The sequence below is a fragment of the Barbus barbus genome (genome assembly GCF_936440315.1).
Source record: "Barbus barbus genome assembly, chromosome: 4".
NCBI classification, from domain to species: Eukaryota; Metazoa; Chordata; class Actinopteri; order Cypriniformes; family Cyprinidae; genus Barbus; species Barbus barbus.
The window spans coordinates 41,496,137-41,640,315 of NC_136732.1; the positions used below are offsets into that span (position 1 = coordinate 41,496,137).

General features: G+C 40.9%; 3 protein-coding genes across 3 annotated transcripts; 1 reads left to right on the forward strand and 2 right to left on the reverse strand.

Moving 5' to 3' along the window:
* Positions 1–25,879: 25,879 nt before the first annotated feature.
* LOC306863946 (uncharacterized protein) lies at positions 25,880–31,960 on the reverse strand. The gene is made up of 7 exons (XM_079407570.1): positions 31,868–31,960; positions 31,624–31,707; positions 29,535–29,630; positions 29,179–29,277; positions 28,242–28,270; positions 27,648–27,704; positions 25,880–26,152 (listed from the first exon to the last, which is right to left on the reverse strand). Exons 1-7 carry the CDS (start codon positions 31,926–31,928, stop codon positions 25,976–25,978), a joined length of 603 nt encoding a protein of 200 aa, XP_079263696.1. The 5' UTR covers positions 31,929–31,960; the 3' UTR covers positions 25,880–25,975.
* A 26,396-nt stretch (positions 31,961–58,356) lies between these two features.
* Positions 58,357–74,376, forward strand: LOC306861410 (uncharacterized protein; the record flags this gene model as incomplete). Its single annotated transcript, XM_079403644.1, has 5 exons — positions 58,357–58,714; positions 58,826–59,161; positions 63,992–64,048; positions 64,310–64,406; positions 74,007–74,376. 5 exons carry the CDS (start codon positions 58,357–58,359, stop codon positions 74,374–74,376), a joined length of 1,218 nt encoding a protein of 405 aa, XP_079259770.1.
* A 19,510-nt stretch (positions 74,377–93,886) lies between these two features.
* LOC306861416 (junctional adhesion molecule-like) lies at positions 93,887–96,381 on the reverse strand (the record flags this gene model as incomplete). Its single annotated transcript, XM_079403655.1, has 3 exons — positions 93,887–94,026; positions 95,556–95,912; positions 96,012–96,381. The coding sequence occupies 3 exons, from the start codon at positions 96,379–96,381 to the stop codon at positions 93,887–93,889; spliced, it is 867 nt and encodes a 288-aa protein (XP_079259781.1).
* Between the last annotated feature and the right edge of the window lie 47,798 nt (positions 96,382–144,179).

The following is a 144,179-nucleotide window of genomic DNA, read 5'->3' on the forward strand; positions in this document are numbered from 1 at the left end:
TCCTTTTCTTTCTTTGTTGCTTAGTTTGGAATGTGGTAGAAATGTAGGAGAGACCTGCCTTTTTGATTTAATCCTCATTTTTCATGATGTTTATGGTTAGAGTAGTTTAGGTAAGGTTGGTTGTATTTATTTATTTTTTCTTTGGGGTAGGTTATTTATATTGCCGTTTTATTTGATTAGATTGGGTTTTGTTTGTTATTTTGGCTTTGGGTCTCTCTGACGAAAAATGCCACTTCATTAATTAATTTTATATTTAATTGTATTGCTTTAATTGTATTGCTTTAATGATTTTCTGGTTGGGTTGTGGGTCTCTTTGGGAGATCCACTAATTATTGGTGTTTCTTATCTTTCTTTGTAATCCATAATACATTTACTTTATAATTTATTGTGATTTGTTCGGGTTCTTTTTGATCTGACGGCCTGCTGGAAGTCTTTTTGTTTTTTTTGTTTTTTATTTATTGCGTCTCACCCCTAGCGGACGTAATAAAATGGGGGCTCGTCCGTTTGACTGTTTCATCTAATTTATTCTTTATAGAATTTACCTTGCTGGTGAGTAAACTTTTGTCTTTTTCTGATTGGCGGTTTTTATTTGTAAAAGGGGGAGTGTAGGGTAACTATGGAGTTTAGTATTGAGGATTTTAAACAGTTTCCTACTGTAGAGGCGTTAAATATATGTCGTAAATCTGACTTAATCCTTATTGCAGATTATTATGATATAGCCATCTCTAAAGCGGACACTAAACAGGCAATAAGAGAGAGAGTGCAGGAGAATTTAGTGGCTGTGGGGGTTTTGATAATTGAACCGGAGTCGAGGGATGTCGACACTGGGTTGATGACTGACGGAGATGAGGCAGGGGCTTCAGCTCAATTTTCAATGGTAGATCCGAATTCATTGATTGGTCTAAATACAGTAGATCTTAAATTGGCGATACGACTTAAAGAGCTTGATTTGCGAGTCAAGCAGCAAGAACATGATACACAGCTGCTGCGTGTCAGGCAGTGTGAACTTGAGGCTCGTCGCGTTTCGTCTAGACCGGTGAGTGGATTACAAGCCCCAATAGCATCTGTACCTAGCGGTCCTCCTGTGGTTTCTCCTGTTCTACGTTCTCCAAGTACAGGTGAGTTTGACATCAGTAGACAGATTCGTTTAGTCCCTGCTTTTAGGGAAACTGAGATTGATTCTTATTTCAGTGCGTTTGAGCGGATAGCTGTCGCTCTGCATTGGCCAAGGGAGATATGGTCGCTCTTGTTGCAGTGCAGACTGACAGGTAAAGCTCAGGAAATTTCTGCAGCTTTGTCCATCGAGGAGAGTTTAGATTACGATATTTTGAAGGCCTCGGTTCTTAGAGCTTATGAGCTTGTTCCCGAAGCTTACCGTCAAAAATTCCGTGGTCATTTAAAGGCCGCCAATCAGACTTTTGTTGAGTTTGCCCGTGAGAAGGGAGCTCTTTTTGATAAATGGTGTCAGTCCAGCAAGATAAATGATTTTGAGCAACTTCGTGAACTTGTGCTATTGGAAGATTTTAAAAACACTTTGCCGGATAAAATTGTAGTACATTTAAATGAGCAAAAAGTAAACGTGCTGGCGCAAGCTGCTGTTTTAGCTGACGAATTCGTATTGACTCATAAACATGTTTTTGTTTCGTCGGCGCGTCATGAATCTTCTCAATTTGGAGCTGAGAAAAATGTGAAAACCGTAAAGACTATTATACCAAATCAAGCTGAGTCACGTGAGTGTTTTTATTGTCACGGGGTTGGTCACCTCATTGCTGGGTGTCCAGTTTTGAAAAAGAAGAACCAGTCTCCGAAACGTCAGGCTCCGAAGAGTGTTGGATTTGTTCGTGTTACCGGTCCGCCAGTTAGTGCTGATGAGCCAGGAATTGATCCTGGATATGATCCATTTGTTTTTAGTGGGGTGGTCTTTCTTACTGGACAGGAGAGAGATGAAGTTCCCATTCGTATTCTTCGAGATACTGGGTCGGCCCAATCTTTCGTACTTGGAAGTATCTTACCGTTTACTAGGGAGTCGTATTGTGGTTCCGATGTACTGGTTCAAGGGATTGAACTAGGAATAGTCAGAGTTCCTTTACATTATATAAATATTCGATCTGATCTCGTTTCCGGATTTGTTAAAATCGCTGTTCGTTCGCAACTGCCTATTAAAGGGGTTGATTTGATTCTCGGTAATGATTTGGCAGGCGAGAAGGTATTGCCCCTTCCTGAGGTAGTGGATAATCCGCTTTCTGAACCACAAAATGTTGTAGAGATAATTTCAAGTTTAACATCTGTATTTCCTGCATGTGCGATCACGCGAGCGCAGTCTCGTAAATATAGTGACGTGGTTGAACTCTCAGACAGCTTCCTAGCTTCCCCTGACAGCGCTGATGTTTGCCAAGAGTTTTATGGAGAGGTAGAATGCGGGCGCTTTGAGTCACTGTCCACCGTGCCTAGTGCTGAAATTGATCTGTCTTTGACTATTGATAGAGTCACTTTAGCGAGCGCACAAAAAGATGACGATTCATTAGCTCGTTGCAGAGCTGCTGTTGTGAAAAAGGAAGATGTGTTTGAAAAACCCGTTGCTTATTTTTGGGATGACGGGTTGCTAATGCGGAAAAGAACACCAGTGACTTCTGAATGTGAAGCTGATGCAGTTTATCAAATAGTCGTGCCCATTCAGTTTCGTTCTCACGTGTTGACGTTAGCTCACGATCACAGTTTTTCAGGCCATTTGGGCATTACAAAAACATACTATCGCATCTTACGTCATTTCTTTTGGCCTGGGTTAAGATCTGATGTTGTGAGATATTGCCGGTCGTGTCATACATGCCAGATTGTGGGCAAGCCAAATCAGTTAATTTCTCCAGCGCCTCTTTGCCCCATTCCTGTTGTTGGTGAGCCGTTCGAACGGGTGATATTAGACTGTGTTGGTCCTTTGCCACGGACTAAGTCCGGACATAAATTCATACTAACTATGATGTGCTCTAACACGCGCTTCCCGGAAGCTGTGCCGTTACGCACCATAAAAACTAAGGGAGTTCTGCAAGCGTTAACGAAATTTTTTTCTACCTTCGGGTTACCGAAGGTTGTGCAGACCGACCAGGGCACAAATTTTATGTCTCGGTTATTTAAACAAGTGTTATCACAGCTCCATATAAAACACGAAGTCTCTAGCGCGTACCATCCAGAATCGCAGGGCGCGCTAGAACGGTTTCACCAGACATTAAAGTCAATGTTGCGTACTTTTTGTGTACAGTCCGACAAAGAATGGGATGAGGGTTTACCCCTATTGTTGTTTGCTGTGCGTGAAACTCAGCAAGAGTCGCTTGGATTTAGTCCTGCTGAATTGGTTTTCGGTCACACTGTAAGGGGGCCGTTGAAGCTGTTGAAAGAGAAAATGATGGGTTGTGAACCCAGTGGTGTCACCAATATTTTGGACTATGTTAGTTCATTTCGTGAGCGTTTGCATCATGTGTGTGAACTAGCTCGTGCCTCTATGGCATCCGTTCAAGCAAAGATGAAAACCCGATTTGATAAGAAGGCTGTTGCACGTTCTTTTAATCAGGGTGATATGGTACTGGTTTTGCTTCCCGTCCCCGGATCAGCCTTGCAGGCGAAATTTTCTGGCCCATATGTAGTTGATGCTAAACTTAGTGAAACAGACTATGTAATTCGCACACCTGATCGTCAGAGGAAAACTTGCGTTTGTCACATTAATATGCTGAAGTTATATGTTCCGCGTGACCGCGAAATGAAATGTTCTGCTGCCTTAATTGTTCCTGTATCTGTTATGTCTGCACCTGTTTCTGATGGCACTGATACAGATGGGTTAACTATGCGAAGTGGTTCTGTTGCTGGTGCTCGTTTGCAAAACTCTGAGATTCTTAAAGACTTGAAGTCGCATTTGTCATATCTGTCTGAAACCCCTCGAGCAGATATTTGTCAGTTAATCCAAACCTATTTGACGTTGTTCTCTGATGTGCCAACCAGAACGACTGCAGTGTGTCATGACATTGATGTGGGAGACCATCTATCAATTAAGCAGCATGCTTACAGAGTGAACCCGACGAAATGTCAAATAATGCGGGATGAGGTGAAGTACCTGCTTGAAAACGGGATGGCTGTTCCGAGCTCTAGTGCTTGGAGCTCCCCCTGTCTTATCGTTCCGAAAAGTGATGGTACTGCCCGTTTCTGCACTGATTATAGAAGAGTCAATGCGATCACGAAGCCAGATTCCTTTCCTCTGCCCCGTATGGAGGATTGTGTTGACCGGGTGGGGTCAGCTACGTTTGTTTCGAAGCTAGATTTACTCAAGGGATACTGGCAGGTGCCCTTGACTCCTCGTGCAGCTGAAATCTCTGCTTTTGTTACACCTGACAACCTGCTACAGTACACCGTTATGGCATTTGGGTTACGAAACGCTCCAGCCACGTTTCAGCGTCTGATGAATAGGGTGCTGGCAGGCATTCCTGATTGTGACGCGTATTTAGACGATATTGTGGTATATTCTTCTGATTGGAACGAACACTTAAAAACCCTTGGTATGGTGTTTGACCGTCTGAAAGCCTTTTCGTTGACACTTAATCTCGCGAAATGCGAGTTTGGAAGAGCTACAGTGACGTATTTGGGCAAGCAGGTCGGCCAGGGTGAAGTTCGTCCTATTGTTGCTAAAGTGCAGGCTATTGCACAGTTCCCTGTTCCAACGACTAAACAACAGCTGAGACGTTTCCTTGGTATCGCAGGATACTACCGAGGATTCTGTAAAAATTTCTCTGATGTGGTGTTATCATTGACCAATTTGCTTTGTCAACATCGAGACTATGTGTGGTCTGATGAATGTCAGAGAGCTTTTGAGTCAGTTAAATCATTACTGTGCAGTACGCCAGTGCTCTCTGCTCCTAATTTTTCGACGCAGTTCAAGATGGAGGTGGATGCTAGCGCTACTGGCGCTGGTGCCGTTCTTCTACAGGAGGATGTGCATGGAATTGATCACCCTGTGTGCTACTTCTCCCGAAAATTTTTGAAGCATCAGTTAAATTATAGCACAATTGAGAAGGAAGCTTTGGCGTTACTGCTTGCCCTACAATATTTTGAAGTGTATGTAGGGTCAAGTCCATTACCCCTTGTAGTATTTACAGATCATAATCCGTTGGTTTTTCTGTCTCGTATGCGTAATTCTAATCAACGCATTATGCGTTGGGCATTAATCATCCAGGAGTTCAATCTAGAAATCCGTTATAAGAAAGGAAAAGACAACGTTTTGGCTGATACTTTATCTCGTGCGGTGTAAATTGATTAATCAACTGTGCGTTGATTTTTAGTGGTGGGGGTGTTACGTTATGTGTAATTATGTTTTATAATGTTTATATGTTGTTGGATGTTTTCTTTTTCTTGAGTTTCAGATCGCCGCTGATTTGCTAAGTGTTGCCGCCTAGCAACGGTAATTGGATGATCAGCTGGCGGTTTCCTTTAAAACGCCTCTTCCGTTTCTCAGAAGCGAGTTGGTGTGACATCGGGCCGGTCGCACTGCTCCGGGCTTCCTGCTAGCCGCCAGACCAAATGTGTTTCTAGTGTTTATTTTGTCCTTTTCTTTCTTTGTTGCTTAGTTTGGAATGTGGTAGAAATATAGGAGAGACCTGCCTTTTTGATTTAATCCTCATTTTTCATGATGTTTATGGTTAGAGTAGTTTAGGTAAGGTTGGTTGTATTTTTTTTTTTTTTCTTTGGGGTAGGTTATTTATATTGCCGTTTTATTTGATTAGATTGGGTTTTGTTTGTTATTTTGGCTTTGGGTCTCTCTGACGAAAAATGCCACTTCATTAATTAATTTTATATTTAATTGTATTGCTTTAATTGTATTGCTTTAATGATTTTCTGGTTGGGTTGTGGGTCTCTTTGGGAAATCCACTAATTATTGGTGTTTCTTATCTTTCTTTGTAATCCATAATAAATTTACTTTATAATTTATTGTGATTTGTTCGGGTTCTTTTTGATCTGACGGCCTGCTGGAAGTCTTTTTTTTTTTTTTTTTTTTTTTATTTATTGCGTCTCACCCCTAGCGGACGTAATACTTGTAATGCTTTCATATTGTGATGAGGACATTGTATAATGTACCTTAAGTTGTTCATATGCATCTTTATATTCTAGTACCCAGTAATTATTCGTCAACTAACTACAAGTTGCTAATATTGCTTACTGCGGGAAAGTGTGCTGTTTCCTGAAACAGTGTTTATGTTTGACATTTATATTTGTTCAACATTTAGTTATTTATTTCTGATTTATTGTTTATTGCAGAAACTACCTTCAATGCATCAGAGTGTATATGGTGTAACCCTGCATCTAAATAAATGGTGGAAAGAAATTTGATGACTCAGACTCCCTGATCAGAGTACTGAAGTGGTTAACACTCTTAAAAACCGGCATCAGTGGGGCAGTCCCCAACAAATGGTCCTTCGAGCCGGATGCTTAACTGCTTCAGAATGTCATCAGGTGACAAACCAACATCTCCTCTTCAAGCTAGACCATCACGGAAATGCCAAGCCCCTAGGCACCTTGAGGATTACATCCTTGACTTCCCTCACCGACCTGCCTTTTCCTCCAGTCCTGTTCAGAGGGAGTCAGAGGAGCAGAGAGGAGCAGCAGCCGCAGTGTATACAAGTCAAGCAGATGCAGACTCCAGCCAAGGCAGGCGTCGGGCCACGCCCAGTCCAAGTCAAGCAGACTTATTGAGTATGGACTCATTAACAAAATTAATGGAATCCATGAACGAGAAGGAGAAAGAGGAGACAGCTGAAATGGACAATCTTCTCAGTAAATTAGATCATCTTAAGAGACGAAAGCACCGCCGAGACAAGATGATGGAACACATCAAATCATTCTTGAGGGAGGAACAGGAAAACGAGGATAATGAACAGGTACAGGCTGTTGCATCATCGCTACAATCTTCGCCTGCACCTTCTAGCTATGTAAGCCCCCCGGCCCTACTCTCACGAGGCACAGTGCTACATGTTGAGAAACAGGCTGCAGTAGGAGCATTGGTGCAACATGAGGACAGGTCACATATAATAGATACTGTTCTTGAACCAGAGGTGAAAAGTCTCAACCGTGGATTTGCTCCAGTCCAACCAAGTTATCCACAAACTACAGGTTTACAGTATTCCCCTATTTCCTCTGGCATGGCATCTCCTGTCTTGCATCACCCACAATTACCTCAACTGTATGAGCCTGTTCCTTCTCATTTGTCCAGAGTTCCACCCAGTCAAGAACGAGCTGTAACTTACGAAGTTGAACGAACATTCCAGCCCCTTCAGACACAGCAGCTAATTTCGCCGGCACCTGTTTATCCGCATTCCATGGCACCTGGTTTAGTCCCTTCAGTGAGTACTGCAGCAGCCGCACCACAGCTCATGCCAGCCCAGATTCCAGTTCCACCAGGTGGTAGTATACCTCCACGGACATTTCATAGTCCCCCAAAACCTAAAATTCCTGACTTCACGAGTGACAGCGAAAGGGAATTTGCTAATATGAAGCTGGCGTTGGACAATTTGCTTGAGCCTTACCCAGAGTTAACTGAGAAGTACAAATACCATGTACTGTTGGAGCATCTTAAACTGCCTGAAGCTCAAATGATAGGGCAGTCTTGCCGGCATCACCCCTATCCGTATTCAGCAGCTATGCAAGCCCTTCAGCTACAGTACGGTCAGCCACATCAACTGGCTCAAAGTGAAATAGCAGCCATCCTTACATCACCAGATGTAAAGCCCAATGATAGCCACAGCTTTCAAAGCTTTGCCTTACGAGTTCATCTCCTGGTCAGTATGCTGCTGTCATTAGAGGGACCCAGAGGGATGGAGCTGAACTGCTGTTCACACGTGGACCGACTACTTAGCAAGCTGCCAAAGTATCTTCGAGATGGCTTCATTGAATTCCTTCATCAGCAGGGGAAGCTTAATTCTATAAGTCTTAACCCCTATAATCTGCAGGACTTTGCCGGATGGCTACAAGTTAAAGCACAGCAGCAGAGACTGTCAATTCGATTAGTACAGCGCTACCAGCATGAGAAACTTCCAGGGGTTGGGAAAGAGAAACCTTCAACTAAAACAAAGGGGTCAAGTGTAGTTCTTTATCATGGTGCCTCCTCCGCTGAGACTGTGCCCTCTACCCATCCCAAAGAGCTCAAACAAAAGAAACCACTCAAGGTACACTGTCTCTTTTGTAATAGTAAAGAGCACTACATCACACGTTGTGACAACATCAAAGAGCAGACGGTTGCAGACCTACAAAAGTGGATTTCTGATGGAAAGCGATGCTGGCGATGTGCGCGACTACATGAACCAGAGATGTGTAACCTCAAAAAGCCATGCAGTGACTGTGGGGGAATCCATTTACAAGTGCTTCATCGCATAGCTCGTGATGATCCAACAAACACAGCAGGTACGTCAGAGAGTCGTATTTACCTCACACCTGCTAGTGCGACCTGCAGAGTGCTGCTCAAAGTGGTTCCAGTGGTGCTACACAGCAAGTCCAAGTCAGTGGAGACTTACGCTGTATTAGACGACGGAGCACAGCGAACAATGATCCTACCAGTAGTCGTACAAATGCTTCAGTTGAAGGGTGAACCTGAAACACTGGCTATACGCACAGTACGATCTGACATCACTCACCTTTCTGGGTCCAAGATCAACTTGGAAATCTCTCCAAAAGGTGAACCAAAAAGCCGCTTTCCGATACTTGGGGCCTTCACAGCTTCAGGTCTGGACTTAATAGAGCAATCGTATCCAGTGCAGAGACTTCAGAGACGGTATGCCCACCTCAGAGGGCTACCATTACAGTCCTTCCACAATGTACGTCCACTGGTACTGATAGGATCAGACAATGTCCATCTTATCACAGCAGATAAGCCAGTCCGTCAAGGAATCAAAGGTGGCCCAGCTGCAGTGCACACAGCCCTTGGGTGGGCCCTACAAGGGGCTGAGGAGACCTCGACAAGCCATAGCTCAGTGCATCAGTGTCTTTTTGTGACAACCACCTGTCCTAATGACTTGCTCTACCGTAATGTTGAGAAGTTATGGCAACTTGACATCCTGCCTTATCGAAATGAGAAACTGGTGGTTCGATCCAGGGAAGATCAAGAAGCAGTTAAACTTCTCGAATGCAGAACACAGAGAATTCAGGTAGACAATGTTCAGCGTTATGCCACCCCCCTTCTGCGCAAACCTGGTGTTACAAAACTAACAAGCACAACCCAGTCTGTCATGCCTAGTCTGAGGAGTACCGAGAGGAAACTTCAGAAAAACCCAGACAAAGCTGCTGTCTACTCTGGTGAGATTACTAAGCTTGTTAAGGCAGGCTATGTTACTAAGCTTCAACCCGAAGAAGTCACCAAGTCAGAGGAGGCCTGGTATATTCCCCACCACCTGGTGTGTCACAACGATAAACCAAGATTGGTCTTTAATTGTTCATTCAAGTATCAAGGCCTATCTCTGAATGATCAGCTGCTGCCAGGGCCCGCACTTGGCCCCTCATTGTTGGGCGTTCTTTTGAGATTCCGTCAACACCATGTGGCTGTAAGTGCAGATATCCAAGCAATGTTCCATCAGGTCCGCTTGCTGCCTGAGGACAGACCGCTTCTTCGCTTTATCTGGCGAGATCTGCAGTCTGAGAACTGTCCAGATGTCTATGAATGGCAAGTCTTGGTACAACCAGCAGCCCATGTTGTGCCATTTTTGCTGTGCAACAGCATGCTCGCAATAACCAAGAGAGTTACCCAGGAGCTCTACAGGTAGTGCAGCAGAGTTTTTACGTGGACAACTATCTAGCTAGCTTTCCAACCACATCTGAGGCCAAGCTAACGGTCGATCAACTGCGCAGTCTGCTAGCAACGGGTGGTTTTGACCTCAGACAATGGGCTAGCAACCAGCCATCAGTGATCTCACATCTGCCCACAGAAGCAAGGTCTTCAGTTGCAGAACAATGGCTTGAACAAAACAGGACTGATCCAATGGAACCGACTTTGGGTCTCAGGTGGAACTGTGCTGCTGATACACTGGGATACCAATATCGTCCCATTGAACATGCTGCATTAACAATGAGAACAGCTTATCAAGTGTTAGCAACGCAGTATGACCCATTGGGGTTCATTGTGCCTTTCACCACACGAGCAAAAGTGCTTATTCAACAACTGTGGACCAAAAGAAGAGATTGGGATGACCTGAATCTGCCACAAGATCTTCACACTGCCTGGGACACATGGGAACGTGAGTTAAAGTATCTCAGCACCATAACAATTCCCCGCTGCTACTCTTCAGTGCCCAATGATGTACAACGGAAGTACGACCTCCATGTGTTTTGTGACGCATCAGAAAGGGCATATGGGGCTGTGGCTTATTTGGTAGAGTACACAAAAGATGTTGTTCATACCACTTTTGTCATGGCCAGATCCCGAGTGGCTCCCAAGAGGCAACAGTCCATTCCTCGCTTGGAGCTCTGTGCAGCATTAGCAGGAGCACAGCTACCGAAGCTTCTGAAAGATGAGATGACTCTCACAATTCAGCAGACAATTCTGTGGACAGATTCTACGACAGTGTTGGAGTGGCTTCAGTCCGACTCCTGTAGATTCAAAGTCTTTGTTGGAACACGAATCTCAGAAATTCAGGAGTTGACAGAGTACACTGCTTGGCGTTATGTGGACACACAGAAAAACCCAGCGGATGACATCACTAGAGGAAAACCACTCTCAAGTTTTACTGTTCCTGGGCGCTGGAGTCATGGACCCTCATTTCTAAAACTGAGTTCTGAGCACTGGCCAAAGAGACCTGAACCGGCAAGGTCAGAAGAGTTACCTGAACTGAAATGTGTCACTATCTGCTGCCTAACCTCTGTGGAATCAGATCATACCCTTCCTGAGGTGACTCAGTTCAGCACCTGGAAAGAGTTAGTAGAAGCAACTCGGCAGGTATGTCAACAAGTGACAGATGATTCAGCAAACACCCAGCTCATTGATCCTCGTGAAGCCGAGTTGATCCTACTGAGGAAGTGTCAGGCTCAGAGCTTCCCTGAGGAGACAATAGCCCTCAAAACACACAAACCCATACCAAACCACAGTCGACTAATATGTCTTGCTCCAGAGTGGGATCCAGTAACTAATATAATCAGAGTGGGAGGACGATTACGGAGGCTGGAAAGCCCAAATGTTGAACAGATTCACCCCATAGTGCTAGATTCGCGGCATCCAGCAACAAAGCTTCTCATTAAAGACTTTGATGAACGCTTATTGCACCCAGGCACAGAAAGAGTGTATGCGGAATTACGGAGACAATACTGGATCTTGAGGGGGCGGCAAGCCGTTAAAAAACATCAGCTTATCTGTTCATCATGTCAGCGGTGGAGAGCTAAGCCTAAGATACCACAGATGGCAGACTTGCCTCCAGAGAGGCTCAGACTTCTCTGCCCACCATTTTATTCCACAGGAGTGGACTGCTTCGGCCCTTATCATGTTAAAAGAGGCAGGAGGGTTGAGAAACATTGGGGTGTCATTTTCAAGTGCCTCACCACAAGAGCTGTTCACATAGAGCTTCTCAACTCCTTGGATGTGGATGCCTTCCTGCTTGCTCTTCGTAGATTCATAGCCAGACGTGGCAGACCAAAAGAGATCAGGTCAGACTGTGGCACTAACTTTCGTGGGGCTGATCGAGAACTGCGTGAAGCCTTTGCCGCTATGGAATTCCAATTAAAAGAGCAGCTAGCTGATTACCAGATCATCTTCAAGTTCAACCCACCTAATGCTCCTCATTTTGGTGGCGTTTGGGAGCGAGAGGTCCGCTCCATCAAGGCTGCTCTACAGGTGGCAGTTGGAAGTCAGTCTGTCTCAGAAGATGTCCTGTCTACAGTATTAGTAGAGGTAGAGGGCATTTTGAATTCAAAACCCCCTGGATACGTCTCCGCAGATGTTGCAGATCTAGACCCCATTACACCAAACCTTCTCCTTATGGGGCGGCGGGATGCATCACTTCCGCAGGTGGTGTATGCTTCAGGAGAAATGGGGCGGCGCAGATGGCGCCATTGCCAAAATCTTGTGGACCAGTTCTGGACTCAATTTACAAGGAATTACTTGCCCACACTACAGACACGTCAGAAATGGCACAAGCCATCAGAATCGCTGACAGTAGGATCAGTGGTTCTGATAATTGATCCACAACTCCCCAGGGCTCAGTGGCCCATTGGCAAAGTTACCAAGACTGTGGTCAGCAGTGATGGATGTGTGAGAACAGCGGATGTCAGTGTTCAAGGCAAAGTGTACACTAGACCAGTAGCCCACCTCATTCCATTGCCAGCCTTTGAGAATGAAACCAAAGACTCTTAAAGAATTCTCTTAACTTGCACATTTGCTGCTCAAATGTGGGGGCGGCTGTTGTGAATTCTTTACCTTCATTTGTCTCTTATACTTTTATATTAGGTAAGAGCCTGTATTATGTAAATATGCAAGATGCAACTTTTATTATGATACGTGTTCGGAGTAAGTGTTGCGCTATTGGTTACACGTACAGAGCTAACAGAATGTGACGCAGTTTTCCACCTGTGCAGCACCGTCAAGTGCAGGGCAAAGTTATTGACAAAGTAAGTTTATTCCATGACTTTATGTGCATAATACTGGATGTTTATACTGCTGAATCTGTTCGCGTTGTCAAGTCTTTGTGATATTGTTGGTCTTCGCGATCTTTATGTTAATTAGTTCACCATGTGAAATACACGTGAAAATGCGCTAGCATCGCGGCTTATCTTGCTAATGTTATTAGTATCTTGTTTACACATGTTGCTGATTTCGTGTGATATATTCTATACTTGTAATGCTTTCATATTGTGATGAGGACATTGTATAATGTACCTTAAGTTGTTCATATGCATCTTTATATTCTAGTACCCAGTAATTATTCGTCAACTAACTACAAGTTGCTAATATTGCTTACTGCGGGAAAGTGTGCTGTTTCCTGAAACAGTGTTTATGTTTGACATTTATATTTGTTCAACATTTAGTTATTTATTTCTGATTTATTGTTTATTGCAGAAACTACCTTCAATGCATCAGAGTGTATATGGTGTAACCCTGCATCTAAATAAATGGTGGAAAGAAATTTGATGACTCAGACTCCCTGATCAGAGTACTGAAGTGGTTAACACTCTTAAAAACCGGCATCAGTGGGGCAGTCCCCAACATGCCCTTTTCGGTGTGAATATCAGTCCAGCTGTGCTAAACAGTCTCTCACACGCAGCTGAGGCAGGTAGTGAAGTGTTAAGCCTTACTGACAGGTTGAATACTGTCGGGAAAGACTTGAGTACCCCCATTGCATCACCTGGGCATCCCAAGTAAGTCTCCAGCTGTTTGGCGTTTTCTTGGGATCCGGGGGTCTGTTTGATTGCAGAAAATAAGTCATCCTCTTCTGAAGAATGGGAGGTCTCACCTTGATTCTCCACAGCTTGTTCTTTCAAATGACTTTTGATATAGTCAAGGCCTATAAAATAAAAGCATAACTAGTACCAACTTGGAATAATGAAATTTGATTACAATATGATTAATAAAATTGTAACATTTGTGATGTGTACATAAAACTAAAGATTGCAGTTTTCAAGGATAAAGACAACAGCGTGTTACTTACCAAGTTTTAGAATGCATTCATTGCTAGTCCAGCAGGTCTTGAATTTGGGGACAAGAATGGCAGCTGCAATCAGTTCTGGATCTGTAAGCATCTGTCCAAATCGCTTTTCAAGGCCTGAGAGCAGTGCATCAACCAAAGGCCCACAAAACTTGACAGAAATGTGAAGATGCTGGAGCTTTGCTTTGAGCAGTGTAATTGTAGGTACCAACCAACCCATCTGCACACTGCTCTCTCCCTGAAGAAGATCAAGTGCCTTGGCAACTGGGCTCATGGTTTTTACATACTCTGCTAGAAAAGCCAGCTCAACAGGACTGAACCTGTTAAAATAAGAAATGAAAAACAGTGAAACAGTCCCACTATTATGCACTCCTAATCAACATTTAAAGACAATTAGTGGAAATTCATACATAATAGTGGATGCATGCTAATAACATTTCACATCCTGATCCATCCTTATAAATATTAGGCTACCACATTTTACAATCATTAAACTTTAAAAAGCAATTAGGCAGGTACATACATGGGTATCTTCAGTGTACTGCAGACAGCAGCAATGGCTCCTTCTCCTTGTTCTCTGGAGATTCTAATGATCCTCTCAACAGCAAGAAAGAGTGAGTTCCACCTTGTGTCATTTGGCCTCAGGAGTTGGAGTTTGCACTTATCTTCAATGACCTCAGCAGCTATGGTGGATCTTGCACTTTTGTTCCACAGACTTGTGCACTTTGCAAATGATGAACGAGAGAGTCGCTTGTAGACTGTGCTGCTGATATTTGCTTCAGATACATCAACAGTTGACACCAAGTTGAGGAGGTGGCAGGCACAGCGGTGGTGTTTTGGAAGCTGAAATTCCAAGCAGTCGTCCTCATCTAAAATGGCTCCAGCTTCAACAAACTCAACGTCAGCATTCTCCGTCTCTTCATCTTCTTCTTCTTCTTCCTCATCATTGTCTACTTTACCACTCTCTGCTGCAGGTGCTAGATTGTTGTTTTCATCAACATGACCATAAACTCTGAATGCCTTCACAAAATTAGAGCCGTTGTCAGTTGTGGTGCGGGTAATCTTTTCACGGATGTTAAACTCGGTGTGAATTTCATTCAGGGCACTGGCAAGGACAGAAAACGTATGGGGTCCTTTAAGCTGTTTGCAGGCTAAGGCAGCACACTGTCTCTGCAGAGTTTGAGGCTCAAGCCAGTGTGCTGTGACTCCTATAAAACTACGTCGGTGTGAGGTCCAGCAATCAGTCGTCGTTGCAATAAACTCAATTTTGCCAAGAGCTGCTTTCAGATTATTTTTCATGACCAGTGCAGCCTTCTCTACTCTGTTCTTAACAGTGCCGCGTGACATCACTGAAACATCAGGTTGAAGGTGAAGAACAAGAGCTTGGAAACCCTGCTGCTCAACAACACTCAGAGGGTGCAGGCCTTGAATGACAAAATTCATAATGACTTTATCAACACTGGCCTGTGACACTCTTTTGGTCTCCCATAGTTTTGGTTGTTTGGAGGCTAGGCCTTCATCTGGTGCTGCAAGTCTTTTGGAAGTGAGGTTTGTGTACCTCTCCAACTGATTTCTGTGTTTTCTCTGTAGGTGAAAAGCAGGCACAGACACACACGCACACACAGAGAGAGAGAACATTAGACTACAAGAAATAAGCACATTTTCCTTTGAATAATATCAGGCTATACATGCAAAAAAGTATGCTAAACAAACTTAGGTTAGGGCAGTGAAGTGAATATGAGCTGATTTTCAGACTGCACCGATAGCTAGCTAACCTAATGAACCTAACCACGTTATGCTAGCAAACCAAAACACAGGATATCGCTGCTAGCCGAGTACAGCATTGCAAACGTAAATTAGCGAGTCATTATTACTGAAAACAAACTAACTCTCCATGACAAGAACCATTTCTTACCTCCACGTGTTTTTTCAAATTGGAAGGCGAATTCTTGAATGCTAGAAGTTCGTGGCGTTTTGGTAGACACAATTTACAATACATTCTCCAGGAGTCTTTTTTGCTGCCAGCGATTTCAAACATTTCTCTGAGGTAAGGCCAGGGATGTGGGATGTGTTGCTGGTCTTCACTCGACTCTCCATCGCCCAGGAAATCTCCACTATCACCCTCACCAGTTTTATCAGTCATTTCGCCAGTTTTATCAGTCCGTTATGCTTCTTGGTGCTATGATTTACAAACGAGTTGTCGCCTGCTTTTAGTTTTTTTTTTTTTCGTTTTACGTTCAACGTCTTGTGCGTGTCAGAGCGTATAAAAACAAATGCACCAATAGGATTGTCTTTTCTGTGTGTGTTTACATACGTTTCTAAGCGTGAACCAATCAGTCTGTTGTATGCATGGCGAATATTATTGACATGGATGGGTCAAATGCGTTGCGAAATGGCATAATATTTAAACGCAAAAACAACGACACTGATTTGAAAATGTAGGGAGTAGAAAGTACAGATACTCATGCTAAAATGTACGAAGTAAAAGTAGAAAGTTGGCACAAAAATAAGTAGTGAAGTAAAGTATAGATACCCGAAAATTCTACTTAAGTACAGTAACGAAGTATTTGTACTTCGTTACTTCCCATCTCTGCCCGGCGCTGATCCTCCATCTCAGGTGTTCGGTCATCTCAGATCATGTAATGGTTGGATCCGGACTGAAGTTCTGTAATTCCTAGCAGAAACGGAGAGACAAGCAGAGACATGATTAGCGTAGCTGCTGTTCCATCTAAGCAAAAATAAACGTTGTTCAATGTTTGTTAATTGTTAATTGTTCAACCCAAGCTAAAGAATAATAATAATGTACATTTGATCAGATATAACTGCAGTACAAGATTATAAAATGCATTATGTGTATGCTTGGCTAAAGAGATGTGTATTTAATCTAGATTTAAACAGAGAGAGTGTGTCTGAACCCCGAATGTTATCAGGAAGGCTATTCCAGAGTTTGGGAGCCAAATGTGAAAAAGCTCTACCTCCTTTAGTGGACTTTGCTATCCTAGGTACTACCAAAAGTGCAGAGTTTTGCGACCTTAGGGAGCGGGTTGGATTGTAGCGTGGTAGAAGACAAGTTAGGTACGCAGGAGCTAAACCATTTAGGGCCTTATAGGCAAGTAATAATAATTTGTAAATGATACGGAACTTAATAGGTAGCCAGTGCAGAGACTGTATAATTGGGGTAATATGATCATATTTTCTTGATCTGGTAAGAACTCTAGCCGCTGCATTTTGGACTATCTGTAGCTTGTTTATTGAAGATGCAGGACAACCAGCTAACAGTTCATTACAATAGTCCAGTCTATCCACTGCGCCATCACCACCCAGTTATTTGAGAATTGGCTTACTAGTCAGATGGAGCATAGCGTCCTGGAGATGTTGTCCGACAGGAGTTCCGCTCCGACTCTGCTGGTAAAAAAATAATAAAAAATAATAATCTCTAAAAATCAGATGATTTTGTCTTTAAAAATGTTTTATTATGTAGCGTCCTTTAATTTGTAGTAAGAGAAACCGGAGGAGTGGCTTTATTGCGTCAGAGATGTGTCACTTTGCTTGAAGCGGATTGGTCAAATTTCAGTTTGAGATCTCTAAACCAGAACATAACCTGCCCCGGAGCAGGTTAGCTGTGGAGCGTAAATTACTATGTAGATGAACACTGCTAAAAGCCAAACCACTTTCATGGTACCTAAAACCCAAACTGAAACTTACCTGAAAATTTCTCAGATTTCATTAAAAAGATCTACATTTATGTTTCAAAGATGAACAAAAGTCTTAAAGGTTTGGAACGACATGAAGGTGAGTGATGAAAATTTTTGGTTTAACTAAGACATTACACTTCACCAACCAAGCACTAGGGAGAGCCCTATTGACTATTAGACCTAAGCAAAAGTATACTTAAATTAACTCCCGTGTTAATTAAGTAACTAAAGGATTGAGAATAAGGTAGACCGAACAAACTTAATTGCAATTTGAATTTAGAATTTCAAATTATAAATAGAGATTCCTAATTAAATTTTTCATGATGTCATCATTAAAATTGATAGGATCGAATCAGATTAACTTTTCAGAGGGATATATATATTTTGTTATAATATTATAATATTATAATGGTCTTCCTAGTTGCAGGGTATTATTGGCAGTTAAGTATCAAGATCTTAATGATGTTTGTCATTAAAACTACAAGCGCAATTACAACTGGAACCAGTTTGAAACAGAAAATGTAATTAATTATTAAATTGAATTAGAATTTTCGAATTCGTAATCAATTATGAAATTAAATGACAAATTCCCCATCCCTAAATCTAACAGATTACTAATTCCTTGTGTCATTAGAACCTTCAGAACAAATTAATCTTTACCATCTCAATTTATAAAGAAAATGTAAAATTTTTCCAGGCCTGAAAATCAAACACATTGATAGTTAATAATTAAGATCTTCATATTATTGTTAAATTATCAGAGCACACATAATTATCTCAATCAGTCTATGTGGAATCTGGAGCAGAAATTATTTTAATGAAATTAGTTTAATTTCACAACTGGGGTGAGTTATGAAATTAAATTATCAGTTTCAAATATTTCTTAGTGATTCACCCGCTGATATCCTTAAAAATCACGAGCGCAATTATAATTAAATTAATTATCTTCCTATCAAAGCAATGAGGCTACGGTCCAACCTTAACGGTCTAAGGGGAAAAGACTAATCCTGACTAACGTTAAATGCCTTTATTCCTATAAAAAATTAGCTGCATTGCTTAACAATGGTTCATCTAAGTCTGCATTTGTTATAGTCCTTTCGAATGGGAGGAGAGTTATAGCATGAATAAATGCAAAGGAGAGAGAGAGAAATTATGTGAACACTCTTAGTGAGTTAAAGTTTAGTGGTGAAAGAGTTAACCGTTTAACACACACACACATACTGCACAGCACACTGCCTTCAAAACCCACAGGCTACAAAATGCTAGGTGCTAATCGCTAGCCTTCAATGCTACCAGCTTTGGCTAAGCTTCGATGCTACCTACTAGCTTCAGTTAGCTATGTGCTATGCTATTTGTTCACAAACAGCTTCAAAATGGCGCTCGCAGGCTGCGCGTGCGCACTAGGCCATTACCATGGTGACACACCTAGTTTCAGGGTATCTCAGGTTTCACAGCCATTTATTATTTATGAATATGCTATGAATTTTCAAATCAAACTAATGCCAGCTTAAATTCCTCCACCATTAAATATGTAGTGTTCTAACCACATCTTATCTTTATTTTAGCTTTTAGGGAATCACTCTTAAGATGATTATATGATTTATATGATTAATTGCTATCAATACGAATGTCCAACCTATACCTGGTTAACGATACCTTATTCACGACTTGTCCAGCAAGCATTAAAATCAGCACGTTATTTCTTAACAATTTGTTTATCTTATTCGCTGGCCAACGATAAAACAACCCAAATAGTTAACTTTAGTTATCAAGCTCATGAGCGTAGGTAACGCGATCTTTTTGGCAAATAATTACGATTTGCAAAATCACATAGCACAGACAAAAGATTTCTTAATGGAATCAAAGTTTATTTCACTACTATAACACAATACTAACTAGACAACACGAAACAGACGACTTAAACATACATACATAGAGTTGTTTTGATCTGAAGAGAGTCTTAGGCAAGGCAAGGCAAGGCAAGTTTATTTATATAGCACATTTCATACACAGTGGTAATTCAAAGTGCTTTACATAAAAGAAAGTGAAATAGACATTAAAATCAATAAAAACATGGAAATAAGAATAATAAAAACAAGGAATTTTAAAATGATATAGAAAATGATTTAAGATAAATTTAAAGAAAATGATTATACATAAAATATATTGCAGTCAGTTCGGACATATAGCACAGTGCTCATTCAACAACTGCACAGTTAAACAGATGAGTTTTGAGTCTTGATTTAAATGTGGCTAATATTTTAGCACATCTGATCTCTTCTGGAAGCTGGTTCCAGCTGCGGGCCGCATAATAGCTGAACGCAGACTCCCCTTGTTTTGTGTGAACCCTTGGTATTTCTAACTGACTCGATCCTAATGATCTGAGTGGTCTGTTTGGTTTATATTCAGTGAGCATATCAGCAATATATTTAGGTCCTAGGCCATTGAGTGACTTATAAACGAGTAAAAGTACTTTAAAATCAATCCTAAATGTAACTGGAAGCCAGTGTAAGGACCTGAGGACTGGTGTGATATGCTCAGATTTTCTGGTTCTAGTCAGAATCCTGGCAGCAGCTGTTACGGGGCTGACGAGACGTGAGATGTGCGGATCCATATGCAAAGCTTTATTAAACAACATGGTCAAGACAGGCAGGGTCAATCAACAGCAGACAGGTATGGCAAGGGCAAGACAAAGCAATCCGTGGAGCAAGCGTGGGTCAGCGACCAGCAAACAGTATCCAAAGGGGCAAGGCAGAGAGATAATCCAGAAGAGAGAGCAATAATCCAAACGGGGAGCGAACACAGTCCAAACGGCAAGGCAAACGGGTAAATCCAGGAAACAAAGGCAGGGTCAGACACGGCAGGAAAACAAGGCAAGACTAAGAATGGCTCTGTAAAGTTGCTATCTCTAGATGAGTGATATACGCTAACAATACTCGGCCCTGAGCAAGAGCAAGTCCCAGGATTATATGGTGTGTGGTGGTGATTGGGAAATGAGCATCAGGTGTGTGATGTGTGAATGGTGACAGCTGTGATCTGTGCAATGCATTGTGGGAAATGGAGTCCAGTGTGTTGTGAGTGAAAGTCAATGTGGTGAGCGGGTGACCTCTGGTGGTGGTTAACCGGGAGAGCATGGACCAGATTCGTGACAGCAGCGTTCTGGATGAGCTGCAGTTGTCTAATGGTCTTCTTGGGAAGGCCGGTGAGGAGACCATTACAGTAATCCACCCTGCTGGTGATAAAGGCATGAACAAGTTTCTCCAAGTCTTGACTGGAAACAAAACATCTAATTCTTGCAATATTTTTGAGATGATAGTATGCTGATTTAGTTATTGCTTTGACATGACTACTGAAACTAAGGTCTGTCTCCAGAATCACCCCAAGATTTCTGACTTGATTTTTCGTTGTTTGACCCCTAGAGTCAAGGTATGCATTCACCTTGAGAACTTCATCTTTGTTTCCAAATGCAATGACTTCAGTTTTCTCCTTGTTTAACTGAAGAAAGTTCTGGCACATCCAACTGTTAATTTCATCAATGCATTGGCAGAGGGAGTCAATGGGGCTGTAGTCATTTGGAGATAAGGCTAGGTAAATCTGGGTATCATCAGCATAGCTGTGATAGGCAATTTGGTTCTTCCTCATTATCTGACTTAGTGGGAGCATATACAGGTTAAACAAGAGCGGTGCAAGAATTTGCACCGCAAGAATTAGGTTCTAATGCTCGTTTCAACCTGAGGGAAATCACACGCAGAGGGAACGCTATCTTTACTCTTAAAAGATAAATGCAACCAATTCAGCCAATTCAGGAGATTTTGTCTTACTGTCTATTGCTTTCAGTTTTTTTCAGTCTTTTTGAGTTCAGGCTTTTTCTTCGGTTCAAGGAGTCTCTACTTCAACTTCTCTGCTTTCAGTTGAATTCAGTTCCTTCCCAGTTCGAGACGGACGTGCGCGGATTGGCGGCTTGGGAGGTCGTCGTCACGAGGGTACTCTTCAGTGGTTGGTTGGCTTCGTGCTGACTTGATGACGCTCTCAGGAAGTCGTTTTAGTTCTTAGCTTCAGATGTTAGTTTCTCTCAAAGTTTAACTGAGTCTTGGTCTCAGTTGCAATGCTCGGCCGTGATGTTAGTGGCAAGAAGCGCTTTGCAGCACGTGAGCAAACGAGAAACGAGCGAGTTGAGCTCAAGCTTTTCTTTTCAGTTTTCCAACACCAACTGAACTGTTACAGTTGTGCATCTGTTTTAACGGGCCGATTTGGGATCTGCCCACGGGCGCCTGACCCAATCAGATTCTTCCTGTGGGGCGTTTGATCCAATCGCAAGTGTTTCTGTGGGGCGCAGCTCCGCCCCACACAGCTGCGTTTTGTGCATACATTATCTGTTCAGTTGTTTTGTCACATTAAGAACTATTCAACAGCAGATTTCTATCCGTATTGCAATCATGCATTGATGAAAACAGATCATTTTCATTCACACCACAATATTATTCATGAAATTAGTTTTCGTCTGACACCAAACACCACATAATTTTGCATAACCAAAACACATATATCGATTCTATCCATTACGCAGTTAATGCATCGATTAAATTATCCTAAATAAACACATCGAGCATGTGGACTGAACATCTAGTGATCAGTTAAAGTTATACATTCTGGAAAAATATTACCATAAGTTCAAAATAACGCAACAAGCTTATAAATGTCACAAACAAAAACATTCTTCATATAGGTTGAAACTATATTGTCTATAGTGTTTTTGTTTTCGAGTATAATTTGTTTCAGTAGCTAGTAAACTAGTATAACTTTGTTAAAATACTTGAGCAAGGCTTTTTCCTCTGTGTCTGTTAGTGAGCAAAAACGGCGCGATCCTGGAATGTGCTAATAACGCAAGGTCATGGGAAGGTCACTTTCGTGGAGATCTGGGATTTGTCAGTTGTCAGAGTAAATCGTAAAAAGTCTTCTTCAGTGATTATTTTTCTTGAATTACTGCGCTTAATGGAGAGAGATTTAGGGAGGGTTTTGGGTGAAGTTTAATAAATCCACTTAAAGTTGCTCTTCTCTTAAAAGCATCCGGATGTGACTGTTCCATATATCCTGGTTTTATGGTCCCAGGAGAACAGGGGGTTCAGAGCAATGGACGCTGGAATGCAAGCTTTGATCCTTGCTTCAGGAATGTGTTGAAAATAGGTGTGTGTGCGTATCCTGATTAAGACCAGGCCTTACAAAGGTAACAATGTACAGTCATTGTCTGTCTGTCTGTCTGTCTGTCTGTCTATCTATCTATCTGTCGATCTAATCTATCCACTTATATTCTTTAGGTCTAGAAGACACCAGTGCTGCTGTACGAGCCTGTGCTTCAGCAACCTATACACTTCATCTGCCTGTCTCAAAATCAAACAAATTTCACTACAAGATTAAAGGTATTTCCCTTAATGTCAGTTTTGCTTGCTTATATAACACATTCATGTTTTTCTCAGTCGCTTTGGTGCATTTCTCAAATCAGAAATGAAATTTTCTAACTACTTGTTCAACCTCCACATTATCTAGTCACTTGTGCACATCATAAAAAGTTGATCATTCTTTTGAAAAAGTTGCGATTGCTTTGGTACATTCATGCAATTGATTATGTACATTTGTCTGCAGTTTCCTACTTTATTAGTTGGCAATAATACATGAGGCCACACACACACACACACACACACACACACACATTCTCTCACACACAAATAGACACACATCCACACATGCATTTAATACACTTAATAAAGTACATCACTCTTCATGCTTCAAAGGCCAAATTTAACATTTAAATGTATTTAATATAGTGACTTACCAGAACATTTGCAGAATTTTCAAGTTTACAGAAATTATTTGCACCTTTCATATTTCTGACCCATCGTTTATTTATTTTTGTTCGGCAACTTTTACAGCTTTTTTCATTTCTTGCTTTTGTCCGCACTGTTTACAAGTTTTGCAAGCCACAGAAATGTAGTCATTGCATGAACTGCATTTTTTGAATGTGGACCCAGTCATCCTGTGATAAACAAAAAACAGACATTTTAACATTAGCATCCATGTAGCAAGTTATCCATTGAATTGTTATATTGTTAATAGCTTCTAAAAACAGCATAGAACAACAATTTCCATGCTTGTTAACGCTGCTGGTATGGTGCTGTGTTTTGGAACATGTCATAAATTGGTTATAAACAAGTTGAAGTTGGTCCAAGCTGTTTCAAGCTTGTCATAAACTGATCAAAGCTGGTCCAAACAGGAAATGAGTTGATCTAAACTAATGCAAGCCTGGACCAGCTGGTCAGTGGAGTCCCCCGGTGGATTAAATATCACCTATTTGTACGGTATAACAATATCCACTCTGGCCTAATCTGAGCTCATAAAACATCATCTTAATTACTGATGGCGTTAGAGATTGTTTATGCTACATCACGCTGATTTGGATAACATTAACACATCTTTGCAGAAACATTTTAATACATCATTAAATCTGAAAGTTTTGAACAGTTCGTTATATGAGAAATAACATATCAAGTGAAAACCATTACATAATAACTAATATAGAAATATTAATGTATACTCTAGTTAACTTTTAATGTCAGGTAACAAGTAATAAAAAAGAAGGACGCTTACCTGTACAACTAATTCCCTTTGCACGATCATCAAATGCGCGGGAGATTATGCAAAACGAGAAACACCGGAAGTGGTCCGAGCAAAGCGAAAAGATTATTTTCGTACCTGAACACAGCACGTTTAAAAGTACAACATAAAAATATATGCAGATTTGTGTACTACTCTGCAATAACGATATATATATATATAAATGAAAAAAAAAAAATAATACAATTACCCAGCATGGTATTTTTTCTGTAATTAAAGCCAAGGCTAATGTGTGTGTGCGTGTGTGTACATTTCATGCTTTATTTCAAACACTTTTCACATTTTGTTTCTTTTTTTCTTTTCTTTTCTCTTCTTTTTTATTAAGCGCTGTCTAACATTCTCCATTCTGATTGGTCAGTCGCAACATTGGTTATGTTTTGGAAAACTAACCCTTATGATGATTTTACTGATTTTACTAAATATTTTTTAAATACAAATGATCATCAATACGTCAAAAACCATGTAATCTACATTAATTATTCCTTAAGTAAAATCACGCCTATTCTGTACAATCGACTAACAATATAACAATAAATAGCCAAACAAATGCAATAATACTGTTGTGAACCAGACAGATGCGTACGGATCCATTTGCAGGTTTTATTAAACAGGTGCAAACAACAACAGAGTCAATACTGAGGGTAAGGCAGAGGCAGAAACGATATCCAGGCAGTGGTCGGGGCAGGCAGAAAACGGTCATAAACGAGATAAACACTCCAAGGTCAGGGTAGCCAAACAGGAACTAGACAGGAGACTGGAAACAGGGAAAACGCTTGGAAATGACAGCCGGTGCAAATCAAGACTTCGCAATGAGGTGATAGGGAGAACAGCTTAAATAGACAGAAGTAATGAGAAACATCTGTGTGGGTAATCAATCATGGTATGGGGCATTATGGGAAATGGAGTCCCGTGTGTGTGTGTGTGGTGTGAGAGTCCATATGATGAGTGAGTGACATCTGGTGGCGAGTTAACGGAAGAGCATGGCCAGGATTCGTGACAAATACCTTTTAATACCAATAATAGGCTATTATAGGAATAACATTAATATATGATTTTTATGCAGTAATGACACACACTTGTTTGTTCAGTTTAATTTCCCACCGTTTATTTTCACAAACATAGAACAAGTTATTGGACATAACTGTATCTGGTTGAGGGGTGGGGGGTCTGGGGGCACTTAGATCGGACCTAAAGGGCTCTTCAGCATCGGCGATTAAAAGATGCCTTCTGTAGCCTACACATTAAAGGAACGTGATTTGAACGCCAATTAATGTATTTATTAGTAGTAGTAGTAGTATTAGTATGAGTCCTCGCTATATTGATTATTAATATCCTTGATTATTACTATGAGATTAGAATCAAACTGCTGTCTGGCCAGAGGAGAACGGAATACCGCTTCTTTATTTCCCTGTTTAATACTGTAAAGCTGCTTTGACACAATCGGCATTGTAAAAAGCGATATATAAATAACAGTGACTTAACTTAACTATTATTATTATTATTATTAAAAGAGATGTTACAAGGCGCAATCGCATATTTATCATATCTTTTGTTTGTCACAATCTTGCCACGCTCTGCCTATCACCTATAAAGTATGCAGTAGGTTATACGTAAGCATTTATACATTAATTATATGAAGATACGTAAGCATTCAAAATACGTAAGACCCTTTAGGTTTTTGAAGCCCAAAGACATATAGTATGTATAGGCGTCTGTTTAAACGTCACATGCATACGTTTTCCGTGGACAAATTTTACGTATAAATAGATACGTATTTTCATGAGATCACGTTGTTATATTACATGAACACAAATAACAAGTGCAATGACAGCTAAACATCCTGCATATATTTACAAAACCAAGCAAACATACTTTAAATAACGTCCTCAATAACAATGTCTTCATATTCTTCATATTCTTCTCCTAAATCACAAGCTCCTCAAGAGTGTTTTCTCTGACTGCAGGTTATTTCTGTGTAACCACTGAATCCGGCTGGGTTTCCTCCGTCGCGTCGCTCCTGCCGTTCTCCTGGTTTTGTTTGTTCAGTAGAGGATTCATCTCATGTGATTCTGCTGGGGTCTGGTTCTGGTTTGATCCACCGGCTGGAGCTTCATCAGAACCTGCTGCTGCTGCTTCTGTGTTCTGGGTTCAGAAAAAGACATATTTTAACATGATTTCATCAACAGTGTTTCTCAGACCTGCTCATGGAGTCTCGCAGGGTTCCTACACCTTGGTTAACTTCACATTCAAGGACCTTTCAAGGGCTTTCCAGGTCCAATACCCTCAAATTAATGTGAGGACACATCAGAGCAAGGTTAGATCGTGTTATCTTGTAAGATACATTGTTACAGTTTTCATGTGTCAAACACAACTATGCAATCTGTCTGTGCTGCAGTTGGATTGAACAGTTGGTTCGTCTGACCCCCGACTGGTTTCTCCCAAGGTTTTTATCTCCATTCTGTCTCTGATGGAGTTTGGGTTCCTTGCCGCTGTCGCCTCTGGCTTGCTTAGTTGGGGACATTTAATTTCCAGCGATATCGTCAACCTGATTGTACAGATACTATTTAAACTGAACTGAGCTGGACGATAAATCTCTGAATTCAATAATGAAATGCCTTTAACTGAAAATTGAGTGTTTAATCTTGTCATTTTACATTATTGACACTATTTTACTATTTAATACTGTAAAGTGCTTTGACAGAATCTGTATTGTTAAAAGTGCTATATAAATAAAGGTGACTTGACAATGCAAAAAAAAAAAAAATTTCTTGCTTTTATTTTTGGCCATATGACAGAGATCTGAAATTGAATTGTATTTCTGTTTTGCATAAAGCTGAAGAATATTCAGTACATCCTATACTGTATTCTAACATGACCTGATATTAACTTTTTCATGGATTTTATTGAAAAGAGCTTAGACTCATGTAAGCAGAAGTTTTACGATATATGAATATGCTTTTAGATTTTTCTTGCTTCATGGGTTTACATTATCTTAACAAGCAAAGCAATTCAACATGACATAAAAAAAATATTTGGGCAACAGATTATCACAAATGTTTTATGTTTATTGAACAAGGTGTCTGGGAGACGCTGAGGTACAGTCGTAGTAGTTTTGTGCGAGTGTGATCGTCATGGCAACTTACAACACAAAGCACCTCACGCGGGAAACATTTAACGTAACGCGTAAATGCACATAACTAACGTAAATCAAGCACACTAGTACGCACAGGCCACAAAGTGTCAGTGAAATAACACATTAACAGACCGGAGGGAATAATATGGAACTTTTTCCAGAACACTTCTTGCACAAAATAAATTCGCGCACTTTCACGGACCTGTATCTATGTATGTTTATTATCAAAACCTTTCCAGGGCCTTGAAATGATTGTTTCCAGATTCACAAACTTTCAAGGATTTCAAGGACTCGTGGGAACCAGTATACAGTAGAGTACTGCTGGGAGTGTTTGTGCCAGAGCAGATGATCAGGACGTGCTGTTACAGATATTACACAGGTATTATAGATTCACTTCATCTGAACTGGTTTGTGTCAGATAAAGGCAGAATCTGCTGGTCTGAGGAGCACTGATCTACAAACATCTCTGTGCTTCTGGAGAGCATCAGTGATTCTGAGACTAACCTGAGATTCCTGAGTCTGTGATCCAGCGGCTGTGGTTCGACGAGACTTCATTGCCTCCTGTGTTCACGACAAGACAAGAAAAGTTCATTTACACACATCTTCATTAATCATATTTCTGCTTTTCTGACAGTGATTTAAAGGTGCAGTCGGTAATTTTGTCCACTTTTTTAAAGAAAAGAATAGCACATTTCTACTCACTTTATCTCAGAAACCCTTCAACAGAGCTGAACAAAGCATGTTTTATTATATAAACGATTTAATTTTACTCAGTTAAATGTCCAAGTGTCTAACTGTTACTTTGCACATGTAATGGAGTAAAATTTTTTTTTTTTTATAAAAGTGAAGTACAAATACCCCAAAAAATCTGAAGTAATGAAGTGTAATTAATGTACACATCTGTCCCTTTATTATTACAGACTTTGGTCTGTGGAATCAGTTCATCAGGTGACAAATAGTAATGTGAACAGAACAGGTCTATTTCCACAATGACATGTATAAAGACTTCAGTCATACGCGTCAGAGAAAGATAAAATGCCCAAGAGCACCTCTAACCCACCGCAGGTGAATGAATCAAATCTAGTTTATGATACTAACCTGACATGACTGCAGACATGGTGTGATCCCTGAGGAGGAAAGGACATTTACATGATTAGCCTTTAGTGGGAAATAAATAAACTCAAATCTATTTGAAATACATTTATTTTGTGCAAAGTTTACTACAAATACATTTACAAATTTATGTATAAAACATGCTGCAATTGTACTTTTGTTATATTAAACTGGTATAATTAAAATCTGCTAAATTGGAAAAGCTAATTGTGTGCTTAATGCACTTTAATTTTGCAGAAGTCCAACTAAAGATATACTGAAGTGTGATTGAGCTCAAGAGACGCTATTGCAAAAATACTTCAGAAACACTTTAAATCTCTTGCATTTAAAGACTGATATTATTCAAAGATCATACAATCCTCATCAATAGTGACATTAAAACACATTTTAGGATTAATAAAGAAATGTGCATTGTATGCAAGTAGTACTCCAAACTAAGTTTAATTATTATTTGATATAAGTCTCAAGAGATATATCAGTAAATATATATTAATATATGACCTGAACTATACTTGTGTAAAATAAATGTATTTTAAATCTATTATTTACTATTTTAGATGCAGATCAGATTCAAACACATCAGACTCTTTAATAGATGAGTCCTGGTTTTAACAAAAATAAATAAATAAATAAAGCTTCAAATGTGCAGTCTAGTCTGTGAATGAATTAACTGGTGTGTTCAGAGCTGAAGATGAAGCGCTTCAGTTTAGTTTAGAAATGACTGAACAAACAGCATCATGGGTAATGAGTTACAATCATTATACAAACAGCAGAAATATCTCTCAGAAATGATGCAGTAAATACTAAACAGCGGTAAATCTGATCATTTATTTCCTGAAAGTGATGCATCCTAAAGATCATATTTTTACATGAAAATGAAAACACTTGGAGTGAATGTAATACATGTTCAGGTCATACTCACAGGGTTCAAATACCATTAACACCATCAGAAATAAAGTGAAGAGAGTTTCAGACGAGAAGACAACGATCCTCATGTCTCCCATCGCTCCTTCACCATTAACTGAGGATGAAGATCAACAAGAGAGTTTTATTACAACAGACACTCATATCCACCACAAACAGCATGAAGCACTGATTATAAACTCATATTACTGCTCCAAATTAATATCTCTGAATGGAAATGAGAAGAATCTGAACACTCTGCCTCACACTCAGATATTAGCACTCTCTCAAATGCTGTATTAGTTTATAATAAGCATTGATCTGCAGATATATGACTGTAACTGTATGGTGTGTGATGCTGAAGTGTTCAGTCACCTGTTTTCAGGATCAGTTCAATCATCAGAGCAACAGAGTTCAGTAACACAACACCAACTGATCCAAACACATACACCGCAGTAACACGGGGAAGAACTGAAAGATCAAATACAGTTTAATATCATCAGCTTTAGATCAAATAAAGCCACATTAACGTCCACTACAGAGAAAAAACACATCTTTCTGAACCTGAGTCTGTTTGGAGTTTGATTTCAGGCCTTGAATGTCATCAGGATAGAACAAGACATAATAAAAATAATATTTTGTAGAACAATAAGGTTTTTCATTCATTTATTGATCCTACTTCTATTCTTTTATAATCTGTTTTTGTCCTGTCGCTGTCATTCTGTTGCACTGGAGCTTCTGTCATCAAGTCAAAGTCCTCGAATGTGTTAACATACCCTGCAATAAAGCTCTTTCTGATTCTGATCCTGAACTTTTACAAGTAAAAGTAAAAATGTGGCCAAACTGTCCCCAATATTTGAAATTCTTGCACTGATGTCTGTCCTCCATTACGCAGCGCTCTTGCTAGGATGGCAAAAACCTTTAGAAGTGATATTTTCAGCCTGCTCTGACTCTGAGGTCTAACAGTGCTTGTCAGTCTCTAAATAACTGAGCTGGCCAATCAGATCAAAGTAGGCGGGGTTTAGCATTCACAGAAGCAGAGCATGATTTCCAGAGCAAAGCGTGAAACTAGACAGCGAGGTAAGATATGGAAGATGCAACTCATTTAATAATAGTTTAATAACTGTTAATAACATAACTGTTTTATTTATTTATTTATTTTTTACGTTAGAAATATTCTAATTCTATTTTATCTACTAGTTTACTTTTTATGTTGAAAAAAAACTTGCACTCGATTTTTTTTATTTATTATTTTCATGTATTATATTTATTTATTTAAAAACACTTGATCCTCTAACACATGCACTCTCTATTTTATTTTTGCATTATTTTCATGTATTATATTTATTTATTTAAAAACACTTGATCCTCTAACACATGCACTCTCTATTTTATTTTTGCATTATTTTCATGTATTATATTTATTTATTTAAAAACACTTGATCCTCTAACACACACACTCTCTATTTTATTTTTGCATTATTTTCATGTTTTATATTTATTCATTTTAAAACACTTGATCCTCTAACACATGCACTCTCTATTTTATTTTTGCATTATTTTCATGTTTTATATTTATTTATTTATTTATTTATTTATTTATTTATTCATTTAAAAACACTTGATCATGTAACACAAGCACTCTCTATTTTATTTTGGTATTATTTTCATGTTTTATATTTATTCATTTTTTAATTATTTAAAAACTCTCGATCCTCTAAAACACACTCTCTATTTTATTTTTGCATTATTTTCAGGTTTTATATTTATTTATTTAAAATTACTTGAGCGTCTAACACTTGCTTCTGTATTTTATTTATATTCTACATATTTTTGTATTATTATTAAAAAACACCTACATATACTTGTGTTAAGCTAACTGAGACTTGTTATAGCACTTATATATCATTTTGCGTTTGTTGGTTATTTTTGATTGCTTTTATTCATTTGTATGTCACTCTGGATAAAAGCATCTGCTAAATAACAAAATGTAAATGTGAATGAAGTACTAAAACCTGTTTTGTATCTTTATAACACACTGAGAAGTGATGAGAAAGTTATTAATGAATCAAAGCTCATCACAAGCAGCTTTTGCACAAACTGATGAGAAAAATATTAATATATAGACGGTTCACAGTCATTCACACAAACACTAAACACCATCCTGATAACACACATGACACTAAAATAATGCAATCAGCATTAAAAATGTAAGTAACAAAGGCCCGATGCTTAAGAAAAAAACAACAAAATCAAACAGTTTTTCAGTGTATATAGTAGGGGAAATTACGATTAATCAGTTAACAGGTTTTACTGGAGCATTATTACAGTCTTTTATTGTCTGGACTATGATAGTTTTTCACGGTGTAGAGACTGAATCTGTTCAGAGAGAAGAGAATAATCTAGAGCTGAGAGAGAAAGTCATCAGTGAGAAGATGATCAGAGCAGATGATTAATACTGTACCGAATGACTGAAATGAGCGTGTGACGTTGATCACTGCCCAGAGTAACTGAAGAAACACAATCATACAGGCCCATCCAACACGATCTGAACACCAACAAACACATCGGCTTCATCATCATCATCATCTTCATCACAGCAACAGTTTCTTACAGGTCTTTATTAAATCAAACAGTTCACTTTAGCATTAATATACTAGAAAGATGTTTCAGTTTCTGAGTTATATGCAATGATGATATTATCGTACCCTTTTCATTTTCCAGAGCTATGATGTAGAAATAGACCAGTACAGCATTGATCAGTAGCATCAGAGTGAAATACACTGATCTCCTGACCGCAGGTGAACCTGGAAAATACATTTATTATTATTAAAACACTGCATATCTGTGTCTGACACTGACTGAATAAACTAAACAACTCTTCATGACCGTACATTAAACACAATATATAAACATTTCATAAATGCTCAAAACAACTGAACACAGATCATTATTTCTGAAATCACTGTAAGTATTTTACTCTCATTTAACCCTGAGAAGATGATAAATTCATAAAGACTAACAGAGAGCAGTTATGAGTTATATACTGATCAGATTATGATGTTATTAGTGTTTGTATCAGGGATCAGATCATAATTCATCAAACACTTACAGCCCATGTCTTGACCACATGTAACATCCCAATTGTATCTGGTGACTGTGAGAAACACTGGTAAAACTGCAACAATGAAGAATCCTGGAGACAGAAGAGTGATTATATTACAGTTTTTTACAATTGCTATTACAGATTTTTTAATACTTTTAACAATTTTCTAAAACTCTTAACACAGTTAGCACTACATCCACCTGTGTAAGCTATACTATTAACACATTTCTTGTTGCTTTAACACAAAATGCATACAATTAACACAAATTTAAAATGCTTGAACTTCTTTTACACACAAGCTCAAACAAGACCAAAACAATGGATTTTTACTGCCAAATTTACCAATGCTTTAACACATATGTCAGAACAGATAACACCATGTTCTAAACCTAACCTTACAGGCTAAAGTCAAAGTGAACAGCTGTTCATATTGTAAATTGAAACACAAATATATTCCCTGTCTTTTATTCCAATGATATGAGAAACAGCTTATTGAAGTTCACATTATCTCAGCTGATTCCCATCTAGGAAGCACACTCAGGTGTTGAGGTTCTTTCAATCACATGATCATATGTTCTAAAAGAGGACTCTTTGGGCTGATCTTGTGTGGAAAAGGAACAATATAGAGCAACACAAAGAAAGAAAGAAAGAAAGAAAGAAAGAAAGAAAGAAAGAAAGAAAGAAAGAAAGAAAGAAATGCCTGCACGAGGGAGAGGAAGATGAGTACCAGGACAAGGGAGAGGAGTAGGGCAAGGACAAGGACAAGGGAGAGGAGTGGGGCAAGGACAAGGACAAGGGAGAGGAGTGGGGCAAGGACAAGGACAAGGGAGGGGAGTGAGGCAAGGACAAGGACAAGGGAGAGGAGTGGGGCAAGGACAAGGACAAGGGAGAGGAGTGGGGCAAGGACAAGGGAGGGGAGTGGGGCAATGACAAGGGAGGGGAGTGGGACAAGGACAAGGGAGGGGAGTGGGACAAGGACAAGGGAGGGGAGTGGGGCAAGGACAAGGGAGGGGAGTGGGGCAAGGACAAGGACAAGGGAGAGGAGTGGGGCAAGGACAAGGGAGGGGAGTGGGGCAAGGACAAGGGAGGGGAGTGGGACAAGGACAAGGGAGGGGAGTGGGACAAGGACAAGGACAAGGGAGGGGAGTGGGGCAAGGACAAGGGAGAGGAGTGGGGCAAGGACAAGGGAGAGGAGTGGGGCAAGGACAAGGACAAGGACAAGGGAGAGGAGTGGGGCAAGGACAAGGGAGGGGAGTGGGGCAAGGACAAGGGAGGGGAGTGGGACAAGGACAAGGGAGGGGAGTGGGACAAGGACAAGGGAGGGGAGTGGGGCAAGGACAAGGGAGGGGAGTGGGGCAAGGACAAGGACAAGGGAGAGGAGTGGGGCAAGGACAAGGACAAGGGAGAGGAGAGGGACAAGAACAAGGACAAGGGAGAGGAGTGGGGCTAGGACAAGGACAAGGACAAGGACAAGGTAGAGGAGTGTGGCAAGGACAAGGGAGAGGAGTGGGGCAAGGTAGAGGGAGAGGAGTTAGAATGCGTGGTGGCGCTCAAAGAAGGACCAGAGCTAGGGTAACTGATCAAACCGGCTTTGCTACTGTTCGGACGCTCTTGCTTATTGCTCTGCGCTTTGCTCCCTATTTTTGCATTTTTCTCTCCAAGATTTTAACTTCAGCAGATCAGCACAGTACTCAGACAACACATTTTTTGGGGGGAAAATTAAGACTTTCTCCCAGCAGTTTATATTCCAGAGACGGAAAAACACAGCTGTCTACATTCAAACAGACGAGAGAAAATGCCTCTCGTGGAATCTACTTGCTGCATGAACTGCCACAAACTTCTACAAAGGATTGCGGTTCTTGAAACAAAGTTACTTGCTGGACTTCCAAAACAGGCGGAACACACATCAGACGGTCATCGCGGACCCCCTCAGCATACAGCTGGTGAGTCCTCTGAATCTCAAAAGTTTATACAAAGTGTAGAGGAAAAAGCCGAAACAGATCGACAGACAAATCGATGGCACAAACAGGGAGCGAGACCCAAAGGCAATCGAGACATCAGATTATCACGAGTATCTCGTATTGCTGCCGTAGCATCCTCTACCCCAGATACGGCTATGACAAGACTTGTAAACACTGGTATCTTACCACCCCCTATACATCTTGAGAACAGATTTGAAGCATTAACGAATGTGGATGAGGAATCCGCAAATGTGACTAAACACGGATCGAATCAGCCAGCAGCTAACATCGCTATTAACAGGCGCTCAAGGTCGAGCAGACAGCGGCTTTCAGCTCAGAGCGCAGCCGAGCCCAGGACTCTGATAGTGGGTGACGCTATTATCAGAAACATCAGTTACAGGACTACAACTACATACTGCTTTCCTCAAGCAACCGTCTCTGATGTGAACAAAGAACTTCGGAACATTCTGATGAAGCACAAGACTGCAAATCGAGTCATCATCCATGTGGGGAAGAATGATATTCGGAAGGAGCAGTCGGAACTCCTTAAGAAGGACTTCAGTGAACTCTTTGAAACGCTTCAAAGTCTTGAAGTTCAGTCGTTCATCAGTGGACCACTCCCAGCAAGGGGAACTAACATGTTCTCACGGTTGCTTGGGCTGAATACATGGCTACAAAGAACCTGCAGTATAAAAGGAGTCAACTTCATCGACAACTTCTATCTTTTCTGGGGCCACAGACAACTGTTTAAACTGGATGGCCTCCACCCAAACAAACTCGGTGCAAGAGTGCTTAAGGACAATATCTATTTCTCCCTCCGTCATCCTTCAGCGGTGTGTGCCAATCTACTAGGCCTGAATGGCACACACACACCTGGACAGAATATGAGTGACCACAGGACTTCATGTCAGCTTCTGAGTCAACATGATAACACTACGCAGCCACAACAAGCACTGCTCATGGACATCCCAGCTGAGCCCTGCCCACAGAGCTCATCACATGCAGACTGTGACGTACTACAACAGCTCCAAGACTCAGCACCCAAGGACGACTTTCTGGAAAACAGCATCTCACAGCCACCGGAAACACCAGAGCCAGAGCCCTGCTCACCAGACACACTTTCCCTCTCTCCAGAATCTCCACTTCTAATCTTCTCACAGAAAATGGAGGAACTGGTGTATGCTGGGAACAAACTCTCCCACTCTTTCGCTGCAAGCCCCCAGATATCAACTAAAAAACGGCGGGCCCCACAACCACCAAAGACTGCAGGCCCAGCTCACCCTCCTTCACTATAGCATCTATAAAGACAGCCTTCATGCTTTCAATGTGGAACTAGCCACAGCTAGACAGACTTTCTTTTCAAACCTTATAAACAGTAACTTAAACAACACTCGCACTCTTTTTGCGACTGTTGAGAGACTGACAAACCCCCCAAGTCAGATTCCCAGTGAAATGATCTCCGACATCAAATGCAATGAGTTTGCTTCCTTCTTTTATGAGAAGATCAATAATATCAGAAAGGAGATTGGCACATCCTCAAGTTATGCAGAGGTCACACAGATTCGACCGCAATTTAAAAAAGAAGTGACTATGTGTGTTTTTAACCTGTTAGCCTGCACCAGAGCGACCTCGCACTGAACGATCTTTGTTTGCATGTGTCATTGTTTTCTAATAGAATAAATGAAACGGGACAAAGTTAATCTTGACAAACTTTATATCATTCTGAGGGTCTAAGCCTCAAGCATCGACGACAGATCGCTGTTTTTCGATGGAAAGCTTATAAGGAATGAGTGGCACAAATTTGCTACATTTGTGTAAGCAGTACACATCCAAACACGCAGAGTAAAAAAGCCGTACGTACCTTTATCATTGTAATAACGAGCCACAAACGCGTCCACTGCTGAAATCCCAGTTTAGTTAGAGAGGTAAGGGTCCACAGAAAAACATCCCAGCGAGCACTTTTAGTCCAGCGAAACAATAACGTTGTAATAAGGATGAATATTCCTTTGTTTACGTTTCATTTCTTCAGAGAGTTATTGTTCGCGTCCGTTATGGAATAAATTACGCTCAAAAACAGCGTCTTGGTGGTAAAAAAACAAAACGATGTTGTAGAATACGGTCTTACAAATATAATGAGACCGTCTACGGAAAAAAAAGTCTCAGAAAAGCGGAATATAGATTATTTGAATTTGGCGCTCCCTCCTGCCGGCAGTGACGCTTCTGTGACGCACGCTGTCATCTGAGCGGGGCATAACTTAGCGATCTGCTTTATCCATAAAAAACTGTTTTTTTTTTTTTCTTCTACATTTTTTATGTGTGTGTGTGTATTGTGTGGGGAATGTGGCCGTGTCTGCATGATTATAATCTGTATGGACGCACATCAGCGTGTTTATTAGCGACTCTATGACGGCTATCATTGTGATTCATTGATCAGCTATTATTGATTATATGGCCCATCTGTTTGATTATAATCTGAATGGAAGCACATCAGCGTGTGTTTACTGACTCTATGACCATGTCTGGCAATATCACTTCACGTCTGGCAGTGATATTTATCATTGTAATAACGAATAACGAAGAATACTTCAGTATACATACTATATACAAAGCATTTTTTTTTTCTTTTTTTTTTCCTTTTTTATTACTCAAATAATTATTTTTGTATTTTTTAGTGCTCAAATAAATCTGTCTATTGTTTTATAGTTGAAAAACTATGCAGGAACATGTATAATGACTAAAATAGTTTGTATAATTCTGCAATCCATTTGGTGGTTATTTTTCCTCAAACAGGGGGGTGGGGGGACCATAAATAGTTTCAGAAAAAATATTGCAGGAATCTCATTTTTCATGGTATCTTCTTCAAATTTGAAATATGAACTGATGAGACACATGGCTTTCGATCCATTACTTTTCTGGATTGCTCCAGGACTTATTTCATGTATTTGTATATGAAATAAAAAAAAACATTCAGTGTGGAAAAATATTTTTCAAGGCACGTCAGTGCCTATAACTTTTTATCTTTTTGAGCATTATCAACTCTGGATGATAGATAGTAAAGCCCTGAGTCTCTTCTTTCTAAAGATACCTAATTTGTTTGTGTAAGCACACTTTGTCACAAACTGTTACCATTTTAATTTAGGTAGGTTATTTTCACCTGCGAGGCCACAAATGGCAGTGAAGGTTAACAGGTTAAAGAAATTGATAACAAAATTTTGGAAGAAATAGTACAGCACCTTAAATCTTCAACCTGCTATCTTGACACACTTCCCACATCCTTTTTCAAAAATGTGCTTAACTGTTTAGAAGCTGATCTCCTAGAAGTGGTGAACGCCTCACTTCTTTCTGGGACTTTTCCAAACTCCCTTAAAACTGCAGTTGTTAAGCCCCTTCTTGATAACACCATGTTGAGCAACTATAGACCCATATCAAATCTTCCTTTCATGGGTAAGATTATTGAAAAGGTAGTTTCTAATCAGCTGAACAACTACTTAAAGTCAAATGGATACCTGGACAATTTTAGTACTTAGTCAGTCGTGACGTATTGTCAAGTATGGTGACCCATACTCGAAATTGGTGCTCTGCCTTTAACCCATCCAAGTGCACACACACAGCAGTGAGTAGTGAACAAATCCACACACACACACACACACACCGTGAACACACACCCGGAGCAGTGGGCAGCCATGCTGCAGCGCCCGGGGAGCAGTTGGGGGTTCGGTGCCTTGCTCAAGGGCACCTCAGTCGTGGTATTGAGGGTGGAGAGAGCGCTGGACGTTCCCTCCCCCCACCTACAATTCCTGCCGGCCGGGGGCTCGAACTCGCAACCTTTCGATTACGAGTCCGACTCTCTAACCATTAGGCCACGACTAATGTCAATCTGGTTTCCGAGCACATCACAGCACAGAGACAGCACTCATTAAGATAATAAATGATATTCGTGTCAATTCTGATTCTGGCAAAATATCAGTGCTGGTACTACTAGATCTTAGTGCTGCGTTTGACACTGTCGATCATAACATACTCTTAGAGAGACTGGAAAACTGGGTCGGGCTTTCTGGGATGGCACTCAAATGGTTCAGGTCATACTTAGAAGGGAGAGGTTATTTTGTGAGTATAGGAGAGCATAAGTCTAAGTGGACGGCCATGACATGTGGAGTCCCACAAGGCTCAATTCTTGCACCGCTCTTGTTTAACCTGTATATGCTCCCACTAAGTCAGATAATGAGGAAGAACCAAATTGCCTATCACAGCTATGCTGATGATACCCAGATTTACCTAGCCTTATCTCCAAATGACTACAGCCCCATTGACTCCCTCTGCCAATGCATTGATGAAATTAACAATTGGATGTGCCAGAACTTCCTTCAGTTAAACAAGGAGAAAACTGAAATCATTGCATTTGGAAACAAAGATGAAGTTCTCAAGGTGAATGCATACCTTGACTCTAGGGGTCAAACAACTAAAAATCAAGTCAGAAATCTTGGGGTGATTCTGGAGACAGACCTTAGTTTCAGTAGTCATGTCAAAGCAGTAACTAAATCAGCATACTATCATCTCAAAAACATTGCAAGAATTAGATGTTTTGTTTCCAATCAAGACTTGGAGAAACTTGTTCATGCCTTTATCACCAGCAGGGTGGATTACTGTAATGGTCTCCTCACCGGCCTTCCCAAGAAGACCATTAGACAACTGCAGCTCATCCAGAACGCTGCTGCCAGGATTCTGACTAGAACCAGAAAATCTGAGCATATCACACCAGTCCTCAGGTCCTTACACTGGCTTTCAGTTACATTTAGGATTGATTTTAAAGTACTTTTACTCGTTCATAAGTCACTCAATGGCCTAGGACCTAAATATATTGCTGATATGCTCACTGAATATAAACCGAACAGACCACTCAGATCATTAGGATCGAGTCAGTTAGAAATACCAAGGGTTCACACAAAACAAGGGGAGTCTGCTTTTAGCTATTATGCAACCCGCAGTTTTAAATCAAGACTCAAAACTCATCTGTTTAACTGTGCATTTGTTGAATGAGCACTGTGCTATATGTCCGAACTGACTGCAATAAATTTTAGGTCTAATAATTTTCTTTAAATTTATTTTAAATCATTTTCTATATCATTTTAAAATTCCTTGTTTTTATTATTTTTATTTCGATGTTTTTATTGATTTTAATGTCTATTTCACTTTCTTTTATGTAAAAGCACTTTGAATTACCACTGTGTATGAAATGTGCTATATAAATAAACTTGCCTTGCCTTGCCAAATAAGAGCTACTATCATTGACCATGTCATAAACCACGGGCTATCATACAGAGAGGCTGGTGAACGAGTACAGCCAAATCTCAGCCGGGACACAGTGGCATCCATTGTCCGTATTTTCAGAGAAACCAACAGGTAGGATATTGCTTCTCCTACAGCAAAGTGTAAATACTGTAATATTACCATTTACAGTATTAGAGTGACTGTATGCCTCCAGTCTCTAATATGTAACTGTATTTTTTCCCTATAAGGATTCAACGTCTACCTCCCTCAGGGGGCAGAGGGAAGCTCTTGAATGAAGAACAGGAACTTGCTATTGTCAACATGGTGATTGCTGACAATGAAATAAAACTGAAGGACATTCAGTCCAGAGTTGTAGAGGACAACCTTGTCTTTGGGAACATTGCAGCAATCAGCATAACATCCATTTCTCGGACTCTAGCTAAACACAGAGTCCGAATGAAACAACTATACAAAGTTCCTTTTGAAAGGAACAGTGAGCGTATCAAAGAACTCCGTCACCAATACGTCCAGGTAAGGTTACGCAATACAGTCATTACTGTACTATACACAGTGTGTTTTGCAGTAAACTGCTCTATAAACCTGGAGTACATTAGGACATACAGTAGAGGCTAATCAAGTTAGGACATACAGTTGGAGGCTAATCAAGTCCCACATGAAATTATCTATGTTGACGAAGGTGGCTTCAACTTGGCGAAAAGGCGTCGCCGTGGGAGAAACATAATTGGCAAAAGGGCCACAGTTACCGTGCCGGGCCAGAGAGGAGCCAACATCACCATGTGCGCCGCAATCTCCAACAATGGTGCACTCCTGCATAAATGTGAGATTGGCCCCTACAACACCGACCGCCTTCTCCTGTTTTTAGAAGACCTGCACGAAAGACTGGTGCCAGAGGTAGAAAGGGGACAGGTGGGGGACCACTTGCCAATATATGTGATCACATGGGACAATGTGGCATTCCACCATTCCGGTGCAGTCACAGCCTGGTTTGACGCCCATCCAAGGATGATGTCCCATTTCCTTGCCCCTTACTCCCGTTTCCTCAACCCCATTGAGGAGTTTTTCTCAGCCTGGAGATGGAAGGTTTTTGACCATCGTCCACATGACCAAATGTCCCTCCTGGATGCAATGGATGCTGCATGCCAAGACATCACAGCTGAACACTGCCAGGGGTGGATAAGGCATGCAAAAAGATTCCTCCCACGATGCCTTGCCAGAGAAGATATCAGGTGTGATGTGGATGAGAACATGTGGCCAAATGCAGAAGACCGGGCAAATTAGAAGATTTTGTTTTTTTTATTATTATTCCGGTGCTTTTTCTGTTTGTATATCTGCAGCAATGTTATTTTGCAAATAAAGTCTTTACTGCAGCAATTCTGTCTCTGTCTTTTTTTTCATAAACTGTACATTCTATAAAGCTACTCTGAGATGATCATTCATTTTTTGTATTGAATTTCTGCAGCGAACGAAACAAAATGCATGCATTTACTAAACCCAACAAAACAAAAATGTAGACAGGCTTCAAAAGAAACTACACTGCAAAACACAATCTATGATCAATACAATATACTGTCTATTGTATAAGGGCAGACCTGACACATAAAATAATGCAGTTTCTGTAATTTCAGCTGATGATAGTGTCATCAGTGTCTCAGTGTTTTTTGTCATTGTGTTATGATTGACTAAATGTTCCTGTTGGAGGAGAACATGTGTTAGTGTTTTGAATAATTATTTGATTTTGAAACATGTTTGCAGTGTTTTGTTAGACATAGTGTATTGTGTTAGTGTATTATTGTATTTTGAAAATAAGTTTTGGGGTTTAGTTTACAATGTGTGATTTTGAGCATGAAATTAACTGTTTTGCCAATTGTGTGTTTTAGGTGAGTTGGTGCGTTAAGAGTTTAGGAAACTTGTTAAATGTATTGAAAAAACTGCCATAGCGATTGTAAAAAACTGTAATACAGAGATTCACTGACAGACACAGAAACACATTCACATTAGATTAGACGAATAAATCACTCTATAAGTCATTAATTTATTATATCCATCACTCATCATATTTACAGATTCACTTCTGTCTGTGAGATTAAACTGGTTTATTTTCAGCATTTTAGAGCACGAGGGAAATTATGTTGTAGACCACTGAATTTAAGGAGGATTAGGAACGCAACAAAATAATACATCTGAGCAATATCATTATTAATATCACACCTGCAGCAGATATTAGCTCACAGATATCCAGTCACATCACACTCCTGATCACGTCACATTTAAACAACAGATCCACTGATCAAGTGTGTAAATAATTCAGGAAAAACCAAGAAACCGCTTCTGTCCCAAAACAACACAATCCTGTGAGACATAAACCAAATCCCTTTAAGACCAGTCAGTCACTCGGCGACCATCTTTGAAACACCTCTATCTCTTTAAATGGGGAACATCAAATTCTCCAAAACTGTCCACTGAGCTCACGATTAATTTTCATATTTGAAATCACCAATGAAATCTGACAACAACTGCCTCATAAATGTTTCTTTTGCTGAAATAGTGATCAGCCGTGAGCTGAGTCTGTTTCTATAGCAACCAGAGCTTCTAACAGTGATGCGATGATGTTAGTGATTACTGATTGGCTGTTTTGCTCAGAAGGCGGGGCTTCGATCAATAGAGCGGCCATGTTGAGCATTGTATTTATTTTCATCTATACTTGACCCTCTAACACTAGCACACTCTATTCTATTTCTATTCGGTCTACTCGTTTTCTTTTTTATCTATTTATAAAAAAACACTTGGTCCTTTAACACTTGCACTCTTTACAAAACTTGCTTTCTTTTCATTAAAAAAAGAAATTAGAGCCTCTAAAACTAGTATCCTCTATTCTTATTCTATTCTATGTACTTTTTATTTTAAAAATGTCCTCGAACAGTAACGTTCTGTTCTTTTTCTACTCTTTTGACTTGTTTTATTTTTATAAAAAAACTTCTAACACAAGCTTTCCTTATTCTTTCCTTATTCTTTTTCTATTCTATATAGTAGTTTTCTTTTTATTTATTATGAAAAAAGCCTTTCTTTCTAAGTCTCCTGTGTTAGGCTAACTGAGACTTATCACAGCACTTTCATATCATTGCTCTTTTGTTGGTTGTGATTGCTTCTATTGTCCTCATTTATAACTCGCTTTGGATAAAAGCATCTGCTAAATGACTAAATGTAAACTGCAGGAGTGACAGGTCTTGGGCATTCTGTAATCTTGTCATATACATCCCATAATCAGAGTCCAGCACAGTGAAGACATGTGTTACACATCAGAGAACATAGAGTGCAAGAAACAAGTGTCCATCTTATAGTCCAAATCACTGAAATCACAGTTCATTACTCTAGTGTAAGAATGACAACATATCCACGTGTTCTATTCTATTAATAATACAATTATAAATCAACAAACACTTTTTAAAGGAGTATTTACTAGAAACATTATTTACCAAATTTTATTTAGGTGAACAAATTTAAATGTGCAGTAAAACAAAACAAAAAAACAAATGCATATAAATCAATTAATTGGAGATGCTTTTGATTATAAAAATTTAATGGAACCATTAAATGTTAAAATAATGGAAAATAATGGAAAACAGAATTTGGTACAGATAAAACTGTAAAACGTAATTAATTAGACAGGCTTTTTGATTAATACAATTTAATTTAACCATTAAAAAATGTATAGTATTAGAGTATAGAAAAATGAAAATGGAAAAAAAATAATTTGGAAATAAAACGGATTTCATAGGGCCCTATAATTATAATATACATTTACATTTACATTTACATTTAGTCATTTGGCAGACGCTTTTATCCAAAGCGACTTACAATTGGGGAATACAAAAAGCTATTCATCTTGAAGAGGCAATCAGACAGAGGAAGTGCTTGTAACACCAAGTCTCAGTCATTGTTCAAATAAGTACAAACTAGTAGGTGGAGAGAAAGATAGAGGGAAAGTTTTTTTTTTTTTTTTTTTTTTTAAGTTTAGGATGAAGTCAAGTACTGCCGAAAGAGATGAGTTTTCAGTTGTTGCTTGAAGGTTGCCAGAGATCCGGCGTTCCGGATAGGGGTGGGAAGATTATTCCACCAGCCAGGAATGGTGAACGAGAATGTTCTGGAGAGTGATTTTGAGCCTCTCTGTGATGGTACCACAAGGCGTCGCTCACTAGCAGATCTCAAACTTCTGGAGGGGATGTAGGTTCGTAATAGTGAGTGGAAGTAGGAGGGTGCAGAGCCTGTGGTAGATCTGTACGCAAGCATCAGTGACTTGAACTGGATGCGAGCTGCCACTGGTAGCCAGTGCAAGGAGATGAAGAGTGGTGTAACATGCGCTCTTTTGGGCTCGTTGAAGATCAGTCGTGCCGCTGCATTCTGAATCATTTGTAGAGGTTTAATTGCGTTTGATGGCAGACCAGCCAGAAGAGCATTGCAGTAGTCCAGTCTAGAAACAACCAGGGCCTGGACAAGAAGTTGCGCAGCATGCTCTGTCAGAAAGGGCCTGATCTTTCTGATGTTGTGTAGTGCAAACCTGCAGGAACGAGCAGTCTTTGCAATGTGCTCTTTGAAGGTCAGCTGGTCATCAAAGATTACACCAAGATTTCTGACCGAAGTTGATGGGGTAATCATTGATGAGCCGAACTGAATCGTGAAGTCATGCCGTAGAGTCGGAGTGGCAGGGAAGACCAGAAGTTCCGTCTTTGCCAGGTTGAGCTGTAGGTGATGTTCTTTCATCCATGCCGAGATGTCCGCCAGGCAGCCTGAGATCCGTGCAGCTACCGTTGGGTCATCTGGTTGAAAAGAGAGATAGAGCTGCGTGTCATCGGCATAGCAGTGATAGGAGAAGCCATGTGCATGTATGATGGGACCCAGCGATGTAGTGTACGTGGAGAAGAGGAGGGGTCCAAGAACCGATCCCTGAGGAACTCCAGTGATCAGATGATGTGGTTTGGATACCTCCCCTCCCCAGGTCACCCTGAAGGATCTACCGGTGAGATAGGATTCAAACCAGCGAAGTGGAATTCCAGTGATGCCCAGTGAAGAGAGTGTAGACAGGAGAATCTGATGATTGACAGTGTCAAAAGCAGCAGAGAGATCCAGCAGAATGAGGACTGACGATTTGGAATCAGCCTTTGCAGTTCGCAGGGCTTCAGTGACTGAGAGTAGCGCAGTCTCTGTTGAATGGCCACTCCTGAAACCTGACTGTTTAGCATCCAGCTTGTTGTACTGTGAAAGAAACCGCGAGAGCTGGTTGAAGACAGCTCGTTCGAGTGTTTTCCCTATGAATGGAAGGAGAGAGACAGGTCTGTAATTATCTAAAAGAGAAGCATTTAATGTAGGTTTTTTGATCAGTGGGGTTACCCGAGCCTGCTTGAATGCTGTGGGGAAGATGCCTGTGAGGAGAGATGTGTTGATAATGTGTGTGAGTGCCGGTAAGAGTGTGGGAGAGATTGTTTGGAGAAGATGTGAGGGGATCGGGTCGAGAGGACATGTTGTAGGATGGCTGGAGAGGAGAAGTTTGGATACTTCTGCCTCGGTGAGGGGACAGAAGGAGAAGATGGGAGCTGGAGCGGTGGATGTGGTTGATCGGAGGTCCTGCGGAGTTGAGAACTGGTTGCTGATTGTTCTAGTTTTGTCTGTGAAAAAAGAGGCAAAGTCATCAGCGGTTATCAAAGTGGTGGGAGGTGAGGAGGGGGACAGAGGAGAGAATTAAATGTTCTGAAGAGATTACGCATGTCTGGAGCACTGGTGATCTTGTTGTGGAAATGTGAGGATTTGGCAGTGTGGACTTCAGTAGAGAAAGATGAAAGCAAAGACTGATACCTACTCAGGTCCGACGGATTGTTTGATTTGCGCCATTTTCTCTCTGCCGCTCTGAGTTTGGTCCGATTCTCACGAAGAACATCGGATAACCAGGGGTTAGAAGGAGCAGCCCGTGCTGGCCTAGAGGAGAGAGGACAGATGTCGTCTAGACAAGAGGTTAAGGTAGAGCATAAAGTGTCAGTGGCTGCATTTACACCCAGAGAAGAGAAATGGGTAGGCGAGGGAAGAGAGGAGGATACTACAGAGGAAAGAAGGGAGGGGGAAAGGGAGCGTAGGTTGCGTCTGAAAGTAACCGGTAAGGGAGATGGTGGCACCTGAGTTGCAAAATGTAACGTAAATGTAATGAAGAAATGGTCAGATATATGGAGTGGTTGTACCAGAATGTTATCTGTAGAACAATTGCGTGTATAAATTAAGTCGAGTTGGTTACCAGATTTGTGCGTGCTAGTAGTGGTGAGGCGTTTGAGATCAAATGAAGCTAGGAGTGACTGGAAGTCTGTAGCATAAGGCCTGTCTAGGTGAATGTTGAAATCGCCGAAGACTAAGAGTGGAGTGCCATCCTCCATGAAAGACGACAGCAGTCCGTCCAGCTCGTCTAGGAAGGTTGGTGGTATTTGGCCCGGCGGACGATAGATTACCACAATCTGGAGTCTTATAGGAGCTGTCACAGTAACAGCATGCGATTCAAATGAGTTGAGATTGCCTAGGGGAGAGTGGGTAGAGTATTTCCAATTGTTAGAAATGAGCAAGCCAGTGCCCCCACCCCGGCCAACTTGCCTAGGGGTGTGAGAGAAAGAGAAATTGTGAGAGAGAGCAGCTGGGGTTGCCGTGTCTTCTGGATGGATCCAGGTCTCAGTCAAGCCCAGGATGCTGAGTGTGGAATGCAAGGAAAATGCAGAAATGAAGTCGGCTTTGTTGACAGCTGACTGGCAATTCCAAAGACCTACAGAGAAAGAAAGAGGTACAGTGGAAGATGTAGAGATAGTGCGCAGGTTAGCAGGGTTACGTGACCTTCTGCATGTATTTTTAGAGCGAGGTAGAGAGAGAACCGGAATGGTTTGGAAACACATGATAGAGGATAGGAAAGCGTGAGGGAAGATATAAAGGATACTTTTATTATTTATTTATTATAAAAGGTATTATTATTATTATTATTATTATTATTATTACAATCATTGTGTGTGTGTGTGTGTGTGTGTGTTATGTATTATACTGGTATTCCCTAAGTCATGGGGTCCAAATGTCAACACCGGTATTACAACTTTGACTTGGTTGGGAATTGTTTTTTTCCCTATGAGTAAACAAGCATATGACTGACACTTCGAGTGTCAGTCTCCCTGAATATATTAGATATGCAATTCCCTTTTCTACCAGTAGAGTAAAATGGAAGGCTGTGAAAGATGTCCACTGTCCCCCTCTATTGATGGAAACTGGTCTCATGTCTCTATCTTCCCTCTGACGAAAGTTATTACAAAAAGAATGTTAATTTTGGACATGCAATTCCATGTTCTACCAGTAAATTAGAATGTAGTGAAACAGTTAATTTTTTCTTGTAAGTTATTTCAAAAAGTGAAACTTTCATATATTTAAGATTCATTGCATGTAAAGTAAAACATTTCAAAAGTTTTTTTGTTTTTTGTTTTAATTTTGATGATTAGAGCTTACAGCTCATGAAAATTAAAAATCAGTATATCAAAATATTAGAATATTTACATTTAAGTTTCTATTAATGACCATCCCTACAGTATAAATTCAAAGTATCTCTTGTTCTTTGAAACCACAATAATGGAGAAGACTGCTGACTTGGCAATGATCCAGTAGACGAACATTCACGACCTCCACAAAGAGGGTAAGTCACAGAGGGCCATTACTGAAAGCTGTGGCTGTTTACAGAGTGCTGTATCAAAGCATATTAAATGCAAAGTTGACTGGAAGGAAGAATTTGGGTAGGAAAAGGTGCACAAGCAACAGGGATGACCGCAAGCTTGAGAATACTGTCAAGCAAAGCTGATTCAAACACTTGTGAGAGCTTCACAAGGAGTGGACTGAAGCTGGAGTCAGTGCATCAAGAGTCAACACGCTCAGACGTCTTCAGGAAAAGGGCTACCAAGCCACTTCTGAACCAGAGACAACGTCAGAAGCGTCTTACCTGGGCTGTGGAGAAAAATAACTGGCCTGTTGCTCAGTGGTCCAAAGTCCTCTTTTCAGATTTTTTTGAATTTTGCATTTCATTTGGAAATCAAGGTCCCAGAGTCTGGAGGAAAACTGGAGAGGCACAGAATCCATGGTGCTTGAAGTCCAGTGTGAAGTTTCCACAGTCAGTGATGATTTGGGCTGCCATGTCATCTGCTGGTGTTGGTCCACTGTGTTTTCTGAAGTCCACAGTCAACGCAGCCATCTACCAGGAAATTTTAGAGCACTTCATGCTTCCTTCTGCTGACAAGTTAATGGAGATGCTGATTACATTTTCCAGCAGGACTTGGCACCTGCCCACACTGCCAAAGGTACCAAAAGCTGGTTGCATGACCATGGTATTACTGTGCTTGACTGGCCAGCAAACTTGCCTGACCTGAACCCCATAGAGAATCTATGAGGAAGATGAGAGACACCAGACCCTACAATGCAGATGGGCTAAAGGCTGCTATCAAAGCAACCTGGGCTTCCATACCACCTCAGCAGTGCCACAAACTGAACACCTCCATGCCACGCCGAATTGAGGCAGTAATTCAAGCAAAAGGAGCTCCTACCAAGTATTAAGTACATATTGTTACGAATCCTGGCCATGCACTTCAGTTTACTCACCACCAGAGGTCACCCGCTCACCACATGGACTTTTACACTACACAGCACACTGGACTCAATTTCCCACAATCCATTGCACTGACGACTTGCACAGCTGTTCACTATTTCGCCCACACCTGATCACCATTTCACAATCACCATCACACTATTTAAGTCTGGGACTTACTATTGCTCACTGCCGAGTATTGTTAGCCTAGTCTGCATACCAAGCGTTTCCCTGTTTTCTAGCCAGTTTTCCTGTGTTTTGATTCCTGCCTGAGTTCTTGGATTATTCTCTCTGCCTTGCTCTGTCTGGATTTTGTACGCCGATCGTCGACCCACGCTTGCTCTAGGATTGCTCTTGTGTCTTGCCTCTGCCATACCTGTCTGCTGTTTATTGACCCTGCCTGTCTTGACCATGTTTATTAATAAAGCTTTGCATATGGATCCGCACGTCTCACGTCTCGTCAACCCCGTAACACATATACAGTAAATGAACATACTTTCCAGAAGGCCAACAATTCACTAAATTTTATTTTTATTGGTCTTATGAAGTATTCTAATTTGTTGAGATTGTTGTGAATTGGTGGGTTTCTGTTAAACGTGAGCCTAAATCATCACAATTAAAAGAACCAAAGACTTAAAACTACTTCAGTCTGTATGCATTGAATTTACTTAATGCACGAGTTTCACAATTTTAGTTGAATTACTGAAATAAATGAACTTTTCCCATGACATTCTAATTTATCGAGATGCACCTGTACTGTTCTCATGTCTCTATCTTTCTGCTGACAAAAGTTATTACAAAAAGGTCAATTTTGGACATGCAATTCCCTTTTATACAAGTAGGGGTAAAATGTAAGGTTGTGAAAGATGCCCACTGTCCCCCTCTATTGATTGACACTGGTCTCGTGTCTCTGTCTCCCTGATGTAAAAAGTTATTACAAAAAGTTTATTTTGGAGATGCAATTCCCTTTTCTATGGCACTGGTCTCAAGTCTATAGGCCCTTTAAGTGAGAAGCTATTACAAAAACACCGCCTACTGAGCTATAGCAAAAAAACGAAGAAAACTAGCACTTTCCCCACGGGGCAGTGCTCATTATATAGAGCGAAAATACTGAAAACGAAGGCTGTGAAACATGATCAGTTTTGTCCTTTTGGCGGTCATACCATTTAGATTTTTTTAGAGCAAGTCGTCTTGAAGTTATTGGAGTTTATCGCCGAATGTGTCACGAATATCGAAAACAAAACCAACTTAACCCCGCTCTTAACCCCGCTTAATTCACTTCACACATATTCACGTGAGGAACTAGCCTTGTGGCAGACGTTAGCTAAGGTGAGCTAGTGAGTTAGTTGTAACATCAATGAAACAATTATCAATATGATAACTTACTCCAAGCAATTATTTTGTTTTATATGTTTTCTTTGAATTTCAGCCTAGGACTTGGAAGAGAAAGACAAACTGAGAGGTGTGTCAATGTTCAAGTGTTCAAGTTCAGTTTTACTATGGCCAATTGCTATGTCTGGCATTAACAAACATGCTTAAACACACACATGCACATTATCCAGTTTTATTATCATGATGCTAATACAAACCACACACACACACACACACACCAATTATGTTGAAAAGTCAGTGTTGAATAAAAAGCTTACAAAATCCGTTTCTTTTTGTCATAATGTTACATCTCACCCCAGGTTATGTTACAACTAACCCGGACTATGGAGTGAATTGTAACATTTAACTTCTCATGTTTGAAGCTAAACAATGCATTTTCTGTTCGTGCTGCAAAGATAACAGCTATGCTATTTAATAGCAGACACTAGTTTGAATCACATTTTGAACACTGGCTTAAACTCAGTTAGACTGGCTTGAACTCCAATACAGACAGAAATGTCAAAAATGTTACAATTGTCCCCCGTCTCCCCTACAAGGACACACTGATGGTAATTTTACAATCATCACAAAATATGTCTCCAACAGTTCCTTTTATAAACATACAGGTAATTGTAGATCTAAACGCAACCTTGCGATTGTCAAACTGCATCAATTTCAAGTTTGAGCACCTCTTCCTATTGTTTGCTGTGCACACATATTTGTTTGAGAGCTCAGTTTATTTCGGCTAGTTTTCCACCCCTAAGGTAAGCTTTAGCCTTGTTGTTTTCCTCTTTTTTTTGTAAGAATCTTTTTGGTTGTGTGTATTTGTTGGTGGGGAAGGTACAAAGTTTATTTACAGCTGTGAGATTGGTTTCTTGTGTCAGCCTTCGTATTATGGGTGTATGGTAAAATGATTCCTTTTTATTCCTGAGAGTTTTTATCAGTATTTTTGTAACAAACTTTGTTAGCATATGATACATGTGTTTTTGGTTTTATTGCCTTTTTTTTTTTTTTTTTTAGTTTGGAGCAATATATCTGTCTTTTCATTAAACCATTGAACCTGTGGTTCTTGCGTATTTCCTTGGGTGTAGTTCCCAGGGTGGCGTAGTCATTATTCTAGCTTAACTACTGAAAGTACTGCTCTGGTCACATAATGCCAAACCAAAAGGACAGTTGGGTGGTCTTATAAATATTCACAGTGCATTGGCAAAGTATGATGAAATGAAACATCTTGTTACACATTCAAATTTGGATTTTTTTTTTATCCAAACATGGTTGAGCAACACATGATTATAATGTCTTGATTTACTGAGAATACTGTGATTTTATTAAACAACACATTGATGTAATCAGTGATTTGATATTTGTGTTGTAAAATTGAATCCAGCAGAAGGTCCAGATGAGATTTGATGTGATTCCTGAGAGGAAAGACCAGATCAGGCTGGTTCTACTATACAGACTGAAGATACAGCAGATGATTCAGACGGGAGCTTTTACCTTCATCAATGTCAACACAACAGCACCAGCCAGAAAACTCCATGCAGCAGAAATTAAGACAAGAGAAAAAATAACAAACATCTGAGACTGAAACAAACACCTCCATTCTATTCTATTCTATACGTGCAGTTTAAAGCAGATTGATTGATATCAGATCTCCTCTTAATTGTTGTTACCTTCTTTGCTCTTGCTGTGAAATTTCTGTATCCTTGTCTTTTTGAAGGTTACAGCCCAGTATGAGCACAAACATAGAGACTACAAGCACATGTAGATCAGTGAATCTCTTCCACAATAATGACTTTGGAAAGGATGATGAATTGATACACTCATTTATTAACACTGACATTTGAACTGTTTCCACTAGTCTGAAGCAATGTGTCTCATTTTTTATGGCCACACCTTCATCAGAACAAGTTCATCTGAGTTTTAGTTAGAGCTCTTATTTTCTTACACGGAAATAAAAGAATACAAGTAAAACACTTCTCAACACTTTGTCTTCCTCCTATTGTACGATGATATACAAAACCAGACTTTACTGGTTATTATCAAATAGAAGATCATATTTTCATTTGAAAATGGACATATTTATGATCATTTTTATGGCTGAAATGCTGAAGAGATCTGACGGTATGTTTGTTGTTTGTCTCTCTAGTGTGAAGAACAGTCAAATCTAGATATTTTGTTGTTTGTTTGTTTTTGTTTCCTATTCTGTTTAGTAAGTCCGTTATAATTTGCATATACATTTAATAATTTAGCAGATGCTTTTATCACTTAAAATTAGGGCAATAGAAGCAATCAGACCAACAATAGACAACTATTTGCATCTGCAATTCATTGTGTCCTTGTTGAGTAGACTAAGTTTTGTTTGTTTCTCAGTCTTGCTCATGTCACCCTCTCAAGAAAAGCCTAGTTGATTAATTCTTTGTCTCTGTGCTCTCAATATCTGCAGTTGAGTCCACATACTAAAGCTTTGGGAGGCTTTCATACAAAACAACCCATGCTACAAACTTTATGCAAATGGGAAACTCACAAACCTAAGTGTAATTACAAAGCTATAAATGTACTATAAATGCAGAGTGTCTTTTACACAAAGCAATGTGTCCAACAATGTAACCCGTCAAAGCAGAAGTTATTTCTTTCATTACCCACCCTATCACGTTCTACGTAAAGCAGAACGGTGCATCATGGGAATTGTAGTCGTTTCTCCATGCTCATTCATGACGACATTATTTTCTCTCTGTTTGATGAGCTTCGGTTTCATAGATATTTCTAGCCTGAAGTCTGATGTAGTGAAGTTAAGGCACTGTAGGTGTCACGAATCTGGTCTGTGGACTTCTGTTAGACCAAGATGGCGACGCGAACACATTGCGAGGCTCAGCGTCTCACCAGTTTTTGCAATTTTGCAGTATTTTTCCTGCTCATCTCGGGTCTGTTCTCACTGAACAGCTTTGCCTTAACATTATACACCCGACAGGAGCTTTTGGATATCGGTCTGCACTTTTCCAACAATCTTATAACCAATCATCAACTCATCCCGGAGATCTCCAGAACACCCGAGACAACGCACTCTGCTCGGCCGGGCGGAAGCGCTCACAGGCGGCGCCGAGATCGTAAACAAAGGTGGGGGAAGCGTGGAGGACTAAGAGCTAAGCTAAAGCTAACACCGCACCGGCTCTCTTTACCCAGCATTTTCCTCGCTAATGTGCGGTCATTGGTGAACAAAATGGATGAGATACGACTTCGCATCACCCATAGTAAGAAACTTTTGGACTGCAAAGTCATGGTTTTCACTGAAACATGGCTACATAGCGACATACCCAATAATGCTATTGATCTAACCGGACGCTACACGCTCCGAGCAGATAGAACGGCAGATGACTCCGGCAAGACCAGAGGTGGAGGATTGTGCATTTATGTGAACAAAGCTTGGTGTACGAACTCTGACATTGTTGGAAAACACTGCTCACCTAACCTAGAGTTTCTCATGGTTAAGTGTAGACCTTTCTATCTGCCGCGGGAGTTCACTTCCACCATCATAACTGCAGCCTATATTCCCCCGGATGCTAATGCCAAGCTTGCTATGAACGAACTGCATGCGGCCATTAGTAAACAACAGACTGTACACCCGGAAGCTACATTTATTGTTGCGGGTGATTTTAATCACTCCAACTTAAAGACAGTGCTCCCCAAATTCCATCAGCATGTCTCCTGCCACACTAGAGGAGAAAAAACTTTGGATCATGTTTACACAAACATCGCTGGATCTTACATCGCGACTCCCCTCCCCCACCTCGGACAGTCTGATCACCTTTCTTTGTTTCTCACCCCCAAGTATTCACCCCTCATCAACCGTGTGAAGCCATCAGTGAAGACCATCAAAGTGTGGCCAATGGGAGCAGAGTCTGTACTTCAGGACAAGTTTCAACACACGGACTGGAGTATGTTTGCTTCTCAGGCTGCCAGTGGCTCTCACACGGACATTGACATCTATACCACCTCTGTACTGGACTACATCAATACCTCCATTGACAGTGTCACAACAGAGAAACAGATCACAACGTACCCTAATCAGAAGCCATGGATGAACAAGGAAGTGCGGCTCTTGCTGAAAGCCCGCAACACTGCTTTCAGATCAGATGACGCTCAGGTCTACAGCATATCCAGGGCTAACCTGAAGAGGGGCATCAAGAAGGCCAAGCACTGCTACAAGCTAAAGGTAGAGGAGCATTTTTCCTACTCTGACCCCCGGTGCATGTGGCAGGGCATCCAGGTCATCAGTGACTACAAGCCATGCAACTCCACTCCAACGGTCACAGACGTCTCCTTCCTTGATGAGCTAAATTACTTTTATGCTCGCTTTGACAAGAACAACAAGGAGACAGCCACCAAGATCACACTCTCAGGAGACCATCAGACCCTCAAACTCACCTCCACAGATGTCTGCACAGCATTGAGCCGGATCAACTCATACAAGGCTGCTGGCCCCGACGGCATTCCTGGACGTGTGCAGAGCAGCTCGCAGGGGTCTTCACAGACATTTTCAACCTGTCACTCACCCAAGCAACGGTGCCAACATGCTTTAAGTCCACATCCATTGTGCCAGTGCCGAAACACTCCTCCCCAACGTGCCTGAATGACTACCGCCCCGTAGCACTCACACCCATTGTTATGAAGTGCTTTGAGCGACTGGTCCTGGCACACCTCAAGAACTGCCTCCCACCCACACTGGACCCACACCAATTTGCCTATAGAAGCAATAGAATCACTGAGGATGCAGTAGGCACAGTACTGCACTCGGTACTCACACACCTGGAAAACAACAACACATATGCACGGATATTGTTTGTTGATTTCAGCTCAGCATTCAACACCGTCATTCCCTCCAAGCTGACCACTAAACTTGGAGACTTGGGTGTTAACACCTCCCTTTGCAGCTGGATTATGGACTTTCTGACCAACAGACCTCAGCATGTTAGGTCAGGCCTCACCTGCTCCACCACCATCACACTCAACACCGGCGTACCACAGGGCTGTGTGCTGAGCCCATTTCTCTACTACAGAACTTTCTTCAGTTAAACAAGGAGAAAACTGAAATCATTGCATTTGGAAAGAAAGATGAAGTTCTCAAGGTGAATGCATACCTTGACTCTAGGGGTCAAACAACTAAAAATCAAGTCAGAAATCTTTGGGTGATTCTAGAGACAGACCTTAGTTTCAGTAGTCATGTCAAAGTAATAACTAAATCAGCATACTATCATCTCAAAAATATTGCAAGAATTAGATGTTTTGTTTCCAATCAAGACTTGGAGAAACTTGTTCATGCCTTTATCACCAGCAGGGTGGATTACTGTAATGGTCTCCTCACCGGCCTTCCCAAGAAGACCATTAGACAACTGCAGCTCATCCAGAATGCTGCTGCCAGGATTCTGACTAGAACCAGAAAATCTGAGCATATCACACCAGTCCTCAGGTCCTTACACTGGCTTCCAGTTACATTTAGAATTGATTTTAAAGTATTTTTACTCGTTTATAAGTCACTCAATGGCCTAGGACCTAAATATATTGCTGATATGCTCACTGAATATAAACCGAACAGACCACTCAGATCATTAGGATCGAGTCAGTTAGAAATACCAAGGGTTCACACAAAACAAGGGGAGTCTGCTTTTAGCTATTATGCCGCCCACAGTTGGAACCAGCTTCCAGAAGAGATCAGATGTGCTAAAACATTAGCCACATTTAAATCAAGACTCAAAACTCATCTGTTTAACTGTGCATTTGTTGAATGAGCACTGTGCTATATGTCCGAACTGACTGCAATAAATTTTATGTATAATCATTTTCTTTAAATTTATTTTAAATCATTTTCTATATCATTTTAAAATTCCTTGTTTTTATTATTTTTATTTCCATGTTTGTATTGATTTTAATGTCTATTTCACTTTCTTTTATGTAAAAGCACTTTGAATTACCACTGTGTATGAAATGTGCTATATAAATAAACTTGCCTTGCCTTGCCTTGCCTTACTCCCTCTACACCCATGACTGCAGGCCTGTGCATGGATCCAACTCCATCATCAAGTTTGCTGACGACACCACAGTGATTGGCCTCATCAGAGACAACGATGAGACTGCCTACAGGGAGGAGGTACAGCACCTGGCTGCATGGTGTGCTGACAATAGCCTGCTCCTCAACACCAGCAAGACAAAGGAACTTATTGTGGACTTCAGGAAGAAGAAAAGTGGAACGCATGACCCCATCCACATTAACGGGATGGTTGTTGAACGTGTCTCCAGCTTCAAGTTCCTGGGAACCCACATCTCGGAGGACCTGACCTGGACCACCAACACATCCAGCCTAGTCAAGAAGGCTCACCAACGCCTCTTCTTCCTTAGGACACTGAAGAAGAACCACCTGTCTCCAATCATCCAGCGGAACTTCTACCGGTGTGCAATTGAAAGCATCCTGACCAACTGCATCACAGTCTGGTATGGGAACTGCTCAGCTGCTGACCGCAAGGCACTACAGAGGGTGGTGAAAACCGCCCAACGCATCACAGGGACACCACTCCCTGCCATTGAGGACGTCCAGAGAAAACGCTGTTTACGTCGAGCTCGCGGCATTCTTAAGGACTCCTCTCACCCTGACCATAGACTATTTAACTTACTGCCCTCTGGGAGGCGCTTCAGGAGCCTCCGAACAAGGACAAGCAGACTCAGGAACAGCTTTTTCCCTAAAGCTGTTTCCCTACTAAACTCTGCCCAATGATACCCCCCTCACACACCACTACAAACTATTCACCCCTCCCCATCATTAAATCGATTAAAAAAAACAAAACAAAAAAACAACAACCAATCTACACACTGAGTACTATGTACTGTAAATTTTTATTTCTATGCACTTTCAATGTTCATTGCACTAGTGTTTATATATCTTAATTTATAGCTTATTCATATCCATTTGTAATTATGTTCATAGTTTTTGCTCATAGTGTACATACATTACTGCACAACCCATCTGTATAGTATGTTCATATCACCCATCTGTATATCATACTGATAGTATTTAAAAACTTGTAAATTATGTCCATAGTACTACTGCCTTATCTGTATATTTCTGTACATATGTAACATATTGTAGGCACTGTATATCCTGTACCTCTGCTTATTGCACTTCTGGTTAGATGCTAACTGCATTTCGTTGCCCTGTACCTTACATGTGCAATGACAATAAAGTTGAATCTAATCTAATCTAATCTTCTGTTTACTCACCACCAGAGGTCACTCCTCCATCACATTGACTCTTGCACCACACCACTGTTGCACTAATCACGCTCACACCTGAGAACTATCACACAATCACACACCCTACTTAAACCATGGACTTCCTCTTCCTCTCTGCCGAGCATTGTAGCATTGTCCTGCATATGCTGTTCACCCTTCTGTGTTTTGATCTCTCTTGTGTCTTGCCCGTGCCATTTCTGTTTACCTGTGTTTGATCCTGCCTGTGTACTGACTGTGTTTCTAATTAAAACGTTTGCACATGGATCCGCACGTCTCACGTCTTGTTCACCACGTTACTGTAGGCTACTCAGTATGCTTATTGTAGCCTAAACTAAAAGATATTTCTCTCGCTTAATATTTCTGATCACATTACTCGAGCCTCCTGGAAGTAAAGCTGAGAAATGAAAGTAAAAGTTGCTCTGTTGACACAACTGATGACACACAAGCAAGCGTCGCCGAAAATGTTATTTTTACCATCATTTATCGCAGACATGATTATTTGTTTTGTCTATTTTTGTAATCTTTTTCATCTGAAGATGTATCTATCGAACTGTTTTAATCTCAGTACTGCTGATGATCGCTGATGCTATATATTATCTATTTAAACAAGAGATGGACTATAATGTGACTTTACCTCTTTAGTCCTTTTTTATTTCCTTTCTTTTTTATTAACAGTTTATGAAGACATTTCTAAATTGTTTTTATTTTAATCATTGCGGAAAGCTGGTATCTAGTGAAATGTTCTCTTGAGGCGGTGTCAGTCATATAATCTCTTATCATTAATAAATATGAACATTAGGCCTATGTGTTATAACAATATATGGCATGTATTTATAGTAATACATGCCATGTTATAATAATGTATACATGTTATATATACATGTTATAATAATAAATGGCATGCATTTCTCACATTAATACGTCTACAGAGCAATTAATACAAATTAAAAAAAGGTTTGTTTTATAGCTTCATAATGCAATAGGATATTTAAAACTCTATTTATCAGAGAGCACGGATTTAGGAGTTGGCCAACTGAAGACATGTCTCTTTCTCATTTACCCCAAATCATCCATGATTTTGCTCTTTACAGTTAAAGGACCAGAAAATCTGTTTTCGGATCAAACTTTGAAACCATTTTTACTGAGTGCATTTGATTAAATTTCCTTTCTGTCATATGTTTTGTTGTTGTTGTTGTTGTTGTTGCGGTTTTGTTCTGTTTTTGCTCCATAATACTAGATTTACATTTATGCATTTAGCAGACACTTTTATCCAAAGCGACTTACATTGCATTCAAGTTACAGTTTTTACATTTTTATCAGCTCTTGTAAATACTGTAGATATTTCACAGATCAAACAATTTCTGTGTCTTATGTAACCTAGTGTTTGTTATTGAATGAAATTGTTTTATAAAACACCCCCAAAAGGATAATTCTGTCATATTTTACTCACCCACATGTTGTTCTAAATCCGTATGACTTTATTTTATCATACGGTCATACAGATTTAGAACATATGTGTGTGTAAAATATGACAGAATTATCCTTTTTGGGTCAATGATTGTTTTAGGTTTCACATTGCATGGTCCCTCTGGTCCTCTGGTTGCTCCTCTGGGATCTTCAGTGGTGTTGCCCTGTTCTGTTGATGAACTTTTATCAGTGGAACATCTGGAGGTGGAGTGGACGAGAACAGACCCAGAGACTTTAGTTCATCTGTATCAAGATGGTGAGAGTCGACCAGAAGCCCAGCAGCAGGATTATCAGGATAGAGCTCATTTCTTTACTGAAGAGATTCAACGTGGAAACTTCTCCCTCCGTCTGGACAATCTGAGAGCTGAAGATGAGGGACGATATACATGTAGAGTTCACATTCAGCAGGATTCTGGAGAAACTGTGGTTGAAATAAAAGATGTTGGTGAGCATAAAAAATAGTTCTGCATGTTAGCAAGTTATTGTAGTATTTCATGAAAATACTTGTATGTTAATAGTTCCATATTTTTTCTCTCAAAGCATTTGAGAGTCTTAGGATCAGATGAGTCCATATCTGCGTCTGTGGGTGAAGACGTCACTCTGAGCTGCTCTGTAGACTCTCACATCACACCTGAACACACTGAAGAGGTTTCATGGAAGAAAACAGATAAAAACCAAAATATCCTGGTTCTGGTCTTCCAAAACAATGAGACTCTGTCAGAGTCATCAGATGAGCGATACACAGACAGAGTTGAGTTCTTCAGTGATGAAATCCCCAAAGGAAACTTCTCTCTCAGACTGAGTGTCAGAACTGAGGATAAAGAAGTTTATATGTGTCAAGTGTTTGCTGGAGATTTATCAGCCAACACAACTGTAACCGTGCAACAAATGAGTGAGTAACGGATAAATCCACTGGATCCTAAACTCATACACAAATTCCATTTAGTATTCAGTGTTTCTTTCTGCAGGTCAAGAAACACTTTTCATAAATTATAAAAAATATTCTGAGTGGGGAGATCAATGTGTGCTCAGTATATTGGTACAAATAAAGAATAATTGTCTGTAAATGTGAATGAACATTTCATACGATAATTCAACAGTCCACGTTATTTTTATACATAGATATTTGGTACCTAAAAATGGCAATGGCAAAGTCAGTAAGCTGAAGTTCAGATATTTTATGTGTTCATATTTATTTCACCTCGTGTCTGGGTGAAAGAGAAACTCTATAGAGATGGGTTGTGGTAATGGATTACCAGGCAGAATCATTCCAGTCGATAACCAAACAGGCACACACAAATTAAGCAGGAAAATTAAAATAAAAAAATCAATGAAATACAGAGCATGGCTAATCAACTTTGTCTGAACTAATCTGAGTAAGATTGCAGCATTACAACACAAATTGGTTTATTAATGATGCTACAGTGCAGAGCAGATCTGCTGTGTTTCACATTCATGAGTTCAGTGTGAATACTGATGGCAGTTGTACTGGCACTAATACTCTTCTGTTTTTCCCAGGTTTCTCTGTTTCTCACATAATGGTGTTGATTCTCTGTATTGCTGCATCTGGATCTGCTCTTCTTCTCTGCTGTCTGATCTACTGCAGATCTCAAAATGATGGTGTGTTTATCAAGCTTAGTTTGCCATCATAGTCTTCTTATGCAATTTTATTATGTATTAATATATTTTTATTAATTATATAAATGGCTTGAAAGGAGTTGAAATTGTAACTAAATTGTGAAATGTTTGATGGCTTAACTCCATTTGCATGTCCTCCTCGATTAACTCCTTGTATAGAGACCCCTCGGCTCTTTTGTCTGTTAATATCACCATAAATTCATGTTTTTAATGTCTGTGTTTTGTTTTAGGATCTCTGAATGAGACAGTCTCTTTTTGCATTGTTTCTTTTCTGAGACCTCTCATGTTGTATTCAACTGCTCCATATGAAAAAGGTATGATTTACTTCTGATATTTGTCTGGTTACTGGAAGAAGAAAAGGTATTATCAGTCAATTAATCATAATATCAAGATAGTAATGTTTCACACAATCTAAATCACTGATATGCCAAAAGAAAGCAGCTGAATAAAATGCTCATTGTAAAGTGTTTATTGACATTTCTTTTTAATTGTATTTTAATGACATTGTAAAAAAAGCACTTCTTTTTTTTTTTTTTTTTATACAGGCGACACTGCTCTATTGATGATAGAATATTTTCTTTTCTCAACTGTTGTTTATTCAGGTACGCAAATCTAAATACCAATCAACAATCAGTATCATGAACAGTGATGTCAAAGGTTTCAGTAACTGTACCTCATTACTACACTTACAATTTAAGTATCTTGGGTATTTTGTGAATATTTGACTCTTTACAATTACATGTTAGACCTTAAAAATGAGAAATTACAATGGTAGATCAAGTTATTTTATCACAAGATCTCTCATATCAGATCTGGCTCAAATTTCATTGCAAAATGACTCCCTCCACCCCCTAAAAAAATAATTACCTCTCAGTTGTTTCACACACACACACGCTTGTGTTGTTACAAATCATGTGACAGCATATAGGTATTAACTAGTAAGTATTTTATAAAAGTGGTCTTGGCTGTGTTGTTTTAAAGGTCTAATAGTGTTAGGTCCATCAGACCCATAAACAACCTGAAAGTAACATAAACACGAACACCATAATTGTCACAGCTGCTGTAAGCATAGTTACAGTATCTATCTTGCTACCTCCCTAACTCCTCCCCATCCATTTAAACTCATGCTAACACTAACACAGGGCAGCTTAAAAAGACGCTCAGGACAGTTGATGGGTCACTGCTACGCATCATTGTGAAAGCTTATCATTTGCACGTGTTTTTAAGCCTTGCCAATTTAAACATTATAAAGAATTGAAAGCATTCAAACACGACACGGAAAAGCTCAACTGAGTACTCATGCAGAGAGCCGAGTCTCACAGACAGCAACACCGAACCGGATGTGCATCATTATATACATTGGATGCATTGTCTCTTAAAGTGACCGGTCCTAATTTACTAGCTGCTGTCAGTGTCCGTAATGTTAATACAAGAAACTGAAAGAGAGAAAAATCACTCACAGCTTTTAACTGAATTACTTTGTATTCTTAACAAGAATTAATCTATTTAATTTATACAGTGAACACTATGCAATACTATTTTACAACTGATTATTGGGTTTCTGTACCTGGACACCTACAAACTTGACAAAAACTTAAACATTGTGTAAATAGCACAAATAAATAAATAAAACAAACATACAAATTAAACAATGTCAAACGGGGCTCTGCAAACTACGGCCCTGCACTAGAAAAACACAATCAAGCTGCTTGACTGACAGGCAGAGAGGAGCATTCTGTTTCCTGATGGGCTAACATGTCACAGAGACAGGTGTGATCTCTCAGAGCACCTGCTTCAGTGGTCTTTGTTTCAGATAATAGGGACATTTTATAAAGGTGGTATTCAAAAAATAAATAAATAAAAACTAGAACTACTGCTAAGTTGCGTCTCGGTATGTTGGTCATGTCCAGCAGTAATATAAGCAGCAGACCACAGGATCAGAGTCAGGCAGGAACAATCTGAACTTGCTGCAGAGAAACTGTCTGTGAAATTAAGAGTACTGCAACTCACTTCAGATAAAAGGCATTTGTGACATGAAAATTATGTTTTATAATTTCTTTTGGAAATTATTGATGATTTTTATCTCTTCCTTTTTTCCAGTTCTTTTTAAAAAATGCCTGGGAAAAAAGTCTGAATTTTTCAGAATTTGACAGAATCATGATAATAGTCCTGTTTGTAATAGTGCTTCTGCCATTGCTCTTCATTATCATTGTTGGTAAGTATTTCTCTGTGACACCATCACACATCAGTGACATGTTTGTGCTATGAAATTGTGTTTTATCAGATGAGCAGTGTTAGTTTCAGGCACTCGATCTTAAAACACTAACATCAGTATATTGTATGTCAAGTGAAGTCACAGCTCTATACATCCTTTATTTAAATATATTTGATTCCCTTTTTCATTTTTATAAAAAAAATATTTTAAAAAATCAGTAATTTAAAAAACCTAGTCACTACAAATCAGACAACAAATCAGAAATCAGTCACACAGGGAATAATCACATTAAAGACTTGTGGAGACACATTAAATGTTGTGTAAAACATTAAAACCTCATTAGTCTCTAATTGTAATTGTTGCTCATATTGGATCAAAGGCTGTAACTGATAGATAGGGAAATGCCGTCATTCTCATATTTTATGAATGTGTGTGTGTGTGTGTGTGTGTGTTTATTTTTCTTCATGTTATAGTATTGGCTCCAATCTTTGGAAAGCTCGGTGAACTGATAAGTGCAATATTCAGTGTTCTGTTTGATATAAGCTTTGATATTCTGCCTTCATTGCAATTCATCCTCTTGTTTTACGCTTTTGGATCTTGTGAGTTCAGCTTTATAAACTACATGGATTAATGTAGGATGAATAATAGAAGAGCACAGTATTCAAATAAAACACTTCAGGTTTTGAACTGAGTGCATGATATTTTAATCAACAACAACAAGCACTCCATTCAACTCTTTATTAATGTAATTTTAATTATGCAATAACTTTAAATCAGGTACCCTTTAAATCATAAGATATAATGGAAGCAAGATAAAAGCCCCTGCAATTTGATGGCAGAGCAATTCACATCTTCCCAGACCTGGCAGAAGCTGACACTTTACAACAAGGGCAGAAATGTGATGATATGGGAAAAATATAGGGGGCACGAACTGAGATGTGTATTTTGCATTCCCTCCAAGTCATTGTGTTGTCCCCAGATTCAGTCGAGCTTGTTTATTAATCACTTATATTTTTCAGGTTCTCCTCTGGTCAGGAGATCAGTGTGGTTAATGTTGATGTTATTGATGAATGCTGTTATGGTCTATTTCTGCATCATGGCTCTGGAAAGTGAGAAAGGTGTGATCATGTTTTTAATATACGACGAATTTTAGAAAAAGATGTTAGTATAACTCATTATTGTCCAGGAATGGTGGAGGCTGAATACAGCCGTCTTCATTAACTAAACAAAACAAGAACACCACATGAGCATGAACCACAAACCAAAACATTACATAGACAAGAATACATAAAGAACTAAGCAAAAAAGGGCTATAAATACACAGGATAATATTTAAAAAATGAACAACTAAACAGGACACAGGTGATGTTCTTATTCAGTAACTGAAAAAACACATTTATCTTCAAGATGGTCATTTTTGTTTAAATTGTTTTTGTTTGAACTGGAAGACACTTTTTTAGCCTTATGAAGTCCCATCTTACTCCTATCTAGTTAAAAGGTATTTAGTCTAGTCATTAACAGTTAAAAACTCTCACACTGTTAAGCAGTAAAAGAAAATAAATCTTAAAATAAATACTATCAGAAGACACTTTCAGTCTCAGATGAGCAGTAGAAGAGTGAAGAGCTGAAGTCTATCAGTCTCTGAACAGATTACAGAAATAAATCAGAATGATATCTACTGTATGTGGAGACTGATTGAATGAAGAATCAGTAGTTTGATCTGTTGTTTAATACTGATGTTTTGCTAATTTTAACATTTTATTTTACTGTTTAATGTTTTCTCTGTTTTTACTAAATGATGATAATATATTTTATTAATCAAACTTACAGATTTTCCTACATTTGTTCCTGTGTACCTGTTTGGATCAGTTGTTCTTGTGTTACTGAACGCTGGTGCACTGATGACTGAACTGATCCTGAAAACAGGTGAGAGAACGAACACTTAACATCATACTGTATTTCATCTAATTAAACATTAATCGTGTTCACCTCAAAGTTCTTCTGATTAAATTGTTCTGATATTTATGTACTAGTTATGCACTAGTATATTTATGTGGAGCTATTAATAAACACTAAATCATGACTATGGTCAATAATTGATTGTTTATGTTGTTAGGATTAAATTTATTCCTCAAACACCATTGTTTAAATATGAATGTATCCTCTGTAATATTTATATGTTCTCAGTTAATGGTGAAGGAGCTCTGGGAGATCTGAGGATCGTCGTCTTTTCCTCTGAATGCCTGTCTTTCACCACTGATGATTTCACTAGTATCCACACCCTGTAAGTATAAATCCTCAATTATTTTAATTTCAGACAATCAGTTAAACAGATAAATTAAAACCCATCATCAAATGCTTACCCTTATGTCAGTGTAAAGTCATACATATCTTGCTCTTTCAGTGAGAGTGAATAGCACTGTATCTGAGCTTGTCAACTGACATTTAAGTTGTTATTCACAATCAGTCTTGGTCTGTTCTTCACACAAAGCTCATAGCCTCAGAAGACTCGAAATATGCTGCATGAGACATGGACTACTTTAATAAAGATTGTTTCCTTTTTTGGAGTTTGAAACTGGTCTGTCCCTGTCCTTTTTCATCGTTCACAGATCAATGTTTCACCCTCCATATACCATTAGTTTATCTTTGGCTTGTAAGCAACCAGGAGAAATCCAGCTGGCAGGCACAGATCTCAAACTAGAGAAAACAGTATTCAGAGAATGCTTGAAGTGATGTGCAATGATAAGCAAGATTTAACAAGAAGCTAAATGCAAACAGCTCATTCTTCTTTTGCGGTGGTGATTTGTGTCCCCTAACAGCTGAAATAAATGTTAAATGCCAATAAATTAGTAAATGCTTGCTTATTTGTATTCTCTTGGGTGAAAATAATGTGTGCACAGTTAAAAAGTGGGTATTTTGTTTTAAAATACATATTTGAGTTATATTTGAGAGATTTCATGTGAAACTGCACGTTCCCACAAAAAAAGGTATTTTAAAAAGACTCAATTTGTGCAAATTTGTCTGTGATTTCTGTCTCCATTGGGGGGGGGGGGGGGTGCTTGCTCATAAAAAAAAAAAATAAAAAAAATAAAAAAATATATATATATATATATATATATATATATTATTATTTATTTATTTTTTTATTTTTTTACAAATTCTGCAATTGAAGAATGATGCAAAGACTTGTATAAATAAATGCCACAGGAGAGAATGAGACACAGGTGCGATACTTTACAGGTGATGTCAGTATTCGGTGAAAGTGTGACCTCAGTCATTGTACAAATTGATGTATGCATTATCTGTGGTTGAACAGTTTAAAAATAATCCACTGAATATCTTCTCACTTTGCTCTGAACACACAGCGATTCCCAAAATTACAACATGTTTGCAGACTTGTCAGGTTAGTATCATGTTTGAAGCTCCATTGGTCTGAAATTGAACTGTCTTCTGAATTCACATTTAGTAACAATTATCAGAAAGCATAAAGATTCTGTGCAAATATTGTTTAAAATCCATGTCTCATCCTGAGAACAGAATGCAGCGAGAAATAATTAAACTCCAGACAGCAGATCACAGGATCAGAATCCTCAGGTGAGTATCCTTATATGTGACCCTGGAGCACAAAACCAGTCTGAAGTCGCTGGGGTATACCTGTAGCAATAGCCAAAAATACAATGTATGGGTCAAAATTGATTTTTCTTTTATGCCAAAAATCATTAGGACATCATGTTCCATGAAGATATTTAGTAAATTTCCTACTGTAAATATATCAAAACTTTTTTTCTTTTTTTTTATTGGTAACATGCATTGCTAAGAACTTCATTTGGACAACTTTAAAGGTGATTTTCTCAATATTTAGATTTTTATTTTTTTTGCAGCCTTCAGATTCCAGATTTTCAAATAGTTGTATCTAAGGAGACGGTTTACTTCATATTAAACTGATGTCCCACAGCAGAGAGACTGTTTAAATACATGTCCTGTTCTGAACACAGACTGCAGCAGGATCTGATGAACCTCCAGCCACTGGATCTAGAACACAGAATCACCCCTCATGAAGAATGAAGATCAGGAGGCTGGAACTCAGCTTGATTCAGTGGAGTCACAAACATAACCAGTACTGATGGTTTGAACAAACTCTCATGAATAGTGTTCAGTGTCACGCTTCATTTCTAATGATTTAGTGATTTACTGTTTTATTTAATTTTTTGCGTTTGCTTGTTTTTTACTATTGTGTAAATAGCTGTAAATAAACGTGTTTAATGAACTTTTTAGTAACGCCTTTGACCTTTGATGTGCGTTTATGTAAATGGGGAGCTTGGGTCTCAAAGAATCTGCCACTAAAGCACAGTTTACAGCAGCTGCTGGCCAAATGCGTGCCCGAAGCAGAATTGTATTGTTGTGCCCCCTCCCCCAAATATTATCGATGTAAAAAAAAAAACACCTACTGTAGGGGTCAAAATAGAACTTTAATAAAATATAAAAGTAAATAAATAAATTGTATAATTTACAAATTACAATTTCAGACAGTTACCTATGGCTATTATTTTATTAATACGGTTGTCTGTTTGATTTTATGGTCTCAAGCATTCAGAAATCACACAAAAGAAAATTGAGCAGTTTTACTGCGATAAAACCATGGTTCATTTTTGTAAGGGTTGTGATGTCCACATGTTTTGAAGATAAAGGCTGTAGCATTTCTATCTCAAAAAGGGGGCCAAAAATTAAAGATTAAGTGTATATTTTAATTAGCCTAAATATTTGGTCAATATTAAAGGACTTGATCGTTCTGTAAGTGTATTACAAAGTCTTTGGCTCCTTTTACAGGCATTTGTAACAATATGTAATGTAAATATATAAATAGTTTATTTTGTGTTTTTCAATGAAACCATATAATTATTAATTAACCAATCATTATTGCCTCATTGTTTTTATATAATGTATTTTAAGTCATGTTAAAGGCTGTTGTTGGCTTAGGTCTCTTTTTTTATAACCACAAAAATTTGGGTACAAGAACCATGATTTTTGGTTTTATTCGTAGTAAAACCATGGCTAGTTTTCATAAGACAACATGGAAAGTCAGAGAGAATATTATATGCGGTGTTGGTGGTTTATTATTACCGACATTAAAATGCGTTATTAACATCAACAGCCAAAAAAGTTTCACTAAAAGTGATGCACGGGCTTTATATGACTGACAGACTACAATGGTGTATAGTCAAGTGAAATCTACAACTGGAAGATTTCACTTGACTATTGTCTATAAGTCTGTAGCAATTATTATTAATGACAGCCCTGTCTTGGTAATATTTTTTCCCATGTATTTGAGAATGTTTTGAATCTTGACTGTTTCACAGTGAAGTTTGTCTTTGTGACCACTATTTGGTGCAGCACCAATATTGTACAAGTACCTGCTCGTGTTTTCTTTGTTCTGCCTTTTGCTGTTTAAAACTAAACGTGTTCCACAGTACAAGCATTTTCAATGGTGCTTTACACATTGTTCAATTAATTGATGTCATAATATTTTTGTCTTCACCTGTTAAAGGCAAATAAATGCCACTGAATGCACTTTTAAGAATGTTTACAATCTACAGAATTTTCCATTTTAATGTTGAAGTAAATTAAAGAAAATTTAAAGGTTTAGTTTTAAATCACAAATCAGCATCGCATATATACAAAGTAAAAGTGTTTTGACACTAAAACACGCCCTGCATCTATTTACAGCTATTTACAATAATAAAAAAATAATAATAAAATAATAATAATAATAATAATTAAGAGTGAATAACGTCATCAGACTGAAGTCAGCGGATCAGTGCAGAAACACATGAGATTCTGATCAAACACCAGTGTGTTATTATTGTTTGTTTGATGCAGAAGATTGTGTTCAGGATCTCTCAGTAATAATCTCTCTCTCATGTTTGAGACAGCACTGAATCCGGCTGATTGTGCTCCTGATCTCCGGTCCTCAGAGGATTCATCTCTTGTGTTTCTCCTGTGCTCTGCTGCTTCTGGGATCTTCTGACTCGTACAGATCTCACTTTGTTCTGCGTTTAGGGGAAGACACGTCATTTAAACAATATTCATTAACATCCTCATACTTTTGGATAACTATGTAGTAAAGTCTGGTGATGTTGCAGGTCAGTTTATCATTTGTGTTTTGATGGACACACCATCCTGGAAGCACATTCCTGAACACACACTTGCAAAATGTTATATGTATGCCAATCAAATATAGAGTTATATGGTTTCTATAAACAAGAGACAAGGAACTCGCGGAGGATCTCTCTCTGTTTCAGTTTTTGATGCATACAATCAAAACAGAATTCTGCTTTTAGGGTTTCAGCTGGATGATTGTCCCGTTTGGTCAGTTTTTGATTTGATGTAGTTAACTTGATTTGTCCAGAGATATCGTCATCCCTCAAGGGCTGTGTAATAGAAACAAAAACTTGTTTCTGATGCCCAAAGTAAAGACTCGTTGTAATAAATATTTCGGGGTATTGATTCAGCACTAGGCTACCTCTTCAGTACTATTAGAAGTGAGAAGCAGCAGTTTGGCAGAACAACTCAATATAACGTAGATATTGTCAAACATTAATGTAGTTATTGTGTTTTGTTCAAACATGTCTCGAAAAATACAATTATTTGTAAAGCATGGCTCTCATAAATGATTAACTAAACCATTATGTTCTTATTTTTAATCTTATTATTATTACTATTAACAATAATATTATTTTGTCTTGCATAATCTTATAAACAAACTGTTTATAAAATCAACTAAACAATTGGACAATATGGAAAAGTACTAAAAAGCCATTGTTTGTGTCAGTTTGAAAATAGACCTTCAGTCATTCTCTGATTAAATGTTTTAGTTCTCCAGCAGAAAGTGGCCATTTGACAAACCTTATCAAGAGCTGCTAAATAAACAATTAATTCGAAAAAGACTATCCATGAAGTATTGGACTTTTGAATATAGGCTATTAAATAGAACAAATGTAATATACATTCATATTTGATTCATTAGTCTTTTGTAAACGTTTATGTCGGAAAACAGTAAAAATGTGTTAAGGAATACATAAAGTAGTTTATTTTCTCGTGCAACGACAGTCCTTCCATATAAATTAATATGTTCAACTGGATATTACAACATCTGGATCTTCTGAAGGCAATGAAATGACCTAAAGCACGTGGTCTCATATTCTTTTCTTTATATTTGATGATTGTGTAATGATGACTGGGGGCAGGAATATTAACATACTGTCCTGTTACCTAAATCATTTTTTAGATATTGCTTATTTTAAAAATACAAATCTTTGGTGAATCACTATAATTTGAGGAGCATTCTCATAATATTAGCATGTACTCAAAGTGGCTATATTATATGTATTTGCTAATTTGATCCTAAAATCTCAGTCCTGTTACTCATGTGCACATATATCCTACTCATATAACTGAGTAACAGTGACAGGACTGAGTAGTGTCATCTGATTAATTGATGTAAATATTAGGCTATCTATATTAATCTAGAAATTTGAAAAAGCATCTTTCTCTACGTTTTGACCTTCTATCCAGACTGAGACAATGCTTTTGCCCAGAGAAAACCTATGGTTGTTCCTGCATTTAACATTTATTATTTTTTAGTTATTTACATCTTATCTTATAACCTGTCCTCTACCACTAAACAGAAACCTCTGCAGACCACTAGATTTAAATAGAAACATGATTTGGCCTTTTTTAGCAGTGAGGTCACTATCACTTTCACTATCAGTGCGGTTATTAATACCTCACATGTGTAAACCTGTATACTAATATAATGGAGACTCCTTCCTGTTACCAGTTTCATTCCTGTTACTAAATAGTTTTTTCTTTAAAAAATATAGTTAAACCACTATTTTTTTAAATGACGTTTGGTCCATAATTTGACCAATTGTTTAATAAATTGCATCATAGAAAATTGATAAGCTTGAGGTTTGAGTCGCCATTAAAAACAAAAAAAAAGGGTTTGCGTACTTAATAAAAATACACCTTGTGTAGATAAATAGTGATTTTTTTTTTATGATAAAAATAATATTTTTTTATCATGAAACCAATAATTTCTTTAAAATAAACACCTGCCTGAGGGGGAAATGGAGGAATTTGTTGACACATTTTGAAACAATTATTAATAGACATTAGTATTTTGGTAACAGGACTGAGAAAAATGCAATCCGTCTTCCACTTACACATGGTAAAAAATTAAATAAGTTTACATGAGACTGACCGATACAGATTTTGAATAGTTTAATGTGTATTACTAGAATCAGTCTTAAAAAAAAGTTTTACACGCATATATACAAAGTAAGTGTTATAACACTAAAACACAGTCTGCATATTTACAGCTATTTACAAAAACACAAACCCTATAATTAACAGTGAATAACGTCATCAGACTGAACTCAGCAGATCAATGCAGAAACACGTGAGATTCTGATCAAACACCAGTGTGTTATTATTGTTTGTTTGATGCAGAAGATTGTGTTCAGGATCTCTCAGTAATAATCTCTCTCTCATGTTTGAGACAGCACTGAATCCGGCTGATTGTGCTCCTGATCTCCGGTCCTCAGAGGATTCATCTCTTGTGTTTCTCCTGTGCTCTGCTGCTTCTGGGATCTTCTGACTCGTACAGATCTCACTTTGTTCTGCGTTTAGGAGAAGACACGTCATTTAAACAATATTCATTAACATCCTCATACTTTTGGATAACTATGTAGTAAAGTCTTGTGATGTTGCAGGTCAGTTTAAATCTCAAATCAGTTCAGGTGTATGAATGACTAACCTGACAAGACTTCAGACAGTTTGCGATCTCTGTGAGGTCAGAACAGAAAGACATTAGTGAATTAGTTTGAATCTCATCGCTTCAGTTCAGGTCAATTAAAGACCTGGTCATTCACTCTTAGACCATTCCTGGGATATGTGATGTGTTGTGTGGCGTTCAGCAGCTGCTGCTTGATTTGTTTGATGATTTTCTTGAGTTGAATGTTTAAATTGATCTGGTTCCTGCACTACTGGACACTGTTACGCTCACAGCTGAATCTCTCTGAATGATTTTAACAGTGACTGAGTCAATCTCAGCAGATTTTAGTCTTAAAGGGGCTCAGGGGGATTTTTAAGTGTTATTATTAGAGTGTGAGATACAATAATTCAATATCAATATATAACACAATGTAATCTGTTTCAATAACGGTGGTATGACTTTTAAACGCATTTCCGATATTTCTAAATACATTACCAGTGCTTCCCATGCAATTATTTAATCTTTTTGTGGCGTTGGACTTGTTAAATAAGCATGAGCACTACAGGTTTGAAATCTAAACACGGCGCGGGTGTTTTATATGAATATACCTCTGAAGGGAACCGACTGTCTTCAGAAAAGTTTTGATGGCATTTTATCTGATAAAGCAGCGTTTATGAGCGGAGCTGCTTTGTTTACAGCTGTTACAGAGGAAAGCACTGTTTCTGCCGCTCTCACAGGAAGACAATCAGCTTGCATTTTCAATAATTAGCCCATCTCCAGAAACATTTCTGTTTACATTTTCTTCTGTTTTCTGCAGCAACTTAGCACTTTTCTCTCTCTTTATCCTGGCTGAAGCACATTTGTTTATCAAACTACTCTAAAAGTTTTTGAACAAATATTTTTAATTTTTTTGTATTTTAAAAGAAAAGTCTTTTAAAATCTTTTAAAAGATTAGAGTCTTTTCTGCTCACCAAGCCTGCATTTATTTGATCCAAAATACAACAAAAGCAGTAATATTGTGAAATATTTTTGCTATTTAAAATAACTGGTTTCTATTTGAATATATTTTAAAGTGTCATTATTCCTGTGATCAAAGCTGTATTTTCAGCATCATTACTGATCAAGACACATTTATTTAAAACAGTTGAGTAATTTTTTTTCAGGATTCTTTGGTGAATAAAGATCAGCATTTATCTGAAATAAATAGCTTTTGTAACATCATACTGTAACGGAACTACAGGACACAGAGGTGAGTGGTTCAAGTGAAAGGGTTTATTAACAGAGTTGGTGAACACACAGCTAAGGTGGACGACGTGGAAATAAGTGAGTGGTGATTCTCCGTGAGTTTGGTGATAGATCGTCAGGATTCTAACAGTCCCTTCTTTCTTTGCAGGTCCGTGGATAACTGGAGTACCAGAGAGCTTGGGGAAGACGGCGTTCACCAGGAGCTGGATCCTGAGAGCGAAGAGGATGAAGAGGAACAGGGCAGAAGGTAAGTAAGACAGGTAGGGAATTTCAGGTAGTATACTCAGCCAGTAGCTTCGTACGAGGTCAGTCCTTGTAGTCACTACAGCTTGCAGCATGTTACTTCAAGATCGGACCATGAAGTGAACTGAGGGAAGTGCTTTTATGAGCGTGGTGATTGGAGATTGATGAGGTGCAGGTGCGGGTGATGATTGAAGACAAACAGGTGATAGTAATGAATGACGGGGAAAACGGGCCATTCTGTGACATTACCTCCCCCTCCCGGACGGCGCGTCCCGCGACGTAACAACAATACCGGGGAGGGGGGGTGGGCGCCCTGGATGTCAGAGGAGGACCTAGACCTAGGAAGGTCATCCAGGGCGGATCAGGAGGTTCGGGAGACCATGGCGGATCAGGAGACTCGGGGAGCCATGGCGGATCAGGAGACTTGGGATGCCATGGCGGGACAGGAGGCTTGGGCAGCCATGGCGGATCTGGGAGCTTGGGCCGCCACGGTGGATCAGGGAGCTTGGGCAGCCATGGCAGATCAGGGAGCTTGGGCAGCCATGGCCATATTTTTTGGGAAGCCCAAAGGGAATCATGAGGCCATGAGGATTGAGCCATAGTGGCCCTGCCCAATGTCCCTAGCAAGGCCACTATGGCTACCAGGATTACAGGTATATAGCCCCCCCCCAAAATTTCTTTGGGAATGTTCCCCATAAGGGGCCAAACTGGAGGAGCAAGTTCATGGGAACGCTCTGGAGGAGCGGGCACATGAGGGCGCTCTGGAGGAGCGGGCACTTGAGGGCGCTCTGGAGGAGCGGGCACTTGAGGGCGCTCTTGCAGCGCGGACACTTGAGGGTCGGGAACGGCACTCCTGGCCGTGGTTAGAGAACTGGGTTCTCGGGGATCTGGATCGGCACTCCTGGCCGTGACTTGAGAACTGGATTCTCGGGATTCGGGATCAGCACTCCTGGCCGGGACTTGAGAACTGGATTCTCGGGTTTCGGAATCGGCACTCCTGGCCGTAGCTTGAGAACGGGATTCTCAGGATTCGGGAACGGCACTCCTGGCCGTGGTTTGAGAACTGGATTCTCGGGATTCGGGAACGGCACTCCTGGCCGTGGCTTGAGAACTGGATTCTCAGGGATCGGGATCGGCACTCCTGGCCGTGGCTTGAGAACTAGATTCTCGGGGGCGCTCTTGTAGCGCGGAGCTGGACGGAACCAGCGGAGACGAAGGAGAGCTGGGCGGAACCAGCGGAGACGAAGGTGGGCTGGACGGGACCAGCGGAGACGAAGGTGGGCTGGACGGAACCAGCTGGAACTCAGGACGGCTGGGCGGAACCAGCGGGACTTCAGGACGGCTGGGCGGGACCAGCGGGACTTCAGGACGGCTGGGCGGGACCAGCGGGAACTCAGGTGGACTGGACGGGACCAGCGGGAACTCAGGAGGGCTATTACGAGGAGCCGGCACTGGAGGGCACTTGCGAGGAGCAGGCACTGGAGGGCACTTGCGAGGAGCAGGCACTGGAGGGCCCTTGCGAGGAGCAGGCACTGGAGGGCACTGTGGGTGAGCGTGTACTGGGGAGAGGACGGTAGCCGAGAATTCCCGGGGAAGTGCCTCATCCAATAAACCCCCATTTAGAGTCGGGGAAACCCACTTAGTGGGTGGCGAAACCATCTTAGCCGCGGGGAGCGGAACCACTTTCGCCGCGGGCGGAACGTTCATCGCCTCGCACGGCGGTATCCTCATCGCCGTGGACGGAACATTCGACGCCAAGGTCGGCGGTTTCCTCTTCGCCGCAGATGATTTAAAATTCCTCTGGGACGCGGGTCTAGGGAAGTGGCGTATTGCGACCCGTTCTCCCCAGAACGGCAGACTAGCGGACGCCGAGGATGGTGACCCATTCTCCCAGGTACGGGTGGCAGGGGCGAGCCGTGAACGGCGGCGCGATTGCCCGCAGACGACGGGAACAAGCTCAAGCATTATGAGCGTCGATGTCGTCTTCGGTTAAGGTCCGATCTTCTGTAACGGAACTGCAGAACACAGAGGTGAGTGGTTCAAGTGAAAGGGTTTATTAACAGAGTTGGTGAACACACAGCTAAGGTGGACGACGTGGAAATAGGTGAGTGGTGATTCTCCGTGAGTTCGGTGATAGATCGTCAGGATTCTAACAGTCCCTTCTTTCTTTGCAGGTCCGTGGATAACTGGAGTACCAGAGAGCTTGGGGAAGACGGCGTTCACCAGGAGCTGGATCCTGAGAGCGAAGAGGATGAAGAGGAACAGGGCAGAAGGTAAGTAAGACAGGTAGGGAATTTCAGGTAGTATACTCAGCCAGTAGCTTCGTACGAGGTCAGTCCTTGTAGTCACTACAGCTTGCAGCATGTTACTTCAAGATCGGACCATGAAGTGAACTGAGGGAAGTGCTTTTATGAGCGTGGTGATTGGAGATTGATGAGGTGCAGGTGCGGGTGATGATTGAAGACAAACAGGTGACAGTAATGAGTGACGGGGAAGACGGGCCATTCTGTGACACATACACTATACCATTCAAAAGATTGAAGTCAGTGTATATAATAATAATATTATTATTATTTATTAATATTAATACAAAAAAAAAAATATATATATATATATATATATATACACACACGGTTTTGTTTACATAATGTGTGTATACTCTGTATATTTATTATGTATATATAAATGCAAACACAAGCGTGTATATTTAATACAAATGTTATGTTTAAATATTAAATATATTTATATATAATATAAAATAAAATTATGAATATATAAATCAAAATATTTTCAGAAATGTATACTGTGTATATATACATAATAAATATACACAGTACACATACATATATAATATAAATAAACTTATTTTTGGATGTGATTAATCACGATTATTCGTTTGACAGCACTTGTTTTTTATATACTTTTATTTATTTTATTTTTTTTTGGAGGGGGGGGGGTTATTGAAATTAATACTTTTATTTAGCAATTATTTAATTAAAATTATTTAGCAAGCTTTAAATTGATAAAGTGGTGATAAAGACATTTATAATGTTACAAAATATTTATATTTCAGATAAATGCTGTTCTTCTGAACTTTCTATTCAATGAAATGTGAAAAATTCTATTCAGCTGTTTTCAACATAATGATAATATTTTTTTTGTTTTTTATTAGTGATTTCTGAAGGATCATGTGACACTGAAGACTGGAGTAATGATGCTGAAAATATAGCTTTGAAATATCAGGAATAAATTACATTTTAAAATATATTCAAATAGAAAAGTTATTTTAAATAGTAAAAATATTTCACTATTACTGCTTTTGCTGTATTTTGGACTGACTAAATGCAGGCTTGGTGAGCAGAAGAGACTTAAAAAAAAAAAACATTAAAAATCTTACCGTTCAAAAACTTTCGTCTAGTAGTGTATGTTATAGTTTTAATAAGATGAGTCTGAGAGTCTTATTTATTTGACAGTGATTTCACATTTCTTGTTTGTATGAAGGCTAAATAACTTTTTTTTTTTTTATATATATTAGCTAATTATTATTTTTTTTTTATATTAGTTATATTACAAGAGGAGGTTTCATAGTCTTGGCAAATTCATTTTTCAGAAGTTTGGTACAGTGGTGGGTGTTTTTGTTAAGTTATCTGAGGCTTTTTTGGAATATTGTTCATATCAATATCAGAATTATATCATATCGACTGAAATTAAGAAATATATCATGATATAAATTTTGTCCATATCGTCCAGCTCTAGCTACTGTACAGTGTGTACTGAATCTCTCAGTTATTAAACACCAGCTTCACAGCAAATCAAGACAAACAGAGACACACAACACTGAAGGAATAATCATTTATATCAAGCTTCAGACAAATAACTGAGAAATGTGAAGAAATGAGAGAGACAAGAAAACACATGAAGACCAGCTGATGTTGATGTAAATGTGATCGAATGGTCTGTAACAGAAATAATTCAGGTTTATACTCACTGGATCCTGAGAATCCAGAAATCAGCAGAGATACGACAAATAAAGATTCAGAAGGAAACACAATGAATCTCAGATCTGCCATCATACGATCTCCATTCACTGAAAAACACAAGCACTGCACTGAGACATCAATTCAATCTGAACTTTTATACTTGCTCCTGATAAATACAGGTAAACTCAGCTCATAATATTCATTATTAATACATGTTTAAAGTATACAGTATTTACCAGGAACTTCATTATGGAATTATTTTCTTTAAAGTTAGTTTCCTCAAATCAAATACTGTATAATAAAGTGTATGTTGTTCATTCACCTGTTTTCAGGATCAGTTCAGTTATTAATGCAGCAGAGTTCAGTAAAACTACAGCGACTGATCCGAACACATACACCGACACATAACGATCAAACTCTGAAACACAGCGTTAGAAGACATTTAACATCACCTTCAGACACATCAGTGCTGATATAATCAATACAGCAATGCTTTATATTAATTCAGCACTATTTAATTACTATAAATATATTATTAGAGAAAACGAGGCCACATTAAAAACAAAAAACACAGTCTTTTCTTGAATTATCTGATTTCTCATTAACTGTTTAATCTGTGTGGTGTGTTTTGACTGATTTCTTCTTCTTCAGATCATCTGAGACTGATTAACTCTGTGTCCTCACAACAAGATGCTCGGCTCGCTCTATATTTATAGCTTTTATCCAGTGAAATATTTTAGTACTCATCATAAATTAGTTATCATTAGAAATCTTAAAACACTCACAGTTCATCCTGTAAAACTGTTTTTATTGCATTACTATGGAAACTTTATTTTTTTCTAATCTTGACAAAACACACATCATCGCAAAGGTCTGAGACTCAGGGTTCAGTATTTGGCCGCTGTTTTGTGATTTAAGTTATATTGTGGCAGGAAAATATTGATTTATGACAGCAGAACACATCAGAAATGTTTAATGGAGTTTGGGGGGAGTCTAGTGGATATGTTTGGTACAGCACCTGAACTAAATACAACACGGACCACAATATTTGTCATTGATTAGAGTCAAGACTTTGATTGTCTATCAGTTTTAGAGTTAGACCTGTTTTATAAAATAAAATGTATTAAATATTTTGTGTAAAAGAAAAATGTTTAACACTTTCACAAAAAGACCAGTCTTAGGTCTGTACTCTTAAACATTGATGAATTACAATCATTTCAGTTCAGAGTTCAGGGTATTTTCTGCTCAACAGAGGAGTGACAGTAACAGGTTCAAGTTTTGTGTTTATCAGTGATTTATATTTTGCTGTTATTGTGTGAAACTGACATATTTAAGAGCTAATGACTGGATTAATGAGATTAATCAATGTAATGATGACCGTTACATCCAGCGTCTGACCGCCGTTTCCATCAGGAACCAGATTTACAGCTTTATTATTGATTCAGTCTTTTCTGAACACACACAAACCTGCTTAATATTAATATTACTGCTCCTGCGCTGTTTAATATTGTGAACTACTGAAGTATTTAATCGTACATGAACCAGAAAAACATCACAGAAAGAAGATGATCAGAAGATGATGATACTGTACCTCGAGACAAATTGAGATCTCTGTCGTAAACAGCATCTGTGAAGTACATAAGTGCCCAGAGTATCTGCAGAAACGGCATCACACAGCCCCATCCGATCGGATCTGAAACACAATCACAAACAGACTCACTTCATCTCATCTTCACACAAGACTCTGTTTATCTTCCAGCTGTTTCTGTCTTCATCACAGCACAGTCAGCTTTATACTGATCATGTGATCAACTCTGTGACATATTTCATGAGAAGTGAACATGAAAACACTGAAAGATAAACTAATATCTGCAAGATCAATGATGTGCTGTGTTTGATAACATTATTAAATAGTACTGTACCTGTTTGTTTGTCCAGAGTGAATATGAAGAGGCCGATCATCACTGCATTAGTCACTAATATGAAGACTAACATCACTGTCCTCACGACTGAAAGTGAAACTGAAAAACAGGAGAGAGAGAGAATGATTAGCTGACAGAAACAGATCTGATCAGGGGTTAAACTGACTGAATAAAGACACATCTGAACACAGATCATCAGTGCATTAGTCACTAATATAAAGACTAACATCACTGTCTTCAGGACTGAATATGAAACTGAAGAACAGGAGAGAGAGAGAATGATTTGATGACAGAAACAGATCTGATCAAGGGTTAAACTGACTGAATAAAGATACACAGAGACACATCTGAACACAGATCATCAGTGCATTAGTCACTAATATGAAGATTAACATCACTGTCTTCAGGACTGAATATGAAACTGAAGAACAGGAGAGAGAGAGAATGATTTGATGACAGAAACAGATCTGATCAAGGGTTAAACTGACTGAATAAAGATACACAGAGACACATCTGAACACAGATCATCAGTGCATTAGTCACTAATATGAAGATTAACATCACTGTCTTCAGGACTGAATATGAAACTGAAGAACAGGAGAGAGAGAGAATGATTTGATGACAGAAACAGATCTGATCAGGGGTTAAACTGACTGAATAAAGATACACAGAGACACATCTGAACACAGATCATCATCATTCAGACACTCAACAATCAAATCATTCACTTCTCCTGAAAATTCAAATCAATCCATCAGAGACAGAGAAACTCAGACATCAGTCATGGATACACTGACAGACTAATCAGGAAAAAACGCAACACAAACTCATCAACAACATGATGGATGGATGGATGGATGGATGGATGGATGGATGGAGATAGAGTCAGATGATAGATAGATAGATGGATAGATAGATAGATAGATAGATAGATAGATAGATAGATAGATAGATAGATAGATAGATAGATAGATAGATAGATAGAGTAAGATTATAGATAGATAGATAGATAGATAGATAGATAGATAGATAGATAGATAGATAGATAGATAGATAGATAGATAGAGTAAGATTATAGATAGATAGATAGATAGATAGATAGATAGATAGATAGATAGATAGATAGATAGATAGATAGAGTAAGATTATAGATAGATAGATAGATAGATAGATAGATAGATAGATAGATAGATAGATAGATAGATAGATAGATAGATAGATAGATAAAGATTATAGATAGATAGATAGATAGATAGATAGATAGATAGATAGATAGATAGATAGATAGATAAAGATTATAGATAGATAGATAGATAGATAGATAGATAGATAGATAGATAGATAGATAGATAGATAGATAGATAGATAGATAGATAGATAGATAGACAGACAGACAGACAGAGTTTTACGTTTGAATTTTGACAGCTGGAGTTTGAATAGTCTTGGCTCATCTGAACATTTCGTCAATGTAACCGCCTAGAAACATAAGTATAAATGAATAATAATAAAAAAAATCCCTTTATTTGTGGCACATAAAAAAGCAAAAAAAAAATAAAAATGTTGCATAGAAAAACGAAAAAAAAAAATAATTTTAAAGTCTAATTATTTAATCTTGTGTAATCTTGGGCCAATTCCAAACTGCTTTTTTGCTTTTTTGGCACGCCATTTGTAGGGACGTCATTTGCAACTTAATCCCTTCACAAAGGGACCTTCCAGAAGTCCGTTAGTGAAGGGAACATGCGGTGGGCACTTCACGGAGGTGATTTCCCTTTGTGATCATCAGTTAGGAGATCTTGCGATGCATTTTAAAACCAAGTTGGTGTTGATTTCAATTTCACATTGTGACGAGTCGGCTGCCATCCCCCTTTATTATCATCACCACTCCCTTATTCGCCACCCTTCACCAGGCTCCCGACGGGAGTGGGTGTGTGAGAGGAGGGGCGCTGAAACAGCCAGGGCTGGCGGCGTGTGATGAGGCGCACATGATCAGAATAGAGCCTCATCACCGCCGCTGTTTAAATGCCGAGCGCGCCTCTCCTCGGGAGACCGGTCTCTTCCTCGCGCATGCACGCTGGTGTCCTCGTGGGTCCAGGAAGGGAGCGTCGAGAGCGGATGTAAAACCGCACACGTGATGCCGGGCCGTTGAATCCCCCGGAAGTGCCGCGGACAGAAGGTGGACGAAGCCGCTGAAAAGAAGCCGCCGCCACTCGCGCCCCGGTCCCGAGAGGGGAGCGCGTGCGGCCACCGGACTCCGCCCCTAACCTGGACCCTTCCTTCCCGAACACTGCCCTCCTTCACGAACCCCGCAGCACGACGAGAACACCAGACCCCCTGTTTATTTTGGACACTTTTACCCCCTTTTGGACACTTTATTTGATTATTTTATTTAATAAAAACCTCTCCGAGGCCTGACGCCACACCTGATCTAGTCTGTCGTTTGCTCCTCCCACCACAACATACAATTGTAAATAGAATAGGCTGATTAAATTTGTATTTATTTTAATGTAATGCAAAATATTTTTCATCAGCGATAGAAATACGATTTAAGTAATGAAATAAGGTAATGTAAGCAATTTAAGCATGTTTAGTTTGAAAAAGTGTAATAGTAAATAAGACAATTAGTCAAGTCTATGGGATTTTATAATCTTCATTTTCATCTTATTTTCTGTCTGTGATTGGATGGAGTGGATCTGAATGGATCAGTGAATCAGGCCATTATATGAAAACACAGATAAATAAATGAAGTAAACTAGAAATCAGATGTGCTGTCATTATAATCAGTGAAGCTGTTGATACTGTAATACAGCTCACAAACAGATGCACAGATGAACAGAACTCATTATATATATATATAGATGTGTAACACAAGTACTAAAGTCCCAAGATTCAGTAACTTTATCTGATTTCAGGAATCAAACACGTTAGATCAGTTTGTTTCTGTGAATAAGTCAGGATATCAGTGTAATGGGTTTCTGAAACAGATTATTGATATCAGAGAGAGACTGATGCAGTTCAACAGAGATCAGATCATGATCAGCAGATACTTACAGTTCAGTCTATATCTGCATCTATATAGCCATGTCTCATTTGTCATCATCATTAGCACTGGTAAAATCACAATCATGAGGAATCCTAAACACAGGAGAGTAATTATATTAATGCTGGATATTATAATTCAACAAGAGATTCACAGCAGATTAATCATGATGAACATCAGTCTCAGTCAATAGAAGAATGAACATGTTCAAATGTCAATAAAATGAACACAAATAAAGCAAAATCATTATAAATATGAACTCACCTGCTTCACCGGCTCCAAACGTGTAGAAGAGGAGGATGAATTGTAGAGTAGGCAGGATTTGAAAGATCATATCAGCCACAAGATCAAAGATTTCTATTATCCGCCCACTTTTCTTTCCAACCTCTGTAACTAAAACTAGAAGAAACATTTTAGATAATTAAGATCTGATTTGATTATTTGATTGAAGTTGTGAGCCATTATAATGGCAGAATTTAAAACAACAACAAACAATAAAATCAATAACAAAAGCAGATGAACTGAACAGAATTAATTAACATGACTGTTTCTAATTTAAAAACTGTGAAAAAGACCACTGTTCACTATTTTCTATTAATATTCTAAACTATCAGGTCCGAACATTAAAATCTATTTGTATCTCAGTATCAAAATCTAGATTGTATTGCATATAGTTCCCTATCGATACTCCACTCGTACTGCGTCTTGCTAAAGACGCTATGGGAAAAAGCCTTTTTTCTCCTTTACTGAAGCCTTATTCAATCACACAGTGTAACTGCACGACTATTGGTTTGTGCAGTGTGTTAAAAACGAACCAATGGGTCGGCAGCGGAGCTGCACGAGCCTATGGTGACGGAGACCGCCAGATCCCGCCAGAATGGGTGGGGTTACCTGGCTATATAATCGGCCGTCTCACCATAGGATCCTCAGATTTCTTCTCCTTCAGCGATGACATCTCGCCTTCGCTGATCCCAAGAAGCCGCCATCGCCGTTGACACGCCTCGCAGCTGAGCCAGAGACCTCCTGCCTGCTGAGACGACGCTCATCGCGCTCCAGCCCCGCAGAAGCCCCGGTCTGTTCGCTGCCGCCATCCGGCGAATTCACGCGCTCTAAAAGAGTCAAATTACAGGCGTTGTTTCAAATGCCTGGCCGACATTGCGGCTCGTGCAGGGCTCCCCTGCACTCCGATGACGGCCACAGCGAGTGCGTTTCCTGCTTGGGGAAATCCCATGCGGATGCCGCGGTCGCTGACACTGAATGCTCGCACTGCGAGCGTTTCAGTCTCGCCTCTCTGCGCTCGTGGATCGCTTTCTTTTCAGAGAGCGATCCCGCCCCTCGCGCCCTCCCGTTCTCTTCCTCCCAGGGACCTGTGAGGAAAAAACGGCGGGGCAGAGGATTTCAGCGCTCGGCTGAGAGCGAGCTCATGCCGGCTCGAGACCCGCGTGCCTCGTTTTCGCCACAGAGAGAACATTCTCCCGTCCTTTTTTCCCAGCCCGACCAGCGTCCCTCCGCTGCCGCGAGCGATCGGGTCTCGTTTGGAAAAAGTGATGAAGAGCTGGCCGATGACAGCATGTCATTGGCAGCTTCTGATGCAGAGGAGCTGTCGGGCTCTGCTGTAGACTCCGCCCTCCCGCATTCTTCAGCGCCCAGCACTGCTACAGCTGGGATGGACGCCGAGCGCTTCCGTGTCCTCTCCAGTGCAGTCGAAGAGCTGGGACTGGATTGGTCTCCACCAGAGGAGCCCTCTCGCAGCCGTCTCGATGAGTGGTTCCTGCCGGGGCGCCGTCAGGCCCCTCGACAGCGACCCTCGCCGTTCTTCCCAGTTTTGGACTCAGCTCAGATGAGAGCTGTGCTAGCGTCGGAACGCGCTCTGGCCATTCAAAAGCTCGCAGCCTCCTTCCAGAGCGGCACAGCTCGCCCCGTCAAAGCGTTTCAGAGGATGCTGGGCCTCATGGCCGCAGCATCGCCGGTGCTACAGTTGGGCCTGCTTCGCATGCGGCCCCTTCAGCGCTGGTTGAAACCACGGGTTCCGCCCCACACATGGCGACACGGTCACCTACATATCAGGGTGAGCCAGGCCTGTGTAACGGCCCTGGCCCCCTGGAAGAACCCACGATGGTTCAGAAAGGGTGTAACAATAGGGATGGTCTGCAGCAGGAAAGTTGTCACGACAGACGCCTCCAACATGGGTTGGGGGGCGCTGTGCGAAGGCAAACCGACCTTTGGCCTTTGGTCGAAGGCGGAGCGGATCCTCCACATCAACTGCTTAGAAATGCTAGCAGTGTGTCGAGCCTGCCAGTTTTTCCTGCCAGAGCTAAGAGGACGACATGTGCTGATCCGCTCAGACAACATGTCAGTGGTGTCCTACGTAAATCACCAGGGAGGTCTCTCCTCAAAGCGCCTCTTCCTTATGGTAGAGCGACTTCTGGAGTGGACTCAGCTCAACTTGCGCTTGCTGAGAGCAGCACATTTGCCGGGCAGATTGAACCAAGGAGCGGATATGTTATCACGGAGCAACGTCCCTGCAGAAGAGTGGATGCTCCATCCGCAGACGGTTCGAATGATCTGGAGAATATTTGGCAAGGCCGAAGTAGACCTTTTCTCCTCCAAAGACAACTCTCACTGCCCAGCCTATTATTCGAAGGTCAAGGATGCGTTGGCCCACGACTGGCCCAACCTCCTCCTTTATGCATTCCCTCCGATCGATCTGATTCCTCAGGTCATCAGGCGAATCAGGGATCAACGACACAAGGTCTTGTTGGTGGCCCCCCTGTGGGAGAACCAGCCTTGGATGTCAGAGCTGACCCAGCTGCTAACCGCAGCCCCCTGGCCCGTGCCCATGAGATGAGACCTCCTCTCTCAGGCGAACGGTTTATTGTGGCACCCTCATCCCGAACTGTGGGCGCTTCACCTCTGGCCGCTCAACGGGAGCCTACCAGTCTCCCAGAGCGAGTGCTAAATACCATTTCTGAGGCTAGAGCCCCGTCTACGAGACGCCTCTATGCCCTTAAATGGGCGGTTTTCTCCGAATGGTGTCTAAACCGTGGTGAGGACCCCCCCTACTTCTGAGTTGGCGGTGATTCTGTCCTTCCTGCAGGAACTGCTGGATAAAGGACGCTCTCCCTCCACACTCAGGGTGTTCGTATTGGCTATAGCGGCCTTTCACGCCCCTATTGCGGGCCAATCAGTGGGCAGGGACAATGCTGTTGTCCGCTTTCTGAGGGGTGCCAAGAGGCTGAATCCGCCTCGGCCCCTTACTGTCCCTACGTGGGACTTACCCACTGTGCTGAGGGCCCTAATGGGCCCTCCTTTTGAGCCGCTCCAGTCCACGAACCTTCGGTCACTGTCGCTGAAGACTGCTCTGCTACTAGCACTAGCGTCAGTCAAGCGAGTAGGAGGCCTGCAGGCACTCTCTGCGAGCCCTGCCTGCCTGGAATTTGGGCCAAACGACTCCAAGGTCGTCCTAAAACCAAGGCATGGATACGTACCTAAGGTACTTTCCACTCAATTCAAAGCTCAGGTCATCACACTCTCCGCGCTTCCTCGCTCAGAGGAGGACCGGGAGTTAATTTTGTTATGCCCTGTTAGAGCCCTACGGATCTACTTTGAGCGTTCCGCCTCCTTCAGGCGCACGGAACAGCTCTTTGTTAGCTTCGGTAACCGCGCCAAAGGGCTTCCGGTCACGAAGCAGAGACTCTCTAAGTGGATAGTGGATGCCGTTACGCTGGCTTACTCTTCCTTGGGCCTTCAATGCCCCATTGGAGTACGAGCCCATTCGACTAGAGGCATTGCCTCATCATGGGCCTGGTCTAGCGGTGTGTCCATTACAGACATTTGTGCGGCGGCCGGCTGGGCCTCGCCGTCCACATTTGCAAGGTTTTATAAGCTGGATGTACCTGCCTTACAGGCCAGGGTCCTATCTGCTTAGACGAGTATGACTTACGTTGTGGGAACAACCCTAACGGAGAACTCTTGACTGCACGGGCACTCAAGCTCTCTGATGGGTTCCTTACATATCTCAGCCCTGAAAGTGCTGAGTATGTGAGGAATACATGGAATGACCCGGGCTGAGCGTGACCTCTATGAGCTCAGCTCGTTTTAGCCCAAGTATACTACTTCCCTCTGAGCATGGAATGCTTATGGAGGTATTTTACACAGTCGTTCCTCTACCATAGCACAGCGTGATTGAATTGTGTTCCCATAGCGTCTTTAGCAAGACGCAGTACGAGTGGAGTATCGATAGGGAACATACTCGGTTACTATCGTAACCTCGGTTCCCTGAGATATGGAATGAGTACTGCGTACTTTGCCGTGCCAGGTAGCTGCACGACTCAGTCGTCGCTTCAGTCGAAGTAAACCTGAGGATCCTATGGCGAGACGGCCGATTATATAGCCAGGTAACCCCACCCATTCTGGCGGGATCTGGCGGGCTTCGTCACCATAGGCTCGTGCAGCTCCACTGCCGAAACATTGGTTCGTTTTTTACACACTGCACAAACCAATAGAATTAGAATTAGAATTAGAATTAGAATGTCTTTATTGTCATTGTACACAAGATACAACGAAATTACAGAGCTTCTGCATAAGGTGCACGGTACATAATAGAAAAATATAAATAAATAAATAAATATACATACTACAAAGTGATGTACAATTAAAATGTTTAAGCTAAGACAAAGAATAAAGAAAATAAACATAGAAAGAGTTGCTTGTATATATATATATATATACATATATATATATATATATATATATATATATATAAACAAAAGCAACAATAATAATAATAAGTCACAGTTTATCAAAAGATTATTGCACTACTATGAGGTAGACTTCTGGCTCTGAATAAAACTATTTGGAATGAGAATATAAAAAAAACATTGCGTAAAAAGTGAAGATGTTTCACAGGAATACAAGGCTGTACTGGACTGAAGGAATAAAGACTTAAGAATAGAGATTGCACAGAAATATGGTACACAAATACACATTTTGTACTGAGTAAGATGTCAGTGCATGTGAGTGTTCAGTGCATGTGTGTGTTCAGTGTGATTATAGCTCTGGGGAAGAAGCTGTCCTTGAGTCTATTGGTCCGTCATTTAATGCATCTGTAGCGCCTGCCAGAGGGCAGCAGTTTAAACAGGTGAGAACCATGGTGAGAGTAGTCTTTTCCAATGTTCTGGGCTCTGCTGAGGCAGCGGGAGTTGTAAAGATCGTTCAGGGAGGGAAGAGGGCAGCCAATGATCCTCTGTGCGGTGTTAATGATCCGCTGTATTCCCTTTCTCTCTGCCTCAGTACAGCTCCAGTACCATACTGTGATACAGTATGTCAGCAGGCTCTCCACTGCAGAGCGATAGAAGGTCTCCAGCAGCTTCTCCTTTAGGTTGTTCTTCTTTAACACTCTCAAGAAGTGAAGGCGCTGCTGTGCCTTCTTGATGATCGCTGTGGTGTTGGCTGACCATTTGAGGTCTGCTGAGATGATTGTACCAAGGAATTTGAATGTTTGAACCCTCTCTACGCAGTCTCCATTGATGTAGAGGGGAGAGGGGTCTGCCCTGTGCCTTCTAAAGTCAAGGATGATTTCCTTTGTTTTGGTGGTGTTAAGTGTCAGGTTGTTAGCTGAACACCACTCTGACAATCTCAGGATCTCATTTCTATAGGCAGCCTCATCCTCCTTTGAGATTAGGCCCACCACTGTAGTATCATCTGCAAATTTGATGATGTTGTTCTGGTGTTGAACTGGGCGGCAGTCATGCGTATAGAGAGAGTACAGAATTGGACTCAGCACGCACCCTTGAGGGGAGCCAGTGCTGAGCGTGCGGGTGGAGGAGAGATGGGGACCGAGTTTAACAGTCTGAGGGCGATCAGTCAAGAAGTTCCTGATCCAAGTACAGGTGAGTAAGCCCAGATCTGTGAGTTTGCTGAAGAGGATGTCCGGTATGATGGTATTAAAGGCTGAGCTATAATCAATAAAAAGCATCCTCACATAGCTCTCCTGATGTTCCAGATGGCACAGCGCATTATGGAGAGCTATGGCTATTGCATCCTCAGTCGATCTGTTAGCTCTGTAAGCAAACTGATGTTCATCGAAGGTGGAGGGGAGGCAGGTTTTCAGATGGTGCATATACAACAGGTTTACAATAGTCGTGCAGTTACACTGCGTGATTGAATAAGGCTTCAGTAAAGGAAAAAAAAGGCTTTTTCCCATATCGTCTTTAGCAAGACGCAGTACTCGTTCCGTATCTCAGGGAACCGAGGTTACGATAGTAACCGAGTACGTTTATTACATTATAGTTTTTCTCAGTTGATTCAACACTTTTTTTCAAAGTAATGTAATTTCTCTCAAAACAATTAACAGAGCCAATCTAAACACACTCTTACACACACACGCACACACACACACACACACACACACACTCCAGCAAAATCAAGCACTGAATTCTTCCTATTAATGTACTTTTTTTTTGTTGTGTTTGGACAAATGGTGCATACATGTTTGTGAGTTGTGTAAAACAAATAAAAACAGCTGCAATTGTATTTTCATGATAGATTAAAGTTTTAATTGGCTGTATTAACTATCATGAAAACATCAGACAAATTTGTGCACAATGTTTTGAGAAAATGATTGTGATTTGTATGAAATGATTGAAAACATACAATCTGTTTAGGATAATTACAAGTGTTCAGATCACTGTGTTAACTGTTTTGAGAAGAGTGACCTGAGATTGGAGAAATGTGTCAAATCAAGTGAGAAAAACTGTAAAGTGAATCAAACAAACTGTCTCTGGTACCTGATGACTGATGGGAATGAATCTCAGAAATACTTACTGTAAGTGATTTTGCAGAGGCAGCACACAAACACTATCACAAACAGGACTATGATCACGGCTCTGTCAAACGTATTGTAATTCAGAAGCTTTTGCCAAGCACTTGTAAAAAGAGCTGGAAGAAAAGAAGAGATGACAAAGAAGCTACAGTATTATCAAATATAAACACAGACAACATATAAACACAGGTCAGAGGCATGACAAACACTGCTGACATTAAACTGATGTTTATATGTAAATCATCTTCAGTATTGTGTTTTCACTGACTGTCTGTTATAATCTGAGCTTCAGTGCTTTGTTTTCAGTCTATTCCTGATACTGACCCGTGACCTTTGTTCTGCTCATATGACGTGTGTCATGACCACAAAACATGTTACGAATAATTTAGTGGTAGCTTTAGTTTTAAACTCAGTTGAGTTCCTTAACGTAAACTGATATTTTAGTGTAATAATGCAGATTTCATTATCAGCTGTAGATCAGAGTGTTTTTAATAAGATCAGAAGTGATTCAGTCTTATAAACACACAGAGATTCACTGAACACATGCAGGATCTGTCATACTAACACAAATCATGCATCATGTAGAGCTGCTCAATGTTTCTACATATGCTATGATTTATGTCAAGTTATTGATTCAGATTTGCTGCAGAATATTACAATTAAATTCTGACGAGTACATTTGTTTTATTTCTGTTAATGTGCACTATAATGTGTTCATGATAATGTTAGATGTTTACCTGAATAAACAACAAGTGAGAGAACTAAATATTCTGCCACATAACTGTAATTCAGAATCAATGATTCAATTGTGCCTGTAAAACAGAAAATATTTAATGATTACAATCATAATATCACTCACAACATCAACAAGCTGAAGGACAAATACCACTGATACACAATTAAATAGAAGTTTTAATCAAATTTATTTAGGTAAATCAAAGATTAAATGATGTCTGAACATCTGGGTACATTGTTCACTTTCTGATCTCCACTAAAACACAGATCATATGAATCATACCTGTAAAATGATCAATATATGGAGCCGCCCAGAGCAACAGGAGAGGCCTCAGAAAATAAAGAGCACAACAAGAGACCGACTCACTCACAGATCCTGAAACAAAACAAAACAAAAACAAATTATAATATAGCTGTACTAACAAAAAAATAATAATTATATGATAATCATATGATAATGAATTATCATATGATAATGCATTGATAAGCAATCAGTAGTTAAACACTCACGTTCAGAAACACCCCAGAAGACAAAAGCTAAAAACATCAGAATATTTGGACAGAAGACGAGAGACATCTGAAGACGGAAGACTGTGTCTGGAGAGAAAACACAAAATAACTCACATTCAGTCACATGGTAAATTATGATTTAATTAAATATTCGTCCCACTGCTAACACTATTATAGGGACCAATTCTCACTCTTAACTTGTTGCTTATTAGCATGACTATTAGTGCTTATAAAGCACATATTCTATATGGCCATATTCTACATCCCTAATCCTACCCAATACCTAAACTTAACAACTACCTCACTAACAAAATAAATAAATAAAATAATAATAAAATAAACAGCATCTAAGATGGCGCCACGGATGGCAGCTACAGTGCTTTGCTCTTCAGTGTTTGCAGACCTGTACACACATAGTTGTCTATATTATATAGACGGGGAAGTCGTGGCCTAATGGTTAGAGAGTCGGACTCGTAATCGAAAGGTTGCGAGTTCGAGCCCCCGGCCGGCAGGAATTGTAGGTGGGGGGAGGGAATGAGGGCTCTCTCCACCCTCAATACCACGACTGAGGTGCCCTTGAGCAAGGCACCGAACCCCCAATTGCTCCCCGGGCGCTGCAGCATGGCTGCCCACTGCTCCGGGTGTGTGTTCACGGTGTGTGTGTGTGTGTGTGCATTTGTTCACTACTCACTGCTGTGTGTGTGCACTTGGATGGGTTAAACGCAGAGCACCAATTTCGAGTATGGGTCACCATACTTGACAATACGTCACGAAAATAAAAAAAAATAAAAAATATATTGTGTTTTTGCTGTTTTGTACATTGCCTATTTGTATATTTGTATATTATTCTTTTATGATCTGTGTCCTGTCCTGTTACTGTCTTTCTGTTGCACTGTGGAGCTTCTGTCACTACAACAAATTCCTCGTATGTGCAAACATACTTGGCCAATAAAGCTCATTCTGATTCTGAAACTATTAATAAGCAGCAAATTAGCAGTTTATTGAGGGAAAAGTCATAGTTAATATTTAATAGTAATAATTGGTCCCCAAATTAAAGTGTGACCATCCGACTTTGTATTAGGTGTCTTAAAACGTATGCGCTGTTCGGGGTAATTTTTTTTAATTTGTCAAAAATGTCAGCTACAATGCAGAAAACACAAAAACGGAAAGGGGTGATACCACAATACCATGATGGAGAAGAAATGCACAAACATGCACACCCACTTACTCACAAATATAAAACCACGTTCAGGTTTGACTCTAATAATCTGTCACTTTGATAGTCATTTTATATTGTTATAATAATGATTTTATAATGTCATAAAATAGATTTAAAGAAAAATAAATAAATAAAAAACATGGAAAGATTTATGTCTTTTTTAAAGTGAATTTTACTTTTTGTATTTTGTTATATAAAAACCTATTTAAAAATAATTTATTCATTTATATACATTTTAAAAATACAATAAATCATCCCAAAACTGCACAAATGTAGAGGAAAAACATTAAAATACATTATTATGCGGTGTGGATATGACTCGTCTTTTTAGCACTTTTTGTGAGCTCCTGGCATTATTCGGTTAAAAACCTGTGTACTACACGTTTTATTCAACGACACAGTTTTAATTTGTCAAACTAAGGGGTGAACTAAGGGTGCACAAATCAGACTCATCTCCAGTCAAGTAACAGGACATTGAACGGGATGCTAGCAGAAAAACATTAAAATACATTATTATGCGGTGTGGATATGACTCGTCTTTTTAGCACTTTTTGTGAGCTCCTGGCATTATTCGGTTAAAAACCTATGTTCAGGGTGATGGAGTTTGAGGTGAACTGGCCAACATTCACCACTTGAGGTCTGCCGGTGAGGAAGTCTTGAATCCAGTCACAGAGTGAGGAGTTTAGGCCGAGGTCCATGAGTTTAGAAGCTAGCTTGATGGGGACTATAGTGTTGAAAGCTGAGCTATATTCAATGAATAGCAGCCTTACATAATTCCCATTGTTGCTGTCCAAGTGTGTGAGGGAAGAGTGGAGAACGTGAGAGATGGCATCGTCCGTGGATCTATTTGGGCGATAGGCAAACTGAAGAGGGTCCAAAGTATCAGGGATGGAGGAGCAGATGTGGCTCTTTACAAGTCTCTCAAAAACCTTCATGACTATAGATGTGAGGGCAACTGGGCGATAGTCATTCAGGCAAGAGGGTTTATTGTTCTTTGGCACAGGGATTTTGACGGATGAATGAGTTGGGAACCACGGAGGTAGCAAGGGACTCATTAAAGATGGAAGTGAACAAACCAGCGAGCTGATCGGCGCAGGACCTCAGAACACGGCCGATTATCCGACGTGCCGTGGAGGTGTGGTATATTTTCATAGAATTGCACTGGCCGTCATGGTTTATCCCTTACATAATAAACGTACATTATTTAACAGCTGTGGTATAAGGCAACTAACCAATGGAAATAATTTACTTTCAAAAAAGTTGTGAATGGCTTTTACGATGAAACATACTATATACTTTCAGGGCTCGATTACAGCATGACCCATACACAAAATAAATATATTTGAAATATGTTTTCACAATATATCTGAAATATATTTTTTGGAATATATGCAAATATTCGAAATTGGCCCAATACATTTATTTTAGTTATATTTCAGAATATATTTCAAAATGATAAATATAAGTGAACAACAATGCAAATATATTTCAGATATATTGTGAAAACATTTCAAACATATTTCTTTTGTGTATGGGGAAACCTGTTGTGCATTTTAATAAGCTAAATTGCTTTTACTCTTTTTCTCCCTCTCAGCACTTCACAACGGAGTATGGACATGCTTTGTTTGTCCAGCTCAGTCATGCACTGTTCAAGAGGCTGCAGAACCTGAAACTGCACCAGTGAAGGCATTTCAGGCTTCTGCTGCAGAGCAGATCACAGAGAGGTGGCAAGGGCTGTATGAATTTCTACCTGATGCTCCCAACCCTGTCCTTCTGGCTGCTGCTTTGGACCCCAGGTTTAGAAAATTGAAGTTCTTGCCTGCTGAAGAGGTGTTGAAGGTCCAAACTAGTATTCAATCAATGGCACTCGCTGCCAGAAAGGACTCAAAACAGACACATGTAAGGAGGAAGCCACTGCCACCACATCAGCTACACACACTACCGGTAGATCACATCACAAAAGTATTCTGGGATGAGGATGAAGGAGAGGATGAGGTGGATGAGCAGATGAGCAGATCGGTGCAGAGGGAGGTCTTTGAGTATTTTGGTGAACAGCCTATTTCCAAGAAGGAGAATCCACTGCCATGGTGGAGAATAAATCAAGCAAGATATCCAACCTTGGCACAGCTGTCAAAGTCTTTCTTGGGGATCCCAGCAACTTCAACACCCTCAGAGCGCTTGTTCTCTGCTGCTGGGAACATTGCCTCAAAACGTAGGGCAAGCCTAAGTGCTGAGCATGTGGATATGTTGTCGTTTCTCCATTGCAACTATAAGCGGTTGTAGAATCTGAAATCTCTCTCTCTCTTACATACACTCACACACTCACTCACTCACTCTCTACCTCATCTAGGTACATTTTGATGTTTGTTTTGAGATTACAGCTGAAAAACTCTGATTCTTATTTATAATTGTTTTATTTACATTTATTTTTTTTATAAATTGTATACATTGTGTACCTGTTTGGCTTGATATTTTATATTCATTTATTTTTGTTCTCAGGTGATTTGCAGAAGGTGCAATCCTTTTTTTTAAATGTTGTATTAAGAAGACAAAACTAAGGCCAAATGGCCATTACTATTTAAGTTTGTATTCATAGTTTTTGTTATACATGTTTTACAGTAAGTTAACTGTATTGTTATATAATTGTTGGCACTGGCACTTAATGGGTAAAAACTGCAATAAATAGGCTTAGTTTTGGAGCCAAATGTTGAAGTTTGAATAATAATAAAAGCCAAATGCTTGATCATTTTACAGCCACATAATTTTCGTTATGCATTATTTGTTTTGATTGTTTAAAAACACAAAAAAAGTTTTTATCCGATTACTCGATTAATCGATCGATTAAGTGCTAGATTAATCGATTACAAAAAGAATCGATAGCTGCAGCCCTAGTCTTAATCCTAATTTACTGTAGACATCTCAACATTTTTCCTATTTGTCCCCTCCAATATATTGCTCCCTCACCACAACAGACTTCACAAACTACAACACTAAAGATAATTTTCTAAATTCCTAAATCCAAAAAAAACAAAACCAAAAAATTTAATTTCTGTACCGGCAGGTGCCATTTACCAGCGTAAAACACTGAACTGTTTTATAAGCCATATGACAGTGTAAGATTTATGCCAGAATGCTGTAGAATTTGTTCGATACACAGACTTATCAACATTTAAACTATTATTATTATTATTATTATTACTATTATTGTTATTGGTGTTATAATTTTTGGTGTTTTTGTTGTTATTGGGTCATAATCTTGCAGTTGAAAACCACTGAATTACAGCTGATAAGAATTTTCTTCTGTTATACACATACCTTTAGTAGGTGATCTGCAGTAGATCAGGCAGCAGAGCAGAAGAGCAGATCCAGATGCAGAAACACAGAGAATCAACACCATTATGTGTAAAACTGAGAAACCTGTGAAACACAGACAGTTCTGAACAAAGAGGAACAGGATCGTGTATATTGTTCCCAGTATATTGTCCTTCAAATACCATTTCTACTGATTTTGAGATATTTTGTCAAATGTTCACATCATGAGAATGAATGTGATTCACGGGAAATGACAGGCATGAAGGAAATAAACTTGCTTCAAACATGTAGAGTAGACAATACTGCTTATTTGAACTCTTGGTAGCTTCAGAAGCACTTAAAATGAATAAAATCCCATCTTCCAAATCTCCCTATAATTGACTCAAACATAAAATCTTACGAAAAGACTGGTGAGATTAAGTTAATGTTCCTCTACTTGACCATTCGGTGTATTTTAGTCTCTTAAGCCCTATTCGCACAGGATTAGTATTATCTGAGGACCTCGTGGGGTTTAGAAATGACCCTCCCACATCTGAATTTTGAGTGGCTCATTTGCACGGGATAAACGAAGCCTGTGATTTTACTCGAATTTACAGACTTATCTCCCAGATATGATGTCAAGGCTTTGCGTAACGTTATATACTGTATCATAAACAGAAGAATGTTCCTCACTGCATGCTGCTCTACATGTCATCCATCTCCATCTAATCATTTTTGTTTTCTTTCTTCTGATGGTTTTCAGCTCTCTCTTTACACAAAAGTGCAAATTGTATAGTAGTATGGAGTAGCCTATAGCGATATGATCCAGCACCCAACATACTTGCAAAACACCTCCCAGCCTCCATTCTTCACAAAAGATGGATAAAGAGGCGTACAGGAAACAAAAACCTTTAAAAAGTATATACGACCCCACCAAACGCTGGCCAAATCACAGAGATCCCGATTCGCACGGGACTAATATTATCACAGGACCTCTGTGTTTGGCAAAATATGGTAGGTCATTTGCGGGGGAATTTTTACTTCACAAATTACAGACAGACGATTTGTACGGAATTAAGATCACAGACAACCTCCACAATTATTACAATGTGCTAGAGGTCACCAGGTAATACTAACACGAATAAGATTTTAGACAGATATGTCCTATGCATTTGTTTTGATATAGGGGAAAAGGCTACATTTCTAGTTTTAACATTATTTGCTCTTCAAATGAAAAGTTGTGGCCTAATGATTAGAGAGTTATAACCCGAAGGCCATAGGTTCGATTCACAGTACCAGCAGTAAATATAGGAGGGGGAGTGAAAGAACAGCCTTCAACACCATTTAAAAATAACGATACCGAAAAAAGAGTTTAAGAACCAAAATCTAAAAGGATATTAAGATGTATTTAATAATTATTGAGTTACGGGCATGCAAACTTTGGCAACCCCCCCCCCCCCCCCCCCCCCCCCCAAAAAAAAAAAAATTAAGTTTCATAATTTTCCACTATTGGCATATAATTCAAAAATTGCTAAAGGCAACATATTTTACTAGAAGCAACAGACCTACCAAACTCTGTGTAAAAATAAAATAAGGATGCTGGCATCTTTTTGCCAAATTTAGTATGAAACATGCATCATTTATCTGTTACTCACCCAGTTCCTCCAGCACTACAGTTGTATTGGCTGAAAGTCCTCCAGCAAACACCTCACACATATAAACTCCTTTATCCTCAGTTCTGACACTCTTCAGTCTGAGAGAGAAGTTTAATTTGGGGATTTCATCACTGAAGAACTCAACTCTGTCTCTGTATCGCTCATCTGATGAATCTGGTAAATCCACTTGGTCTTGGTAGAGCAGAACCATAATATCTTCATCTTCATCTGTTTTCTTCCATGAAACCTCTTCAATGTCTTCAAGTGTGATGTGGGAGTCTACAGAGCAGTTCAGAGTGACGTCTTCACCCACAGATGCAGAAATAGAGCGACTCGATCCTGATACTAGCAGAAGCTCTGAAAGTCAGACAGTTATATCACACCATAAAATATATTAGTTTCTGTTAAATCATAGTTAAAATGAAGGAAGGAACTCATGCGGTCAATACTCACCACCATCATCAACTTTTATTTCAACCACAGTCTCACCAGACTCTTGCTGACTGTAAACATTACATGTGTATCGTCCCTCATCTTCAGCTCTCAGGTTGTCCAGACGGAGGGAGAAGTTTCCACGCTGAATCTCTTCAGTAAAGAAATGAGCTCTATCCTGATAATCCTGCTGTTGGGCTTCTGCTCGACTCTCACCATCTTGATACAGATGAACTAAAGTCTCTGAGTCTGTTCTCTTCCACTCCACCTCCAGACCCTCCACTGATAAAGGTTCATCAACAGAACAGGGCAAAACCACTGAAGATCTCAGAGGAGCAACCAGAGGACCAGAGGGACCACGCACAGTCAACCCTGAAAACAATGTTTTCCCCATAGAAATGGAAAGAGAAAAATAAAATAAAGCTTTTGAAGTCAAAAACCACAATGACATTTTTAGCTGTTGAAATTTGCATCCCTATTTTATCTGTTGAATTGTCAAATGATGTACTTTAGTTTGAGAGTAAGTACTGAGGTCCATTCTATTTCTCCAAGGTCCACTCACTCAGAAGGAGAGAGAGAGAGAGAGAGAGAGAGACGTTCACGCGTAAGACACTCACATAGTGTGCGTTATCAAAGAGCTGATGCGTCACCAATGCCCATGAGATATCTGGACCTGCAGTGTATGCAGTGTGAAATGTGTTTTGACATCGGCAATGACCTACAGCCAATGAAAGAGCAGAGACAGGGCAAAGAATAATTCAGGGAGTGGAATCATAGACCTACAGCCAATAAGAGAGCTGATAAAGGGCAAGGGAACGTTCAGAGGGAGGGGTCATAATAGACCTACAGCCAATGAGAGACCAGATACAGGGCAAGGGAAAGTTCAGGGGGAGGAGTCACAGACCTACAGCCAATGAGAGAGCAGATACAGGGCAAGGGGAAAGTTCAGAGGGAGAGTCATAATAGACCTACAGCCAATGAGAGAGCAGATACAGGGCAAGGGAAAGTTCAGAGGGAGAGTCATAATAGACCTACAGCCAATGAGAGAGCAGATACAGAGCAAGTGAAAGTTCAGGGGGAGGAGTCATAATAGACCTACAGCCAATGAGAGAGCAGATACAGGGCAAGGGAAGGTTCAGGGGGAGGAGTCATAATATACCTACAGCCAATGAGAGAGCAGATACAGGGCAAGGGAAAGTTCAAGGGGAGGAGTCATAATAGACCTACAGCCAATGAGAGAGCAGATACAGGGCAAGGGAAAGTTCAGGGGGAGGAGTCATAATAGACCTACAGCCAATGAGACAGCAGATACAGGGCAAGTGAAATGTGTGACCCCCTGTCGCCGATCTGTCATGTAGTTTGCACACAACAGCAAACATTTGTAGTTTACACAGAGACTTTAATGATATTGTGATATTGTTTTCAAAAGCTTGCACTCCAAAACACGCACAGACCCACAAAAAAAAAAAAAAAAAAAAAAACATTTGTTATGTAAATGAACGGCCAAAACACATCTGTTTTTAGTTGAAAATTTTGTGTAAACAGCCCTTTAATGCAATAATTAAGTGATTAATTGACTGATGATTGAGCATTAATGATGAACACCTGCTGTTAACAAGCAGAATAATTGAAGGAATGATTTATCAGCTCCTCAAACAACATTACCATCTTCACACATTACTAACCACATTGACTTTTCTTCTGTCAGACGCCTAGAGAAGTGTTTATTGAGAATTACAGAGGTTTAGATTATGACGTCTTATTGTTTAGTGTTACCATTATGGTGATTAGTGTTAAGCTTTTGTTGCGCTCTTGTCCCTTGACTTTTGAATATTGGCTTTTCTTTGGCTGCAGCAATTTTGTATTTATTACATTTGTTATGGCAAGAAAGATGTTGATGGTTATGTATAGATGTTGTTATAATCATCATGTGAACCTGATTCACTGGTCTCTTTCAGAGTCTATAAAGCTGAATAATTACAAAATATTATCAAATAAATATCTATGTATTTTTGTTTTACTCTTGGATTTGATTATTCTGATTATTGATTCACTATAAAACCAAAAACTCACAGTGATGACGACATCAGTAACCTGCAGCCATGCAGAATGTTCTGAAGATACTTCAACTTTAATGTTTAAAAACAATATTGCCATGTTTACAGTGAAAGAAGGGAATTGGGCTTATAAAATCATGACTACAAGGTACAGAGATGTTGTCTATGCTGGATTTGCATTTAATCTGTAGGCCAATAGCATTAAAAGCTACAGCCCGCCTTTATGTGGAACAGGCAGATTTAGCAATCAATTGAAAACACTTTTTGGCCATTACCTGACCTACAGACACACACCCAGAGCTGAACTTCAGACACGAGGACAGGTAGAGGGCAAATATAGGAAAAATATATATTTTGCACAGATGATTCTCTATCATATATACAAATATTAATATGTATAATTTATAATAATAAAAAAATATATATTTTTTTTTTCTGTGTGGCTCAGGGAGGGTGGCACCCTTTATTGGCCAGCTGTCACTGGTCTTGACTACACCTCTATCATCTATTATTTCAATAATAATTTGTACTGAGAAGTCCTCTTGTGCATATTGTGGCGGGAGGAGCCAACGACAGACACAGTGGGCGTGGCGTCAAGCCTCTGAGAGGTTTTTATTAAACAATATATTAAAATAAAGTGTCCAAAGGGGGAAAAGTGTCCAAAATAAACAGGGATCTGGTGTCCTCGTCGTGCTGCGGGGCTGTGCAGGAGGGCAGTGTTCAGGAGGGAAGGGTCCAGGGAAGGGGCGGAGTCCGGTGGCCGCACGCGCTCCCCTCTCGGGGCCGGGAGCGAGTGGCGGCGGCGTCTCTTGCGCGGCTTCGTCCATCTTCGGAAATCCCGGCGCTTCTGGGGGATTCGGCGGCCCGGCATCCTGGCCCGTCAGCCGCCTAACGGGTGCGGCAGTCCTCCTCGACGCTCCCTTCCTGGACCCACGAGGACACCAGCGTGCATGCACGGGGGAGAGACCGGTCTCCCGAGGAGAGGCGCGTTCGGCATTTAACGGCGGCGGTGATGAGGCTCTATTCACGTCAGGTGCGCCTCATCACACGCCGCCAGCCCTGGCTGTTTCAGCGCCCCTCCTCTCTCACACACCCACTCCTGTTGGGAGCCTGGTGAAGGGCGACGAATATGGGACGGGGTGGTGATGATGGACAGGGGGGAGGCAGCCGACTCGTCACAATATAAATATGAATAATCCACACAATATCACCTAATTCACAACATGTGCGTATGCACATTAATTTGCTCTTAACCTCCTCAGCAGAGGACTGGAAATGATCTGTGCCAACCCCAAATGGTTTTAAATTAAATTTACAAATCCCTATGATCATCTTTGTCAAATTAAATTCTGTTTTTCTGTTTTTGCACTTCACAAGCAAACAGTGCTTATGAATCATTGACAGAAATTCTTTCACATTCATTGTTATAGAAAAAAACAGGTTGTAAACGCTGGGTCAAATCAGGTAACGGGGAAACATGACCTGATAAAATATGTCAAAGTACGACACAGACTGACACACCTCAACATGATAATAGCTGACATGAATGATACCAAACCAAAGTTAATCAAGTCTAAACCTCTTTTATTTGAGCTTGTTTATAGTCTAGATTCCAGTTCTGCTCTCTCTGGACATTCAGCCTCATGATGTGCATCATGGGAAGCATTTCAAAACTGCTTTTCCTTTACTCTCTGCTCCAGCTCATCCACAGAAATATTCGTAATTCAAATTTTAGTTGCAAAAAGAAATACATATTTGTGACTTTTCATTTTGTTAAGTTTGTGCCCTTTTTCACCAGCATTAGATTAAAGAAAAAGAAAAAAGAAATTCATAATCATAACATGTTCAGTTATGATAAATTATCATCATCTCTTTGGCTCTTCAAAGTCAAACTGAAGTTTCATAAGAGATCATTCTGGTTTTATTTGACCAAGAAACTGCAATTAATCCAGACAAACCAGTTGTGATTAAGTTGGAAAAACATCACTATAAAAAAATGAAAAGCATCTCTAAATGAAGTACTAGGCAAATGAACTCGAATGAAATCACAATATGCCTAACCCTTCAGTTAAAATCACGTTCACTTAAATTATTTACATATATGGACGACTACACTGTGTAAAAACAAAACAAACAAACAAACAAAAAACAGTATTGCCAGCTTCATGTATTCGAAGACTATGAGAGCAGAAATCATCAAAATCTGCCTTATGATTAGAAACACATATATATTAAATGAGAAAAATAAATCTGAATAAAAGCTGTAGGTACAAATCTCAATCATCTTCATTTCAAGTAAATCAACCTACAAAACTGCTGAAAGCTTAAGACATCAAGCAAAATCATGTTGAACATGACGAGTAAAGCAGGAGAGATACATATAAAGGTGCTGTTAATATGTACTAATTACAACACATATATTGATTTTGACAAGCTATTGAAGGAGGACGCATGATGATGATAGTTTTTTTCTTCACTATTAGGTACAATAGTGAAACAATATTAGGCACAAATTACATTTTGATCAAATATTTTGTGAAGGAACCTGTATGTAGGCACAAACTCATTTCAAGCATTTAAGCAGAAGCCTCTGCAACAAAACAGATTTTTAAGATCGTGAGCAACATAAATTCAATCAAATGTGTCCAAAACTTTAACTGATACTGAAAGCTTACAGACATAAGTAACGATGTGCCTTGCCTTCAGAATTAACTTGAAGAGAGAAAAACAATGTACATACCGTCCGATATAACTGGAATTACAGTCATTAAAACGAACATAAGCAGCTCCATGTTCAGCTGACGTTATGATCATCTCTCTACATCGTCAAAGTGAAAGTGATCTGGTGCAGTGAAGGCGGTACGATTAAACCTGTAGTGCTTTCTTCATGTGACTGACAAAAAAATTTGAATCTGCAGCTCATCCAGATAAACAGTTTCTGATTAAATGGAAAAACATCATGAAGAACGAAAAAAGAAAAAACAAAAGAAAAAAAAGAAAAAAGCATCTGTAAAAGGAATATAATCTGAGACTGCATTTTTTTTTAGTAGATCAAGAAATGAGCAAAAATTTTGCCTAAATTAAAAATGTGTTAGTTTATTGAAATAATGTCACATTATCCTGCTAGCTGGATGCTTACCTTGAAAGGTGCTGTGTGTCATTTTCTGACTCTATATGACTGAATCCAGATCTGAATAAAGAGAAGCTGGAGATGATAAAACCACTGAGCAGTTTCTACATGCTCATCAAGATCTTCAAACCCTAGTTCGGAGGTGTGGAATCAGAAGTGTGCATAACAGCATCTGAGTTGTGAGAGGAATTGCAGCGGAGAAAATACAAACAAACAGTTGATTCTGAGAATCACAATGAAATAAAACCAGTCATGTAAGAGCAAAACCACTGGGGCTAGTTGTCACATGGTAGTATGATAATGGTACCTTTGAGTAAAGTTCTAGTTTATGTTATGCTGCCTCTTTAACATTGTGTAGGTGTGTTGTGAAATGAAAAGGTTGCTGTATGCTGTTCTGTGTTGCTGTGAAAAGAGACTGACAGAGTAAAGTTTTCTTGGTTCTGTTAATCATTGCATGGCCTCCATTTATTTGGTGTAACTTCAAATTGTACAGGTTGGCATGAGTGAGAAAGCCTTGCACGGGTGGATTAAATTGACAAAATGGTGATGTTTGGAACTTAGGGGCAATCCGTGAAAGAAAATGGTGATCGGCTGGAGTATATGAGCGTCTACAACATGTCTTTGTCCCAAATGAGATCATGGATGATGATAAGAATTTTTTTTTTAAGTGTGTACGGAGCAACAGCGGGTCTGGAGCCAACACAGCCCTAAGCCTTCAGTGATTGTGCAGCGTTTTAGGTTCCATAGCCATTTTTGTAAGTCTGGAGAATCTATTTCAAAGTTTGTGGCCGAGCTTCACAGCTTTCTGAATATTGTGAGTCTGGTATCGTAGAGCATGATTGCCTCGTGTGCAGAAATAATGATGCTATAATTCAGTGCAGGCTGCTGATAGAAGCACCGCTTTCGCTTACCAAATTAATGGAAATTGCACAAGAAATGGAGTCGGTAGCACAACATGCAAAATATAATCAAAAAGCAAGAGGCAATGTGCAGAGTAATGTGTTCATGTGACTAAGGCTGTTAAAGTGAAAGCAGTGGAGGAGATCACTGTGCAAATGCTTGTAAATTCAAAGACACAGTGAGCCATAATTGTAGCAGGAAGGGACTTTTGGCACAGAAATGCAGAGGCAACAAAACTCAAAGGATGGGGGAAACACATCACATAATGGAGACCTGTTCCTATTCAATGGTTCTCCTTATGTGACAATTCAATTTAATGGAGCAAGCCCTAAGATGGCGATAGACATGGGAGCTTCAGCATCGATCATCAGTGATCTTATGGGAAGTTATGCACTAGTGATCAAACATCAGCATTATGTGAATCTTCAGTTCAACTTCAGTAATATTCCGGAGGTGGGTGCCGTGAAAGAAAACATGGCCTGAGCCTGCTGGGATTGGATTGGCTCATTAAAATTAAGTTAAACTGGGGTGAGATGAGGCTCATAAAAGGGTTTTGTACAGAGGATGTGGTTGAAAGATATCTAAATGTGGGCACCCTGGGCACACTTTGCGTGGAGTCCAATGCTATACATCTTTTCTTTAATCCCTGTCTATGAAATGAAGGAGGCTTCTGCAGGTTGGTATCATTAAGACAAGTCAGTTTTGTAATTACGCATCCCAGTCATTCCCGTGCTAAAAGATGATGGTACAGTCAGTGGCGGAGCTAGAGTTTGATACATGGAGTGGCCAAGGCTAATTCAGGGGGTCCATAGACCATGACAGAAAATCAGTGTATAACCCCAACCTGGCATAAAAAAGCATTAATAAATCTTATGATGGCTGATTAGTTCACATTACCCCTCATTAGATATAAATTCAAATGTTTGTATATTGGAACAAATTACTCTTATTTCTATCATTTCATTAACCAGTGGTTGAAGATCTAACATTAAGATGTAGGCTACAGTGAATTTTTTAAATATGTTGTTAAAGAAACCTAAAACTTACTTCAAACAGGGCTGCCAACTTTTAATTTCAGGCTGGAGTAAGAATTATTCAGGGTAATTAACTAGCTTGCGAATAAGTACATGTTATTTTTTCTTAATTAAACCACTGGCTCTCCACCCCTTTATCTAAATTCACTACTTCAGAGTTATGATCCCTCCAGAAGCTTGCGGTCTGCAAGTGAACAGTGTGTGTGTGTATGTATGTATGTGTATGTGTGTGTGTGTGTGTGTGTGTGTGTGTGTGTGTGTGTGTGTGTGTATGTATATATATATATATATATATATATATATATATATTGTGACACGTGTCCCGGGCACCTATCAGCGTCGCCCTGGAAACGGAGGAGATTCACCTGCTCACAATCACCGCGGGCTGATTGGTCCCAGCTGCGGCCACTTAGGAGAGAGCTACAAAAGCCGCAAGAGAGGACAGTTCGGTGAGCAACGACTCCAGAGAAGCCTCTTTAATGTTGTCTCTGTCCTTGCAGGAAGCAGCTGATCCTCCAGCCCGCCACCCGAGCACAGACCACAGAGCACCCTGCACTCAGCCGGCCGGCACGTCGGACCACCGCGCACCGAAGAAGGACACCAGACACGTTGGGACTTTTCACTTATCTTTATTTTTGTTCAATAAACACACCCTCCGGGGACTTTATTGCACTTTAGTTGGTCGCGTGATTCTTCAGCCCGCTACACTGGTGGAGAATGCGGGCATATTGCTGAAGAATCACCGACAATCACACGGACCCCAAACTCACAATTTTTTCCTTTTTTCTCTGTTTTGGATTCCCCAGCTGGCAGCTGCTCCTCTCCAGCCATGGAAGAGCTTTTAAAACATCTGACCGAAGTGAGCATCAGACAGCAGCAGATTGTGGAGCACATGGCAGCCCGGCAAGAGGAAACTCAGCGCGAAGTCGCCGCCCTCCACACTGCTGCTGCCCAGCGGGTTCCGCTGCCAGATCCTCGAGTCCAGGCCACCCAGCTCTTACCAAAGCTGACCGCCCACGACAACGTAGAGAGATACTTACAGATGTTTGAAAGCATCGCTACTCGAGAAGTCTGGCCGAGAGAGGAATGGGCGCGAATTCTGGCACCACTATTAACCGGCGAGCCGCAGCAGGCATATTTCTCGATGCCCACGGCCCTGGTGGACTCCTACGACGCGCTCAGGCAGGAAATCCTGGGCCGTGTCGGCTTATCCTCCATCTCCGCGGCCCAACAGTTCCGCGCGTGGGAATACAACAGCCGGTTGCCAGCGCGCGCCCAAGCGGCCGAGCTCTCCCGCCTCGCACACCACTGGTTACTCGTCGGAGACCCCAGCGCCGCTCAAGTAGCCGAACGAGTTGTAGTGGATCGTTTTCTGCACGCCCTACCTCGGCCCCTGCGACAGGCGGTTGGTATGCGGAACCCGCAAGCCATTGGAGAGCTGGTCGAGTCCATCGAGCTCGCGGAGGCCACACAGCGACGGGAGGCTGGGGAGCGAGCGCTGCCTTTTCCCCGGAGGGTGTATCAGGAGCGACGCGCGCCGGAGGGCACCCAGCGCACAGTCAGCAGGCCAGCGGTTCCCGGCCCCGAGGATGAGCCAATGCCCACTGAGCCCCCACGTTCGCCCAATCGTACCTGGCTGGCAGGCTGCGCCATGCACCAAGATCCGCCGCGGGGGGCTCCCCAGGCCAAGGTGACTGTAAACGGACGGCCGTATAGGGCCCTGCTGGACTCGGGCAGTGCGGTGAGCCTGGTCCAGGCCTCCTTATTTCCACCACGGGCAGGAGCCAAAACCCGCTTACCTGTGACGTGTGTGCACGGCGACACTCGACATGTGCCCACCCGCCTCGTCACCGTCGCCGCGAGCCCCGGCTCCTGGCCTATTGAAGTAGGTTTAATAGAGGACCTACCGGTGCCCGTGCTTCTAGGGAGAGACTGGCCAGGGTTCGAACGGCTGCTCGCCGCAACGTCACAGCCTGCCAGCCGCGCCGAGAACCGCCGAAGAAGAAGACCCAGCCGAGGACCCCGACGACGCACCGCCCTCCTAGCCTCAGAGAGCACCAGAGAGGGTGAGTCGACCCCACAAGCATCTAACCTTTTCTTTGATGTCTTCCAACAGGTTAGGGGAGGGGAGCTTTCGCGAAGGAACAACTTGAGGATGAGCGGCTGAAACACTGCTGGAAGCAGGTGAGAGTGGTCGAGGGAAAAGATGTTCATCCGCCCCCTCACCCGACACCGCACTTCATAGTCCAAAATGGCCTGCTGTACTGTGTCGCACCACGGAGGGGGGAGGAGATGAAGCTGCTGGTAGTACCACGCACCAAGACCGAGGACGTAATGGAGCTAGCCCACTCCCATCCCATGGCCGGCCACCTGGGGGCTCAGAACACCGCCCAGCGCATCAGAGACCGGTTTCACTGGCCCGGTCTGGATGCGGAAGTGAAACGGTTCTGCCAAGCGTGCCCGGCCTGTCAGCGGACCTCCCCACAGACTCCTCCCCCTTCGCCATTGATTCCACTTCCCATCATCGAGGTGCCCTTCGAGCGGATAGGAATGGATGTGGTGGGGCCGCTGCCGAAGTCCGCCCGGGGCCACGAGCATATATTGGTGATAGTGGATTACGCGACCCGGTACCCCGAGGCCATCCCGTTACGCAAGGCCACCTCTAAGGCCATTGCCCAGGAGCTCTTCCTGTTGTGTAGCCGGGTCGGCATTCCCCGGGAAATATTGACCGACCAGGGCACCCCGTTCATGTCCCGAATGATGGCCGACCTGTGCCGCCTCCTCAAGGTAAAGCAACTCCGCACTACAGTATACCATCCACAGACCGATGGGCTGGTCGAAAGGTTCAACAAGACGTTGAAGCAAATGCTCCGTCGTGTGGCTGCTGATGACCGTCGTAACTGGGACCAGATGCTGCCGTATGTCCTTTTCGGCATACGAGAGGTCCCCCAGGCCTCCACCGGATTCACCCCTTTCGAGCTCCTGTTTGGACGTCAGCCCCGGGGCCTGCTTGACGTTGCCAAGGAGGCCTGGGAGCAGCAGCCCAACGAGGACCATGCCCCGTTGCAGTGGATGGCCCGGGCTAAAGACATGAACGCTCGGGTGACCCGGCAGGGACCGCCAACGCGGACTGACTCTCCCGTCTTTGGGCAGCTTTCGCAGGTCGGTCAGAGTTTTCCCCTCCTCCAGCCCCCACCTCCCCCCTTGCTCGGGGGACCAGGACGACGCTTGGGGGGGGGGGGGGTGACACGTGTCCCGGGCACCTATCAGCGTCGCCCTGGAAACGGAGGAGATTCACCTGCTCACAATCACCGCGGGCTGATTGGTCCCAGCTGCGGCCACTTAGGAGAGAGCTACAAAAGCCGCAAGAGAGGACAGTTCAGTGAGCAACGACTCCAGAGAAGCCTCTTTAATGTTGTCTCTGTCCTTGCAGGAAGCAGCTGATCCTCCAGCCCGCCACCCGAGCACAGACCACAGAGCACCCTGCACTCAGCCGGCCAGCACGTCGGACCACCGCGCACCGAAGAAGGACACCAGACACGTTGGGACTTTTCACTTATCTTTATTTTTGTTCAATAAACACACCCTCCGGGGACTTTATTGCACTTTAGTTGGTCGCGTGATTCTTCAGCCCGCTACAATATATATATTGTGACGAGCGTCCCGAAGGATCATCAGCGTCGCCCTGGAAACAAGCGAGGAACACCTGCACATCCTCATCACAGGCTAATCGGTCACAGCTACGGCTCATCAGGCGGCGGCTAGATAAGCCACGCAAGCACCACACACAGGGAGAGGACTCCATGAGACCAAGCACTAACTTGCCATCTCATTTCTCCCACAGACACCAGTGTGTGACGACCAGCCCCACTTGGACACTACACGGACACTCAGCACTGGGAAAGGAGGAAGAGGGCACTCACCGCACTGGAGCACTCCCAAGGACCTTTTTGCCCTTCCCTGCACTTCACACCGCCTCAATAAAGCCACCCTTCGGGGCCTTTAACCTCCCTTCCTTGTCGTGTGATTCCTCACCCCGTTACAATATATATATATATATATAAACCTTGCTGCGTGTACTGCGTTAGGCTAACCAGGACTTATCATAGCTGTAAGGGAAACAGGTCAGTTTAGCTCAAAGGGAATCCTTTATGACATTTATAGGGAATTTGCACAGAATCATTTTGGATGATCTGATGCATCTACATTTGTAAATGTCAGTCTCTTTGTGTTCTATGAGCAACGAAAAGTCAAAAGGTCTAGAAGGAGCCTGGTTTTTGTCCTGGGTAGGATAACTCACCCAACGAAGTCTCTACTAATGATGTTCCTCATGTGATGGTCATGATATGCTGTGTCTTTGACCATTAATCTTGGTTACTTGTACCAGAATTGACAATCTCCTTCCTAAGTTGGTATTATCAATACGTTTTCTTTTGTGTTAATGTTGCAAGCTGTTTTGAGAAAGAGTTGGCTGGTTAGGTTTACTTCAGGCTGGTGCTAGGATCTGATTTATGATCATTCATGTTGTCTTGGGCCTCTTTGTGGAGTTCGGCTCCTCGTGTTCCAGCACTGTTCTGATCAAATCTTAAATTGTCTGATTCACTCTGATACGCTACATAGCACTTACATATTATTGCTCTTTTGTTCATTTGATTGTTTCTATTGTCCTCATTTGTAAGTTGCTTTTGATAAAAGTGTCTGCTAAATGACTAAATATAAATGTAAAATGTCAATTTTTCTAAACTAAATTACACAGGGAACCCTATTGTTAAGGTTAAAAGTAACAACTGATTTGTATAGCCTACAAGTTCATATTAGACCTTTTTTTTATTATGACGTTATATTTATAAATTTTATTAATAATGATAAATGAGAGCAATTAGGAGTAAATATATAATAAATATAGTTTTTGCAAAATTCTCCTCTGGTGTAAATTTTTCTCGCTAGTTTATGGACACCGAATCTTCTGCTATTATTTGACTGTGTTGATGTGTTTCTTCCAACATAGATCGGATGTTCATTCATTGTTTATTTCATGCTAATTAGAATGCACTCCTGCTTCGCTTGAACTGAGGCAAAGCTAATTTTACAAATGCTAGAAACATGTTTTTCACTGGAAAGATTGCCATAAAATAGCACACCTAGGTTCCTAACAGACGACAGAGCACTAACAGAATAACCATCAAGTGTGAAGGTCATCCGAAATTTTTGCACGTTAAAAAATAAATACGACCTCATATTATGTCAATCAAGTTTACACACTGCCTCCGAAATTTTCCACCGTCATTAAAAAATTTGGATCGGGTTCGATTTTTTGCGCTTTTCACATCCGTGGCAAGCATTTTGAGAGGCATTTTGACAGTTCGGAGCCACTGTACAAGCGAACACCAAAATCCAGAATAGCGATTGTCAAATTCATCGTCTCGCAGCACAAAGCAATGTATATAGATCCTTGCACACTGAGTTCACAGAAATTGGTGGTCTTCTTTTTAATATGTGGCTCTAGTATCGCTAGCACAGCATCAAACTGAGCCACTGATCCTGAAGTAAACTATGAATCTCTCGTGATAATCCCGCTGCTCCTTAATAAGGAGGGGGAACTCTCCGACTCTATATCTCAGGATTGAATGGACCCAATATTTCCTTTTTCCTTTTTTAAGAAGGGAGAGGATAATAAAATCATCCTTAATGCACTGTAATTATAAGTTAATGTAAAGTCTCTTTGTGTAAAATTGTATCCTATGTAACATAAATATCTGATGAATTGAAGAAAAATGCATTAGAGTAATTTATTGTTACGTCCATAGGGACGAATATTTATTATTATTTGTATTATTATTATTGTTTGCTGTTCATTATCTCGTTACTTTTTTTAACTCTTTGTTACTTCCCCTTCTGAACCCTAGACGATTAGGGCAATGGCAAAGGCAATGGCAGTGATGCTAACGATTTCACTTAGTCTCTATCCACCTTTCCTGCATGTGCAGTGGCACACTAGTAGGTGGAAAAGTGGAGACAGTGTGGACCTTACTGACTCACTCTGGCAAGCCCCTCTGAATCTCCCAGATGTGAGCAGACTAAGCCTGGAATTAGTGATTCAAGATTCAAGATTCAAGAGTTTTATTTGTCACATACACAATTATACAGAGTATAACAAGCAGTGAAATGTAGGTCAGGTCCGCTCCAAGGACAGTGCAATTATAAAGAATACAAATATTAAGAAGAAGTACAAACATAAAATAAAATAAAATAAAAGATAAGATAAAATAAGATAAGATAAGATAAAAAAATATAAATATAAATGTGCAGGTCAGTATGTTGTTGACAAATAGTAATGAGAGGAATGTGCAAAAAATAATGTGCAAAAAGTTGTCCAGGGTATTTGAATAGCAGCAATATGAGGTAGAGAAAATTTATGAATAGCTTATTGATATATGATATTTACATGGAGAAAAATTATGAATAACTTATTGATATGGTGATATTACATGGAGTCAAGTGATGTTATGACACAGAGTTAGAGTTTAGGAGCCTGATGGCCTGGGGGAAGAAGCTCTTCCTAAGTCTCTCAGTTTTAGCCTTCAGGCTACGAAAGCGCTTACCAGATGGAAGCAAAGTGAATAGTCGGTTACCAGGGTGATTAGAGTCCTTGAAGATTTTAACAGCTCTATTTTTGCAGCGTTTGAGGTAGATGTCCTGCAGAGAGGGGAGAGCAGACCCTGAGATGCGCTCAGCTAAGCGCACAACTCTCTGTAGTGCTTTGCAGTCCTGATTGGAGCTGTTTCCATACCACACTGAGATGCACTGAGTCAATACACTTTCTATGGTCCCTGAATAGAAAGTTTTCAGGATTGCTGGTGAGACCCTGAATTTCCTCAGCTGTCGCAGATGGTACAGTCTTTGCCTGGCTTTCTTAACCTGTGTTTGGATGTGTGTAGTCCAAGTCAGGTTCTCGGAGATGTTTACACCGAGGTACTTGAAGCTACTCACCCTCTCCACAGGGGTCCCACTGATCCTGAGAGGAGAGTAGGGCTGCTGCTGTCTCTTCCTAAAGTCCATGATCAGCTCTTTAGTTTTCCCCACATTCAGAGAGAGACAGTTTTCCTGGCACCATGATGTGAGTCTACCTCATCCAAGTATGCGGTCTCATCGTTGTTGGAGATGAGGCCCAGAACCACAGTGTCATCAGCGAATTTGACAATAGATGTGGAGCTGTGAGAGGACACGCAGTCATGCGTGTAGAGAGAGTAGAGCAGGGGACTCAGGACACAGCCCTGTGGGGCTCCTATGTTCAGAGTGATGGAGTTTGAGGTGAACTGGCCAACTTTCACCACTTGAGGTCTGCCGGTGAGGAAGTCTTGAATCCAGTCACAGAGTGAGGTGTTTAGGCCGAGGTCCATGAGTTTAGAAGCTAGCGTGATGGGGACTATAGTGTTGAAAGCTGAGCTATAGTCAATGAATAGCAGCCTTACATAATTCCCATTGTTGCTGTCCAAGTGTGTGAGGGAAGAGTGGAGAACGTGAGAAATGGCATCGTCCGTGGATCAATTTGGGCGATAGGCAAACTGAAGAGGGTCCAAAGTATCAGGGATGGAGGAGCAGATGTGGCTCTTTACAAGTCTCTCAAAAACCTTCATGACTATAGATGTGAGGGCAACTGGGCGATAGTCATTCAGGCAAGAGGGTTTATTGTTCTTTGGCACAGGGATAATAATGGATTTTTTGAATGAAGTGGGAACCACGGAGGTAGCAAGGGACTCATTAAAAATGGAAGTGAACAAACCAGCGAGCTGATCGGCGCAGGACCTCAGAACACAGCCGGTTATCCCATCAGGACCGGCTGCTTTTCTGACGTTCACTCTCTTTAACGCCCTCCGAACCTCATCCTCCGACACGGTGATTACAGGATCATCGCTGCTCTGCCTGCTGCTTCCTGACGCGCCGCCGCCGATGCCATCGAAGCGGCTGTAGAAGATGTTTAACTCGTCGGCCAGCAACGGATCTGCTCTCACCTCCGCGGAGGATTTGTTTCCAAAGTCACAGATGGTCCTCAGTCCCTGCCACATCCGTCGAGAGTCGTTGAGCTGGAAATGAGACTCAATTCTCTCTCTGTATCTGTGTTTGGCGGCTCTTACTGCACGACGGAGAGCATAGCACGATGCTTTGTACTCGCTCGTATTCCCAGACAGAAGAGCCTCATTGTAAGCGGCAGTGCGTGTGTTAACCACGGCACGGATTGTTCTGTCCACCCACGGTTTCTGATTGGAGAATGTCCTTATCGTTATTGTTTCTATAACTTGCTCGGTTAGCGTGTTTACAAAACTTAATGCTACATCCGTGAACTCGCTGACGTCAGAAGAACTCGCCCGGAACATGTCCCAGTCGACGTCATCAAGCGCCGCCTGCAGCATAGTCTCTGAGTGGGAGGACCAGCGCGTCACTACTCTCTGCACCGGAGGTTCCTGAACGAGCCTTTGTTTGTAATGTTTTGTACATGTGGGTTAACTTGCATTTGTTTTTCTTGCAGTTTTGTGAAATGCCAAGAAAAATCTAACTAACAATGCGCTGATTTGTGACTGCGTTTTGAGTTTGAGCTCCGTCAAGTTGATTCTTTATCGTCTTATTTTCTATCTTAAAAACAATTTTTTTACACTATCATTTTCGTTTCTATAACGTGTGAATATATCCCCTATAGCATTATAAAACAAAACCAATCAGAGCGCCTTGTTATTACTAGTTTTATTTTGATTTCTCGAGTCTGCTATTAGCTTATAGCCCGTTAGCATCTGTAGCGTGGCTGCCACTAATTTCGCTTAGACTGCTAATACTCTATTCACACACATTACCATTGTTTCACTGTTACTTGCTTAAATGGCGGATTTGTGTCTACCTTTGAGTGCAGGTGAGGACACATTCGAGCTGCATTCGGTGCAGCTGGAGCTGGAAGCCGTGGAGAAGCAGATCCGCGACCTGGTGGAGAAGCAGGCCCAGCTGAGAGAGCGGAGAGCCGCGCTGGAAACATCCCGGGCTGATGCTCACAAGTCCGGGGTAAGTATACAGCATGCTGCTAACACTCCCACCACCTCTACTCTGTGTGTTTCTCTGCACAGACCCTGTGCACCTAGGACGCAATCTTCCCAGATGTCCTTCACTCCGGCGCTGGGACGCCACGGACCCTGGGTGTACCATCAGCGGAAGACGCGAGACAGGCCCCAGGTGACGACCTCTCCCCCTGCGCCGCCTCCGGTCTTCGAGATCTACACCCGGAACCGCTTCGCTCTCCTCCACGAGACGGAACACGACGCTGTGATCGTCGGAGACTCCATCGTCCGGCACATCCGTGCTACGTTAGCTGAAGGTAATGTGCACACTCACCGTTTCCCCGGTGCTCGTGTTCTCGATGTTTCTGCGCAGATACCCGCGATCCTGAAGGGCGACGAGAGCATCGGTGCTGTCGTGCTGCACGCGGGGGTTAACGACACCAAGCTGTGGCAGACGGAGACACTGAAGAGGGACTTCAGGAGCCTGATCAAGACGGTACGCAGCACATCGCCCGTGACGACGATCATCGTGTCAGGACCGCTTCCCACGTATCGACAAGGACACGAAAGGTTCAGTAGACTTTATGCTTTAAACGAATGGTTATTGTCATGGTGTAAAAACAGAAACTGCTCTTTGTTAATAATTGGAATATTTTCTGGGAGCGTCCTAGGCTTTTCCGTGCTGATGGCCTGCACCCCAGCAGAGTCGGAGCGGAACTCCTGTCGGACAACATCTCCAGGACGCTACGCTCCATCTGACTAGTAAGCCAATTCTCAAATAACTGCTATGATGGTTTTTGTTCTACCCACTTAAATGATAGAAGTACTCTAGAGTGTTCAATCCATACAGAGTGTCTGTTCCCCGAATAGCGAGGTCAAAATATAAATTTAATGCAGGATCTAGAACAAATCTGATCGTGATTAAACCAGAAAAACGCAAAATAAATGAACAAAAACTATTTTTAAATCTTGGGCTCCTAAACATAAGATCACTCGCACACAAAGCAGTTATTGTAAATGAAATGATCACAGATAATAATTTTGATGTACTCTGCCTGACTGAAACCTGGCTTAAACCTAATGAATATTTTGGTCTAAATGAGTCTACTCCACCAAGCTACTCTTATAAACATGAGCCCCGTCAGACTGGTCGTGGCGGCAGTGTTGCAACAATATATAGTGATATTCTCAATGTTACTCAGAAAACAGGATACAGGAGGTTTAACTCATTCGAAATACTTCTGCTTAATGTTACACTGTTAGATATGCAAAAGAAATCTCTCCTGTCTCTTGCTCTGGCTACTGTGTATAGACCGCCAGGGCCATGTACAGATTTCCTAAAAGAATTTGCAGATTTATTCTCAGATCTATTGGTTAATGTTGATAAACTGCTAATTGTCGGAGATTTTAACGTTCACGTTGATAATACAGATGATGCATTAGGACTTGCGTTTACTGACCTAATAAACTCTTTTGTAGTCAAGCAAAACGTCACCGGGCCCACTCATCGTTTTAATCATACGCTAGATTTAATTATATTGCATGGAATTGATATTACCGATATAGATATCATACCTCAAAGTGAGGATGTTGCTGATCATTTCCTTGTATCGTGCATGCTGCGTATTACTGATATTAATTATATGGCTCAGCGTTATTGTCCAGGCAGAATTATTGTTCCAGCCACCAAAGACAGATTCACAAATAACCTGCCTGATTTATCTCAACTGCTCTGTGTACCCATAAATGCACATGAACTAGACTAAATGACTAGCAACATGGGCACTATCTTCTCTAATACATTAGAAGCTGTTGCCCCCCTCAAATTGAAAAAGGTTAGAGAACAATGTACTGCGCCATGGTACAACAGTTATACCCATTCTCTCAAGAAAGAAACTCGTAATCTTGAACGCAAATGGAGAAAAACTAACTTGGAAGTTTTTAGAATTGCGTGGAAAAACAGTATGTCCAGCTATAGACAGGCTCTAAAAGCTGCCAGGGTAGAGCATATCCGCAAACTCATAGATAATAACCAGAACAATCCAAGGTTCTTATTTAGCACAGTGGCTAGACTAACTAATAAACAGACACCACCCGATCTAAATATTCCCTCACAGTTTAATAGTAATGACTTTATGAATTTCTTTACTGATAAAATAGATAACATCAGAAATACAATATCAAATGTAGATTCTACTGCGTCTAGTATTTCAGCTTCATTCATCGCACCCAAAGAAAAACTGCAGTGCTTTACAACTATAGGACAGGAAGAGCTAAATAAACTTATTAGTGCATCTAAACCAACAACATGTTTATTAGATCCTGTACCCACTAAACTACTGAAAGAGTTGTTACCTGTAGCAGAAGAACCGCTTCTCAGTATTATTAACTCATCGTTATCTTTAGGTCACGTCCCAAAACCATTCAAGTTGGTGGTTATTAAGCCTCTTATTAAGAAACCACAACTAGATTCTAATGAACTGGTAAATTACAGACCCATTTTAAATCTTCCGTTTATGTCTAAAATTTTAGAAAAAGTTGTGTCTGCTCAATTGTGCTCCTTCTAATTTCAGTCAGGTTTCAGGCCTCACCATAGTACAGAAACTGCACTTGTTAAAATTACAAATGACTTACTTCTTGCTTCAGACCAAGGCTGCATCTCATTGCTAGTATTACTTGATCTTAGTGCTGCGTTCGACACTATAGACCATGACATACTCATAGATCGATTATAAAACTATACTGGTATTCAAGGGCAGGCTTTAAAGTATGGAGTACCACAAGGATCTGTCCTAGGTCCTCTTCTATTTTCAATATACATGTTGCCTCTTGGGAATATTATTAGAAAATACGGGATTCATTTTCATTGTTATGCTGATGATACTCAACTATATATCTCAACAAGACCAGATGAAACTTCTAAACTATCTAAGCTAATAGATTGTGTAAAAATTGTAAAAGATTGGATGACCAATAATTTCCTCCTATTAAATTCAGCTAAGACAGAGGTTTTACTTATTGGACCAAATAACAGTACACAGAATCTCTTGGATTACAATTTGCAACTAGACGGATGCACTGTCACGTCCTCTAAAGTCAAAAATCTGGGTGTTATATTAATCAGGGTATCTTCCATCCATTCCATATCCGTTTTCAAAGCAAAAAACGGAAAACGAAAAAACTGATAATTTTTTAATTTATCATGTTTTGCCTTATTCAGATATATACTTAAAACTATGTTTTTCTATTCTGCAAGAAAATGATTTTTTTCTAAATAACAGATTTTAGAATAAACGGAAAACGAAATTGTGGCTTGATTTCTCATGTTTCGTTTGCACTTCACAAATCGGTTTATAGCTTTGATATTTTGTTTGCACGCGTGGGCGGCGCTGAAACGCCCCTTTCATCTGATTGGCCAAATTGCTCCTCCTTCAGTACAGGCTTTAAATTCTCTCAGGCAGAATAAAAGTCCGTATGAATGCGGCGCAGAATATCGCACTTTAATAACACATTGTCTGAAACCACCACTCACTGTTACCTACGTTGAAGCAGAAATATAATAATGTGAGCTAGCCTATATAGGCTATAGTATGCTAACACATTTTTTCTTGGTTATATAGCATTGTATAATAGTCGCATGTCCCATTGATAAATTATGTGCATAAATTTCTGTTCATTTGGATAAAAGTGAAGTGCAAATAAAAATCAATATTGGGCTGAATAGTATAAAAATGTGTCCTTAACATTTCTCACTCTTGTCCTTTATTTATATTAAAAGGCATTAGGTGTGTGTATAAGTAATTGAAGGAGCATGGGCCCACCGCCCACAAATTGGGTTATTTCGCACACTGATGGTGTACAGCTGAAAATGGTACAGCTTATAGCCTACTGCTATTTCAGCTATTAAAATAGTTCAGTTTTGCATGTAATGGAAAAGTTATTCATTATTATTATTATTTAGCCTATTATATTTCGTTTCGTTTTTTTATAAAGTTAATTTAGAAAATCGTTTGGAGCATTTTTTGTTCGTTAAATGTAGGCCTATTTTTTTTTTTTTTTAACGACCAAGGGGCCAGCAGTTGATCACAGCCTACATTTGATCAATTAAGCCTTCTCAAATCAAAACGACTTTAAATCTATAGATATAAAACAGTTCAAGCATATCACAAGGTTAGTTTAAATGTTTAACCCATATACTGTACATGCGCTGTTAGACAGTTTGTGCGGAGAGGAGCTAAAGCATGCTTTTATATGACATGGAGGCGCGCAGTCACTTGCATTTTTTTCTTACGGTTCTACCTTTTTTGTTAAATATGCTTACATTCACAATATCAAAAAAACTGTGCTTTTATAAAATTAATAGGAAAACAGAGTAGGCCTAGGCCTATGCGCTTTCTGTCTTCAACAAGAGCGCTTCACAATTTATTGAATTGACTCACAGATATGATAAACATATATACAGAAAGCTTTAAAGATGCCATAGAATGCATTGATACAGTATTTTAAATTGTTCTCTGATATCTACACAGAAGGTATGTGGCTTAGGTAAGGGCAAAAAATCTCCAGAAACGATTTTACATGTCCATTTACAACCCTAGGATTTCTCCCTAGAATGAAATGGTCTGTTATTGGCTTATTTGGCAGGGTCATGAATAATAATGAGCTCTGCTCTGATTGGCTGTTTCACAGTACGGCTCATCAGCAATAAGGAAGCACAGGGAGGAAAATATATATTTAAATACTTTCTCTCGCAGTTATATCGTCGGGTAAATATACTGTATATAAAACGCAGGCATCAGGGAGCCGTTATTAATATGCGAGGCATTGAAACTGCTTTTGAACGATCCATCGATCGTGTTATAGTTCACTTTCAAGAGACGCGATCACACAAACTATGTTTACATTATGGAGCAACAGTACTTACCACACATTTCACAAGATCAGATGCTTGTCAGTGGTGCTCAGGATCTGTAAGTCATTCGCCATCATCCTCATCTCTCCTTACTGAGAGTGAAATCTTATGTACTGTCACAGGCTACCGCTAGCAAGGAGCTAACCATGTCCCTTTAGTGGCTCGCGTTATTTGCTTTCTGTGCCTTTCTGAATACAGACACCAACCCATCCCTGCACTTCACACCCCCTGCACGGCCTGGAACATAACATTTATTGTGTTATTTTCGCTGTTGTCCGCGCTTGTTTATGTACAATACCTGCAGAGCTTCTGATGGTTCTGCCGGCTTAGAACAAGGGCGGGTTTATGCAAATGTTGGGGGCGTAGTGATCCCGACTGTTGCGTCACAGTCGGTGTTATGTTCTGATTCGCCTGTTTTTCAGTGGTCTTTTTTAATCGCGAGATTTACATATGAAGGAGGAAACTATGGTGTTTGAGGCTCACTGTATGTCATTTCCATGTACAGAACTGTTATTATTTAAATATGCCAGGGTAAAGACAGTTTTTCATTCTATGGCACCTTTAAATAAACGCTTTCATTATGTAACCGTAAAGATGCATTTCTCTCTAAAAGGCACGTCCAATGAAGAGATGGCGAGTAAATTTTTTTCATCACCGTCTAAGGCTATAAAAATAATAAAAAGCCTAAAACAGGCCCGATTATAATTTGCGTTTTATTTTATAATTGTATATAAAATTTAAAAATAAAACACAAATATGGGCGGTGCTGATGGGGCTAGCAGGTGCTCCAGCACCCCCATAAAAAATGAAATAAAATAAAAAAACATTTGACTCATTAAACATGCATAACCACTGTAATGCAGCAATGCAATAGGCTACAATGTGAGGTGATTTGCAGTCGCACATAATGTCAGCATTTAATTTAAAAAATGTATCAGTTCAATTGTGCCAAGTAAGCGTGCACCCGACTAAAGTTTGTTCTAGTCAACTAGTCGCACGTTTATTTTAAATGGATTAGTATAACAACCTAAACCATCCTTTAATACAGGCATTTAGGCCTATTAACCTATTTCGCGCTCAAGCGCACAATTTACTTTCTCTTTCAAACTTGCGCTATTCAGTGTCAAACAGTTGGGTTTTTTTTTGTTTTTTTTTACTTTTCCCACTTTCCTTTGCCTTTGCTCAAATAGCTTGTAAAAGCACTGTGCGCATTTTACTTTCACTTTTAAATTAGCAGTAAATTCGGCAATCAATTCAAGCAACAACAAAATACAACGTAGAACATAACTTTTATTAACAAAACAAATATAAATGCACCATGCTATATGTCTAATATAAAATAACAATTAACTTACACATTTTAAAAGGTATACAAAACTGAAAATCAGTAAAGACTGAGTAACAAATAATTATAAAACGTAGAATATTTTATTAGCAAAACGATTAATGTTTGGAAACATGGACTGCATACACCTTGATGTAAAATATTATATATATATATATATATATATATATATATATATACATACACATACATACATATATATATATATATATATATATATATATATATAATTATTTTTTATTTTTTAATTGATTTCTGATTTCTGAGAAGATTTCTGCAAATGTATTTCTTATGTTGTGAGTGCTCCATTCATGCAGACTGCATGCCATGAAAGACAGCACATCCAAAAATGATGGGAGTATTTTGAGCTCCTTCCCAGGAGAAAAAAATCTAATAAAATAATTGCGCGGGCGCCCCCGTGTACAATAGGCTAAGCGCGACAATATATGTTGAGGATTGATATAAAAGCAGACTTCTCCTTATCTGTGTTTTACGGCGGTTGGCAAGCCAACTTTTGGTGCACTACCGCCACCAACCGGACTGGAGTGTGAAGCACTAATGGGCAGTGGGAAACAAAGAAACAAACAAAACTAAAAAATAAATAAATAAATAAAAACAGCTAAATTCTCCCTTTTATTCCAGTATCTTTAACGAATTTCATTATTGTACTGTATACTTCATATTGTCCTGCATTTTCTTTCCAAAGGCTGTGCATATTAAATGTGTCTATGCCCATTCTGCATATTGCCTTGACAAGTTTTAATCTATGAATTAAGTTTTTTTCTCAATGTTTTTTCTATGTGTAAGGTGCACCAGGACAACAAAACAAACCCAAAAAAAAAAAACAACCTTGAATACAAACTTTTGTTCTAAAATATAGCTTAAAAGAACAGTTTAAAAAATGTGGCATTATTTGGATTTAAGTAGCTGTATAGAAATCCAGAAGGCTGCATGTCTCATGTATGCCATATATCCATTTCAAATGTACAAATTTACACAGTACTTTATGTGGGATATTGATTTAAAAAGATTGTTTCTAAATGTTTGAATTGAGGATACAGTTGATCTCCCAATACTTGGCTGCACCCTTCGACCCCCCTCAGCCATTGTAAGGCCATGATTGACAACATGGTCCACAATAGTGGCCCTTATTTGATCTGATATGCATCTGTTTTGCCTCTGTACCCTTCCACCATGCATCCTAACTCCCCTTCTTCCCCTCAGCCATTGACCCTGATCATTTCCTGGATGTCCATCCATTGTCAGAATGTGTAACTCTTGTGTTGTCCTCTGTCTCTATTCTTTTCAATTAAAGGTTCATTAAATGCACCTTTGAGCAATTTCAGAGAATTGGTTTATCATTGCTTGATTTACATTATTTTCATTACTGAAAGTCAAGATTCACCTGCACAATTCATGGCAAATTTACAAAAAGTCAAATAGAAATACTTTACAGTTTATGACAACTAGATCCAACGTTTTTAATTTAAAGACTTAAACGATGAACTAATGAATAGATTTTTTGAGGGGTAGGACTATTGCACAGAGAGCAACAAGTTTTCTAAACACACATTTCTGAATAAGGCAAAACATTATAAATGAAAAAATGATCCGTTTTTTCGTTTTCCGTTTTTTGCTTTGAAAACGGATATGGAATGGACGGAAGATACCCTGATTTATATTAGACAGCAACTTGTCCTTTGAAAATCATATTTCCCATGTTACAAAAACAGCATTCTTCCATCTTAGAAACATTGCCAAGCTTCGAAGCATGCTACCTGTTTCTGATGCAGAAAAGCTAGTTCATGCATTCATGACCTCTAGACTGGACTATTGTAATGCACTGCTAGCTGGTTGTCCTGCATCTTCAATAAACAAGCTACAGATAGTCCAAAATGCAGCGGCTAGAGTTCTTACCAGATCAAGAAAATATGATCATATTACTCCAATTTTACAGTCTCTGCACTGGCTACCTATTCAGTTCCGTATCATTTACAAAATATTATTACTTGCCTATAAGGCCCTAAATGGTTTAGCTCCTGCGTACCTAACTCGTCTTCTACCACGCTATAATCCAACCCGCTCTCTAAGGTCACAAAACTCTGGACTTTTGGTAGTACCTAGGATAGCAAAGTCCACTAAAGGAGGTAGAGCTTTTTCACATTTGGCTCCCAAACTCTGGAATAGCCTTCCTGATAACATTCGGGGTTCAGATACACTCTCTCTGTTTAAATCTAGATTAAAGACACATCTCTTCAGCCAAGCATTCACATAATGCATCTTATAATCTTGTACTGCAGTTATATCTGATCAGACGTACATTATTATTATTCTTTAGCTTGGGTTGAACACATCATTTTTGCTTAGATGGAACAGCAGCAACGCTAATTATGTCTCTATTTGTTTCTCTGTTGATTAACATCCCGTGGTAACTAGGAATGACAGAAGCTTCAGTCTGGATCCAACCCTTAAATGATCTGAGATGACCGAACACCTGAGAAATGACGAATGATGATCCTCAGAGGATGCCAACATAATGAATTAACAAATTTTGCCATAAGTTAAATATATTAAGGTTCTGCAATATATAAATATATTGTGGAAACTTAATTTCCTGTACAACTTTTGTAATGTTTATTACATTCCCTTTCGACCCCTAGCCGTTTAGGGGAACTCAATATTATTGTGTTTGTTTGTGGCAAGCCATTTATAATAATTAATGTGACTTGTGTGGCTTACTCCAAGTTCATCTGAAATATAACAACTTTTTGTGAGGATCAGACTGACATTTAAGTTATTTGGTGAAACCCTAAACGTAATTTGTTTTATTTTTTTAAGATTCAAAAATATAGAAGATGAGACTTTAAAGTCTTAAATCATTATATCCTTGTCAAATATTTAAAGGTTTAATGTTTGTTCTTTTCAGTGTTGAATCATGGATTCATGGAATCATTGACAGAAGATTCAGTTCAACACAGAGTTTGATCTCAATCAGGACACACTGATGGGAATTCCTAGTTACCACGGGATGTTAATCAACAGAGAAACAAATAGAGACATGATTAGCGTAGCTGCTGTTCCCGATCTGTCGGTCACTACGAGTTATGTCGTGACGACATTAGGGGATTTACTTGAGAGCCCCGACTGCCTCTGATAAGAGAAAACGCCAATGAAATTTGGCTAGTGGATTTTGCATACCTGAGCCACTCCCCGTGCATACGGGTATAAAAGGGCGACAGGTGCATCCACTCATCAGATTTTTGCTTCGGAGCCGAGTGGATGAGAAATCTTCAAAACAGATCAGATCTCCACAAAGCCGTCTGCCTCGAAGTTTGTTCCTGGGTGGCGTTACGGTGCAGACAGCGGTGTCCCTGCAGCAGCGATTCCCCTGGGCACTTCACCTGAAAGAGCAAATTTCTAAAACACTGGGCGGTTCGCGTCTTTTTAAAGATGCCGTTCCGTCCGTGTTCTCTTGGTTGCGGTCGCTTCCTGTCCTCGGATGACGGTCACGAGCGTTGTCTTCAGTGTCTGGGCATCCAGCACGCTGAAGATGCGTTTGTGGATGAGTCATGCGCCTGTTGTGGGCGTATGAACATGGCAACGCTGCGTTCTCGCCTTTCCTTTCTGAAAGGATTGGCACCCTCTGCCGCCACCCGTCCCGGTCTCTCTGGCTCGAGCAGAGGACCGCCGGCTGGCGCTCTGGGAGATCTGAGGGTGACGGTAAGAGCTTCTCTGCCGGGCACGTCCCCGCGGACCTCTTACTCCTCCCGCAGCGCTTGTTCCGTCCGGTTCCCGAGTGATTTCGCTGGTTCGCCTCACGGGGCCGCCAGCATTTCATTCGGTGCGCCGCCCGAGGATCAGATGTCGATCGCGGCATCGGGGGATGGGCTTTCGTCCTCTGAGGATGAACGATCGGCGGGGCTGCCCCCCTCGGGTGTTGTCGCCACTGCCGATCCGGACCCAGAGCTGACGGCCATGCTTGCCCGGGCAGCCGTGAGTATCGGGCTGGAGGTCAACAGACCGCCCAGTCCCGAGCCCTCGCGGCTGGATGATTGGTTCATCGGCGCAAAACGCGACCAGCGGCCGCACTTTGCCCCGGTGCCTTTCTTCCCGGAGGTGCATGAGGAGCTGACGAAGTCGTGGACGGCCCCTTTCTCGGCCAGAAGCCGCTCGTCTCCCTCCTCCGTCCTCACTACCCTCGATGGCGGGGCGGCCAGGGGGTACGTGGATATTCCCCAGGTGGAGAGAGCGGTTGCGGTGCACCTGTGCCCGCAAAACGCCGCCACCTGGAGGAATCGTCCGCGTCTCCCGTCCAAAGCCTGTAAGCTGACGGCCGCACTCGCCGCCAAGGCCTACAGCGCTGCGGGCCAGGCCGCCTCTGCCCTGCATGCCATGGCCATCCTGCAAGTTCACCAGGCCAAGGCACTAAAACAAATGCACGAGGGTAGTCCCGACCCGGGGTTGATGCAGGAGCTGCGCACGGCGACTGACTTCGCTCTCCGGGCGACGAAAGTCACGGCGCGGTCCCTCGGGAAGGCGATGTCCACGTTAGTGGTCCAAGAGCGCCATCTCTGGCTCAATCTGGCCGAGATGAAGGACGTCGACAAAGTACGCTTTCTCGACGCCTCCATCTCCCAGACGGGGCTATTTGGCGACACTGTCGAGGGTTTTGCCCAGCAATTCTCGGCAGTACAAAAGCAGACGGAGGCAATTCAGCACATCCTCCCTAAACGGCGGGATGCTCCAGCTGCCACCGCTGGCCCAAGGGCCAGGCCCCAGTCTGCTGGTCGCCGTGGGCGCCCTCCTGCGTCCTCCAGAGCTGCTCCGCCCCGTGCTGAGTCGTCACCTAGGCCGGTGCGTCGAGCCTCTCGCAGGAGTGCGGCGCCCCCTGCGCCTCAGCCGGCCGCCAAGTCCTCCAGGAAGACGACAAAGCGGCCCTGACGCGCACAACCCGGAGATGGAGGAATTTGCTCTTTCCCAGGAGACGACGAGGCTAGCGTCGCTCCTTCCCCCGGAGGAGGGCCGGGTGGAGAATCCTGTGTTTTCTTTTCTTTCTGTTCCGCCACTGGCTCAAGGGCCAGTGGTACCCACATTGTCAAAGAAAGAGCAATTTCCCTTCCCTCCGGGTTCCCAGGTCTGCGGGCTGACAGTGTGCGACGCAATGCCTCCTCACTCTCACCCGAGACCCATATTGCCAGTGGCCAAGAGAGTGCGGTCTGGGGACGCGATGCCTCCCCGCGCACCTCTAGCCAGTCCCCCCGGGGACTTAGGGAGTTTTGTGGGGATGAGTCAGAACGCACTGCCTTCTGTTCCATCCAACCTTACTCCCCCTCGCTGCACCACTGCGGGCACGTCGATTGGGCCTTTGGTGCCGCTTGCACGGTATCTGGGGGCGTGGCTTGCGCTACCCAGCCCGTCTCGCTGGCTCATTCGCACAGTTCGACTCGGCTATGCGATTCAGTTCGCCAGGCGGCCGCCCAGGTTCAGCGGCATCCTCGAGACTTCGGTGGCAGTCCGAGATGCACCTGTCCTGCGCGAGGAGATTGCTGTCCTTCTGGCAAAGGGTGCAATCGAGCCGGTCCCTCCAGCCGAGATGAGGCAGGGGTTTTACAGCCCCTACTTCATCGTGCCCAAGAAAGGCGGTGGCCTTCGGCCAATCCTGGACCTGCGAGTCTTGAATCGGGCCCTACACAAGCTCCCGTTCAAGATGTTGACGCAGATGAGTTCACTCCGTGGATTGGTTTGCAGCGATCGACCTGAAGGACGCTTACTCTCATGTCTCGATTCGCCCTCGACACAGGCCGTTCCTACGGTTTGCGTTCGAGGGGCGGGCATGGCAGTACAGGGTCCTCCCCTTCGGGCTCTCCCTGTCTCCCCGTGCCTTCACGAAGGTGGCGGAGGGCGCCCTTGCCCCGTTACGGGAAGTGGGCGGCAGGATCCTCAACTATCTCGATGATTGGCTCATCCTGGCCCGATCGCGAGAACAGTTGGGTGGTCACAGGGACCTGGTGCTCCGGCACCTCAGCCAGTTGGGGCTTCGGGTCAACTGGGAAAAGAGCAAGCCCTCCCCTGTGCAGAGAATCTCTTTTCTCGGTGTGGAGTTAGACTCTGTGAGTATGATGGCACGTCTCTCGGACGAGCGTGCCCAATCAGTGCTGAACTGCCTGAGTTCCTTCAGAGGCAGGACAGTGGTTCCGCTGAAACAGTTTCAGCAGCTCCTGGGGCATATGGCATCCGTAGCCGCAGTCACGCCGCTCGGGTTGCTTCATATGAGACCACTTCGGCACTGGTTACACTCACGGGTCCCGAGATGGGCATGGCGCCGCGGGACACGTCGTGTCACCATCACGCTATCGTGTCGCCGCTCTTTCAGCCCCTGGTCGGACCTTGCCTTCCTACGGGCCGGGGTGCCCTTAGGACAAGTGTCCCGGCATGTTGTTGTCACAACAGATGCCTCCAGCATGGGCTGGGGCGCTATATGCAACGGGCAGGCAGCCTCGGGGCTCTGGATGGGGCCTCGACTGCTTTGGCACTTCAACTGCCTAGAGCTGTTGGCAGTGCATCTGGCCTTAAAGCAGTTCCGGCCACTGCTCCTAGGCCAGCACGTGTTGGTCCGCACGGACAACACTGCGGCTGTTTCGTACATCAACCGGCAGGGAGGTCTACGATCACGCCGCATGTCACAGCTCGCCCGCCATCTCCTCCTCTGGAGTCAGTCACAGCTCAAATCGCTGCGCGCCGTCCACATTCCGGGGGAGCTCAATCGTGCAGCCGACGCGCTCTCACGACAGCTCACTTCCCCGGAGAATGGCGACTCCATCCCGAGACGATCCGGCTGATTTGGAGTCGATTCGGGGAAGCTCAGGTAGACCTGTTTGCTTCCCGCAAGTCCTCCCACTGCCAGCTGTATTCCCCCTGGCCGAGGCCCCCCCCCGGCACGGACGCGCTGGCACACAGCTGGCCTCGGGCTCTGCGCAAGTATGCGTTTCCCCCAGTGAGCCTGATCGCACAGACACTGTGCAAGGTCAGGGAGGACGAGGAGCAGGTCTTGTTGGTTGCGCCATATTGGCCCACCCGGACCTGATTTCCGGAACTCACCCTCCTCGCGACAGCCCCTCCCTGGCGCATCCCTCTGAGGAAGGACCTTCTTTCTCAGGGGCTCGGCACCATACGGCACCCGCGTCCGGCTCTGTGGAACCGCCATGTGCGGCTCCTGGATGGGACGCGGCAGACTTGAGTGGCCTGCCACAGGCTGAAGTGGAGTCTGTTCGCGGACTGGTGTTCTTCTCGGCGGGAGGACCCCCGAAGATGCACGATTGGAGTGGTGCTTTCTTTCCTGCAAGAGAGGTTGGAGCGCGGGCTGTCGCCCTCCATCTTGAAAGTGTACGTGGCTGCTATTGCGGCCCATCACGATGCAGTGGACGGCCGGTCCCTGGGGAAGCACGATCTCATCGTGAGGTTCCTGAGGGGTGCCAGAAGGTTAAATCCTCCTAGGCCACCCCTGATGCCCTCCTGGGATCTCTCTATTGTCCTGGCTGGACTTCAGAGAGGTCCCTTTGAGCCGCTGGACTCAGTCGAGCTGAAATTCCTGTCGGCCAAGACAGCGCTCCTGACCGCGCTCACCTCCATCAAGAGGGTCGGGGACCTTCAAGCATTTTCGGTAAGCGAAGAGTGCCTTGTGTTTGGGCCGGCCTACTCTCACGTTGTCCTGAGACCCCGGCCTGGATACGTGCCCAAGGTTCCCACCACGCCCTTCCGCGATCAGGTGGTGAACCTGCAAGCACTGCCCTCGGAGGAGGCAGACCCAGCCTTGGCGTTGCTGTGTCCCGTAAGAGCGCTGCGCATATACGTGGACCGCACCCGGAGCTTCAGAAGCTCTGAGCAGCTCTTTGTCTGCCACGGAGGTCAGCAGAAAGGGAAGGCTGTCTCCAAGCAGAGGTTGGCCCACTGGATAGTGGATGCCATCGCCTTGACGTACCAATCCCAAGGCGAGCCGTGCCCCTCGGGGTGAGGGCTCACTCCACACGGAGTGTTGCCTCCTCCTATGCGCTGGCGCACGGCGCCTCTTTGGCAGACATCTGTAGAGCTGCGGGCTGGGCGACACCGAACACCTTCGCGAGATTTTACAGTCTCCGCGTTGAGCCAGTCTCTTCCCGTGTGTTGGGTAACAGGTAAGTGGCGGGAAGAGTTGGCCGGTGTCACGCTTGCTGCGCCATTCCCCCTTACCCGGGGATACGAGCGCCTATTCTCTCCTCCAGTTAGTTCCCCGGACGGCGAACCCTGGCGGAGTTCCTCCAGCACCCCCGGCAGTCAGGCTGGGCGGAGCAGTCTGACGCCAGGCCCAGTACCGGTGTTAGCTTGCCCGGGTCTCCGGTCAGCCCCTGTACTCGGCTAGGTGCCCATGTGGCCTGATTCCCTTCGGGTGATCCCACATGTGTATTCATCCACGGTACGGTTTCCCTCACGGTAAACCCGTGTCTTCCCTTTGACAGAGCTCTGTCAGACCCTGCTGGCAGCCTTCCTCCCTTCTCCTAGGTAGGATCTGCCCCAGGGTCCAGGCGTATGTAGCACTGCCCCAGGCTTGGGCCAGTCCATACCAGTGTCTCCACACGTTACCTCCCTTCGGGCAGGGTGTGGCCTCCGTAGCGCCCTTCTCCGGAAGGCTCGCTTCCCCGTCGTTACTGCCGGGCTGTAGCAACAAACAGGAAAGACTTGAAGCAGTCTTTCATAGAAGGTCGAAATCCCTTCCGATTTCTGGGGAAAGGAACAGCGGCTTGGCTATCTCCAGCAGCAATGTACTCAGTGGTCCCTGCGGGCACCAAGGTTAGCGAATTTGCGCTGGGGCGACGGGAAGGTTGCGACCTTCGCATCGCATTTGTCTGTCACGCGCTAGCTTGTCAACATCTGCATGCCACAAGGTCGTGACGGGGTTCAGGTTGTGGCGCTTTCCATAGACCCCTAATGTCGTCACGACATAACTCGTAGTGACCGACAGATAGGGAACGTCTCGGTTACATACGTAACCCTCGTTCCCTGATGGAGGGAACGGAGACGTTATGTCCCCATGCCACAATCTTGAACCATCGCTGGTTGCCAGGGACACGTTCTCGGCTCCTCAGCGGAAAACCTGATGAGTGGATGCACCTGTCGCCCTTTTATACCCGTATGCACGGGGAGTGGCTCAGGTATGCAAAATCCACTAGCCAAATTTCATTGGCGTTTTCTCTTATCAGAGGCAGTCGGGGCTCTCAAGTAAATCCCCTAATGTCGTCACGACATAACGTCTCCGTTCCCTCCATCAGGGAACGAGGGTTACGTACGTAACCGAGACGTTCCATCTAAGCAAAAATGATTTGTTCAACCCAAGCTAAAGAATAATAATAATGTACATTTGATCAGATATAACTGCAGTACAAGATTGTTAAGGAAGAGGACACAGGCAGAATGAAGGTTCAGGTTAGTTTATTATTACACACAAACTGTGCAGAGATTCAGACTCCAGTGGGTTTTCTGTATGTGATTCTGCCGGTTTTACTGAATCACACCAATAATCCTGATGGTATTCACAGGTGAGTGTGTTTCTGTCCTCAAACTACACCATTACACACACACACACACACACACACATGATCTGATGGGGTTTTATTTGTTCAGGATGATCATCCGATAGCAGATCCATCAGATCTTCAAACACTGATTGATCCTGTGATCAGCTGTTGTGAATTCATGAACTGTGTGTTAGTAATCAAGGAAAACTGTAAGCTACTGCTGAGACGCTAAGCTTCATCAGTTTGACGTGTTTCTCTCAGAGATCCTGAATCTGATGATGGGACATAATCAATTCTGATTAATCAGATTTACTGCAGGAATCTGAGCAGTTCAACAGATCCGTGTTCATAGGATGATCATTTTCACATGAACTCAAACTCAGAGCTGAACGTCACTGTGATCTTTGACATGAAGATGAAGGGAGTTTGTGTTCATTCTGAGCTTCTCTAATCTTATTTCTTCTCATTCATTTTCATCTGTCTGCTTTAATAGTGCCTCTGAATCTTATAGACTCGATCTGAAAGCCTGCTGTGTTTCTGCTGATCTCTGAATTCTGTCTCTAGAAATCAAATCTCAGTTGTTTAATACTGGATTCATCATTAGCTCATCTTCATCAGCTGCTGTTGATGTGTTTAATTTTTGTTTATGGACAGACAGATCAGTAAAATACTTTCAGCAGCTTTAACCTTCATTGACATTTCATCAATAATGTTCACTGAATGCATTACTGGTGTTGCTCATATCATAGAGCTGTTTATTATCATTATTATATGAACATGAGTCTGATTTCTCTCAAACACCATATGGAGATTGTGATGATCTCAAAGGGATTATTAAAGCATAATTTATTTGATTCTACTGACACTGAGACACAAATCTCTGTAAAACTGATATGCATTGTGAAAATAATATAAATAGATTTTAAACTCACTCCGTCTCCTTTTTTTCTTCACATTCACACGGTTTTAAAGAATTAATTTATTAGAGTCAAACGATTCAGGTTTGATTTCATCTAATTCAACATTTTTACTAGTTTGTAGTTACTGGTTCTGTATTTGTGTAATACAATGTATAATATAATCAATACTGTATAATAATGAAAAGTAAATAAAACTTAAATTACTAACAATGTCAAAAGAGGTTAAAATCAGAGATGGAGAGAAACGCGCCGAGTGTACGGCAGGTACCAAATCCAACGCCAAATCTCTGATTGATGAGAGAAATACAAAACCAGTCTAGAATCAACAGAAACGCTGACACTGGATGGATTTGGCAGAGTTTATATCTAATTTAATTAATATTAATTATTGCTTTACATTAAAGGATGTTATCTTGTATTATGAAAACTAAAGCAATAAGGATCTATAATTTATTGTTAAACTTTTTGTTGTATTAGCAAAATTTCACATAGCCTATAAACAAAAAAATTCTTAATTCATCTCCTGTGCTAAATTTGTTTTGTTCTGACTTTGATTATTTCTTCAATAAGACTGCTAAAATATAAAAAGTCTATGACGTTTAACATACAATGATACAATCTTCAATCCCCGTGGTACTTTGTAATGTGATCTATGCTTTTTTTTATTTTATTATAATTTTTTTGTTTGTTTGTTTATTATTTGTATTGTTATTATTTATATGTTCCTTTTTCTGCAATAAAATAATAATAATAATAATAATAAACAACAGAAACATTGATTCATTAGCGGTCTGTTTATTCGTGCCACTGATAACCAAGCACCAGCTATATACTTCACAGTTTTATCAAATGGTAAACGGTATATTAACATGCAGTATATAGTATATAGTATACAGTATATAGTACAGTTGGGCAAAAAAGTATTTAGTCAGCCACCAATTGTGCAAGTTCTCCCACTTAAAAAGATGAGAGAGGCCTGTAATTTTCATCATAGGTACACTTTAACTATGAGAGACAGAATGGGGGAAAGAATCCAGGAAATCACATTGTAGGATTTTTAATGAATTAATTGGTAAATTCCTCGGTAAAATAAGTATTTGGTCACCTACAAACAAGCAAGATTTCTGGCTCTCACAGACCTGTAACTTCTTCTTTAAGAGGCTCCTCTGTCCTCCACTTGTTACCTGTATTAATGGCACCTGTTTGAACTCGTTATCAGTATAAAAGACACCTGTCCACAACCTCAAACAGTCACACTCCAAACCCCACTATGGCCAAGACCAAAGAGCTGTCGAAGGACACCAGAAACAAAATTGTAGACCTGCACCAGGCTGGGAAGACTGAATCTGCAATAGGCAAGCAGCTTGGTGTGAAGAAATCAACTGTGGGAGCAATTATTAGAAAATGGAAGACATACAAGACCACTGATAATCTCCCTCGATCTGGGGCTCTACGCAAGATCTCACCCCGTGGGGTCAAAATGATCACAAGAACGGGGAGCAAAAATCCCAGAACCACACGGGGGACCTAGTGAATGACCTGCAGAGAGCTGGGACCAAAGTAACAAAGGCTACCATCAGTAACACACTACGCCGCCAGGGACTCAAATCCTGCAGTGCCAGACGTGTCTCCCTGCTTAAGCCAGTACATGTCCGGGTCCGTCTGAAGTTTGCTAGAGAGCATTTGGATGATCCAGAAGAGGATTGGGAGAATGTCATATGGTCAGATGAAACCAAAATATAACTTTTTGGTAAAAACTCAGCTCGTCGTGTTTGGAGGAGAAAGAATGCTGAGTTGCATCCAAAGAACACCATACCTACTGTGAAGCATGGGGGTGGAAACATCATGCTTTGGGGCTGTTTTTCTGCAAAGGGACCAGGACGACTGATCCGTGTAAAGGAAAGAATGAATGGGGCCATGTATCGTGAGATTTTGAGTGAAACCTCCTTCCATCAGCAAGGGCATTGAAGATGAAACGTGGCTGGGTCTTTCAGCATGACAATGATCCCAAACACACCGCCCGGGCAACGAAGGAGTGGCTTCGTAAGAAGCATTTCAAGGTCCTGGAGTGGCCTAGCCAGTCTCCAGATCTCAACCCCATAGAAAATCTTTGGAGGGAGTTGAAAGTCCGTGTTGCCCAGCGACAGCCCCAAAACATCACTGCTCTAGAGGAGATCTGCATGGAGGAATGGGCCAAAATACCAGCAACAGTGTGTGAAAACCTTGTGAAGACTTACAGAAAACGTTTGACCTCTGTCATTGCCAACAAAGGGTATATAACAAAGTATTGAGATGATTTTTTTTATTTAATTTAACCCTTATTTAACCAGGGAAATCCTTTGAGAACAAGTCTCTTTTGCGAAGGAGCCCTGGCCAAGAAAGCCGCAATAAAAGTTCCACATAGAATACAAAATATAAAAAATACATTGAACATACAAGACATAATACATTTACAGTACAATGAAAACATTCATCATGACATCCCCCATTGTCACCATAGACTTATCCTAATTTGGGAAGCAGGGACAAGTGCCCATTGTGCCTGCTTCCCGGTACTTTACTAGCCTCTTAAATTGACCAAAGGAGACCAAGTTATCAAGTTTTAAGTCATTCAGTAACAGGTTTGCACGCTGATGGGGCAGAAATTCTAAATGCTTGCTTCCCTAACTCGGTGCGAGCCCTAGGCACAACCAGGTGGAGATTATCATTAGACCGCAGAGAGCGAGTGCTGGCCTTGAAGGACATAAGCCTACATAAATAAGGGGGCAATGTCCCAATGATGGATTTATATATAAACAATCGCCAATGGGTTAGCCTGCGCTGAGCGAGGGAGGGCCACTGGACTAGCTTATACAGAGTGCAACAATGTGTAAAAGGTTTGCACCCTGTAATAAATCTCAGTGCACCATGATAAACTGAATCCAGTTGGTGCAAATATTTATTAGGGGCGTGCATATATAAAAAATCACCATAGTCCATAAGAGACAGGAAAGTAGCCTCGACCAGTTTCTTCCTTGTTGCAAAAGAAAAGCAGGCCCTATTCCTAAAATAGAACCCTAGCTTTAACCTAAGTTTCCGTGCAACATTTTGGATATGAGCCTTAAAAGTCAAATGGTCGTCAAGTAAAAGCCCTAAGTACTTATACTCAGCCACACGCTCTATTAAATTTCCCTGCAGGGTAACAATGTTTGGAGGGCTAGCTGTAGAGTTCCTATTATTTGAGAACAGGACCGTCTTGGTTTTATTTGCATTCAACACAAGCTTCAAGTCAAATAGCCAAGATTGTACAGTGTCAAAGGCATCCTGCAGGTACTGAAAGGTCTGGTGAAGGGTTTCTCCACAGGTGTAAATGATTGTATCGTCAGCATAAAAATGAAACAAAGCATTGTGGACATTTGAACCAAGGTCATTTACATAAATAGTAAATAAAAGTGGGCCCAACACCGATCCCTGAGGAACCCCTGATACAACTTGTAAGAAACCTGAAGCGATACCGTCAAAGGTGACGCACTGAATCCTATCTGAGAGATAATTTTCAAGACCAATGTTGAGCAGTCTCTGTTTTAAAATACAATGGTTCACCGTATCAAAAGTTTTGGAAAGATCGATGAAAAGAGCTGCGCACATCTTTTTGCTGTCCAATGCCTCAATGATGTCATTCACAACCTTCAGTGAGGCAGAGATGGTACTATGTTCCTTTCAGAAACCCGACTGAAACTCTGAGAGAATATTATTAACACTCAGGAATTCTTTCAGTTGTTCACTTACTAGTCGTTCTAAAACCTTTGACGGCACAGACAAGTTGGAGATAGGCCTATAGTTGTTTAGCGAGGTAGGATCTCCTCCCTTTAACAAGGGGAGGACATGGGCAGATTTCCAGATTGATGGCATAACATTCTGAGCCAAAGACAAATTAAAAATATACATAATCGGTTTAGCAATAAAATCTGCAGCAATTTTTAAAAAATATGGCTCCAAACAATCTGGGCCAGCAGGCTTTTTGATGTCCAGTGACATTAGGGCTTTGTGTACATCATCGATTGAAAACGGGGCAAAGGTAAAAGAAAAAGGCTGGCCAACACAACATCTTCCAGCAGCATTACCATCAGAAGGGGAGGTTTTTGGAGGTAGAGATTGGTCAAACAATGAACCAGATGCAACAAAATGTTCATTAAAACATTCTAGCATCGTCGATCTGTCCGAAATAGTAATATTGTCCCTAATGATATGGGGAGGCAATTCATTATGAGATTTAGTTAAAGAAATTGACTTGATAGACTTCCAAAAAGTCCTAGGGTTATTTCAATTGTCTGTAGTAGCCGCTAGATAGTATTCAGATTTGGCATGTCGGACAGCTGCTGTGAACTGGTTTCGTAGTCGTCTGAAATTAATCCTATCGGCCTCCACCCCTGATTTTCTAGCCTTTGCCCAAGCCACATCCCTCTCATGAAGAAGTTTGCTAAGCTCCGTCGAAAACCAAGGGTTATCTCGTCCCTTGACTCTAAACTTACGCAAGGGAGCATGTTTATTAATAAGTTGCAAAAATCCATCATGAAAGTATTTCCAGGCTATTTCAACATCATCAATAAGCCTAATGCTGTCCCAGTTAAAATGAAATAAATCATGTATAAAACCTTGTAAGGAGAAATGTTTCATATCACGTTTTTTAATACATCGAGGCCTGGATTTTGGAATTTTGGCATTTCTAACTGCAGCAATCGTGCAATGATCACTAATGTCATTAGCAAACACACCAATTTCAGAAAATTTATGGGGAGCATTTGTCAATAGCAAATCAATTAAAGTAGATTTATCTGGGTGTTTTGGATTTGGGCGAGTAGGAGACTCAATTAATTGTGTAAGATTTAATTCACTGCAAAGACCCTTCAATCCGTCTGAAGCAGGTTTGAACCAGTCCCAGTTCATATCGCCTGCCAAGACAATCTCACTGTACTGCAGCTGTGATAAAAGCTGTGACAGCGTCTGAAGGGTGTCAGCTACAGCAGAGGGTGGTCTGTAGCTTCCAACAACAGTGACAGTCATGCCTTTGTACACCTCAACATTTAGGGCCAAAAATTCAAGTTGTTTACTCACAGATATGGACAAAACTACATTGGCAATGAACTTGCTCTTTACATATATGGCCACGCCCCCAGCCTTACGAGGCCGATCAGTTCTAAAGACATTGTATCCACTGACAACAATGTCTTTGTCTGTGACTAATTTAGAGAGCCATGTTTCTGAAAGAATTATAATATCTGCATCGGTGGATTTTGCCCAAATACGTAAAGAATCAATCTTAGGGAGCATACTTCGCATATTCAAATGAATAATACCCAACCCAGACCTGTTTTTAAAATCAGCCGGAGTATTGCAGATCTTAGAGTCAATATCAACTGGGCCAGGATTTGGCTGCACATCACCACAGATAATTAACAACATAATAATCAAACATCTCTGTTTCATAGTTGCACCAAGGCTCACAGCATTTTTAGTATGTAATGTGTTAAAAAACAACATAAGATCATTATCAGATAAAACAGTGAAGCTTTTCAGAACAGCAAGGCATAAAGAGCGAAGAAGGGATTCAGAAGGAACACTATAAAGAGGCTGTAGTTTTTGCACAAGTAGCTCTGGCCTGGAGCAAGTCATACTGGGAACAAATGAGGGACCCCAAGCCTTCACTAAAGAGGTTTCATCAGAGACATTCATATGCCCGTGTCCCCAGAGCAAGACAAAACTCAGCAGAAGAAATGTCATTTTCGGCACTGTAGAGTTGCAGCTTAAATTGAAATGCAATTTGCTTGGCAGATGACTGCGTGTGCAGGCAGAGAGAAGACTGGAGAGTTTGGTGACTCAACAAACAAGCACAGGTGCAGGCACAGGAGAAGTCTTACCAGTCGAAGCCAGGTAAAGCAGCAATAAGCATACCATACACTGTAAAAAATTGCTGTAATTTTTACAGTAAATATTTACAATAGACTACTGTATTTTGAAATTTACAGCATTACAGGGAACATGCTAAATAATTGCTGTAAAATTACAGTAGTATCTACCATAATATAGTGTGCATGTTATTTAAGGAAGAATGTATTTTCCTATAGATTCTGGGAACATAATTTATACAGTGATGCTACAGGATATCATACATATTCTTTTTTTTTTTTTTTAGTGTTGACATCCAGTTTTGGAACTCAGTCAACTGTAATAAATACAGCCTTTTTAACAAAATATTTACACCATGTTGACTCTGACATATGATTATATAATGTACACATCTATTAGTTTAAAACTGTTTGCTTTAAAAAAAACACATGATTAGACAACTCGGCGGAGCGCAGTGCATGTGATGTCATTTCGTCATCAGCAGCGGACATCTTGGGACTTCTCAGGAGTCACGACTTCTGGCGCTCTTTTTTCCTATTTCGCGCTCAACTCCTGCACGCTACGATAAAGAAGTTGGCAACACTGCGATTACCAGAGAAGAGGACCTCAAAAGAGTGAGAGAGAGAGAGAGAGAGAGTGAGTGAGTGAGTGAGTGAGTGAGTGAGTGAGTGAGTGAGTGAGGGAGGTGAGTGTAACAACTAATTCATGCTTCAGTTAAAACGTGAAATCCTGATACATCCAGTTATTGTTTTACCAGTCATTAAGATTTTTTTTTTTATTTTTTGACGTTTCAAAAGGGATAAATAGCTGTTCAATTCTATGCTATTTGCTTTTTTAGTGCAATGTTAGGATCAACATTAGCTGGGTAACGTTAACTAACTTTTTTTCATCTTGAAAGCGTGACCTGTCTGCCATATTACTATAACATTTTCGATAGCTGTTCGGTATAAAATTAGTGTGGATTGTTGTTAGTAGTCACGTAAACTTTAAAACATTGCAATTACATTAATAAAATTAAGTTATGTAGGTTTTATGCAACTCGGCAACATTAGTGTTTCACTGGACTGTCAAGCTATTAACTAATTAGCATGTGTTTGTTTCGATGAAGATGCTGTTTTTTTTTAAGTTTTAGTTTTGTTAATATCACTTATAAGGGTGTATGTAGTCAAACTAGTACTTTAGTTGTTCATTACAAAGTGCATTGGAAATTACTGTGCACATGCTTTACTGCTGTGTATGTAACTTTATTAGCACTTTTTTTTTTATTGCAGTTGATGTTTATCTGTAAATTCTGTAATAATGAGAGCTGCACAATCCTACATTTTGTGCAGCATGTGAAATTGCATAGAAATGTGCCTAATTCACAATTTAGATGTGGTGTGCCTGATTGCCCACATGTTTTCACAAAGTTTTCTTCATTGAAGTCCCACATATACAGACATCACAAAGAACATCACACGTCTGCTAAAGAGATTCAGGCACAGATGTGTGATAAAACATTTAAATGCCATGTAGACTTTTGTGAAGTTCAATGTGGGACCCTAACACAGTTTTTTGTCTCATTTGAAGAGCCACATTCAGTCAGTGAGAGATCAGATGTGGTAGAGCACAATTTTCCTGAAGTTGTGGATGAATCTCTTTTTCTAAGAAATTTAACCCTTTTCTATCTGAAACTGTACCTTACCTTCTGTCTGTATTATACACACTGTTCTTTGCTTTCTATTTCTATTTTTGCCACCTCTGTTCCTGTATTCCTTTTCACAGTTCTATTCTATATTCCTTCCATTTGTTATTGTCTCTGAACCTCTCCCTCTCTCTCTCCTTATTGGTAACCATAGTCTTTATTATCTTTTAGTTTATAGTATTATAGTATCAGTGTCTTTATTAGTTAACATGAACTACCCATGAACCATGCTTTTACAACACTTATTAAGCTATGTCCTTCTGTATTTCTTTTACAGGTGAATCCATGACCCCAAGCAAGTGGATGTTGTCAGTCGAAAGGGAAGTTGTCCTTGGCCCATGTTCAGAGGCATTTGTTGAGGGCCTGGCGGCATTGTTTGCGACCTATTACAACTTAAACCTTGCTTATGCGGATGAAGCTGCATGCACCCTCAAATTTATTCAGCGGTATGTCAGAGCATAAACTCCCAACAAAAAATTTATTGTAGACATTCAAATTTTCTTTACTTTTTTAGGTTTACAAGTTTGGATTTATTTTTTTTATTTTTTGGAAAAGTTGTCAAACAGCAAAAAACTGAACACTGAATTTAGTACATGCAGCCAAAGTCCAGCAAAAATATTTTATCAAAAAAATCGATTACAAAATATGCATCAGGGATATGGATTTCCGTATTAAATTGAAAACTTTTTTTTACACCATAAAAAAATTCAGGTAACAAATTTCGTTACCTGAATACCTTAAGTTTTTTTTTTTTTTTTTTTGTAATAATGTTTCACAATATTGCTGTTTTTTTGTTTTTACTTTATTTGTCTCTAGCTGATCACGTGCCTGATGCAAACCATATATATAGATATATATAGATATAGGTGCTGGTCATATAATTAGAATATCATCAAAAAGTTGATTTATTTAACTATTTCCATTCAAAAAGTGAAACTTGTATAATGTATACATTCATTCCACACAGACTGATATTTCAAGTGTTTATTTATTTTAATTTTGATGATTATAACTGATATATATATATATATATATATATATATATATATATATATATATATAAAATACAATTAACTTAGTAAAACTATTGAAATATTTTCTTTGGCCCAAGCTCTTCAATAAATGAAATGTTAAGGAAAATTATATTTTAAAATGACACTTAAATTTATTTTATTCATTGAGTATATGCTGTTTTTTAAAAAACAATTGCTGTGTGTGTTTTTTTCATAGAGGAATTGTGGGCATTAACCCGGAAACTGGATCAAAAGTTGCTGGAAAGAGAGACAAGAAAATGAAAGGAATGAACCCACATGTATGCACACTGCTACGGAAGCTAATGGACTTTGAATGGCTTACCATTTAAAAAAAAAAAAAAGTGTTCCAATGAAATTGAAGTGAGAGACTCTGAACTGATTGTCAAGTGCATGATTGATGTTCAAATTAATGTACATGCAATGTCTTGCCCCTTCATGGATTTGGCAGTTTAAAGGTAGGCACAGTTCAGACCCTTTCTTTTGTGTTTATTTAAACTTTGAGTTTCTGAATGAAGTTCAGTCACACTGGAGGGAAAGTCCCCCCCCCCCCATCTCAATTTTTGTTTCTTATATTTTGTTTCAAATATGTTTTGGAAAATGGTGCATATGTTAAATGAACATCTATTGTACAATAAATTGTTACATTTATGAAAACCTGTTATTTTGAAAGGTTTATTCTTCACATTACACAATAAATTGACAAAGAATACTGAAAATGAGGAAAAAGTAGGTTTACACACCCTCACAGCAGTGCTAAATCTCAGCTATTACTTTAGTGAACTGAATTTCACAACAAATGCACTAATTTACTGTAAAATGTATGTGCAGTGCAAATTCACAGTTGCTCTTGTAATTTCAGTCACATTCGTAACCGTTGCTACTGTATTTTTACAGGGATAGCAACCAAAATTGCCAGTAAGTTACTGTAAATTTTACAGGAAATTTTTTACAGTGTAGATTACCAGTAAGGCCAAGCAGGAAGCCTGTAGAAGACCATGCGGCGGGGAGACATGGGCAGCAGCAACAGCAAGGAGATGCAGGCCAAACAGCAAGAACAGCATGCAGAGAGGGTTAATTGATTAGCCAGGTCAGCGCAGGCAGGCAGCAACAGCAGACAAATCCAGCAAAACTTAGCAGGTGAGATGGTGTAGGCAACGGGCAGCAATTAGCCAGGAAGTTGAGGCATTAAAATTAGTGCTGGGCAAGTTAACGCGTTTTTATCGCGTTAACGCATTAATTAATTAACGCCGACAATTAGTTTATCGCGCGTTAACTTACTGGGTCACAGCTGGGGTGGGATGTTTATCAGTATGCTACTGGCTGCTTGGGATGAGCGTCATCACGCGTCTCAACCAATGAAATCATTTGTTGTGTGCCTAAGAGAGCTACAGCGCGAAACAGAAAATATCAGGTGCGGACAGAAAAATGGAAAAAGGTACCGAAATCTTAAATGGACATTTTTATTTTAAACCTCTAACACACGGTGGAGTTGATAGAACTAAAGCTATTTGTAACCACTGCAAAGCTGAATTTTCTTATCATCGGAGTACTTCGAGTCTGAAGTATCACTTAAATGCAATGCACACCGTTGAAGCCAGCAAATCACCCACCCAAACAAACACTGAAGGAAGGCTTCGGCAGACTACATTGGATGCAGCATGTGGGAGAACTATAGATAAACAAAAGAAAGACAAGCTAACAAATGCCATTGCGAAGTGGGTAGCTACAAACTGCAGGCCGATTAGTATTGTGGAAGATGTCGGTCTGAAGAATGTTATTAGGATCGCAACGAATGACTGCACGTATGAGCCTCCGCCAAGACGCACCATCGCAAGAAAAATACATGAATTGTATGAAAATGAGAGGACTATAAAGGCGACGGCGTTACAACGTGCACCAACTGTTGCACTCACCGGAGACTACTGGACATCGCTGGGTAACCATAATTACCTCGGAGTTACAGTGCATTACATCGATGAACAATGGGAACTGCATTCACATGCTCTGACTGTAATGAAGACACAAGAGAGACATTTTGCTGAAACGTGCGCTGAACATTTTATTCATGTTGCACAGCAGTGGGACATTTCAAATAAAGTCAGCACACTTAGCACAGATAGTGCAAGAAATATGATCGCTGCTGCGAGACATCTGCCTTTTGAACACGTCCCCTGCGTCGCACACAGTCTCCAGCGTTCTGTCACAGTATCTCTGCACAACAGCGCGTTTGAAAACGTCCTGGCCAAATGCAGAAAGGTGGTGGGCCATTTTAAGCACAGTCCAGCGAGTGCTGCAGAATTAGAACAAAAACAAATTGAACTTGGACAAAAGAAGGAGTCGCTTATACAAGACATTACAACCAGATGGAATTCGACTCTGGACATGATAAAAAGTGTCCGCAGAAACGAACAGCCACTGAGGGATGTCCTCACCACACACAATACGAAGATTGCCTTGCCAACAACAGCTGAAATGGACAAACTGCAGAGGTTGGAAATGCTACTGGAGCCCTGCAGGTATATTTTACGTCATATATTTCTCACTGTCTTGTCTGAGTGAGTGCATGTGAGAGAGAATTAATGTGTCTATATGTGTGTAAGCATGAATATGAGGACATTTTTAGTGTGTATAAGTGAATGCAAAACATTTCAGTGAAATGGGTTTGATTTTTTTTTTTGCAGGTATGTGACTGAACTTCTGGGTGGAGAAAAATATGTTTCATGCTCTGTGGTTCTGCCTGCTTTTTGCCATCTCTCTCGGGTGATGGAGAGCTCAGATGATGACCCTGCTTATGTGGTCAAATTCAAGTCTACATTCAGAGCAGACCTGGAGACACGCAAGGAAAATGCCAACATTGCATATCTGAAGATTGCAACCGCATTGGACCCAAGATTCAAGGACCTCAAGTGTATACCCAGAGCTGAGAGAGGTGAGGTGTGGGCCTCAGTCACCAACTTACTCAAGGAACAGAGGGTTGTTGCAGAGGAACCTGTGGAAGCAACAACATCAAAGCCATCAAAGAGAAAGTTTGCCCTGTTGGCTGCTTCATCAGAGTCTGATTCTGAACACGAGGAAGACTCAATTGAGAACGGTGTGCGTCGATACAGAGCAGAGCCCACCATCAGTACAGAGGCCTGTCCATTACAGTGGTGGTCCAAACATGCAGGCTCACACAGCAGGCTGGCCTCAATTGCACAGAAGTACTTGGCCACACCTGCAACATCTGTACCCTGTGAAAGGTTGTTTTCTCTTGCTGGTCATATTGTACAGAAGAAGAGAGTTTCTTTATCATCTGAAAATGTGAATGACCTTGTGTGTCTCAGCAACTGGCTTGGTGCAGATGAGTAAGTAAATGTAAAGTTGGAAGAATGGATAAATGCAGTTAATTTTGTCCACTCAACCTGCAGCACTGAAAGATTTTTTTTTTTTTTTTGGACTGAGATTCTCAGTCTCTTAAAGGAGATTGATGTTGTTGTTCGGAAGGGGCCAGTTATAATGTTATGATCAAGGTTCTGGACAATTATTATTTTATTTTTTTACAAACTAAAAACTTTGTTTTAATGTTTTATTTATACGTTAATGTTATATTTAATTTGATTACATTAATGTTAAAGTTAAGATTTACAAGAAATGTTAACTGTTAACTTTTAACTGCTGTAAAAAAGCCCTTTATCTGTTTAAAGTTTTGACAAACCAAATGTTATTGCACTTTTGTTCATACAGCAGAACTTTGAAAGAATAAAGTTACACAATACTCTACTTTTGATTTCATTATTGAATTTGGCGCATGCTGCGATTAATCGTGATTAAAATATTTAATCGTTGCCCAGCACTAATTAAAATATAAAAATTCCAAAAATGAACTTTTGTTATTAACCAAATACTTATTTTCCACCATAATTTGCTAATAAATTCTTTAAAAATCAGACAATGTGATTTCCTGGATTCTTTCCCCCCATTCTGTCTCTCATAGTTGAAGTGTACCTATGATGAAAATTACAGGCCTCTGTCATCTTTTTAAGTGGGAGAACTTGCACAATTGGTGGCTGACTAAATACTGTTTTTGCCCAACTCTACAAAGACGAGAATTTTAAAGTCTATTCTCTGACAAACCGGCAACCAGTGTAAGGATTTAAGAACTGGAGTGATGTGTTCATGTTTATGATACTTTAAAAGAAGTCTGGCCGCAGCATTTTGAACAAGCTGAAGACGTGCAATTTGACAGTTAGAAATACCGCAGTATAAAGAATTGCAGTAATCTAGACGAGACGTAACAAAAGCGTGAATAGCCATTTCTAAAGTTTTAGGAGTGAGAAAATATTTAATTTTGGACAGTAAGCGAAGCTGATAAAAACGGGATCCGATAACAGAAGAGATGTTTATCAAATTTTAAATGCTGGTCAACAAGAACTCCTAGGATCCGAACCCGTGAGGATCTAAAAACGGATAAACTTTCTAACTCAGGGCTTATACACTGAGAGTTCTCATTGGGACCGAAAACAATTACCTCGGTCTTGTCTTCACTTAGGAAGAGGAAATTTTGGGCTAGCCATGATTTAACCTCCTCTAGACATTGCAGAAGAGAAGTAATCGCAGTGGAATTGTTTCTTTTGATTGGTAAATAGATCTGAGTATCATCTGCGTAGAAATGAAAAGACACGCCATGTTTACACAGAATAGAGCCCAGAGGTAGCATGTAGAGAGAAAATAGAGAGGGAGCTAAAATAGAGCCTTGTGGAAGGCCACAGGTCAGAGGTGCAGGGGAAGAGGTCAAATTACCCAGCTTCACTAAAAACTTCTGTCAGACTGGTATGACTGAAACCATTTCAGGACGTAAGCTTTTAGACCTACCCAAGACTCCAGTCTAGATACTAGTGAGGAGTGCTCAACGGTATCAAAAGCGGCCGATAAATCTAGAAGAGGTTAAGAAAGCCAGGCAAAGACTGTACCATCTGCGACAGCTGAGGAAATTCAGGGTCTCACCAGCAATCCTGAAAACTAGAAAGTGTATTGACTCAGTGCATCTCGGTGTGGTATGGAAACAGCTCCAATCAGGACTGCAAAGCACTACAGAGAGTTGTGCGCTTAGCTGAGCGCATCTCAGGGTCTGCTCTCCCCTCTCTGCAGGACATCTACCTCAAACGCTGCAAAAATAGAGCTGTTAAAATCTTCAAGGACTCTAATCACCCTGGTAACTGTCTATTCACTTTGCTTCCATCTGGTAAGCGCTTCCGTAGCCTGATGGCAAAAACTGAGAGACTTAGGAGGAGCTTCTTCCCCCAGGCCATCAGGCTCCTAAACTCTAACTCTGTGTCATAACATCACTTGACTCCATGTTAATATCACCATATCAATAAGCTATTCATAATTTTTTCTACCTCATATTGCTACTATTTAAATACCCTGTACAACTTTTTTGCACATTCTTTTGCACATTCCTGTTATACTATTTAAGTCAACAACATACCGACCTGCACATTTATATTTATATTTATATGTTTGATCTTTTATTTTATTTTATTTTATTATTTTTTCTACTTTTCTTCTTCTTAATATTTGTATACTTTATAATTGCACTGTCCTTGGAGCGGACCTGACCTACATTTCACTGCTGGTTATACTCTGTATAATTGTGTATGTGACAAATAAAATTGTGAATTGTGATTTTTCTGATTACAATTGCAATTTTGCTATTTTCTTTAAGCAATGAATTATAGAATTAGATTTATATTAAGCCTCCGTTACTAATTCCAAAACGCCACTTTATAACTAGTAACGAAGGAACTGCGAGTTGCTTCATTGAAAACTTATTGTATTACTTATTGTATTACTGTAGTAAAAGCTAGCTGTATTATGTAAAATAAGCATTATGAGAGAGAGATGGCCTGAGCGACTGTGATTACCTGCATCTGATACAGGCAGTGTTGGGAGTAACGCATTACAAGTAACGCGAGTTACATAATGATATTACTTTATTCAAGTAACTAGTAAAGTAATGCATTATTTTTTAATTTACAAGAAAATATCTGAGTTACTTTTTCCCCATTTATTGACTGACAGTGCGCTGCGTGAGCATGCTGTTACTGTAGTTCTATATTAAATGTGAATGTGCATTAATTCATCCCACTCACAAAAAACAGATTTAGTATTCATCAAAATGAATTAAAACAGTGAAATGCAAACTCAGAATATGACGCAAACTGCAATAATTAAATATGTTAAACAACACAAATGTATCTAATCCCATTAGATTAACCAATGTCTTTGCTGCTGACCTTTGATGATCCAGTTCAACCATACTAATAAGCAAAAATGACTTTAGATAAACTAACAATTGTGCTTCATTGTTTTTTATTGCTGAAGAGTGTTGAACCCTCTTCTCCTGCGTTCTACTTTACAGGCGTAGTTACTTTTTAGGGAGTAACGCAATATTGTAATGCATATGTTTGTGCAAATGTTTTAATGTATATGGTCGATACCAAAAAAGTGCACTGTTAATATTTCATTAGATAATTGTGCCATTGACCAAATATACTGAATAGTTCTCACTAGAGAAATGTGTGATTTGTGCTTATAAGCTTTTTAAAATAATTATAGGAAGATCAATATACCTCATTTATGGAAAGATACAGGGACATATAATTTATTAAAAGGCAGGAAAGTGATTGTAAATTGTATTGCAGTTGTCCAATTTGTTACAT

Excerpts from the sequence above, each read along its gene's own strand:
- LOC306863946 (XM_079407570.1), bottom strand. The coding sequence starts at position 31,928 with ATGCTACTGATCAATGCTGTACTGGTCTATTTCTACATCATAGCTCTG. Across the intron at positions 31,708-31,867 it reads AGCTCTGGAAAATGAAAAGG|ATCGTGTTGGATGGGCCTGT; the intron begins GTACGATAATAT and ends GTTGGTGTTCAG. Across the intron at positions 28,271-29,178 it reads GTTAATGGTATTTGAACCCT|GGATCACACCATGTCTGCAG; the intron begins GTGAGTATGACC and ends TTTCCTCCTCAG.